The sequence below is a fragment of the Populus alba genome, chromosome 19 (assembly GCF_005239225.2).
Source record: "Populus alba chromosome 19, ASM523922v2, whole genome shotgun sequence".
Lineage (NCBI taxonomy): Eukaryota > Viridiplantae > Streptophyta > Magnoliopsida > Malpighiales > Salicaceae > Populus > Populus alba.
Window position 1 is genome coordinate 9,615,205 of NC_133302.1, and position 144,179 is coordinate 9,759,383.

Consider the following 144,179-nt stretch of genomic DNA (forward strand, 5'->3'; position numbering starts at 1 on the left):
GACCTCGCCATTGATGACGAACGATGTGATTTGATGTGAAGACTCGTAGGTGCTTGCTGGCTTTGGTGCACTATTGCTAAGGAATTTGAATGCCACCCCATCTTCTCCCTCTGGCCATAAAACCATGCACGGCTCCTCCACCTTCTGCCAAGGTTTAACCAGCATTCTTGATGACTTGTTATTGTAAATCACATTTTCATTAGTGCCTTCGCCTTCCTTTTCTTACTGCATTATTTGATTCTGAATTCTCACAAGTTTATTTTGTTGGATCTTTTAGGGGTGTGAAGACTCTGGTTGTGGAAATGCTTCAAGATGCCAAGTCGAGTGTTTTTCCAAATCTCTTACAATGCTAGAAACTTATCTCTAGAGCATGAAGAACTTGTCTTCTACATGACATGGTACAGTCTCGAGTCCTAGTTGAATCCAGAATCAAAGCGTTCCGCCGCTGAGTCACTGTTACATTGTATTTACAGTAAGATAATAATATAAATTATATTCTGATATTTTATTTAATAATTTAAGCTTTGAAATTCAGATAGTTTTTTGATATTGTATTAGAATTTTAATGACCAAGTAGTCATAAATTAAAATCTTACCATCTCTATTTATTTGATAAAAATCAAGCATAAAATAATCTGGATATATATAAGTTTCAAGTCCAAAAAGCTTTCATTTAAGATGATATATTAGATAATAATATAAATTATATTTTGGAACTTTACCTAATGGTTTTTTGACATGGTATCGGAGCTTTAATAACCAAGTAGTCACAAGTTCGAATCTCACCACCTCTATTTATTTGATAAAAACCAAGCACAAAATAATTTGAATCTGTGTAAATTTCAAACTCAAAACACTTTTACTTGAGGGGGTATATTAGATAATAATATAAATTATATCCTGGAACCTTACTTAATAACTTAACCATTCAAGTTAATGATGATTCTTTCACACCATCATCCTGTTCATTCGTAGCAGGTGCGCCATTCTGCTGAAATGTTCTTGAATTGTCCGTGTAGGGTTCATCAGCAAATTGCAACTGCAGAAACATTGGTAGTTGACGTTATTTGCAAGCTTAGCAATCAGATGGTTGTTGATTTGCTCCTCTCTTGTGCTTGGCTTCCATGTCACACAGCATTTTCCTGTTGATTCCACAATCAAACCATTCTAGGGTACCAGCGATTCTAATTTTCTTTTTGATTTGGGAAGGCAGACAAATAGAGCTGCAGAAAACCTCGTCACTCGGGTAAAACAATGGCAGCCAAAACAATCTGCTGGGTCTTACCTTCCTCCTGGGCACGTATGGACCTTTCACTATGAACTGTTTGTTGTGAAAAATAATGATTAATGCAAAGATCATGTGAGAGTTTGTAAGAGAAAAGGTGAGAATGCTGATGTGTGTTTCTTCACTTGTTTCCGCTCGTGGGATAATTTGAATGCCCATTAAAATTGAGGTATTTCACAGAAATGACATGAGAAACTAATGGAGTTGAAAATAAAAAATTAATACTAGGAGATACTACAAACTAGCATCGCCCGCAGGTGTGATGCCAGGCCAAATGTGGTATCTTCAAATGGAGTTTGTATTTTTTATGGTATTTTATTTTTAAAGTGTTTTTTATTTGAAAATATATTAAAATAATATTTTTATAAAATTAATTTAAAATAAAGAAAACTAAAATAAGAATTAATTTTTTTTAATACTTTTAAAACACAAAAACAAAGACGGTCTGACTACTTCACATCTCTTGTGGTTTTTTCTATGTTTGGAGCTTATTTGGTATTGTGGTATTGTTATTTTTTAAAGTGCTTTTTTGTTTGGAAATGCATTGAAATATATTTTTTTTTAAAAAAATTATTTTTAATATCAGCATATTAAAAAGATTTAAAAACACACAATACAAAATTAATACGAAGCAAGGAAATTTTTTAAAAGAAAATATTTTTTAAACGTAAAAATAACACAAGCTGTTAATTATATGAATTAGATTTAGAATGGAACAAGTTTGTCTACTAATCACATAGATGCACCAAAATTTACCCCTTTTCAAGTAAAATATTAAAAGAAAAACTAAAGGGCATGAGATTTTTACTGTAGCTTTACACACAATTTACTGTTTATTACTACAATAAAATTACTTTTTTACTCTTGAGTGAAAAAAACTTAAGTCTTGAAGCTAGGGGTTTGTTGATCTTTTCCACTGCCCATTAGTCATTAAAAGTTTGGTTGGAGGTAAATGCATCTTTATATATATATATATATATTAAAAATATTCTTTTACTCTAAAATCAATACAATTTATAACTGGTTGACTAAAGGATTTCTTGACTTTTCAAAAAGTTTTTTAATAGTAAAAATACTTATTTGCTTCTAAAATCAAAAATTTATTGAGTTGCTAGGTAGGGGTGTTTATGGTTTTTCTATGATCTTATATATAGTGAAAACACATTTTTAATCTTAGAAAAGACAAAAAATAAGCTTTTTTTTTTTTGTATTTTGGTATTTTTCACATGACTATTTGTGTAAGTAATAGGTTCATGTGAGCGTTTTGATATTTTCATATTTTTTTTGAATTTTTATTCAGAAATTTGTTGATGCATGTTCCAAATGAGTTACGAGTGAGTGGCGTTTGTGCTATTCAGGTGGCGTGTGTAACGCTATTCAATAGTCAAAATTTGATCATTCACCGTCTCACTAGATGTGCAACCATCTCTTCTTCCACATGTGGCACATGTAGGCATGTGGTGGTTAGATTATCTCTGATAGTCGTTTTTTTTTTTTTTTTTGACTCTCTTCTAATAGCTAAAGTACATCATTATCCTCTTTTGTTATCTGATTTTCAATTTCAATCTTCCATTCTTTTAATTTCTTATTTCGTTTTTATTTCCTTTATAGAAGTTTTTTTTTTTAATTTAGTCATTCAATTACAATTTCTCATATGTTTTGTTTTTCATGTCCTTTTTTTGAATTTCTTATTTCATTCTTATCTTTTTTTGTTTCAGTCCTCATTTTTTAATTACTTATTTCATTCTTATTCTTTTTATAGATGCTTTTTTTATTTTTAGTCCTCCTTTTTATTTATTATTATTTTTTCTCGACACTTTTGTCGAAGTTTTTATAGTTTTTAAATTTATCATTCAAATCAAATTTATGATTTTTTTTTCAATAATAATAATATTTATTTCAGTTTGGTTTCTTTTCTTTTGATTTTTTATTTGTTTCATTTGCCCTTTTGTAAGAGTTTTTCAGTTTTTTATTTTTTATTCAAATCAAAGTGCTTTTTCACTTGGAAATGTATTGAAATATTTTTTTAAAAAAATTATTTTTTTTATCAACATATTAAAACAATCTAAAAACACACAATAAAAAATTAATATGAAGCAAAGAATATTTTTTTCAAAAACACTTCCCAAACATAAAAATTAATTATATGAATTAGATTTGGAATGGAACAAGTTTGTCTACTAATCATATAGATGCACCAAAATTTATTTGTTTATTTGTTTCCTTGCATTTTTTTTATTTGTTTCCTTTGTCTTTTTATCAGAGTTTATATGGCTTTTAATTTTAATTTTTCAAAACAAGTTTATGATTTTTATTTATTTATTTATTTATTATTATTATTAATAATAGTGATAATTCATCGTTTAATGTTAAATTTACTTGAAATTGAGTTTTATTATTTTTCTATTTATTGTATTTCTGATGTAATATTCGGAGATACTGATTTAAAAAGTTAAAATGGCTTGATAAACAATCATCCAAATTTCATATTTTATTGAAAACTCATGCTAACTAAAAATCTAAGATAAAAAATTTAATTCTCTTATATATTTTATTGAAAATTCATGTCAAGTAAAAATTCAAAATAAAGAGTTTAAGATTTAATTTTTTTAACCGAGTTTATATTTTTTTTCAAAACCGTGATCTCATAAAATTTAAATTTTTTTTTATTAAAATTTAATACGGTTTGTATGTTTTGATATGCTGATGTTAAAAATAATTTTTAAAAAATAAATAAATATTATTAATATGTATTTCAACATAAAAAATTATTTGAAAAATTTATCACACTACCAAACATACTTATAGTATTTGATTTAAAAAAATCCACGTTTCGAATGCTTTCTGATGCTTCTGATCAGATGATGATTATTACTACAGCCATTTTGGCCCATTGCACAAGACTTAAAGTACTAATTTGGTGTTTGGGAAATTTACATGAAAAAGCATCTTATACAGTTGAAACGAAAACGCACTCTCAAACGATGCGAAGCTTCATCCACGTTTAGAGCTAATTTAAGAGTGTAGTTACAGTTCCTTATTAAATAGCTTTTTATATTAAAATATACATTAATAATATTTTTTAATTTTTTAAAATTATTTAAAAAAAAATTTAATTTTTTTTAAAAAATACTCACCACCGGGCCACGCCCAGCCACCTTATTTGACAAGTTCCGACCATATCCGATGCTTCTCCTGTTTGAATTTGGTTTTAGGCATGGGAATTAGAGAAGAGAAGGAATCTCTGTGCACTGCTTTTTTCCAGGAAAACAGAAATTTGGAACCAGACATCATTCTTATAATACGAGAATTGGGAGAGACAATTCCAACAAAAGGCATTCATGATCGTACTTTGGTTAGAATGGTGTAATAAACGAAGAGAAAGATTGCCTTTCTCTTTTTTTTTCTTTTATACATTACAGCAACAAGAACATCAAACAAGCCCAGCAGAGAGACTACTAAATTTTTCTATCTTCTCCTAACAATCTCTAGCCACCACCTTCTTGTCATGATCTCCCCACAAAAAAAAAAACAAGATCCCAAAATTTTGAATAGAAAAAAAAAATATGCCTCTGCTGCTAAAACGAATGCCACACATGTTATTCTGAATCGCTTTCCATGCTCCCCATGGCCTTCAACCCTCTTGGTCTCTGCTGTAAAAACGAAAAAAGAAGAAGAAGAAGATGAGCAATTCTGCAAGAGTGCAAAGAAAGAGAGATGGAGATCATTCAGATCTAGAAAAAAGAAGAACAATTCAATACCTTCTTGGAACTCTTCTTCTCTCTAACTTCATACCTCTCTTGGCACATATCAGTCAACCATGCTCCAGGGCTTACCAGCTGCCACCACCCATCAAAATCCAAAAACAAAAAAGAAATCAGAAACCCACCACCATTCAGCAGCAAGAAATAGAAAAGATGAACACCTCAAACAAACCAAAATCACGAAAACCAAACCCAGAATCCCTTAATTGAAGAAATAAACTCTAGAGATGAAGAGAGCAGAAATTATCATCAGAAGACTTACAAGTAAACTTCTTTGTATAATCTTGGCTCTCTTTTTAGGCCTTTGAGGTAGCTTACACCCCTTCATAGCCATAAAATCTTCCTCCTTTTCTTTGCTTGACAAAGTAGTATATAGCTTAGGCCAAACGTGGGCTTTATCATCTCCATTGTTACCATCTATTGAGACCTTGCCATTCTCATCCAGACCCGCTGAACCCCTTGTAGTGTAATAACGATCCTCCTTCTCCGGCGATGATGATTTCCTGTTCTCAGTCACACTGGACCTAAGTATTGCTGCTTCAGAATTCCTGCATCCAACCATATCCACAAAATCAAGATTCCAGACCTTCATCATTCACTTTTCAAACCATAGGTTTCTCTTGATTTGGGAATTGGGATCCAAAGCAAACAAATACATAAATTTCATCATCCATTTTTTTTTAAAAAAAATATTTTTGGTTTCTTGTATTTATTTGCTCATCAACCAAAATGGAGATAAGAAGAAATAATCCAACATTTTTTCTTTTACAATTCAGAATTTTCCTTTTGGTAAATTAGAGAAGGAAAATTAGGATAAAAAAACGACGAGTCATACTGAATGAAATCCAAATTTTATCTTTAACTTTCTCAGCCACCAAACACAAAACAAGAAGCAATCTTCCAACCTCATTTTCTCGGTTGGGACTTTTTAATTCTCTGTTTGGTTGCTGAGAGAATACAAGAAAAACAAAAGTCAGAAAAACTCCACTAAAAAGGGAAAAAAAGAAAGAGCTAACAATACCGGGCCAGAAACTTGAAGAACTGGCCTGTTAAGAACACGGAGAAAATCTAACCTTGTGATACGATTAGATTGAAGAAGAGATGTGTCTTTCTCTGTAGTAGCAGAAGAGACCACAAATCTATCAATCCGGGAAGTGATTTTTCTGCGAAAAACACCATCAGATCTCCGTGAAATGATTTGAGGGTCTCTAACTCTAACACATCTAAGCCTCTTTTTGTTTCCCCACTGCAAGAAAAACTCCGGCTCTAAACTTTTACAAGAAGCTCTCTGGTTTCTTTCTTCCTTCTCCATATCTGTTACAGAAAACAAGAAACAAAGACCATCCCAGAAGTTAGAACCATAAAAAGCCCGAAACTTTGAGTAAAACAAAAATAACCCGGATATGAAAATCGGCTGAATTTCAAAACTTTGATGTGTAAAATGAGAGAATCAAATTTACCCAGAAGAGGAAACTTATAGAAATGGCAGAATTGGCTTATTAGAAGCTAAGAGAAAACTGAATTTTGAGAGTGCTCATCAGGGGTTTGCTTAATAAAGCATATATGAAGTTTTGTGGTCCAGCTTCAAGATCTACGAGTGTATAAACAGAAATCAAAAGGAAATCTTTCTTAAAACCATTCAAAAAACACTGACTTGTTAAAAACACCAGATTGAGAGAAGGATAGAAGATGGAGGAGAAAGGAGAAGAAGAAGATAATCATCTTACCAATAGATAATTGCATGAGAACTGAAACTCCTTTAAATCAAATACTATATAATAGTGCTTGCTCTCTTTATAATGAAAGAAAGAAGCAAGATTTCTCTAAAACAAAACAAGAGAAATCCAAAATCTCTCTCTATCTCTCTGAGAGAACCACAAGCAGGCAAATTACCCTTGCTTCTTTGTGTTCGTGTTTTCTATCTCTCTCTCTCTCTCTCTGTTTTGCTCTCTCTCTCAAACAAAGCGACTCTTCTTTGAGGGGTGTCTTCGTTCTCCCCGAGTGTGTGTATTTATCTCCCTCTCTGCCTGTGATTGAAATAACTGAAGATTGATTCTCGACCATTGATTGAAAATGTACGGTTTTGATGATGGTATCGGCAGACTCTGGGTTCTATCTCAAGGCCCAATGAAATAGTAACTTCCTTTGAAATCTAGTTTTTGTTGGGCTTGATGGGGTTAAAGACTTTATGAACCTGGTTTACGAAATTTAGGGTTCTCATGCCATCCCTAAGTCCGCCAATTTTGTAAATTTTAATTTTGTAGTTGAAAAGGGAAGTTTGATGAGCCTTGCAAACAAAACTTTAATGGAAACATGATGAAATGAAAACTATGGAACTCAATCCTATCTAGAAGCATGTGAAAATGTGAATCCATTTATCCAAAATAAAAGAAATAAAGAGATGCACCCAATTATATATATATATATATATATATATATATATATATATATATATATATATATAGATTAATGTATCCAGAAGTATACTTAACTGGACAACTTTACACCCAAATCAAGTTTTAGAAAGTAACTAATCATTTAAATCCTTTTCTTTATAGGAGAATTTGAAATTTCATCTATTTTTTTTATTGGAGAACTTACCTCTAAGTTGGAGAAAAAAAATCAAACTTATATCTTCTTCTTTTTCTTCTTCAAAATTAAAAAAATATTTATTGTCGGTAATTTTGTTGGTATTTCAACAATTCATGGTAATATATATTGTGTTGTTTTTTTGTTTCTTTTATTGTATTGTTAATGAAGTTGATAAAAATTTAAACTTAGATTGGGCTTTCTAAGAGTCCGTTTGGCAACGCGTTAACGGTTGCGTTTCTTTAAAAACGCACTTATTAAGTGTTTGGTTACCGATTCTTAAGAAATCAAAAAACATGAGCCCCATCATTTACAGCGGCAGGAACACGATTTTGACGAAGCAATAAAATCCTGCTTTTTTCACAAGTTTCAACCTGTGGTTGGAATGATTAGTGGCTAATTACATGCACCGTGCAAGTGAATTGCACTGTGCACACGAACAGTGCAAGTGATTGCACTGTTCACGTGAACAGTGCAATTCACTTGCACTGCTCGCGTGAGGTTTTTTTTTTTTTTTAAATATGTTTATTTTCTGTACACTTTTTAAAAAAAACTAGTTTAGAGTAAATTAAATTTACTTGTATTGCCATGTAAACAATATTTTTTTTCCTGAAAAATTAGTGTAGAGTGAATTAAATTCACTCGCACTGTAATATCAAATCAATTTTATTCCTGATAATATTTTATCTAATTTTATTGCACGCTTAAAAAATTATAGAAATTATAGTTCTTGTCGGATGAATTTTGTACGTAATGTAATTGTAGATGGTTTAATGGAATAATAAAAAATATTTCATATAAAGTATTATTTATTTCATGAAATAATAACAATAGTTAAATCTACAACCTTTAAATTAAAAACCATCAATATTAATATATATATATATATATATATATATATATATTTTAAAATTATTATTTTATAATTTTAATTTCAAAAGCATTCTTAACCAAACACATTAAACTACTTTTTATTCAACCTCAATTTCAACCACAGTTTTAACCAAACACCTATTTTTTCAAACCAACCTCAATTAAAAGTACTTTTTATAAAACAACTTTTTTCAAACCACAACCACAACAGCTACCGCAATACCAAACACACTCTAAGAATGATGCATTAGACTTTAAAGAGAGAGAAATTTGAGCTAGGTTTGTTGCTCTTGAATGCTTGCAAAACAAGTTCTTTATCGGATATAAGATTCTTCAATGCTTAAGTTAGTAAAACTAAAGTAGAAAATCCATGTGTAACAAAGAGAACAAAGATTATGTATTGTGATTGCTATGTGTGGTTTTGTATCATGGCATCCATGTTATTACCTAGTGATATTTGATATTTATAAACTTTTGGATAATATATGATAGGGTTGCAAACCTATAGTGAGAATAGGGTAGCAAACTGATTGTCGAAGTAGGGTTAGGGTTGCAAACTTATTACAAGGAACAAGGTTGTATATTCTTCATGAAACTATCATGTCAAGTTGTTTACTTTATTGTTAATCAAATATTTTGAAAAATAAATTGTGAAAATAGGTGCCTATAATATTTATTGTAATTGAAAGTGTTGCAACGAGAAATAAAGTGATTCTTGCACCAAAGAGTAGGATGACACACGTCAAAGAGTAAGGTGGCTCTACAATGACAAGAAAAGTGGTTTCTACTCTGTTACAAATTTCTTGTGTGCCTGTGGAGAATAGGGTAATGGCTTTTGGTAATTTCTTATTTCCTCACCTTTTCTTTCTTGTTTCCCCTCAAGCTCGATTGGCCTAAAAAGGTTGGTTTCATTCAAGCTCATGTTTTCTCCCCTTCTCCCTTCTTCCTTTCAAGCCCAATTAGGTCGAGGGAATTGAGCTAAGTTAGGCCTCACTTTCTTTCCTCTCCTTTTCCTTTTAAATCAAATGGGATGAACGGTTTGGTTAGGTTGGAAGAGGGTTTAGTTGGGCTACTAGAGGCTTTAATTGGGCTTGGTTCAAAACTAAGGTCGAGAGTTATTGAAGAATCAAGGACAAAATTAAAAATAAAGGAGAAAAAATGTTTGGCACATGTAGCGTTTAAAGGAGGATGTCATCTTCTAATGATGCATGAAGCGTGGTTTGAGCTCAAACGAAGGTCTTTCTTGATGTTGTTTAAATCGCCTTAGCAAGATCTTTTTATTGGTGTGGCATTGTAATATCCTCCATAATTATATACGAGCATTTCATATATTGTCATAAGTATTACATTTGTTTGGGATAAAGTTTTTTTTTTTTAAATCTTAAATTTTAAGATTTTACTGAAATTTCAGTAATCTTCCTTATATCAAGAGATTTCAAGTAATCGATTAAAAAGTTTTATACTTTAATATTCAGACAACTTACATTTCATTCAATGTCTAATCATCCTAAACTCATCACATCACAACTCAACATATCTCATTTTTGCATTGCAAGATGGTTCACAATACACATAAAATTATGTATAAAATTATATTCAGATCTTTAAAATTTCTTTTAAGGGTAATACAACCATACACCAATGATCTAAGGCACCAAAGAAACTAATGTGGAATTGTAAGATTTACATAAGAGAAGAAATTCAACAACAAAAATTTCAAAGCATAATCATTTATTACATAACACAATACATTACAAAAGAGGTATCTATCACATGGTGATTTATAATTATAAAAAAGTTATCATAATTATCTATCATTTGACTCGTGGTTGTGAGGTATCTATAAATATTTTATAAATAACAAAGAATATTATATCATGTAAATCATTAAACAAACAAATCAATGAAATGATACATTTAAGTTGTAACTCAACATTATCCGCACTTTCTATTTAATACTCAATAGAATCCATTCATTTTTATGTCGTTTACTAGACATTATTTCCATTTCCAAAAATTAAATTTCATTGCCCATTTTCGGTATTAGTCTCATTTTCAATAAACAAATTCTTTTGCCTATTACCAAACATTAATCCCATTACTAGAAATCTTAATTTAATCACCCATTATTGGTCATTATTTTCATTAACAAGAAACTAATCTCATCACCCTTTACTGAGTATTATTCCTATTTTCAGGAATCTTAATTTCATCACACATTACCGGGCATTAATTCTGTTACCAAGAAACTAATCTCATCACTCTTTACTAGGTATTATTCTTATTACCAAGAATCTTAATTTCATTGCCCTATTACCAGGCATTAGTTTCGTTATCAAGAACTAATTCCTTAACCTTTTACTGAGTATTATTTTTATTATCATGAATCTTAATTCTTTGAATCAAGCCACAGTTCAAAACACAATATATCATTACATTTCCAAAACTATCACAAGAATTTAAATAAAAGGAGAAGATAAGGTGCATAACACCTACTTGTTTTTTAAGATAATCCAACTCCTTCTGGCTAAGATCCTGCTTCGTTAACCCTACTAATCACTAATACCCCTAAGCACAAAAAGTTTTCATTTTAATTTCAATAATTTCTTTACTTTCTCAAACCATTTCATCATTCATTACACTAATTAACAATCAATTTTCATTTCCCTCAAATTTTATCCAAGAACCCTAAATCCCAATTCGTAAGAATTCAATCAAATTAAAGTATTGATCTATAAGAAATTTATGCAAATGTGTTGGAACACCTTACCAAGCAATAACTTGGAGCTTCAACACTCCCCATATCAAAATCTTTAACCCTTCTTCTCCTTCTCATTCTTCTTCTAACCTCCTATTTTCTCTTTTAATCTTTTTTTTAATAGGGGTTTAATGTGTTTCTTTCTCTCAAAGCACTCTCTTTTTACTCCTAACTATACTCTTTAGCCTTTAGAGGTGTAAGAATATAAGAAAAATGAAAGTTTGTCTCCTTCTCCTAATACGACCCCTGTCAATTTTATAAAGATCGAAGTAAAATTAGTTTGATCATTTTAAGAAACGATCTGACCAATTCATCAAATTAGTCTAGTCATTTCTTAAAATGGTTGGACTGTTTTTGCTACTGGAAAATTTGATATTTTTTGTTAAAAACCTTTTCTTCTTCTATCTTCTTAACACTTCTTTTCCTAATCTATTCTTTTCATCATTTATTTCATATCATTACACCATAATTCCAATGATTTTATTGATTATTTGTATTTTATTTTATTTATTCCAAAGTTTACAAGAGCGTATATACGGTAGACTCATAATTGCGCTCTGATGTCTTGTTCCTGTTTTTGCCTTATTTTTTTCTCTCTCACTCTCTATCTCAATTACCATGCTAATTTTTATTTCTTCTCTTCCACACCTCCATCCCTCTTTCTTCCCTTGTCTAGCCCTCAGTTGGCCATTTAAAAGCACCCTCGATTGAGATTTATAAGGTTTAGTTGGGCTTAGTTGGACCTTATTTAACGGCCTTAGTTGGGCTTTTTTTAGGGTCAGCAAGGCCTTAGTTGGGCCTTTTCTTTTTCTTTTTCCTTTCCCTTTTATTCTTTTTTATTTCCCTTTTTTATTTCAATTTAGGGTTCGGTTAGGCCTAACCCTCTTCCTTTTTTTTTTTCTTATCCTTTTTTTTTTTTGGGTTAGGCCAAGCCTGAATCTTTACCCTTGCTTTTTCTCTTTCTTCTTTCTTCTTAGAGTCTAGTTGAGCCAACCTTGGAATCAATTAGGTCTAGCCCTTCTCCCATATTTCTTCTTCATCTCCCTTTTTCCCAGGGTTAGGTTGGGTTTGACCTTTCTCCTTTTTTTCTAAGGTTGGTCCTTACTCTTATCCCTTTTCTCCAAGGTTCAATTAGTCCTAAACCTTCTCCCTTTCTTTTAGGGATCATGGGCTTACACCATCAATTGCTAATCTGGCAACTACATAAATATATATGGAAAAAGAAAAAGGAGATCTCATATTATCAAACAATGATGGTTGGATTGGATGTTATAGCAAAATTGTGATTTAAATAGCGTTTAACTCATAAAAATCATAGCTATTAAATCCCTAGTTGAGTTTGACCTAACTAAAAGCCTATGTTGTTAGTTGGTGAGTTAACCTTGATCAATTCTAAGACGATGCCTTTTTAGTAGTTTGTTTTTTAATAAAATGATGTTATTTTAGATAAAAATTTTAAAAAAATTCATTAAAATGAACTTTATCAAGCCTTACTTGGATTCGATTAGTTCAATCAGATTATGAGTTATCTTTATAGCCACTTGAATTTAGCCGAGCTATCCTTCAAAATGCTTCAAAGTTTTGCTAGATTAAGTTTTAGATTAACGAATTACAAGTTGACCTCTGGAACTAGGTTTACTGTCCTTAACAACAACCCTTAAGTTTTCTTGCCATTCACCCGTACAATACAGGACAAGATAAACTCGTTGACAATTCTTGCTTTCTCCATTATATATTAAAAGCACCCCATAACCATATTCTCATCTCATTTGCCACCATTGTAAAACTCTCTCCTCCTCCTTTCTTTTCTCAATTTTTCTTCTCTTTCATCTTTCAATTCTTATCATCCTTCTTTCCGCTTCTCATTCATTTGATGTTTGCTTGATAACAAGCATCTTGGGATTGAACGGGCTCTTATCTCATCATCTCCACCGATCAATGGTTGTAATTGAGGGCAAGCAAAGAAGCAACTGTTGTAAACTCTCTCTAATCAATCTGTTTTTATCACCTCAATTAACCCGAAGATCTCTAAACTTACTTCCCAGCACTCGAGCAAGCTTTCTCCATGGAAAGATGGCTCCTATTTCATTTATCTGAACTCGACATCTCCTGAGGGGCTGGGGACACCAAGAACAGTTGAACATAGAATAAGAAATAGTTAATTCTAATGGTTCATCCTGTTGAGGACGACACAGTGTCCCTTTTTTTATTGAATTTTCTGCTTGGATGTGTTCATGCATGTCCTGTTCATTACTGTCCATGTATAGAAATTTCAAGTTCCGAAAATGATTCTTTAAAGTCTTTTCTTTTTCTCAAACGAAATTATTGCATTGCTCAGGATTTGCATGCTTTTGCCCTGAACATGTTTCACGTTTTCTTGCCATTGACAGTCAATCCTGAGTTAGTAGTTACCAGCTACAAGACGGTAGTATATTCTATTAGTGGTTAATCTGTCTCCATATCTAAAGTACATGTACTGTGGCTTTGTGGGTACAAAAATCGAATCTAACTACTTTAAAAATCCATAGCTAATTTCTCTACTTTTATATACATATCCTTTGCAGATTCAAGGATATGCTTAGCTAGTCGTCCTCAATCAAAGCACTTGTGAATTTTTGCACAAAAATAATGATTGCTAGTTGAAAAAATTGACTTTCAATCATTAGAAATTAGGTATTTTTAAGAAAAAAATAGTGTATTAAATTAAAAATATTAGTGGAATAGTGCATTTCATTAAAAAATATATATATATATTTTTTTGCACAAGTTGTTATTAGAAAACACACAATATTTATAGCTTGTTATTCAGAATAGCAACATCCAATAAAAATATTAAATAAAAGGAAAGAGGAAAGAAAAAAAAATGATAAATCTCGATGCAACACTGAATTTTTAATTATAACATAACCGGTATCATTAGAAAGATATTTACGAGATGAATTCAACAACACCAAAAAAGGTTATAAACGATGATCCAAGTAAGCCATACTTATTAATCAAAGATGATTGGTAAACCATCTATATATATATATATATATAATTTCAATTTGAAAAACATTCTTTTAACCAAACATATCAAACTACTTTTTATTCAACCCAATATATATTTTTCTAAATCATCCTTAACTAAAAGTATTTTTTATAAAATAACTTTTTTAAAAAAACTATAACTACAATCACTATTCCAGTACCAAACTCATTCCAATAACCAAATGCTCTCATTTCCATCCAATCATATAATCCAAAAAATTTAACACTCTAAAATCGTGTACTTTAATTATATATAAAAAAAACAGATAAAAATATCCTGTACCAAAGATACCGCATCCATATTTTCTCTGACCAACATGAATAAGAACCACAGAACATGTCCTTATTGGAATTCAAGATTTTCAATTTAAAAATTTAAGAAAAAAAAATGGAAATGCCAATTGTTTTTTTTTTTTTCCTGAAAAAGGAGAGAGAAGGCGTAGTTAAAACATTAAATAGTTGGCGCCGCCCTCAAAACAGGGCCACAAAGTCGTTCGCAACAGCTGTATGGCACCCCAGAAAGCTCGGTTCTAGCTTTGTGCAATAAAAAAACAATGACTTTTGCCTCAAAAGGTAACCATGTGCATGTGCTCGTCATCAACAGTCCTTCAGGCCAGCCTGCACCCTGCAGGTAACAGCCACTCTTGTCTCCTCGCCAACAACTACATAAAGCATCAACCTGCAAGCCCTAATCGTGTCATCCCACTAGCCGTTGTCTGAGTTCTCGGTGTTGCTCGCCTCCTTGCATTCTTCCTTTTTGCGCGGCGCCTCCACACATTGGTTTTCTCATCTTACAGCAAGGTAATTTATTTATCACAATGGAGGCGTTGAAGATGAGAGTATTTTTGGCTATCATGGTTGTGCTTATGGCCGCTTCAGCAGTCCAGGATGCAGCAGCAGCAGATGCCCCTGCTCCTAGCCCTACCTCTGATGCCTCTACTTTTGTACCAGCTGCTTTTGCTTCTCTTGTTGCTCTTGCATTTGGACTTCTTTTCTGAATGTAAGATTATGCATTATTTGTTGTTTTTTTTTTCTCTTTTTGGCATGGTATATGCTCATTTATTTGTTTGAAGCCCTTTCGTCCCAAACGGTACAGGGATTTGTTTGCATGGATGATAATTGAGGGACAAAGGGGGATGGAGTGTTCTACTTGGGATTTTCATTGTTCTTGATCTTTACGACGAATTGGTCAAAAAGATTCAGATTGTTGTAACCAATTATTATTTTGTATTATAATTGATGTGATTTATTTGTTTGTGGCTTCAATTATCTTTTCTTGTAACTACTGATGAATTCCTTTGTTATCTTTCATTATACGTAAAGATCATCTGCTTAGAATGGCATAAAGATTTGCCTTTTCTAGTATCCGAATTCTAGATTCTTTATGTATAAGAAATTCAATCCCTTGAGAGCCATAGAGAATGGTTTCTTCTCCTTCGTGCTTACCTAAAAGAACGCTATAGAAAATTAAAGTAGTAAGAAACAGTGGCTGCAGGCTTCTTTTTTTTTTTTTTTTTTAATATATATTAGATAAAAAAATTTAATAGAAAACAATAGATGTATGAAATTAAAAAAAAAAAAATGATGAGAAAAATATAAAGCAAACATATTAACGTCTCGCGAAACCCACGACTAAGATTTATAAGATTGAAATAACTTGATGAAAAAATAAAGTAAATTATAAGGCATTGAAAAGAAAAATTAAAAGGGTGTTCAAAATGGTTGGTGCCCTTTTGGTGAGAACTCACTGTCCTGCAAGCTAAATCCATGAATGTTGTGTGGCGTGAGGATTCATGCCTCAGGCCGCATTGTTGGGTTTAGATCGGTGCTTATGGTTTGCTTGCTGATTCCGATGATGATATCAGTCACCAAATACCATCTTCCGGGACTGAAAGAGTCTTGTTGACATTCTGCAATTCTGAGGCCTTATTACCTCTTCGTTCTTCTTGAGAAGAACTTGGGTGGTGTTTTTGTCTTCCTGTTATGATTTTGGCTGAGATTTCTTACCATGAAAGGTGCAGATTGAGGGCTAGCCTTTCCATTAATGATTGCTAGAAATCTATGGAAAAGGGATACTGTTTCTGGGAATAGGCATTTCACCTAGTTGCGATTTTGGCCAACACTGTAGATTTAAATTCGGAGAAGAAGAGGTTTAAAAACTTGGATTTGGATTTGGAATTATGCTATCCATGTGAGAAATTTTGTGCAGCTGAACGCATGATTAACATAAACAAAACATCTACTTCGGAGATCTATTTATGCATTAATTATCGGAGACCTAACATGAGGCCGGCATCTCCAATAGTGTAGACAGAAGAAAAAACTCAAGCAATTTGGCTTTATAATTGAATTTTGTCACTGTCCAACTCGAAGCTCTGTTCGTGAGTCCATGGCTGGTTGTCTGAACATGAAAGAACAGTTGTCCTCCATCTGTATTTTCTTTGACAGCTCTCCTTTCTGTATTTACAAAGAAGAAGGAAAACCCATTGCTATGTTCTTCAACCGTTGAGCGAGTGAAGATAAGAAGGTAAATTCAGAGGATAAACATGCAAAGCTGCCACCATGAGTTTCTCTAGATAAAGAAAAACATCCACCTCTCCTCCTCCTCTCGATTTTGCTCCTCCTCCCAAGCAGATCTATGCTTATTTTCACTGCCAAGTAAGGTGATTTGCAAGCGTTCTTCCTGTGTGCTCGACACTCTCGTATGATTGCAGCATTTTTCTTTATGATTGCTTATACCTAGGCACTGTTTGTTTTTCATTTTAAAAATATATTTTTTTATCTTTTTATTTATTTTAAATTAATATTTTTTATATTTTCAGATTATTTTAATATATTATTATTATAAATAAATTTTAAAAAATAAAAAAATTATCCCAAACATCACTTTAAACTAAAGAAAAAACCACAGATTTAACTATCCTCAAATCCTTCTCTATCTTAGTCTTTCTTCTTTCTTTTTTCAACAAAACTGTAGAAGTTATATTTTAAAATGTGTTTTTTATAAATATATCAAAATAATAAAATAATTTTAAGAAAAAATATAAAATATAAATAAATAATATTATAACCACAATACAAACAAGCCCCAACAACACGTCTTTCAAAACAACTAGTAAAACATTCATGGTTTGGTAACAAAGCAACGTGGACCTTGTCCCAGCTTAAACGTTAACATGACAGCTCATTGACTTGGAATATTGTTTTGAAATGAAAGAAATTCATTTTAAATCTATATTTTTTATATTTTAATTAAAAAAAAAAAACTGGCTCCACACACAAATAACCAAGATGGGCGCTGCCCATGTGAATATAATTATATTTTATGGTGTCGTCAATATTGTACTTGCACAACCTTTTTCTTTGTTTTTCTCACTGCTTTTTCTTACAAGATAGCATCTTTATAGCGGTTTGAAAAAAAATCAAAACACTGATTAAATTGAAAAAATTAAAAAAAATCATGAAAATTGAGTCAAACTAAAAAACTGAGCCAAAACTGAGCAAAACCAAAAAAATCAAGCGAAATAAAAAAAAACCGAGCCAAACTAAAAAAACCAAGCAAAACAGCTTTAAACCGGTTTTTGTCCTAAAAACAAATCGAATCGGCTGGTTTGAGCTGATTTTAGTTTTTTTTTTAAATTCGATTTGATTATTTTTTTATAAAAACCAAACCAAATCGAAAATAATTACTCTGAAAAAATTGAGCCAAAACTGAGCAAAACCAAAAAAACCGAGTGAAACTAGAAAAAATCAAGCCAAACTAAAAAAACCAAGCAAAACCGCTTTAAACCGGTTTTTGTCCTAAAAACAAATCGAACCGGTTGGTTTGAGCTGATTTTAGTATTTTTTAAAATTCAATTTAGTTATTTTTTTTATAAAAACCAAACCAAATCAAAAATAATTATTCTTAGCATCTTATTTGTTTTTGTATTTTAAAAATAGTTTAAAAAAAATAAATTTTTTTTTCTACTTCAAATTAATATATATATTTTAAAGTTATTTTAATTTATTAATATTAAAAATAATCTTAAACATTCTTTAAAAACGATAATAACTTTATTGTCTGACAAGATTGGTCCACTTTTCTCAATCTTATCTCTTCGAGGAAATTGGGTATGAGAGAGAAAGATGTTTCATCAAACTGACCAGCTGTGATCAATAACGTATTTGACGTGAAAAATAAAATAAAAATAATAATAATGGACAGCTCAAGAAATGAACATTCCAAGCATGTGCTGAAAATATCTATCTGCTAATTTTCAGAATTAAGTATTTTGGAAAATATATATATCATTGTGAAGATTTTTCTCATAGTTATCCCACTTGACACGATAGGTTGACTTGGCATCCCGGTAACATAGTGTAGAGTAGTCTTGATTACAACTTGTTAAAGATTTATTTTTTTTTTAAATTGTTTTTTTTTCTTTTACTCCGTTCAATCTTTTATATATATATATATATATATATATATATATATATGTTTTATTTTATTAATATAAAATTGAAAGTTTTTTTAGTATATATTTATCTTAAAAAAATTATGTTTTTTCAATGTAAAATAATTTTTTTTTTTTTAATTACTGCAAGGAGAAAATATTATCATTTTAATGTTGGATAAAAAACTTTTTGAACCAATATTTTAAATTTTATTATTAGCAACAAGAATAACCAACATTCTATAGTTTAAAACCTGGCCTGTTCAGATGGATCGATCCGGGACTCAGCTGACCCGAGGTTGAAACCAGGCCAAATTTAAAAAAATAAAAGAAATCAAAAAACTCAGTTGATCTAACAGGTTGATCGAATGATCTGATCAAAAACCTAGTTGCAACTAGTTGACTATTTATTTTTTTAATCAAAACAACATCGTTTTCATTTATAAAAAAGAAAAAATTAGTGTTGACCCAGGTGATATGGTGATCGGAAAAAAACCTGTGATCCATGTCAGGTTTAAAAACTCTTGAACATCTACATAAATTGTTTTTTTTTTTATTTTTTTAAATAAAATATTAAAATCTTAAATATTTTTTATTCAACATTAAAATTTTTATATTAATTCAGATGAACTTATGTAACTCAAAACTTGATTCTTTAATAGGTAATCTAAACCGGGTTTAATAGCTATATATCTTTCTCTAACCAAACCAACGTTCCAATCTAGCAAGCAGTGTCAATGTTCCTCCTCACTAGTACATAGTACCCAGCAAATGTTCCAGAAACGCCTTCACATCACTGATATTCCTAGTGAGCCCCCCTCCCCATTAAAACAGTAGTTTTTGTCATTGAGCATATCTAACACGACTAATCTTGCCAGCTGAAGCATTTAGGGCCTCAAGTTGGTTTCATGACTCAATAAATCTCTTTTGTTTGGACTGTTGTGTTCTTCAATCAGCCATTCTTCTGTTTTCTTTTCACGCTCGCCATAAGAATACCATCTTAAAGACTCGAGAGCTCGTAATTAGGCGCAATCTAAGCTTAATCCATCATGGCCACGTAGCCCGCAGATGCAGCCTATGTTCAAGCAGCTAGCCATTGAGGGATAGGAGCTCTCTGACATCAGAAGCCATAGCCATTGATGGATAAGAGCTCTCTGACAGCAGAAGCCAACTAGCTGATAGAAATAAGACAAGACATTGCAGCTAACACTAATAGATTTATCAAAATGTTGATGTCATTAGCTGACATGCCTCCACCACCTCCCTCTCAAGAATCATATAAGAAAAGGGAAAGCCATGTATGCAGCAAGACTCAACCTTTACTCTGTCAGAGTATGGTGGTGGGTGGAAGATCATATCGCATTCTGGGTCTTGCTTATGTAATAATGCATATCTCTGGTTTACTTTATTGCTTAATGCGTTCATCGTTGTTTAAGCATTGCTAGAACATCACAGAATTACAAACTTTTAGATAGTGCTGTGACGCGCACATATAAGATACCAACGTCGAACAAGTGGCTCCTACACAGAAGCACACAAGGAATCTCCGATACAGACAGGATTCACAGGAACCTGCTATCTACACGAACATCACATATATTTTTATGTACAAAAAGATGGAGACAACCCTATATAAGAACCTTGTAAGCTAGCGTAGCAGATCCACCACCACAATTGACGCTAGGGAACAACTGGGATTTTTTCTGTAGCCATTTTTGCTTCAGAGACCATTGTAGTAGCCGCCGTAGGTAATGTGAGCTCTGGCGATAGGAACCCCTCTGGCTGCTGAAATTGCCTCATTCAATTTTGTTGCATGATGAACCACTTGCTTAATCCTCTGTGACAACAGTTTGTGATTCATTAGCTTTTAAGCAGTGCTCATGAATGTGAAAGTGATCTATGTAGCCTAATAAGATTCCTTCAAATTCAAATCCCCTCTTTTAAAAACTATATTGCAGAGGGAAAAAAATTGATCAAGCTGCATTTCATTAATTATTTTCAAAATGTGTTCGAGATACGAATGATTAGCAAGAGACATAGAATTGATCATGCTGCGTGTCATTACTTGATCTTCAGTTTATATTATCTAAACTATTTACCTCATGGAAAACAAGGAGAAATCAAGCAGAGTAAGCATTCGACAAAATCATACAGAAATCAAACTAATCATAGGATCCATGGATAATAGTCATATGATTGATTAATTAGAAATAGGAAGAGTGACAAATTAGAAAGAAAAAGAAAAATTCCAAACCTTGTCATCAGCGTAAATCTGGAAGCTCAGCTTTTGGTTCTGTTGCTGCTGCTTGTTTCTTTGCTGATTTCCAAAAATGAAAATACAGATGGTAGCAGCTGCAACTCCAAAAGTGCAAATAGCACCAATCCCAGTTAAGCTCAACTTCCATAAATTCAAGCCACTAGTATTCTCCTCCCAGTTCACCTCCTTTTTTGTACTATTTTCGTTTTCAGTACTGCTCTTGATTCTTGGAGAACTAATCTTGGTGGTCTCCAGGACCTGATCACCTGTATACCCCTGATGATCACTTTTGTCTTCAAAGTTAAAAGTAGAACCAGCATCAATTTGAGGGGGTGCGAAACCACCCTTGGTGTTTGAGGACTTTGGAGAGTCCAATTTCATGTCGACAAATTCATTTTCCTTCATTTTCTTGAAGAAAACTTGAGAAACTGAGTCTTGATCAGCTTCTTTGGCTTCTGGCATGGCCACAGAGGGAACCACAGCGCTTAGGTCGATAGGTTCCATGGAGACCACATCTTTTTTGGAGATTACATGATCTCCTGGGACATCCTTGCTAGTTTTTGTTGGTGGCTCCAGCTGAATATGAACTGGAACAAGTTGATTAGGAACCACCCTTGAATGTTTTGGTGGAGAAGACGGGCACATGAAGTAGTTCATGTTGAACATGGCTTTGGGATTTGGACTACTACTACGTTTGCTTGCCCCAAAAGTCTTCTTCTCACCATCTTCATGGTAATCAATGAACCCATCATGGGGTAGTAGCTCCCACTCTTCAAGATCCATCTCATAGATGGAAAGTTGTTCTCTTGGAAGTAGAAGTAGATAAAAAAGAAGGGCTAGAGTGCTCTAATATATAAGGGCAATTAAGTGTGCTCTTATGGTGGAAAATTTGGGGGGGTCCAATTATTTGATCAAGCTAGGACGGTAGGCAGTCATGGAGTGATGCGTGGAATCTTCATGATGTGTCAAACCACCGCTCCATGGTCTCCTCATGCTTTAAAATCTTTTTTTATTATTAAAATCAGTGTTTACACTTCAACTAATCTTATGTGCCATGAAATTAACAATTATATAAGCTTTTTAGTGACTCTAAAAAGACTCAATGGACTAACTTATATCCATTTCGACTAGTCTAATATGCTTTGAAATTAACAATCATATAAAATTTTAATAATTCTAAAAAAACTCAATTTTATATTATAAAAAAAAAAAATTCAAGATATAATTAGCCGAATGAATCCTCTTTCTCCAAAGTCTGAGTTTGCTCAATGAAGGCTAATCCTTTCCAAAGGTGACAAATTGGATGGAGGTCCATTAGGGCCCACGTAGGAGAATAGAATGCCTTGCCTGATAGGCTTCCTGGATATTTCTTTTCAATCTTATACTGGTTTTTTAAATAATCTAATCTATCATGTTTGATTACTATATTGTCACTTTGGATAAAATTTGGGCAACTGTAGGAGTTGAGATATGGCCACGCAGGCGTTCCTCTTGGGGCCTATGAACATTTCTAGAGAGAGAGAGGGAGAGAGAGAGAGATGGAGAAAGATGGGATGGTTTTTGTTAGAGATTCCTTCAATGGCCTCACTCTCATGGCCATGGCAGGGAAAGATGGAAAAAAAGAAGGAAGAGTGCCGTCGGTTGCTTGTAGAAGTTTGCTTGGAGTGAAAGTGATAGGGTAGGTTTTTGAAGAGAAAAGGGCAAAGTTGAAAGTGAAAGCTTCCATACAACTGTCCATAGGCTGGTGGTGTCTTTAATTAATCTTTATTGGCCTTTTGTGTCAAAAGTTATAAAAATTAAAGTTTTGCAATTTTAATAGTTGTAGAGTGGACAAATTTGCCTAAATTTCACATGATTATAGGGTCGGATCTGTGTTTATCTTGGGGTGGGGTAGTTTTTGCCGTTATTTTTGAAAAAATATATTTTAAAAAAATTATAAATTATAGTTTTTTTTTTAGAGTTTTTAGTATTATCTATGTGGAACTATAGTTTCTGTTTATTGATCAAAAACTTTCAAAACTATTATTGAGACAAAATGCATTTTCAATCACACTTTATCATACTAACCAACATATCTATAAACAAATTAGAAAGGTGGTTAATAAAATAAACCTTGAAAATAATACTTTTGAATCTACTGTATAGGGGAAAAGTTATTGTTGGCAAGGTTTATGGCTATTAAAATAATCAAATTTTATGTGAAATAGTTTTATACAATGAGGAAGTTCCAATTAAGAGGTTTTTTTTTTTTCTTCTTTTTTTTACATTGAAAATGCTTAGAAAAATAGATGTGAGTTCGAGAAGATTTTTTGCTTTTTGATTGATTTTTTATTTTGAAGTGATTTTTTGTATTTTTGAAGGTTATAAATTGTTTTTTTATTATGAGATTATTTTAATCTTATGATCTGAGTTATAAGTTTGGTAAGTTAACTCAAATAAAATGTTTTTGTTATTTTTCAATTTAATTTTCAATAGTGAATTGATAAATAATTGAGTTTCATAATTTATTTTGATTTGTTTTATATGAGGTTATCATGGTTTTTTAATTTAGGTTGATGATTTAGTAGCTTAACTTGGGTTGGCCTCAATCAATTCAATATATTTTCGTTTCAATATTATTTTTTTAAGAAAATATTGTTTTTAGTTTTTATGAGTCAAACCTATGATTTTATCAGTTATTTGAATTATCTTTGAATTCATCAAGTCGAATAAATCACATCGAGCCAATTTCTATATGGTTTATTTTTTTTACTCGAAAAATATTTGCAATTACCAAATGTTTTTTATTTTATGTTTAATAAAAGCTTAATTTGACTTACTAGAGCCAATTATAGTATATTGCTAAATGATATATAATTTAAGTGTTCTTTATCTTCCAAGTATACTTATCAACTGTAGATCCTTAGACATCTAACAAGTTCATTTTGGAACCGGTAAAGATACTTGAAAATACTTTTCTTGGGCTCTTATATTGTCATATAGTTTCTTTTTATCTATTAACTAACAATCTGATTCTAATTCGAAAGTTTATAATTTAATTATATTTCTTTATAAAATCTGACGAATTGCTGGGATAAAAAAGCTGGCAACATGATTTTATTTATTTAGGATAAAAATAAGATTTAGATCCTTGAACATCATAGCTCATATTATTATAGTGTGGAATGAACAATGGTTGCAAATTTAAATATTTCAAGCAGCTCTTATTTTGCGTTTTGGAGTTACATTTGAGAGCATTTTAAAAATATATATCACTTAAAAATATATTAAATTAATTTTTTTTAATAAAATACTTAAAAAAAACAAATTTCATTATAATAAAAAAAACATACATGAACAAAAACATGAGGGGTATAATTCAACTGATCAGGTTCTGGATTTGCTTTCTAGAGATTATTAGTTCGAGTATTATAAACTTAAAAACCATTAAATATTTATATTATTATTAATTTTAAAATTTATGAATTAGTCCAAGGCTTGGCACAAACTTTTATATTAATTAAAGAAAAAAAAAAAAACGTGGTCAAAAACCAGTGTGCATTTCCTGAATGGGCTGAACTATTCCACTCTTGGCTTCTTGGAGAAGGAAAACTTGCCTACGTATTACATAAAATATTTGACTCATCATGGATGTGTACATGGCTTGCAAGCAAAACCATAAATAATAAAAAGGAGAATTTCATTATATAAATGGTTTTGCACAGTGCCACGTACGTTCTTGAAAATGAAAAAAAAAAAAAACAAAAACAAAAATCTTGGGAGTAGATGAGAATTAAATGCGAAGTTGATGCCCAAAAAGAGTTTCAATAAAGACGCCTGTAGGACGGCCCACCTAGGAAAATCACTCCATTGGAAGCGTTCACAGGCTGCAATTTTACAGAAATTGATTGTAAAATTATAAAATCATAATTAAGATTTTTCTTATTGTGTATATTTACGCATTTAGGATATTTATTTATTTTTATGTTGATAGCGAGGTTGTAAAAAAAATTTTTTGGATATTACTAGAAAAATACAATACAAATTCAAAATCATAGATTGTAAAATTATAAAATCATAATTAAAATTTTTTTAATTAATTATATATTAACAATTCCTCTATATTGTCGTATAACTTGAATTTTAACTTGAATTATAAAATTATAATTCAAAATCAACGAGGTTGTTTTCTTAATTTTTTGAAAAAATCCAAAACCATTTTTAATTTGCTATGGCCAAGTCTCTTAAAAATAAATTATATTTGTATATTTTAGCATATTAAAAAATTTAAAAAAATATTCTTTTGTTTTTACATGCATTCTTGAATTTAGTAATTAGTTCATTAAAATCATGAGAACTTGATATGCATTTTAAAAATACCAAAAAACTTATTTTATTTTTTAAATATAAAAAATTATAAACTTATATGTAAGATGTATTTTCAGTATAAAAAATATGTTTTGACTTTAAAACAATTAAGTTTGACCCATAAAGTAAGGATCAATCTACTCGGGTGAACCAAATTTAAATCTTAAAACATCAATAATTAGAAAATACAATAATATCTTAATTTATATCAGACAAATAAATAATGCAGCTTACATTAGATAAAGTGTACTAGAAGTGATACGTCCTTCATACATAATCGTCTCTTTATTCAGACTCTGAAATCCAGTTAGGGTTCTTAATGATCAAAATAATAGGTGACAACTTCATCCCTTTTTATTGATAAGAAACAAGAATTTCTTATTCTTTCCTCAATCACCAAAGATCCCGACCTAGGAGGACGATCACCACGACGCCGCACATGTGCGACATAGATAATAAAAGTTTAGAAAGGATTGTGTGTTGGGTTTCCTGAAACACATACACACAACAGAAAATATAATTTTTTTTTTCAAGAGTCCCAAAGATCTCATTGGACAGATTTAAAGTTGTTTAGGGTTTATGCAAAGATTACCTGAAGATCAAATATTTTTTTTTTGTTTTGAATATTTGCTTAAAGACTGGGTTGTTGCAAACCATAAGTTGTCCAAGTATTCGGCCACTAATAGTAATCCATACAAACCATCAATTAGAAATATCCAAAACCCTTTTAGAATAGAGATATTATTATACCTTAGATTGCTAGCTCTTTTCTTTTTATATTTTAGGTGTTTTACGTATGATATTTCTCTCACCTTTTCATCACATAAAATGAAAGGTATAACATTTTATTTATAGAAAAATATAAAAACCCTATAAATAGTAAAATATCAATTTTTTCCTTAAATAATATTACATGTATGGTTTTAAGCTAATTCTATAAACCTATTCAATCAAGTCCTTACTTGATTGTTTTTAGGTCTAGAATTGTAATCTCCTAAATTAATTACATTCTAGTCCTCAATTTCTAAAATTTATTCATATAATTAAGTCATACTTGATTAATCATATCCATTTTAATTTCTGATTAATGGTTCTTATGTGGGTTACTCATTAGGTTCCCTAATAAGTTGACCTAAATATAAATCATAATTCTAAATAAAATAGAATTAAATAAATTAATTTATTATCAATTCAACAATTGATTGTTTTATATTTGAAGATTAAATATAATGTCTAGTAACTTGTCATGATTCCCCAAATATTAAAAAAAAGTTTTAAGTGGTTTGATTTAAACTTTCAGTGATCAATTTCTCAGTGTAATAATTATCCTTTCATTAACAATGTTTCGATTTAGACATCATAATATAAAATGTGTTTACTCTGTCAAATCATGTTTGTTCTCAACACCATAGTCATTGATTATTTGAATTAGATTTGAAACCCTTTTTAAATATTATTCCACCTTGTGTAAAGATTTACAATTAATACTATTTGAGAACAAATAAAATATTTCTCTAATTCACATAGGATGATAATCATGTCTTGATTACTTAAATACCTTCGTATAGTAGAGGAGTTTAAGAGTTAACAACGATAATCTCGATTTTACATGATTTCAACTGATTTTGCACAAATCAAGTTTAATTTGACAAGTTTTGAGTTTTTAGTTCGAGATTTCATATTAGATACATATTGATTCACAAAACTATATAATTTTATGAATTAACTCGTAATTTTGACAATAGTAGTTGAAAGGCAGCAAAATGTACTATAATCACACTTGAATTTCAAAAAAAAACAAAATTGTTAAAAGTAACGAATATTTCTAAACTAATCTACAAGTTCAATCGATATTAATTTTTATTTTCAAATGATTTTGAGAGTGATCCCTCATTTTAATTTAATGAATTCAAATAAATATATTGAATTAAAGGAGGGGTATAATGAGGGGAGAAAAAACATCTTACTCTTCGTTAGCTCGTGATATCACAATCACATCATCGAAATAATAATAATAATAATAATAATAATAATAAGAAAGCATACCATATGAAAACTTTTGACATCAAAATCTCCCTCCCTCTCTCTTCAAATAATTATCCAATTACAAAGAAGAAAAACACTTCCTTCAAATGTAGCATTGGCTAAAAAGTCCAGCCAGCCGCATGACATAAACGATGCCAAAGCAGAGGTTCTTCGCCAGTAAAGGCAAAGCACAATCATTGGGAAAGACGCATCATGAGCGTTCAGACTCCATTGCTGAGGTAAAAAAATAACTTCATCGGGACAATGTACTTTAAAGTATCTTTCTTCCTTGGTTTTGAAGCCTATATAGTCTTCTTCTCACTCGTATCTCTTGACATCAAAGTTAACATTAGCGAGGCAAAGAGAGAGAGCACACAGTATACTTGCATTCATCTTGTCAAAATGTTCCTCCAAATGACAATAATATACAAAGGGAAAAAATTACAAAGGGAAAGCTGTTCTAAAATTTACATGCCTGATCGCTTCCTCCAAAACTAGAACAAGCATCGATGGTTTCAGCTATCATTATCATCATCAACAACGCTAGTAGTAGTAAAATTTTAACACAAGTGAGCGAGAGAACACATGGTCCCAGAACATTAAAACTATTTGTAATACACTAGTTAACAGTAAGCCTTTCCTACCTTGATTTATGTCCCAAGGGAAACCAGGATGTGCCTCAGGATTGTGACCTAGCTGATGCAGAAGATTCACCCAAAGAAACAGAAGCCAGTGAAGAAGCCCAAACCCGGAAATTTTTTGCACGTTCATGGAAATTTCTGGTCTTGAATAATCTCAGCTTAGTCCAAACCCTCCTAACATCGACCATGTGAAGGATACGCCCAAATAACTGGCTTGTCTCGCCAAATATTTCCAAGTTGAAATGTGGCACATAACAGACACAGAAAGCCTTGATATGGGATAACGCTTTTGGATATACATACAGCAGCAGCACCCTGAAACAGAGAAACAATGTAGCCAGTACCAAGTAGGGTTCTCTTTTTATTATATCCTCCAAGGATGGCCTGTTCCATGGCTGCATGATAGATTGTTCATGTCCCTCTGTGCTAGTAGAGTCATCATCATCTTTGGTAAAATGTTGAACTGGTTCAAGTCCTGAATAACAGATGGCTAGGTTAGAAACAGGATTTATAAGTTGATGACTCAACTATTGTATGTTGCTGGAAATCAGGGCACTAGTTAAACCTTGGACAATTTCTAATGTGCTGCAAGGTTGACCAATTTAATAAAGCATTCTGTGCGTGAATCTTACAACATTAAGTCCACGAGATCAATGCATATAAAACGGTGGAAGCAAAGGAGGGAAGTGAGCTCAACAAGAATATACACAAATCTTTGGCATGGAAGAACACATTTACCTGTTGTTTTTTTATAAAACTGAGCAAGAGATTGAAGGTTCTTTGGCCCCCTATACTGCACCTTTGATGTCTGGTTGACTATTAATATTGAAGGCAGGCTGTGGATTCCATATCTTGAAAATATACTGTGAAAAAAGACATGGCATTGATATCACTAGACAAAATACAGGATAACTTGGCCAAAGATGGTTGGTATTGGAGAGAGACCTCCAACAAGAAATCAAAAAAAAGTTCAATGAGTATCAAGTGATGACAATAAAAAAGAAGTTTTAACTAGGCTTTGAGGAACTAGTCGTAAACCACTACAAGCATATCATTCACAACGATGAGAGGTGTCTCACCTTGGGAGAGCTGAAGATTGTTCAAGAGCCAAATGTTTGATTTGAGGGAACATGGAACTAAGCATTTCAAATTTAAGAAACATACTGCGTGAGAAAGGACACCATGAAGCATAAAACAGTACAGAAGTATAAGCATTCCTCTGTTTTGAAGTCAAGGCTCTGTCCAGGAATTTCCCATCCACCTATTGACAAAAGTATGTAGTTCAGCACTACAAACTAATACAAAGCTTGAATTATAGGAATCAATCAAATACAGACCAGACCATATACTGATTACCCTAGTAATATCTGAGAAATGAAAGCATAAAATATGTGGTACAAAAGCCAGAAAACTGGACTAGATCATAAAGCATGATGCCAAAAACATTACATGCAAGCCTAGATCATGCCATGACTTTTATTACAAGTTACACAAACAAGATAGCAGAGTACGGAAAAATTACGAAATGGAATTTATAAACTCTTTTGAATTGCATATACATAAAAAATGAGCAACAAGATCTTGGGGACAGTCAAAATTTTATTTTGAAGAAATGTTAAACGAAAATAACCTAAGAGCTAAGCATACAATTAGCACAATGCCTCACGTAAACCACTCATCTTCAATAAACAACCAGCCAAATTTTTAACCTTGTTTTGAATTCCCATCTATTCACACAAAATGAATAGTTTTGGATTTATTTTAACCAAATTTAAGGTTTTGGAATTAAACTGCAAATGAATTGCATTGCAACTCAAATAAAGTGAGGTTAAAAAATAAACATAAGTGTCTACTCATGATTTGCCAATGAATGGTGAGTTTTACCATACTTTTAATTGCCCACAATTTTATTTTTTTTTTTTAAAAAACAAACAACCATAATTTTAATCAATTCAAATTCAATCTATTCATGAATATATTTGTTAAATAATCATAATAAATAGGTGAACTATATGACCCATTTGTGCAGTCCTCTCAAAGAGAACTATGCAGTCAATCATGTCCACTGATAATTGACAGTATGCTGTGAGACTGTGACTGTCCTGATCCATAACCAATGTGAACTCCACTGAGGACCTAGGAGCTATGACAATCTTATGACTCATCAACTGGCTTAAGCACCACAGAGATACAACTAATTTTAATGTCTCCCATAGCAGAGCTCTCTGCTGCAAATGAACTTAAACTTCTGAAGTGTCCTAAGAATTTATGACTTTGATTTACTTCCATTAATTTAGTCCAAAAGATAAGGAATCATAATTTCCTTTTCATTCCTCAAATATGAATTTACACTTGATGTGTCATAAGAACATATGACCCTGTTTTGCTCTTCCTTATTTTTGCCAGTCAGTCATCCTCTTGCCATGCCTTAACTCATTCTCTATTTTATCCCTTTTTTTCCTCAGTCAGTCATCCTCTTGCCATGCCTTAACTTGTTCTCTATTTTATCCCTCAGGGCCTCAAATACACCACATAACTCTCTTCTTTCTCTTTTCTCTCCCTCACAAACCTTTTTTTATGGAGGGATAGCCTTCCAGTGCAATTGCCAGAGGACGGCAGCATACGAGAGCTTCCAATAGGGATGTTGTGTTTCATATCTGATTCAAATACAAGGCACGGTTTCCCCCCCTAATATTTAGAAGTACAAGATGGTCCAGCTCAGCTATTAAGGAATGATTATGGAAAGGCCGCATGCAGCCACCTCCTCAACATAAAACTTATTTATAAATTTCAAGGTTTTATCAGGCCAAAACCAATAAATAAGGTGGAAAGCAAATACTGACATGCAAAGTTTGCATGTCAGTGCAACAACTGTGCAAGCTTATGCAAATGAGTTATTATTGCCAGACTGAGTTTTTATCCCACTAACTCGATCTAGCAAAATAAATGCTAGGTTGCATGCAAGCACAACAGCTGTGCTAGGTTAACTGACTGAGTAATTTTCACACACAGTTTTTATCCCAATACCTCAATCTAGCCAAACTGAGGCATTAGGCTTTTCATCAATAGTTTTCAAGTGACTACATGTTCTTAGGGATAGTATAAAAACAAAACAACAATGGAAATATCAAAAGACAAAAGAAGAATAATTCTTCTCTTTCTCAAGCAACCAGTGCTGTTCAGCTTCCCTTCTCCCATCTACTTCAACAGAACTGACTATTATGGATGTGTTTGTTTGGGGTGTAGGATGCCACAGCAGTATAAACATTCAAGTTCAAGATTTAGAACAATGAATAGAACCTGTCAACCATCAATTACAAGCAATTTACACAAGATAGAAAAATAACTTAAACATATCACATGCCTCTTGTCCACTTGCAAGAAATTTGGCTGATACATAAAATCTGTTTCGCTATGATAATTTCTCCATTGTTATTAGATTGCTCATACAAAATGTAGTATGCAGTCCTGCTCCTAAACAAATGCTAAATCAAAGAATAGTGACACATTTACATTCATCCCCACCCCTCTCTCAACACTCATGGAAAGAGAGAGAGAGTGGAAATGGATAAAAATAATATTAAGGTGTTTCTACAAGGAAAAAAAAATACACCATATCAAGCAAACCACAAAACGAATGATTTTGATTTCGCTCAAAATGATAACTTTTTTTTTCCCAGAGGGGTTCCAAATGGATAGGTCCTCCTAGGCCTATAGAACAAGATCTGATAGATAAATACATGGCTAAGGCACGAGTCAAAGTGAATATTCATATGTGGAGATGATGGAACTAGCTTCAAGAGAGAAGTAGACCCTCCCCCTTGTAAGTTCATTCTTTTACCTCACTGTTTCAAACAGAGACGAGCAGCAGTACAAAAACTTATCAGGAAGAACTAGCTAGGTTCATGTTTACATGAAATAGAATCTTAAGGCAAAAGGATCTAAGAAAATCCTAAACTAGAAAAAAGGTGGCAACTTGGGATAAGGTTTTAACTACTGAAAATCTATTAAAGAACGGAACAACATTGCCTAGGATTACCCCTCCAACTGAAAAACACATTTGCTCCACAACACAACCAGAAATTAAAAAACACGAGTAGCCTCAGCCTCCATACAATTAACACTTGATAGTTCCCTAGGTCCATAAATAACAATTAAATTCAAACCACTACTGCCGCGTCTTCCAAAAAAAAAAATTGATGAGTTGAATTCAAACCTTCTAGAAAAGAAAAGAAAAGAAAAGGCAAAACATTCAAAGTCTAAATTCTAATTCATATTTCTTCAGTGTGAAAAATTCTGCTGCAACACAAAAAAGAAATCAAAGTGATAAAAAACAAAGTCAACCCATTAATATTTACTATTCCAATTCACAAATTTAGCTACAAAATCTAAACCTGACAGTTCATCTACAATTAATCAACAAGCCCTAGCAACTAAAACCGCAAAAACATAAAAACCCATCAGCAGAATAGATCAAACACAAAAATAGAACAACAAGAAACAGCATGAAATAACAAATCAAATCAAATCAAAACATCAAGAACCCATTAATCCACAGCCAAAAACAAAGTAGACCAGATGAAAATATCACAAAATCAACAAATAACAACCAATCTAAGAAGATAAAATACATCACAAATCACAAACTTAAAAATAGCACAAAAAACAAACAGAGAGAAACGTACCTGAAGAGAAGGATTTGGAGGGATCGAAACAGGACATTGAGATTGAATATGGTGAAGAGACAAAGCTGATTCGTTAGGACAATCAGAGAACGCTGATGCCGTCAAAACCCCAATATAGAGCAAGAAGAGAGCAGAAAGCAGAGACATTACAGAGGTTGGAAAATGAAAAATAAAACAAAACCGAGGTCCAAATTGAAAACCCAGAAAAAGAAAGAGAGAAAGGGAAAAAATTCAGTACATAAAGAGATGATTTTGATTTACCAAAAAAAAATAAAGGAAGACAAAACAGAGGAAGAAGTGAGAGATGACAAAGTACTATTTTTTTTTTCTTAACAATAATAGCAAGTACCACTTATAAACAAGATTATATATAAATAAAAGGGAGAGATGGTAGTGTTTAGCTTAGAATTTGAGAAGAGTATTAATGTCAGATTTTTGGGTATTAATGGAGGGGAGGGGAGGGGAGGTTTGCTTGGGGTAGTGTCAAAAATGGTGTTTTTTTGAAGGGAGAGATGATTTTGTGCTTTAAATTATAGTAATGTTATCAAGCTCATATTTATTTCTGTGGTTGGCAAGGCTTTTTCCAACTTCCTTCCTTTCTGTTTTTATGTTACTTTCATTTTTTTGTTTTTTGATAAGGATTCTTTTAAACGTGATGATGATTATTATAGTTTATTTTTTAAAGTATTTTTTTTTAAAAAATATATATTAAAATAATATTTGTTTTATTTTTAAAAATTATTTTTAATATTAATGTATCAAAATAATTTAAAAATATCAAAAACATATTAATTTTAAAAAAATAAAATAAATTTAAATTTTTTTAAAATGCAAAAATCAAGAATCAGAAAGAATTTTTGCCTTTTTGTATTCACTTTTTGGGTTAGAATCTAGATTTAATTGCCTTTTCATAAATATATAATTCATTTATTAAGTTTTGCGCTCTTTATTATTTTAATCATGATTTTATCTACAAATATTATATTAATGTGTCGATTGAGGAGTTAAAAAACCGGTGAGAATAACATTTCTTAATGTATAAATTTTACATTAAAAAAAATAGTACATTATCAATGCCATATTAGGGTCAAACAGGGAACCTTTATCAAGCCTAACTTAACAACTTCAAGTTTGTACGCATATATATATATATAATGTAATTATGCATACTACCATTCTCAATTTGATATTTGAATTTTACCATAAATTTTCAAACATATTATTCTACGTTGAAATACAATTTTAGATCAATCAGAATTTTAAAAAGTATCATGATACAAATAAAAAAATGTAATACATATTTTATTATTTGTTTATTTTTTACTTTTGAACTTTCTATTTAGAAATGATTTTTTTTCTAATAATATAAGAAATATTCAACAACTAATTTTAGAATTTTTTTCTAGTTTTATAAAAATTTTTAATGGGTAATAACATAGTTTTCAAGTGTTGTAATGATTTTTTTAATATTCTAAAATCCTTTTTTTTTTTACAAGAATTCTTGAGCTAATTTTTTCTATTTATGTAGTTTTATGATAATAAACATAATTTTTTATTCAATCATTTATTGGATTGAAGATTTACCAGATATTTTTAGAGATCATATTCTAATAAAAGTTTCACATCAATTTGACATTGGTAATAGGAATTCTAATTATTCTCAGGCTAATTCATTAAAAAAAAAAAAAGCTTGGAATATCCATGTATTTGAGCCCAAAAGGATAATTTTAAAATTCATCTAGATTTCATTTGGTAATTTCAAACTAAATTTTTACTTGAAAATATATTATATTAATTTTTAGGTTTTTTGATAAAAAAAATTAAAAACAAATTTGAAAAAGGAATTATTTTAATATATTTTTAATTAAAAAATTATTTTAATAAAAGCACACATTTAATAATTATCAAACATATATCTAGTAAGTAAAAGAATAGAGGTGGTAAAGGGAGGAGACACTCATTGAAAGAAAAAAAAAATAACCAACCGTATTATAATAGAAGAAGGATTGAGAAAAAAAAAACCCATTAATTATTTAAAATTAATGAAACTCATAGTTCACCTTCACCATTTATCATATTAAAAAAAAACTAAAAATGCTCCCTCTCTGTGGTCTCAGGTTCAAGCTCTGGAGTTGATCATATGATGGTCATTGGAAGCTTACATGGTCGTTAACTTCAGGGCCCGTGGGATTAGTCGAGGTGTGTGCAAGCTGGCCCGGACACCCACCTTAAACTAAAAAACTAAAAAAAAAAGCTAAAAAAAGAAAGAAAATTAACATAAAAAATTAAATAGTGGTAAATAGTAGGTGCATGAAGGGTACATGGACTATAATGCATAAATGTTGACATATAGCCAAAATAATAAATAAAAAAAATGAAAGATATCGTGAAAGAAGAAAGCAATTTTAAAAATAAATTTTAAAAATAATATATATATATATATATTATTTTTATATATTTTTAAATAAAAAAATATTTTAAAAAATAATTACTAAGATATCAAACACAATCTTCATCATTGACAAAAAAAAACTGGCGAATGCCAAGCTCTTGAACTCAAAGCCGGTTTGCACCCTTTCAAGCATAGGTTTAAAACTCAATTTGATTAGGCTAGTTGACCTGAAATTTAATTGAATCGAAATTGAATCAGATTTAAAAAAAAATAAAAAAAGGTTAAAACTCGAATGACTTGGTAGATTGACCCGGTAAGATCCGATCAAAACTCTATTACCTGTTTTTTTTTAAATGAAAATGATATTGTCTTTAACAAAACCTGTGACAAGGTCCCTTTATCTCTCTCTTAGGTTGTTGCAATTTCATGGTTTTGTATAATTCACTACGAGTCTCTCTGTTTGCTTATTTTTGTGCTTTGACTTTGTCTATGTTATGCTCAGCACAAGTTTGTATTTTGGTACCCTCGTCGAACACAGACATCTTATGAGGACAACATAAGGAAAATCGTTGAGTTCAGTTCCGTGAGTTGTTCTGTTGTAATAATTTATTCTTTTGAGATGATATATCCTCACGTAAATACATGTTTTTTTTCTTCTTTTTTTCTTTTCTCGATTCATTTGCTGATTGACTGACTGAGCAATATTACTGTATTCATGTAGAAGGTTTTTAGGTCTGCTATTGCCACTTGGCTCGACCTTCTCTATTGCCTACTAGCCCTACTGATCTTCATCTTTTAAAGCAAGGAATCCGCCCTCTATGGGAGGTTAACATTGCAATACATCCCTAATGTTATACTGAACTTAAACATAAAAAAACTGCTGACATTTGTTATTTCTCAGGACTCTGCTAACTGCAATGGTGGCGAGTGGATAATAAGATTCAAGAAGGTTGTCTCCGGTCGCTTTTGGGAGGATCTGGTAAGAGGAATCTGCAATTAACTCCGCTTTCTTGGTTGAAATTCAAAATGTTTGATGAACATTGTTGGATTGTCATCTCCGAACCCTGCAAGATTTGTTCGACTCTAGGAACAAGCACAACACACTGTATGGATACCATTTGTTGTTTTCAACTTGTGCTCTCTATATTTCCCTGTTTAGAATCATTTTATCTGGAAAATCGACGTTATGGAACTTGCAGTCATGAGTTGCCTGGTTTATCACCAAACCAACTGCATGTTAATGGCACGTAACATTCCTGAGGTCTTTTTAATCTCTTAGCTGAATTAGATTTTCACATCTTTGGAGTGAGGGAAACGCCCTAGGACTATCATTGACAAACCGGGGCTTTTTTTAAGCTATGAAAAGGAAACTTTTAGGGTTTGGGTTCTGTGGTTTTGAACCTGTAACTGCGTTTATACAGCTACCATTCTTTTTATGTTCTTGCCATAGAATTGCAGGTCATGGATGGTATAACGTACTGGCCGCTTTTGTAAGAGTGGTGTAAAGCTGAAATCCCAGTTATTAGATGCAAAGCATTGTCTAGATCTTGCCCACCTTTGATGGGAAAGAAGTGTTTTGTAGCGTAATGAAGCTTTTCCGTTGGATTTTTTGTAAATAGTGTTGTGTTCTGCTTGCAAATGCTCTTTCAGGTTCTTGCCCTGTTAGGTGATCAACTTGATTACAGTGATGACATATTGCATTTGTTTTAATATTCATGAGGGTGTTTAGAAATGTGGTAATTGTTACTTTTCGAAGTGTTTTTTGCTCTGAAATGCATTAAAATAATAGTTTTATTTAAAAAAAAATTATTTATAACATCAACATATCAAAACGATTTGAAAATACTAAAACAATATTAATTTGAAACAAAAAACTTAAAATTGCAGGTCATGTTGAAATACATGTCAATAATTTTTTTTTTTTTTTCTAAAATCATTTTTGATATCAGCACATCAAAACGATCCAAAAAATACAAACCGTATTAAATTTTAGCAAAAATAAAAAATTAAATTTTTTGAGAACACGGTTTGCACCGCGTTCCCAAACGCTACCTAAATCTAAATCTAACGCTAGTTTTAATGAATTAGTAGCTTTGGTTCTGGAATTTAGGGTCTGTTGCAAGTAATTTTGCTTCTGCAAAAGGGAGAGCGAGAAATTGAACGCATAGTTAATCACAAAGCCGTCGTTGCTTTCCTCCCTGAGAGGCATGGATCCCCATGCTGGCATCATATACCACATAACAAAAAAAGAAAAACAGAAAAAAGCTCCTCGGAGATCATATTGTGTCCAGGGAAAGCTTTCCAAGCCATTATGATATATTGACAAATTGAATATTTGGAGATATTACATAGACTTTGTTATTAGGGAGATTACAGTTTCAAACAAGTATATTGGATCACCCTGCAAAACTTACAATGACATCCTTCTTTTAGTTGTTTCTGTCTTTACCGAAAGAACATCTTGCATGAAGAAATCCATCAACCAAGTATCAAACCTAAACAGATGATTTGAGCCCAATGATGCCTGCCAAAATAATGTAAAAAATGTCAGGCTTCTGTATATAAGAAAAAGGATTTTAATTGAAAAATAAATAGTATGTGACACTCACTCCATTCCATCTCATGACTATAAGTTCTTGCTCGAAAGCATAAAAAAATTCATAAGAGTAGGGAATATTACCACATCCAACCCTTGCACCTGCATTCCCAGTTGTCTTGCTAAGATCATGTCCACCTGCCCATTATTTTGGAATTTGAAAAAAAAAAATGCTTCAATGCAGATAATGAAACAGGCATCTACATGATTTTTTTCTATTCCCAGACAGATAATAAAACAGGCATCTATATGAAAATTGTTTGATTCCCAAATAAGTAAATGATCAAAAGAAATGTTGGAGATATAGACTTTCAGTGAACAAACACTGATCAGAAATGTGATTCCAGTTTACAGCATTGCATCCCAACCTCTTCAAGAGTTTTGTTGTTCAATACTCTCCAAATAGTCCCATCCAACAAAGAGGTAACAGATTTCCTGTGTTGTAACCTCCAAAAATTTAGTAGCTCTTCTACTAAGAAAAGCCAATTTAGTTGATGTTAAACACCAAAAAATCATATACCACGAATCTCTAGGTGCTCAGAGATGTCCCAGTAACTATAAGCTTCTCCATCCTCTTATCACATGTAGAACATGTGAATAAAATCTTCTTCCACCATTTGACTAGATGAAATGTCTGTTTTGGGAACAATCATCCAGACTTGTTTGACTGTGAATTTCAAAATTTTCTTGCAGAAAATCTAGACTCTAGAGTATGTACAAAAATTTCTCCCCGAGTCCTAGTTAAGTGGGAACAGTAGTGGACGGATCTTTTACATATCACACTTCTTTACCTTTTTTTCTACATTCTAAATTCCTTATAAAACAACTTCTCCCCACACAATCACAGATATTAGTCTCATTCTGCCCCATGCAAGAGTTCTGATGGGGAAAGATCAGGCCGAACAACAACAACAACCAAGCCTCAATTTCAAACTAGCTTCAGTCGGAAAGGTCAGGTCAAGACGATCATTCTTGTATAAGAATTTGAGATAAATTTAGCTTAATGCAAATAGCACTTGGACCATGATGCATATGTTTCATATGTGGAAAGACAGTTGAGGGCACTGACTGTTGATAATTATGTACATGTTAAACCGAACTTCATAGAATATTCATTCGGTGCACACCCTTGCTCATCCTACAAAACACATGCATGTGAATTCAAAAAGTTTAAGACAGCAACGAGCAGCATCAGGAAATCAATAGGCTTCCTAATCCAATAAACTCAGGCAGAGTTGATGCACGAGATAAAATATAAAAGTGAAAGCAAGTTTGAATCAGGGGATATGAGCGAGTCCATATCAGCTTAATAACTTATGGGCATTCAAATTGCGGACTAAAGGTAAGCACATAAGAATTTTACAAGGAGCAGCCTGAAACTTACAGAATGATTGCTAGAATGCAGGAGCTCACGTAACATAAAAATTTTGGCAAAATGATTACAAGTATGAGGGTGATGCTTATAAACAATCAGGCCACCCCATAAATAATCTTTATGAGCATAACAAAAATAAAAATTTCATACCTACTTCATAAGAAATAAAATAGCCACTGTTTTTCCAACACATATCTGGTTTTCTGCGAAGCTAGTGATAGTATCTGAGGTAACATGCAAATATTTTGCAGCCAAATCTAGAAGCCTTTACCTTTTCCAAGATCATCAGGATCAGCATGCACAACAACAGCCCTCCCCAATATGGAATGCATCCCACTCAGTGGTATCTAGAAGTTGAAACCAAGAGAGAGAAGTTCAATAATTGAAGCTAGATTCACTGAGTAAAAAACTTTTATGAACCAAAGATCTGAAGAAATCAAGGGCAGCTGTGCAACCCTGCACAAAACCATTAGACTGAGATTCTCATGGCATTTGACAATTCTAAAATTGTCAAGATCACAAGATCATGTAACATGAGCCAAAACCAAAACTAGCATTGAATTATCAGCAAAATTTCAAGTTAATCAAGAGGAACAGAGTAATTAAGAGCACAAAACCATTCCAAATCAAAAGAGACTATCATTCGTCCAATCAATATAGGTATCCGTATATACCTGAAAGTCTTTGATCGAAACTTCTGCAACACCTGCGACATGAAAAAAATTAAGCTAAACCAGTCCCTGGTTCTCCAACTTACCAAATTCATATAGGAAAAAAGAAACAGCGCATACCATTTGGGCCTGCAATGATGTTCCCCAAATCTCCAGCATGACGTACGTTATCACATGGAGCTCCATGGTCCTTCTTTAATGGATTGAAATGAGGTCCTAACATTAAGTAAGATCATTAGTAAATTTATAATCATGAATGAAAACTGCTGCAATCCAAAGCAAAAGCCACATACACAAAGGATAAGAACATCGTGAGCCTAAAAATCACAACAAAGTTGCCCAGACTTAAATTTCAAAATCAAATTTGAAAAGAAGTTCCAACACTAACAACAAGAACATAATCTTGCAGTCGACAGAAGATAAGCATCACGAGCCTAAAATCAGCACCTACTGCTCTAATTTTAAAATCCCAGTTCAAATTCAACAAGATAATAACAAATAGTCATGCATATGAATACCGCAGCCAACCCCGTAAAAAAGAATTGCAAGAAACTGTACATTTTACCCTCTGAAGCGACAACTGACACATGTATAAAGAGAGAGTATACCAGTGGAATTGCAGCCATTGGTGGTATCACCAGGAGCATGAATATGAAACCCATGAAGGCCTGGTGATAAGCCAGCTATCCTCCCTGTCACATGTGTGGCCCCTGTATACATACATACATGTTTCACGCAGATACAATCAAGAAAAGAACCAAGCTTTCTTTTCTTAGCAAGATAGAAAAAGAGAGAGACCGTTTGGTTCTTGAATGAAATGAAGAGAGCCTCTAACATTGGAGTCTCCGGTGATGAGAGCCACCGCTTTCACAGACCCTGTTGCCATTTTATCTTTGCGCTTACTCTTGCTCCTGCTCTCTCTCAGGTTTTTAAAATCAAAATATCATCCAAGGCACCTATTATTATTATTATTAACTTAAAAACTAAATGCGTGGGGTGAATAATATACAGCCGATACTATTCATACTCTTGACAATGTGGAAGGCACTATTTATTTTTTTTACAATTCATTTTCATTTTTTAAGTTTTATTTTAAATAATTTGATTTTAATTTAAAACCAATTTCTTCTGTTTTCTTAACAATGGTGAAATTGAAATATAGAGACCGAAATAAAAAAAGATAATAAATATGGATGATGTGGCAGAAGTTTTGGAAAATATATATTTTAATTCTTTATCTTTAAAAATAAAGTAAATTATATAATTTCGGTGTCTCATTCTTTTCAAATTTAATTTTAGCATAAAAATTTATTTTTGTAATTTTTTGGTTTCTAGTTGAGAAAGAAGAGAAAGGTCATCAGATTTTGAAAATAAAAAAAAACAAATATCATTGACAACGATTTAAGCACCCAAAACGGTTGATATTTAAGTCAAATGGCTCTATTTCATAACATGAATTTATATTAGGTGTTTTTTTTTTTTTTTTTTACCTTTAAAGCTCATGAAAAAATAGATTTGAGCTTAATTTGATTTTTGATTTTTAGTTGATTTTTGTTTATGGGGAGATTTGTTTTTAGGCTATGAATTAGAATTTATCATAGTTCTTAAGGTGTTTTAGGACAAAAAAAAAATTGAAAAAACAAGTTTTGGGTGAAAAAAAACATCAACCCTAATTTTATGGCCACCATAGTAGCTATTATTTGATTTTTATTTCCTAAAAAAGTTTAGAGCGGATGCAACCAAAAAACTATAACAGTTCAAACACGTCAGCCTTGGCAAAATGGGTTGAGTGGGTTGGCTTGGCTTAGCTTGTCAAGTCCAATAACGCCTAATTTTAGCTTTTTTAAAAAAAAATTATTTTTTTCTAATTATTTTTTAAAATTATTGCTTTTTTTATATGGTTCTATTCTCTAATTTTTATATATATATATATATATATATATATATATATATATACCTCTTCTTTCTTTTATTTTTTTTAGAGAGTTTCTTTTAAATGATAATTATTTGTTTTGTTATACATTTAAAATTTAAAGAGTTTATCTTATTCATCTATAATTTTATTTTTTTATCTTTTATATAGATGAAATTTATTTTTGAAAATAAAAAAAAATTATTTTTAGATAATATTTCTAATATGTGCAACCTTGCATGGTGTTTTTTCCTCTTTTATTTTATTCAATCAATTTAATTTGTGTCTCTATTTCTATTTAATAAAAAAAATTTAGCAAAAACAACTGGGTAAATGACCTAATTTGCAAGATTAAATATCTTGATGTACATCTGTCTCTTAATTTTTTTATTTTTATTCTTAGTTATTATTTATTTATTTATTATTTATTAAGACACATAATTCTCGATTTATTTTATTACTTTTATATATAAAATTTTTATTTTCACTTAAAATGTTTTTTTAACTACAAAAACATGTTAAAAAGCCTAGCTATGCATATAATTGTTTTATTTGAAGAAAAAAAAATCTAACTCGATGAACGTGGGGGACAAGTATCGAGTTATTACTAGTTTAGGTTGTACTAAAATTTCTTTTAACCTAAGAAAACACATTTAAATGGTTAAAGTTTTTTTTGAAATGGTTATTAAACTCATATAATAGAACTTGAAAAATCACTTTTCTCATTTTTTTATTGATATTTTATAAATATGTTAACTTTATGACACATGGTTATGAACTCTATTGAATTGAATTAATTTTTTATTTTATTATATTAGAGAAAATACTAAAATTAATTCACCATTAACTTAATATTAAATTATAAAATTAAATAAAAACCCCACAGTAAATAATGGAGTTGGCAACAAAAAAAAAAACTAAAATATATTAATTTTTTTTTTAAAATAAATCTGACTCTATGGAGAAAAAACAATATGAGGCGTCCAAGTATTGAACCCACAACTTCACATTACTTCCATGTGTTAATCACTGAGTTACGACACAAAACTTGTAACCAAATGATTAAAAAGCTATATTAACTTGTTTTATGATCATATGAATAAAAGTAAAACTGACGTTCAACTTTTTAGTTAATTAATATTATTAGTTTTAAAAAAATTATAGAAAATTTATTCATTCATTTTTCTTGGATTTTATAACTCTTTAATTAAAAATAGTTGTAGATGATTTTTAAGACTATCTGCAAGGAAAAAACATGGCTTATGTAATATATGTATACTAGATTTGTGGTTCCCACTCTGTTGCGGGCAGGGCAAAATTTTTCTCAATGTAAAAAATGAATTTTAAAAAAAGAAAATCAAAGACTGAGTCATTGTGAAAATCCCCAACCCAAAATTAATGAATCAAGGTTAAATAAAAAGATGTGTAATTAAGAAATGATAATTAAGAAGGAAAATTGTTATAAATTGGGATAAAAACTTTTACTAATTTAACTTAAATTTAAGATGAAATAAAACAATAAAATCGATGTATAAAATGTTAATTGGTGATAAATCGCATAAATTTTCTAATAGGATAAAGTAATTATGTTAAAGGGAGAATTTTTGTAATTGGGTTGAAAATATTTTGAAAAATAAAAGGGAATTCCAAAAAAAAAAAAAAGCTTGTAATACTAGCTGTTGGTATAAGCCCTACGTATAATTGCATAGTTTTTAATTGAAAAAAAAGAGAAAATCAAAGGGTTTTTTTTTTAATATTATGAATAATGATGAAAGTTCCTGATGAATTAGTTGAAAATCTTGATGGTTTAAGCAAATAAAATAGTATTTGAATTTAGTTTTGGGATAAAATTATTTATTATCTATTTTTACGATATCAAATATAACTTTTAATTTGATTACTGGATCGGAATAAAATTATACAAGAAGACTCTTGATATATTATTCTATCTTGAGTTAAGACTTCAAGGTCACTAATAGTTCAGGAATGCCTTGCAAAAATGATGATAGTTAAATAAAAATAAAAAAAAAAAAAAACTTATGGACTCCTTAATGACATTGTCATATACAAGTTAAAAATCCCTCTCCTAGTTATTGTAACCCCCGCCAGCCATTAAAGGAAATGAGGAGCTCCATTTCTCTCATTTTCAAAATATTGGGGATTTCTTTCAAAGTATGAGTCTAGGGAGTGATATGAGTGATTTTAGTAGAGAAAAATAAGTACAAGGTCGAGATTTAGAAAGAAAAAAAATAAGTTTAGATGTTGAGAGAGAAAGAAAGTTGTTTGACGGTGGAAGATAAATTGGGGGCAAATTGTGTTAGAACTTCTAAAATTGAGTTCATTCATGGAAGGTAAGGTAATTTTTATGGTTAATTTTATTTGTTTTTGTGTTTGGAGGATGAAAACTTCAATTCTAGAGTTTATATAAAATTTTGGGAAAATATTTATTATGATTAATTATTGTTTGTTTGTATAAGAATTGTAATAACGATAACAAATTGAATTAAAAACCATGAATTTTGAATTTGTTGATGCTGACCATGTGAAATAAATTTAGGGGATTGGAGAACTTATGTTGTTGTATAAAATTATTTTGTTATTAGAGTTGTGAAAGGTGAAAGGTGAATTGATAATAATAAAGGTGAATTTTGGTTAATATTTTGAAAACATGTATGTGGCCTAATTGAATGAAGAAAGAAGAAGATGACAACCTTGTTTTAATTTCATGACATTGAGTAGTTAAATTCAAAGAGGAGGCCTAAGGATTTTAATTTAGATGAAATTGTGGTTGTATGATAATAATAATAATAATAGTAGTAGTGATAATAATACATGTAATATTGAAATGATATCATGTGCAATATTGAAATGATTGTTTTCCCAATGGGGATATTTATGGTGATGTTGGTGGCTAAGATTTTTTTTTTTTGTTTAATTTGATAATAAAGTTGTAATATTTAATAATATTTTAATTATTAATTAAAATATAATAATAATTTTATAAATAATTTTTTTTTTTATGATTTGTTACAAGCGCTAGGATGATGTGTCATAAACTTCAAGATTTAATAAAATAAATAGTCTGTTTGGTTGTGTGGTTGCTTCTATATTTGAAGCAACCATAAAACTCAATCGTTTGGTTATGCTCCAATATCATATTTATAGTAATGGGCTTATCATTAATTGTGGCATAGCCATAGGTTTTTAAGAAGCATCAAAAAGTTGCTTCTTGTATTGGAAAACTCATAAATAGTGTTGTTTATGGTTTTCTTTCCTGAATAATGGAGCATGCTCCATTGTTCTAACAAGACCGGTCCGGTTCAAAACTAAAAATGCATTGAACGGGTCAGACCTAATAAAATAAAAAAATATTTTTTATTTTTAATTATTTTTTAATTTGAAAAACTAGCGTTAAATTTTTTTATATATATAATATTATTTATTTCATAATATAATAGTAATATTTAAATCTACAATATTTAAATTAAAAACCATCAAAATATATATATATATATATATTTTAAATTATTTTATAACTTTAATTTTAAAAGTAGTCTTAACAAAACACATTAAATTATTTTTGTTTAACTTCAATTTTAACAACAGTTTTAATCAAATATATATTTTTCCAAATCAACTTTAACTAAAAATATATTTTTATAAAATAATTTTTTTCAAACCATAACCATTTATTATAATACCAAACATATTTAAAGATAAAGTGATCTTACTGTTCCCCAATCAATTTGGTGCCTAAAGTTAGAAATGAAAGTCTTGCTTTCTTTTGAAGACCCATTGAACTTTGGGCCACATGCCGTCGAAGATCAGGGGTTAAATCCAAAAGCTACACTCTCTGAGCTGGGTAGCTAGAGGGTCTTCTCATAAGAACACGCACCACCAACTCCCGTGATTCATGAACAGACATTGCTCCATAATTAAGACGCAGTTCAATGGGTGGTTGTCGTGATGATCACATGCAGAAAACTTGTTGGTTCTTATCTCTTACCGTATTGCAGAGTCTCTCCTGCATCATGGCGAAGGACTGGTTTCGAAGCAGCAATGTTGACAGAGGACACAGAGCCAGGAGAATATAAATATATTTTATCTGGCCCCAAAAGTCTTGTTTCTCCCCTGACCCTTCCATTTATTTGTGTGTAAAAGGAAAGATATTTTGTAAATTTTCTTCGTACGTTCTGTGTTATCGTCCTCATCGAGCACAAAAAATGAAAGATTGAAAATGGATTGTTTGAACGTAGTCAAATGAATAAAAAAAGAAGCAAAACCACCTCAAATTTCTCTCTACTGCTCAATTTAGATCTAAAAAAAGCAAGCCAACTCATCCGTCCAGACAACCAGAATCTTAAAACAGAGGCCATCAGTTTCCTCTTAAGAGTTTAACTAAAAATTAACTTTATAAAAACTAATTTCTGACAAGGACGTGGGCCATGGTAACCGACAACAGCCGAGCTAGCCCAAGAAACCAGCACCATAGAGCTGGCGCCAAGCGGCGGACCCCATTTGGCGCCACATAAGTGGCAGTTAACAATAAATTGATAAATTAACTAACTTTACCTTTATAAGATTCATAAGAGGAGAAATCTCTTCTTCCTCTCTAATTTACATCTCCATTGTTGCATAGAAACTCTCTGAGCTTCTTGGAGAGATAAATATATTTGTTAAAGAGAGGAAGAAATCAATTATGAGGGAGATAATAAGCATTCATATTGGACAAGCAGGGATTCAGGTTGGGAATTCTTGTTGGGAGCTTTATTGTCTTGAACATGGAATACAGCCTGATGGAACGATGCCTAGGTAATTTCATGCATTTTTCTTTTGGTGAAATATTTAATGTTTGTGGATCAGTAATTGTTTTAATTGATCAATGGGATCCTCGTGTCTTTGAATGTTTGTTTGTGATCAGTTTCTATGTATATAGTGATTTGTGTTATGATTTTATATCAAGGCAATCATCATTGATTTTGTTGACTTTGATGGATCCGAATGGTTTCTGTGTTGGGATTTTTCTCTTGTCATGTTTTGGTGATTTTGCATTCAAAATTAGAGATATTTTTGTTTTCATCTTATCTTTCCATGGTTGAATTAGACAAAAAGAATTGATAAGATATTTGATGTTTTTGTGGGGGTAAACAATGTTTAGGCTGTTAATTATGTATTTGAATTCCATTTTGAAAGGCCTCATTTCAACCATTTGTGGATGGTTAATCTCTAGGTTGGAGGATTATGCCATTCTGTTTGTGCAAAGTTTTATTGTCAGATTTAGTTTTTTTTTTGTTTGTGCCTTAAATGGAATTCTGTTTGTGGATGATACCCCTCATGATCTTGAACGAGAACGACTGGATCTTGCTTTTCCTTGCTGGAAATTGTTGATTTTGATTTACTATTTCTTGAGGATGCTCTATTCTACTGTTTTCACTCCTCTACTTTTGAACCTGATTTTGCTGTTCTACATCCTGTTGCAGTGACACCTCAATCGGAGCGGAACATGATTCTTTCAATACCTTCTTCAGCGAAACTGGTTCAGGAAAGCATGTGCCAAGAGCTATATTTCTTGATCTCGAACCTTCTGTCATTGATGAAGTCAGAAGTGGGACTTACAGACAGCTTTTTCACCCTGAACAACTTATTTCTGGCAAGGAAGACGCTGCTAATAACTTTGCCAGGGGACATTATACAGGTAAAAGAAGCATTTGCAATGCTCAGTTAAAATGTTGATTTTGCTCTTATTGTCGACGTTGAATATTTTGCTGCATTGGTGTTCTAATACTGCAGTGGGAAGGGAAATTGTTGATCTATGCCTGGACCGCGTGAGGAAATTGGCAGACAATTGCACTGGTTTGCAAGGGTTTTTGGTATTTAGTGCTGTTGGAGGTGGCACTGGTTCTGGTTTGGGCTCCCTGCTTTTGGAACGATTGTCTGTGGATTATGGAAAGAAGTCAAAACTTGGCTTCACCATCTATCCTTCTCCTCAGGTATGCACTTCAAAGAATTATCGAGAAATTATAGCATCTTTTTGTGCTAAATCTAAACTTCCAAACAATTACAGGAAATACATCTTTTTGGGTGTCAATGTTTACGTTAAAATCTTTTCCCTGTGGGTTGAAGCCTGTAACAGAAAAAATATGGTTATTTCTATTATGGTATTGTGGTAAATTCTTTCTATGTTTGACCTGTTGTTAAAAAACTCTTATGGAAGATTTTTCATAATAATGCAGGTTTCTACTGCTGTCGTGGAACCTTACAACAGTGTTCTCTCCACTCACTCTCTCCTTGAACACACAGATGTTGCTGTGCTTTTGGACAATGAAGCTATTTATGACATCTGCAGGAGATCTTTAGACATTGAAAGACCAACATACACCAATTTGAACCGTTTGATTTCCCAAATTATCTCATCTTTGACGACTTCCTTGAGGTTTGATGGGGCCATCAATGTGGACATCACAGAGTTTCAAACTAATCTCGTTCCATATCCTCGCATCCATTTCATGCTTTCATCTTATGCTCCAGTAATCTCAGCTGCCAAGGCTTACCATGAGCAGATTTCAGTTCCTGAGATCACAAGTGCTGTGTTTGAACCCTCAAGTATGATGGCCAAATGTGATCCAAGGCATGGAAAATACATGGCTTGCTGTCTCATGTATCGTGGAGATGTTGTACCAAAGGATGTTAATTCTGCCGTTTCCACCATTAAGACAAAGAGGACAGTTCAATTTGTTGACTGGTGAGTTGATTTCCATTTGTTTGAATTATGAGAAGTAATTCTGATCAATCTTGCTCTAGTATATTGTTTTCATCATGTGTAATGGAAGTTGAATTGTTTCTCTAAAAATTTATCGTTTCAGACACAAACACAGTCTTAAATGGGCATTCAAAAGATTTGGACATAATTCAAGAAACTGATGAAATGCTCATTTCAGATTTTTAAGATCCTAAATGCCACTCTTGCATTATCTCGTTTTGAAGTTTTTGCTCTTAAAGCAAAGCAAAACTATTATTGAACTGTTAACATTCAAGAAGACAGCATATTGATTTTTGTTTGTAGACATCAAACATGGTTCTATCATATTCCTATTTTGCTGTTTGTATTAACAGTTCCAATAAAATGGTCGCTGGAACACACAACAGAACTCCTCTGCTTTTAACTTGACAAGTTAAGACCATTACCATAATAAATATACAACAGATCAAGATGACACAAACCTTAATTTCAAGCATTGGTGGGTTGCTGTTATTCTATGGGACATTTGGGAAATCTGGAACTTTGATACTGGACAAAAGGATCGGAGTTCCCCGTTGCTGAAATGAATGGCCATTGAAATTAGTCTGGAAATGTGTAGAGGATTTTGAACGAGGTTCAACATTTGCTTTGTTTATCATTTGTTTTTCTTTCTTGGAATCTGATTGTTCGATATATGGATACTTCAGGTGCCCAACTGGTTTCAAGTGCGGTATCAACTACCAACCACCAACAGTGGTTCCTGGAGGTGATCTTGCTAAAGTGCAGCGTGCAGTTTGCATGATAAGCAACAACACAGCAGTAGCTGAGGTCTTCTCCAGAATTGACCACAAGTTTGATCTCATGTACTCTAAGCGAGCATTTGTCCACTGGTATGTGGGCGAAGGCATGGAGGAAGGTGAATTCTCAGAAGCTCGTGAAGATCTTGCTGCTCTTGAGAAAGACTACGAGGAAGTCGGAGCAGAAGGTGGTGATGATGAGGGTGAGGACGAAGATTACTGAGATAATATTTTGTGAGGAAATAGCAGTTGTATGTCTATCTCTTATCATTCGTGTGCGTTTGTCTAGAGGTGTACTATCATCATTATTTCCATGTCAGTGATCTGTGAATTGTCTGTCCATTATGTATTGTTTCTTTTGTTGTTGATTGTTTGCACTATCTCAAAAAATGTATCGTTCTCTTTTTTTGAAATGAAACATATGCTATCTATAAAGCCACCTGCTATTAATTTATACACCGAGCTCATCTTCCACTCGGTGATCTTGGTAGGCGTAGGCAACATGATTTAGCTAGAAGCTCTATTGAGAATATTTAATTGCATATCTACAAATTCTGGCTTAGATAAAAATTAAAACAAAATCACAGCATTATGGCATTACCACCAGAGACTGCCATCACATCTTAGAGGCAACTATTGGTTATGAGAATATACTTTCTTGTAAGAACTAAGAAATGCTACAAGAAAGTCAATACGGAGAATTTGCTAATGATGAAGATGAAAGGGAAATCTAACACAGAGCTGGATAAAACTATGCACATTTCTTTGATTTTGTATGTGTCTCTACTGCATGTAAGAAATGCTGGAGTTATACAACAAATCTCTGTTGCTGAAGTACTAGCATGTCGGGGGAATGGCCCTGTTGTTGAACATCTCGATACATTTAAATACTTCCCTTTTCCTTTTTGTAGCAGCATGTGTACTCTATACAGTTCTATCTATCACGCTAAATACATATTCTTCATTGTGCTCTTCATGTCTGGCTTGGCTTGACCTTTGTAAATTGGTTATGAAATTTGACCATCAAATGGTGAAAAGTTCACCAGCTGAATCCAATCCGTTAGACCAGACATATAATCTGCTATGCTACCTGAACAAAGAATATATTTGTACTCTCTCTTAGTCTGATCAGTTCATGTGATATAGCATCACAGTTGATGGAAAGCGGATACCTAACCTCCCTAGAGCTTTAGGAAACAGTGTCTTGAGCCATTTTGAGATAGGAAATCCAATTTCATGATAGCCGGGTGGTAGAAGATGATTTTTTAAATTTTGGGTCAGTTGGATATGTAGAAAGGAGCTATATAAATTCTTATACATTACTTGTTCTGTAAAATAGGGTTTCAAAAAAGCTAAATTATTTAAGTGCAATAGGGATGCATCATTTGGAATTTGAAAGTGGTAGGAGTTTCCCTATACCAGATATCTTAATCCTAGGTTCCTAGCAAGCTGGACTCACCTTTGATAAGAATCTACTGCTGAATTGTCTAACTAAAATGTTTTTAAACATGGTTTGAACTTCTCCAAGTAACTGCGGTGCAGACACTTCTTCTGGAGCATACCTTAGTGGGGGGCAACTTTTTTAAGTCAAAAATACCTCAGAAAGGTCAACATGTGAATATATAAAAGACATGGATGTGATGTTAAATTAGGTTAGTTAAGCAGATTGAAAATGAACTTCCCTGAAATGGGTTATTTGCAGTTAACCCTGTCATGGAGCATTTTCATATGCCCTAGCTCTGTGGTTGAGAGGTTTAGCATTGCATTAGACAATAGCCCTTTATTTCACAGAACCACAGCTTCTTTGAAGCATCTCTGTAAACATCAAAGATCATTGGGATGCTTCAAAGGGACTAGCAAGTTCATAAATAGCATGGATGATCAAGGTGGTTCAGATTTATGTGAAAATCTGGCATGCCTGCTGGAGCGAAATAATCATAACTTTGCTGAGAAGTAAAAACTTACTAATGACATGATCAAAGATTTCAATATACAGATAAAGTGGAGGATAGCCTGAGTGACCAAGGATTACATATTGGAAGACACTGCAACTCTTTTGGATAGTTGTTGGCTGAGGGGCCCCGGAGCTCTTGTCTGAGCTGTTAAGAGGTTGAAACATGCTTTTCAATGACTACAGACATTGATGACATCTGTATCTACTCCAATGAAAAAGAGAAGTTACCATGGGGAACAAAAGGTATATTTTAATCGCCATGATTGCTTCGACTAGGTATTCATCGACGATTTTTTTACCTTCTCCATGTAATTTGCTGTTAACATTTTAAAACACAAGATTTCGACCTCGTCTCTAGCTGGTATGTTGTCACTGTAACTTCACAAGCAAGGGTAGAGTGAAACCAGAAACTAGGGGAAGAAAGGAAAGGAAAGGAGAAGAGGGAGATTCTATGCTCGTTAGAATCACAACTTCTGCAGGCTGATTATTATAGTGGTGGAAGATCCCATAAAGCTTCAACAGGATCATGGATAGTCTCCATGTACTCTTGCACCCCATTCATTGCATATAGAGATGCTGATATCTGTCTCTCCACCTTCATCTTATCAAATTCTGAGAATTCCAAGTCACTTGTCCCTGGTGATACCACGCTTTTTGGAAAATCCAACACTTCCTGGGAAAATGCAAACCGATCGAACACAGGTCCAAAACCCCATGAAAGATCAGGCTGGGAAGAAACCCACTTGAATTCCTCAATGCAATTGCTCAAATCTGGTTTATATGCATCATCAAACAAGATATCGGTTTCATGAACCGAGCTGGAATTGGAGCAACTATCAGTACTCATGCCACAACTACTAATGCTGCTGCTGCTGCAGCTAGAAGTGATGGTGCTTGTGGTAATGATGGTACTAGTTGGTACTGGGGTAGAGACTTCAGCAGTTTCTTCTTCACCCTGCTGCTGTTTGTCTCTCCTTTTGTTGTTGAGGAGGTTTCGAATCCGGGAAGCAAGAGGAGAATCCAAGGATACACGAGTAATGAAGTTGGTTCGAGTGTTTGATCCACGAAGCAGGCAAGCAGCTTCATCGTAAGCTCGAGCAGCTTCTTCAGCTGTCTCAAAGGTTCCTAGCCACATCCTTATATTTTGTGTTGTGTATTTGATCTCAGCTACCCATCTACCAGAAGGTCTTTGCCTAACACCAACGAACTTGTTACTGCTGCTAGGCTTGCTTATCCCCTTAAACTTGCTTGTTTTGCTAACTGGCATGCTCGCTTTTCTACGCTTCGTTTCTTGCTGGAAATGAATTTCCATAGGGAAATTGCACAAGAAAGAAGATTGGACTAATTAAGACGTTGGATTGGAGAGAAATGTTGGTTTGAGCTCGCTGAAGAAGAAGAAGAAGAGAGTTGTTCTACTGGTCCAAAGGAGGTGGAGAGCCCTGTCTGCATGTCCCTGTCTTCTTCTCAGTGGAGATACTTATACGATTGAAGCTTCAAAAAATGCCATGGATTATTTACGAGCAACATGGTGCCCTTTTCAAGGTCTTTAGAGCTCTTTTTAATATATTATCTCAAGGTTTTCTGCTTTGGTTCAAGGGTTTAGTCCTTCGTCTGCTATCTCTATGACCTGGTCAAAGTGCAAGGACGGGGTCAGGAAGCCTAGAATAGCGCCACTTGGAGGCACCAGAATCGCTTGAGAAGAGGGGCATTAACCTGGTCATCACAGAAATTGTTTTCAAAATAGCAAACCTAATTAAAAATATTAACTGAATAGCACAATTAAATAAAGAATTGGCTAAATTAAGTCTTCGAGAGGCATGAGTGTTCCACTCTAGTTATTATTATTAATATTTTTTTTATATTATCGAATTTATTTTATTGAGGTTTTTTTTATATTATTAGTGTTGTCATAATCAGAAATTTAATGTATTTTCATAATTTTTTTTTTCTCTCTCTTCTCTTCTTTGCATCACATATTTTTTTTTAATATCAAAATGAATTAAAAATATTTACTGAATATCACAATTAAATAAAGAATTGGCTAAATTAAATCTTCAAAAGGTAAAGGCGGTTTATTTAATTATTGTTGATAATCTTGATGTTAATAGATTTATTTTATCAAGATTTTTTTGGTAATGCTAGTGTTGTTATAATAAAAAATTTGAAATGTTTTCAAGATTTTTTTTCTCTTTCTTTTTTAATTTCTCTCAAGGAAAATCATTATCACGATGTTTTCTAATTTTGATATTTACAAACTGTATTGTTTTACAGATTTTTTTAATTATATTATTTAACAAATATTTTTTTAAAACTATTTTAAAAGTTAAAAAAATAGCATCAGACAAAGACACAACGCTTTACATTATAAAATTAATAGATTCTTAGATGTCTTTTTTTTTTTTTTTTTTATCAATTTATCATGAACATATTCTATCCATTATTATAGGTTAGGACTAGACAATTTAGTATTGATGATTATCTAAGGATGATGTATACACTGATCATCTTCTCAAAAAAGGTTTAATCTTGAAGTGATCGAGAAAAAAGAAATCGCAGATAATGATCATCATCATGATATATATGTTGCCACTTTTCTATTTAAATTTATTTATGCTGCTGGCTCCCTCGTCGATAAAAGTACTGTTGCTGCATAAGCGTTCATGCAAATATCAGAATATCAACTAGTTAGATTTTAAATTTATTTTTTAAATATTATAATTTAAATTTTAGAATTATTAATACTTATATTATTAAATTCAAGATCTATAAAAATTAGTCGAGACATACACAAAGTTAACTCAAATACTCCCACTAATAAAAAAATATTAGCACTTGTAAATATTAAGAGGTACAGCTCAATTAATTAGGTTTTAAATTTATTTTTTAGAGTTCACAAATTCAAATTTTATGAATTTTAAAGTTATTAAAAATTTACATGATCATTAATTTTAAATTTTATAAAATTAATTAAAATATATACAAGCTCATTCAAATATTCATTTTAATAATAATAATAAAAAAAATCAACGCTTGCACGCTAAAATGTCTACTGATCAGCACTGTTGGGAAGTTGGGGCTGCTGCTTTTTCTTGGCAAATCCAGCCATGAATGATGCCAAGAATCCAGCTCATCCTTCTCTACCACTCCACTTTCACAGTACAACAAATATACTAAAAGAAATGAAAGCTTTTCTCAAACTATAGACACACTTTACTAGAGTGACGTCCATGATGTTAGCAAGAAAAAATAATTGCTTTTAATTTAAGAATGATTTGGAGTTTATTTGTTATTATTATTTGTTTGAGTATATTTTTATTGATTCATTTTTTAATGCATAATAAAATAATTAAAATATCTCTAACATAAAAACAAACTAACATTATTGAACAAGAGTGTTTTGATATTTTTACTTTTTAATTATACAATACAATTACACAATTGTTCTTAGAATACAAAAAATATAGGCCATGTAAACAGGGGTATAAACATCTTTTCCTCCAAGTTTTTTTTTTTTTTTTTGTAATTAATCAGGTTGGTCAAGGATAATGAAGTAATTTAACATTTAATTAATATTTTTTATATAAAAAATTGTTATCGCGTACTGTGTATATACTAGCACGTGGGAGGTGCTATACATTTTAAGAAAGCACGAAAGACGCCTCCGATAGTTGAAAATTATCTTTCTCCATCTCATTTTGTGCTCCATCATGTACTCTTTTTTTATGGCCAACATGTGTCTTCTAAAGGTGGTTGATTTATCGCTAGTAACCCTTTTATTTTCCTTTTATATCTCTCCTATATGGAGAGATGCACTCTAGACCTTTTTTTTTTTTTTTACTTTTTAGATTTAATTTTTTTAGTTTTGATTGTTTATTTTTATTATTTTTTCTTTTATTAAAATTTTATGATTTTCAATTTAATCCTTTAATTTTAATTTCTATATATAATATTTTTCGGTATGGTCATTCTACTTTTGATTTCTTATTTTTTTTTTTTTTCAAAGTTTTTATGCTTTCAATTTTATCATTCAAGTCAATTTTATGATTTTTGTCTTTTCAATAATAATAAAAATTTTAATTTCATCCTTCTTTGATTTCTTGGCTTTTTTTCCTTAACCTTTTTGTAAACAAATTTATGGTTTTTAATATTATCTTTCAAATTAAATTTATAACTTTTTTTTTCAATAACAATAATAATAGTTGTAGCAACAACAACAACAATAACAACAATAATGATAGTAGTAGTAGTAGTAAGTAATAACAATAACAATAACAACAACAACACTAACAATAATAATAATAATAATAATAATAATAATAATAATAATAATAATGGTAGTCATAACAATAATTGCGATGATAATAATAATAATTGTGATAAAAATAGTTATAATAATCAAAATGACTTTGGAATAATGTATTTTGGTATATTAGTTATTTTTCTCTTCAATTTAACCCTCCCAACCAAAAAATTTGTCCTTTTTCTTATAATTTTTTTTATCCATTATCCTTTTGGATAAGTGTTATTCCTTTTCTATTTTGTTCTTCAATCTCAATCTTTCATGTATTTTTTTATTTGGTCCTTATTCTTTAGATTTTTTATTTTTTTCCTTAATCTTTTTATAAAAATTTTATTAGTTTTTTTTATCTTACTTTTCAATCCAAGTTTATAGTGTGTTATTTGTTTATAATTTTTTTTCTTTTAGCTTGAGCTATTTTTCTTTTCAATTAAACCCCCTAATCAAAAACATCTAATTGCCCTTTAATTTATTTTTTATTTTGATTTTCACTATCTTTCTTTTAATTACCATTTTTTATTTCAAATCTTTTTATGTAGTTAGTTTTTCCCTTGATATGTTCTTCTATATTTGTTGGCCCGGTCCAATTTTTTTCATTCTTTATTTTTTATCCAATTTAATTCTCCCACAACTTTTTTTTTTTTCAAGATATCATAATATTTTTTGAAAAAAAATATCCGATTAACATCATTGTCTTTTCTTTACTGTCTAATTAAAACAAAACCAATTCATTAATCTCAGTTTGTGTTATAACTCAAACCATTAATTTCTCCATTTGCATCACCTATACATCATTTATGACGAATAAAATACGTTACATTATTCAATATTATTTTTTCATAAAAAATACGAATCCGCAACCTAGGAGCAGCCATGCCTAGTCATAGATATCTATTACCATACATGAAACCGTCAAAAGGATTTTAATATTAATATTACACAACTGTTCTGTGACAATTTTTTTGGGACGGGTCACAAAGTGAGGTAGCTATATGGATTCCTTTGTCTCTGCATAATTTTAATTTTGTAACCTCCATGTAGACTCTCGATCAAACAGCCATGAAAGACGAGGAAAACAGGAGTATTTTTTATATGGAGATAGGCCCATAACCTCACCTAATCAGGCATGGAGTTTTTCATGCAATCATTCAGCTAGAGCCTACAGGCCTCTCTACATAACAAATTACAGGTCTGAGGTATCCTCTAGCTACTCTTGCAAGTGTTAAGTTTTTTCAGGTTTTTTATTTTATTTTTATCAATATAGATATTTTGATTAACTTGTGTATACCTCGACTAATCTCACATGTCTTGAAGTTAATGATCATGTAAACCTTTAATGGCCTTGAAATTTATGAGACTCGAACTAATAACTTCTATCAAGCAAACTTAAAACCTGATCAATTTATCTATATTTTTCAGATTTTTTTATCTTTTTAGATATACTTTGGTATGCTATCTAGCTTATTAGAGACTTTTGGCATGGAAAATTTGTGTAGATACTTAGATATATACTTGAAGAAATTGCGCAGGTCTTGCAGCAAATAAAATAAAGATTTATTAAGCCATGAAGCAAACATTTTCTATAGGCTGTTGAATAAAAAATATATTAATCTTCATGTTTCATGTATTATAATCAAATTAAAAGTAGCTCTAGACAATATTGTCACCTTCAATGCCTTTCATTTTCATGTATCAACAACTTTAGGGCTGTCTGAACTGATGAAAGATGCCTCTTGATCATTTGTTTTTTCAAGTTTTGGGAAACCATCACTATAGTTCTTGATATTGACCTCCAAATGAGATTATACGTGAGAACCAAGTGGCATCCCTTGAATCTCTTCTTTCCCAATTATTCGCAATATAAGACTTGGTCATAAGATTCATTAGGTTTAGAAACTATTTGGCAATAAAATTATTATTAAATAAGGTCTACGATATAATTTATATTATTTTTTAAGATATTCTAATGAGTAAATATTTTTTAAGTTTGAAATTTATATAAGTTTACATTATCTAGTGTTATTAATTTTATTAAATAAAAATACATTGAGATTCGAACTTGTGACTACTTGATGAATAAAATTATAATAACATATAGAATTGCACAAGAAAACAAGATTCACAAGTAGAGTTGTATTAATAAGTTGTTTTTTATTCTACATATAATATGCATGATGTGTAAGTTTCAAACTAAAAATCTTTTTAGTAGAGTGTGCATAAATTAAATTTTATAATTTTATCTTTTATATATGGAGATTTTCATCTAATTTAGAGAAACTAACTTGCATGATTCTTAGTTCAAACAAGAAGGCAATAAATCAATACAAATCACAAACAAATCCTCACTCTGCAACAAACTTAATGCTTGCCAAGAACCAATTTTTCTTTTCCAGGTCTTCTCCATTTGTTTTTTCTTGATAACGTGAGCAAACAGTTTCTATCATGCCCATTACCAAGCAATTTCCCAGCACCAACAAACAGAGACCAAAAGCACTACGGGATAATTTTTTTCACTATTTCCAGACAATGATTTCTCACTTTTCCAGACAAGGACTCCATTTGAGTCTCAAACCTCCTACTTTTGATAATTTTGTCCCAAACCAATCGAAATCTCTTTAATCAATTCGCTGTTATTGAAAGTTGAATGAAAATGCCAGTTCGAGCTGATTTCCATGCACGTCCTCGTAAATTCTCATTAAATCGCCCCTCCATAAAAAGTGCAAACATAAAGCTCCATGATGCCCTAAATGGAAGAAGTTTTTTTTTGTTTTTTATTCTTATTTGACATTGAAGCTGTAAATTGGAGCTTTTTTTTGGGAGGAAATAGCTAGCGAGCATATGTAAAGTAGACAGAATCTTTTAGCTGTTGCTTTGCTAATAACGAGTGGAGTGAATGGAAGGGATGATATCGTCTAATATTAAATGCATTTGGGACAAAAATAAAAAGAAAAATAAGAGGTTGGGGTCCTTGGGGACATACATTTGAGGTTCCCCCATTTATTTTCCAACGTCGACAGTTTATTCTTCTCCCCCACACAGCAAACAAAAATCAGCCAGATTCTCACTTTTTTAAGGATAACGCCCACAAATATTGAAAGCAACATTTGATTTAAGGTAGGTTTAGAATGTTTTTTTTGGCTTGGAAATATTTCAAAATAATATTTTTAAAAAAATATTTTTTTTTAAGATTAGCGAATAGCGAGAGGTGCTGCTGGGGCTTGGCTTGTAGTTCTGGTAGAGTACCTATATAATTAAATTACAAAGGAGAACAAAAAAAAAAAAAGGGGGGGGGGGAAGAAAACAGGGGAACGAAGAACAGGGGAGAGAAAAGAGAGTAAATTCACTAAAAAAAAAAGAAGCACAAACCAAAAGAACAGGAAAAAAAAAGAAAAAAAAAGAGGAGAAGGTGAAGAAGAACAGTGGGACCTCCAGAACTACAAGCCAAGTCCCAGCAGCACCTCTCGCCAGCACCGAACGCAGGTAAAAGTCTACTCTTTTTTTTACCTCCTCTGTAATTTAATTATAAAGGTAGTGTAGCAAGCGTGCGAACCCACGCACGCTTGCAGACTAGCCAACCTTTAACTGGTCTGAACCAGTAACTGAGCTAGGTTGGTTGGGTCTATCTCAGTTCATATGATTGGGTTATACTCAGCCCAAACATTTAAAAAAGAGAAAGTTTGGGGTTTATGTTTGCTAAGGGTGTATTTGGTAAAATATATTTTTATATCTTAATCATAATTTATATGTCTTTTTTTATTTTGATATTTGACCAAATAAATCCTTTTTTAAATCAAAAAATTCCTAAAATATTTGTGGACCTTCTTGAAGTTATTTATAGACCACTCTTGCATTGTTTTTTTTTTTTTTTTTTCTTTTTCTTGCATATTATTTGTTTATGCTATATGCTCAATCTACAAACCATTATCATTAAACACATATATGTTGTACAATGCTTTTTTTAAATATTGTCTAAAATGACTAAATAGAAAAGGTAAACAAAAAGAGAAAGGCATAAATTATTATTATTTTTTTATTCAATTAAAAATCCAAAATATTGTGAATTTATTCACTAACATCATTGTTAGGAAAATCACACTTTTTTGGGTTCATGCAATATTTACCAGCATCAGGGTTAGAAATATTTATAGGTAAATGTTCACTAACGCTAGAAAAAAATTCACAATAATATCTTTCCTTTCGCGTAACCAGTACAATAGAATCTTTGTTAACCAATTAAGATTTCTAGTGACCATGATACTAGGTGACAATTCTTCAAACTAAAACAATTCCTCAAAGAATAAGATGCCGGATATCTGTTCTTTGTCCAATAATTAACAAGATTATTAGGTTTATTTTTTATTTTTTATTTATTAACGTGGGTATCCGGGCCAGCTTGCACACACCTCGACTAATCTCACGAGCCCTGAAGTTAACGACCATGTAAGCTTCCAGTGGCCATCATATGAGTAACCTAGGGTTTGAACCTGAAACTACAGAGGAAGCAAACCTCTTGATCCCAAGCTTTTATCACTAGGCCACCACCTAGATGATTTATTAAGTTTATTTTTTAATTGGCCATCCGAGTATAACAAAATGATGATTCAACTAGGGATAAAATGACAACAAAAAAAGATAGAATTCTCATTAATCTATTTATTCTAAGTATTTGTGTTAATCTAAATACAAAAGAGATTATATATAAGTTGAATTGAAAATACTATTCTATCTTTAATAAATAAAACTAAATTAATGTATTATTTAACAAAATTAATAGCAGTCATAGTGTACAAATTCTATGCCAAAATTTCTTTTCCTCCTTTTCATTTCACCCACAAATAGAGAACCACACTGAAGAAAGGAAATTCAGCACACAACACTCGCTTGCTGAACACAGGCAACAGCATCCCCATGAAACAATGACATTGCTCGCCGATGCAGTAGGAACTTGGACAGGACGCTGCCGCTTCCCAGAGAGAACCATGACATGGCCACCGCTGCAGAAGAACAAAGGATGATAGATCAAACTTGGAGGAAATAATGAAGAATCCCAACAACTCCAAATGATCTAAGAAGAGAGAAGAGATTGCAAAGCAAGTTGCTGCTGTGGTTCCATTGATGACGAAGTTTGTTAGAGAATAATATAAATCATATTCTGGAATCTCACCTAATAGCTTAAGTTATTAGGTTGACATGGTATCAGAGCCTTGATGACCAAGTGGTCACGAGTTCAAATATCACTATCCCCATTTATTTGATAAAAATTAAACACAAGGTAATGTGGACCTGTGCAAGTTTCAAGCCCAAAGGGCTTTCACTTGAGAGGGTGTGTTAGAGAATAATATAAATCATATTCTGGAACCTCACCTAACCGCTTAAGCTTTTGGGTTGAGATGGTTCTTTAACATAGTATCAGTTGATGACGAAGTTGAAGCTATGGTAGCAGATGGTAACATCTGCTGAATTTGTCTCAACAGATTAATCATTCGAATGACAGTTTGCTCTGTTGCCAACTCTTTGCCTGCAACATATGACCTCCAGCAACAATGTTGCAATGGCTAGGAAAACTAAAACAGGAATTAAACAACAACAAATCATTCAATTTCCATATGCAAGACGTAGAGGCAAGCAGAGCACAGAAAGGGTATGGATTGTTTGGCCCTGAAAGTTCTCTATCAGACCTGTAACAAATGGCGTTTTGTTTTAAGGATGAGAATGAACAATAAATCATGTGGAAGACTTAATATAACCATCCAAGATTCATGTGCAGGACGCCAGAATGGCCCGTGCAATTGTTCGCTCGCTCTTTTAGAAGTAGCACAGAGATCAAACCAGTCATTAAAGAATATCAGTTCAGGGAGGACAGGCCCTAAGCAGAAAGCATTATGAACCACCTAGGCTCACGGAAGAGAAAGAATAAAATAAATACCTGTGCTGGATTTATGTTGTTAGAGAATAATATAAATTATATTTTAGAATTTTACTTAACAGTTTAAACTTTTGAGTTGGGTTGAGTTGATTTTTTGATATGGTGTCAGAGCCTTGATAACCAAGCAGTCACGAGTTCGAATTTCATTATTCCTATTTATTTATTTGATAAAAATTAAGCACAAAATAATGTGGATTTGTGCAAGTTTTAAACTTAAAAAGCTTTTACTTGAGAAGATGTGTTAAAGAATAATATAAATCATATTTTAGAATCTCACTTAACAGTTTAAGCTATTAAATTGAGTTGGTTCTTTAACATATGCTATCCCGATGAAACTCGCATATTTTTCCAAGATCTGAAACAGCATCGTCAAAATGGCATTGTATTGTCCGAGTGAAGTGCGTTGGGATGACTTATTACAGCATTGAACCTGGAAAGTGCCTGTGCAAAGAAATACGACAGCAGATTACCATTGACAACAGATGAGAGCAACAACACCAAGAAGAGCAACTACGCGAGTGAATAGTAAGCTACCTCCAACAAGTAACAGATCCAGATCCACCAAGCCCCGCGCAGATACCAATTCCATAAACAGCTGCCTGAAAAACATGGTGCTCATATATTAACAAAACCAACATTCTCTAGAGAAGTAAAACATTAAATGTACTTCTCGGGACACACCTGACGAACATCTGGGTTTTCATCATTAATTGCAGGCTTCTTGCAGGAAAGGGACATAGGTACCATATTATCTGTACCACCAACATGAAGAATAAGTACATCGAGAGTTCTCAATCAAAGTATCAGGAGCTAGCGCGGTGGTGCTTTCTTAAGAGCAGCTTCTTTACAATGCTCGTCAAATATACAAATGGCGATTCTCCTCTCTTCTGATGTTTTATCCTTACCCTGCACAGTCAATTTATCCTATCAGCAACGCAAAAGCAAAGCGTTTTTCTGAGGTGATTGTGATTCTTCATGCTCGCCTCGTATTGTCAAAATGATGCAGTATAAAATCCTTTAACATGAGGGGCAACGGTTGCAAGCTAAATCTATCTATATACATGTTCATAATTTCATTTTCCAGTTGAAACAACTCTTTATAGTTCCCAGACAGCTGCCACAGCTGTGCATGTCAAGTGCTCTAGCATTAACCTTTTTCAAGGACTGGAGAAAGAAAGGTTAATGCAAGCAAAAGGATAAAACCGCAAGGATGCCTAAGCTGCCAGGATGACTGTTGAGTTGCCAGATCATCATTGAGAAAGAAAAAAAAATCGAATAGAGACACAAAAACGCTTCAGATGAACATAAGACAAGCACACACATGAAGATATTCAAGCAGTGGAAAAGCTACCAGAACAGAGGCCCTCAAGAAAAGAAAGATGTAGAGGTAGCAAAAGCTAAGTTTAAAGAACAAATCGTAAAATATTGAATAATAACTTACCCACATAGGTGTTATGTAAGGTGAAAGCTCATCAAAGAAAGAAAGGTAAGAAAGATGCTTCGAAGGTTTTGATCATCAATGTGCCCGAGCAATCACCAGCCAATAATCAAGATATTTATATATTTAAGAAAACAATAATCCATTAAATGATACGCCAAAGATCCATGCACAAATATTTTAATATTATACTTGATCAAAAAGCTCATCTTCTTCCTCAAGCGGCTCCCCTTCTTCTGCATCGAAGTCCTCCGCTTTGACCCTCTCCGTCTCCGCTCTTAATTTCTTGTTTTCTAACTGAGCTGGCTGTGATGACCTGCTTTATCTCCTCCGCAATGGACTTACTTGGCTCTCATCTAAAAGTGATCCGGATACCTGATGAGGGAGAGAAATCCTAAATTAGCATAATTCGAGCTTACAAAATGAAGAAGCCTAATACAGCACAAATAAGAATCAATTTCATTTTTCATTCAACAATTATAATACCAAAGGTTTTCCTGACTTGAATGACATTTCCTTGGATAGAACTCTGTTCACCGGAATAGTGATTTTTTCCCATTCCAACAATAAAAAAAAATGGTGAACTTGCTGATGGGGTAATTTGATTTTTTTTTTTTAATAGGAAACATTAATCATGGTGCAATTATTTAGAAACAATTCAGTTTTTTTTGCTTTTAAGAGCATAATATAAAAAATATATTACCCTTAAAAGTCAAATTTGTTTAAAGTATGATTGGGTCAATGCTAAGACATTCATACCCTAAAAAGCAGAAAAAATAAAACTTATAACTAGGGGTAGGTGCATATTCTCAGGCTAGTTTTTTTAGCAAACAGGTTGATTGGGTCTTATTACATTTTTAAACAACAATATAAAGACTTTCATGCTCTTATAAGCATAAAATAATTAAAACTTGCATCCAATGATATTTTTGTATTTTTAGGTTGGTATTTTTGTAATAAACAGGTTGGATCAAGGATAATTTGATCTTTAATAATTTACCATTAATTAAAAAATAAGTTGTTGTCACATATAAAACACTCAATAGCAAGTGGATGAATTTTGTACTTTTCATGATAACAATATACACTAGGTGTTATTTCATAACAATAAATAAAATATTATGGTGAGAGCGGGGTTGAAAGTATTACCCTCACCTTGTAGGTGATCTAATAAAAGGAATAAAAATGAAGGGTCAAGATGAGGTGATCTAATAAAGGAATAAAAATAAAGGGTCAAGATGAAGATGAAAATGAGAATGAAAATAAAAATTAAATATTGTTTTATTTAAAATAAAAATAAGGAATGAAAATACATTTTTTAAAATGATATATTATTTCTATTTATTATATATCAACTATTATTATTATTATCTGAATTGTTATTATTTCCATAAATAACAATGATAATAATTAAAAAGAAAATTATTGTCGATGGTGATTAAAAGCTTATTTGTTACAATATTTTAATTTTATACTAGTCTGCCTGGGGCATTTTTATTTGTATTAATCTCAACCTTTTAATTTAAAAAATCATCATATTTTATTCCTTCTTTGACCATAAGCTTGAGTTGCTCTTAAATTTTTAGGATCCCACCATAAAATAATATACGTGCAGTGAAATTTATTATATAAAAATAACTTAGTGACACATCACATAATATGATGGGATGTAATATAATAGTTTTAAAGGCAATTTGAAAGTTAGGTCAAATAAAACCTAAGAGATTGTTTGGGAATCAGTCAGAAACGTGGGGTTGACTGGATTTTCAAACATGACCTAAATAAATATAATTTAAAAATAAATAATTAATTAACAATAATAAAAATAAAAATAGAGGGAACAAACTAATATTTAAATCAAAAGACTTACAAAAGCTCTTAACCTATTATTATCATTATATTACAATTTTCATCTCTTTTCTTCCCCCACTACCACATGTAATACTAACATTAATTTTTTAAAAGTATAGTATTGTTATCATTATATTATTATTATTATTATTATTATTATTATTATTATTATTATTATCACTACTACTTTAATATAATTGCTTCTATTATTTTTATAACCATTATAATTAATAAAATCATTATTCATTTTTATCTTAAAATTTAGACAATAAAAATTTTAAAATTCATTCTCTTCCTAATTTCTTGAAATGAAAATATATTTTTCAATATTCATTCCGATTCGGTTCCAAATTAATATCCAATTTCCGGAAATAGAAAATACCTAGAAAGGTCGTAGATGTTAAAGGACATGGAGGATGCTGGTGGGCTAGAGGCTCACTAGGCAGGGCCCTACCTGAACACATATGAACTTGAATCTTATCCATGCGAGTTTAGCTCTGAATTATTTGGGATCACATGCTAGAATCCCGCCGCCCATCCCTATACTTTTTACCATCTGTCCACGTCCGACCTTTCCACTTCCTTTACCTTCACGACCTTGCTGCATATATACCCTTCGATTGTTCTTGTTCTTGGCAGAAAACAAGATCACTGTATTAAATTGGGAGTCAAGATAATATAACCAGAGATGAGGAATCTATCCTCAACAACTTCAACAAGGAGCAGGAGTGTACCTACACCGTGTTGTAGCAAGGTGGGCATAAAGAAGGGGCCATGGACACCAGAAGAGGATGAGCTCTTGGCAAACTACGTCAGGAAAGAAGGTGAAGGGCGGTGGCGCACGCTCCCAAAGCGGGCAGGACTTCTCAGGTGTGGTAAGAGCTGCCGCCTCCGCTGGATGAACTATCTCAGGCCTTCTGTTAAGAGAGGGCGTATTGCCCCAGACGAGGAAGATCTCATTCTTAGGCTTCACAGGTTGCTTGGTAACAGGTATCTGTAATATTCCCTGTGTAATGATCGGATTTTATGGTCTCGGGGTTGCTGATTCTTTTCTCTCTATTCCCATCAGCTGGGACATCCATAATTAGGTTGATTTGGATCTCTCTCTTGTTTTTAATTTATTCTGTTTTTTTTTAGGGTTTTGCCATGCTCTTCCTTCCTCAAAAAACTAGAATGCTTGACTTTCGATTAACACTTTCAATTGTCTCAGAAACGTAATTGCTGGGCTCTAACTTAAAAGGGTTTCCCCTTGTTTATTTCTCTTACCTTTCGCTTAGCAATCCGAGGTTCTATCATCATCATGAATCATGATGATCCGATCTCCATCTTCTTTGGAACAATTATATATTCATACATGCATGTACGTGTGTGCACGTATTTATGCTTCTCTTTTTCTTTTTTAAAATCGTCGTATTTATGTTATTGCTCCTTTTGTCTTGTTTTCTGGTTCCTATAGCAACAGCGTTCTAAAACTAACTCCAATGTATTGTACTACTTTATTTGTCAACGTTTTACACAGTTCGATTAAAAGAGAACAGAGAGTAGATGGGCAGATTTAGGGTTATTGGAAGTCGCCTTTTGGTTTTCGAATTTGAAATAACATAGATCGATGTTTACTAGTTCGTAATTTTGTCTGTCAATCTTACTTTTGTTTGGGTTTCCTTCTTGGAACAGGTGGTCTATGATAGCTGGGAGGATACCAGGGCGCACAGATAATGAGATTAAGAATTACTGGAATACCTGTCTCAGCAAGAAGCTCATTAGCCAAGGAATAGACCCTAGGACTCACAAGCCTTTAAAACCTAACCCCGATTCCTCAGAAATTGCAAATGTTCCAGTCCAGAATTCTAACCCTAAATCTTCTCCAGTGGATGAGAATGGGAGGGTCTATCGAACTGTAGCCACTAGAGTAAGTGAAAACTTTACAGTGCCTAACCTGGATCAGTCTCCTAACCAGGCTGCTGCTGATGCCACCGAAAACTGGCCAAATCGTGATGGTTTTAATATGGGATCAATACAAAGTGGTTATGGACGAAAAAATGATGATGCTTTCATTGAAGATATTGGAAATGAGGACACTTTCTCCTCATTTCTGGATTCCTTGCTCAATGAAAATGTGTTCGTGTATCAACAACGACAACAGTTACAGCACCAAAATATGCTTGGACCTTCTTCTAAGCTTGCGGTTTCTTCTTCACAACTTCTCAGTCACGCAAACATTTGGGAAGCTGAAGTCTCGCCTCCAATGGCAGCCTTAGGTGACAAGGGCGTGGGTGGGGCTTCAAATCGTCTTCCAGTTTGAAACTCAATCCTGCACCACAAGTGCTTAAAGAAAATTAACGGTATGTATCATGTAATTGTATTGTGTTGTTCCAGTAATTAAGGGTGCTTACAACAATATTCTTGCTGCTCGAAATTCTACGTGTGATGATTGTTTAAGGTAAAATGTATCACTTAATTACTCTATGCATTGCTGTATATGAACTTTGTTCCATGCTAGCCAAGGTCAAATTAGTGTTCTACGTCTTGCAAATTATGAAATGTATGCGGTTCAATCTCCCTCCCTCCCTCCCTCCCTCTCACAAACCCTATTCTCTTTAGTTCATTCGGAAAGTCTGTGGATCAGACTCCTAATTATGACCTAATTCTTATATCGATATGTTAGTGAAATGGTAATTAATACGAGGAAATTTCTTTACTAATACAACATATATAAACAAGAACATCTATAATTACATTAATGTTTTTGTTGGCGCTCAGAATAGACGACAAAGACATAGACAAAGGGAGCTGATATAAGAAACCATAGTTTAAATCTGTGGTTAAAATGTAAAAGAACACTTTGCATTGGAAAAAGAAGCTTTCGCATCGTTTCAAGGCAATTTCAAAGAGGTTAAATGAAAACATAAAAACCCTCGAACTTCTTTTATTATTATTTGAATACTTTAAACTATTTTTTATATAAAAAATAAGCCTTTTTTTTTATTAATTTTGAGTGCATGTGATAATCTAAAAACACAAAATGTGTCATGAAAATACATGATTTAAGAATAAAAAATAAAAGGATTAATGATGGGATGAAAACTTGGACACAAAAAGCTTATTTTTAACAAAAACATATAGTTTATGTTCTCGAATAAAAAAAAAAAATCAAAAAACTAAGTTTGGTTTGACCTAAAATTTAAGGTAGTTTTGGATATCTAAGTCTTTAAAAGATATAAATAAAGGGGAAATAAAGAGCAAAAGAAGCTTTTCTAATTGGGAAATGATTCATCAACAGTCTGAAAAGTCGTTACCATACTTCCAAACACTATCTAAGTGTGTGTTTAGTAAAGTGATATAATGTATTTTTTAATTGAAAATACATCAAAAAAATGTTTTTTAAGATGTTTTACACTAACACATCAAAATCATCTAAAAACACATAAAATCATCAATTTGATATCTTTTTAGATAAAAAAGGGTTTGAAAAACACTTTGAATCATATTAATAGACACATATATGTACAAATTTCTACCAACACACACATGTAGAAATTTGTATCGGTATAGAAAGGATGCTTTTAAGATGGAAACTATATACACACATACATGTACTCATATACACACTATATGTACATATAGAAACTTGTATTTGTAGACAAAGAAAGCTTTTAAGATGGAAACTAGCCTTAGTGGAGGGTATTCCAGAACCATATACCATTTCCACTATCTAGAATTCCTGATACTAATTGTTTTATGAATAGCATCTTGCCTTCACGTACCATCCAGGGTTAGCTCTTTAGACGAAGGTTTAAGGAACAATTCAAGCATGGAATCCGTCAGGATTTATGGTTTTTTAAGAAATCACCATGTCTAGCCTAACCCTAGAAAGATTTAAAAGAGAGAACACCATCATATAGGCCAAGATCGTTGTTCTTATGATTGAGGACATGATCACAGCTACAATATAATTTTATCTCCTAGATTATCCCACGAACACTGCAAAACTTGACATCTAATAACTAGAAGAAATTCTTTTGTCACCCTAGACTGCAGAAAATTTATATTGATATGATACATTCGATAGAGTAATCTATATTGATCTCAAATCTTGAATTTAAAAACTAAGAAACAGAGCAAACTTCTTTATTTATCAATCCAAACCATTAATTAGAATTCTATTTGATGAACATTCAACTTTAGGACCTCCATGATCATTTCAACGAGTATAAAATTACTTTCCAGTGATGTTTTGATGCTTTAGATAAGTGTAATAATTGATTCATCTAGATAAATGTTTTCGACCAAATTTTTTTATTTTAAAAAGATCAAAAGTACAAGGATTGGAATTGAGTTTAAAATAAAAACATGCATACCTTTCCCTCAGTTGAGAATAATGGAATGTGTTAGGTTGTGCCTTTGCCAACCTTCCTATTTATATAGAGGCAGTAGAACATTACAGTAACTGTAATGATTACAACATCCTATATTAGAATCCTATTCTGATAGATACATGAGTAACTATAATGATTACAACATCCTATATTTGAATCCTATTCTATAATATGCCCCCTCAAGCTGAGGATGGGGGATCAACCCGAAGCTTAAATCGAAAAGCAGTAAAGGATGCAACAGGAAGCGGTTTAGTGAAGACATCGGCAAGTTGATCTCGAGAGGGAACAAAACAAATCTGAATTTCTTTCTTGGCAACACGGGCACGGACAAAGTGATAATCCACTTCAACATGCTTAGTACGAGCATGGAAGATAGGATTTGCTGAGAGATAGGTAGCACCAAGATTATCACACCAAATGGTAGGGGCAGAGACTGAGGGAACCTGCAAATCTGTTAACAAGTATTGAAGCCAAATGACTTCAGCGGTACCATCAGCAATGGCTTTATACTCAGCCTCAATAGAAGAGTGAGCAACAGTGCGTTGCTTGCCGGATTTCCAAGAAATTGACGTCTGACCAAAAAAGACAAGATAACCGCCCATAGACTTGCGATCATCAATACTACGAGCCCAATCTGCATCTGTAAAGCCATGTAGAGCAAAAGAGGAGCCTCGAGTGATATGGAAACTATAAGATGCCGTACCTTTAAGATAGCGTAAAATACGTTTGATAGTGGCCCAATGAGAATCTGTAGGAGCATGCATAAACTGACAGACTCTGTTAACAGCAAAACATATATTTGGACGGGTGAAGGTAAGATATTGAAGAGCACCCACGATTTGACGAAATCGTGTAGGATCAGAGAATGAATGATCCGGGAATAAAATGACTTTTGAAGGGGAGACTGGAGTATCAACTGGTTTGCAGGAAGTCATACCAGCTTGGGTGAGGATGTCAAGAATATATTTATGTTGACACAACATTAAACCCATACTGGTAAACTGAATTTCAATACCCAGAAAGTAGTGAACAACACCTAAGTCACGAAGCTTGAACTCAAAGCTGAGTAACTGTATAAGGTGATGAAGCATAGCAGAGTTGCTACCCGTGAGCAGAATATCATCAACATACACCAGGAGATAAAAGATATTAGTACCATCAGATAAGATAAAGAGGGAGGTGTCAACCTTGGAAGCTCGGAAACCGATGGAGAGCAAAAAATCACTTAAACGAGTGTACCATGCTCTTGGTGCCTGTTTCAAACCATACAATGATTTGTGCAATCTGCACACATGAGATGGAAGAGAAGAGTCAACGAAACCTGGAGGTTGTTTCATGTAGACCTCTTCAGTAAGAACACCATTGAGGAAGACATTATGAATATCAAGCTGATGAATCTTCCAATTTCGCGAAACCGCGATAGAGAAAACCAATCAAATAATGGCCTGCTTAATAACTGGACTGAAGGTTTCAGAATAATCAATACCTTCCTGCTGGGTAAAACCTCTAGCAACAAGGCGCGCCAATACTACCATCAACACGATGTTTGATCCGATATACCCATCTATTGCTAACAACGTTCATCGAAGGATGAAATGGAACCAAAGACCAAGTGTGATTTTCGCGTAAAGCGGCGATCTCATCACACCTAGCATTATGCCAAACTGCATACCGGTCAACATCAGAGAATGCAAAAGGCTCAGAAGAGGGAGAATACAGTACCCGTGTGGAGGTAGAAGTAGCGGCAGCGGAAGCAACCAGATTAGCTGTCTTCGGCTGCCGCGGTCTAAGAGTCATAGGATGTATGCTGTGTGCTGGTGGAGACGCAAGGGAAGACGGTTGTAGCGAGGAGACCTGTGGCAACTGATAAGAAGACAAATCAACCATAAGTTGCAGACCAGCGGGAGAGGATGATAAAGAAGCAGCCTTAAGCATAGGACTGTCAGTAGAGGAGGGGCTAGAGGTAGAGACTGAAGCTGCAGGAGTGCTGGCCAGGGAGGGCGAAGTAGAGGAGGGACTAGAAAGTGCCCCAAGACCATGAGGAGAGGAGACCAATTGACTTTCTGAACCTGGATCATAAGGGTTAGATAAACAAGCATGAGATAATGGCCAAGGGATGGGTGGAGGCTGTGGTCGGGTGGCTGTTTGGAGTGGCAAAGCGGAGTGTTGTGGGCTGTTTGGGTGGCTAGTGAAAGCGGGTAGCGGTGGGTGGTTTAGCAAATTTGGGAGGGTGATAGTAGCGGGTGGGGTGGGGGTTGTGGTGGAGACCTTTGCAACTTGTTCAGAATTATCAAATGAAAACACATGTTCATGGAAGCGAACATGACGAGAAATATAAATACGGTGAGATGCAATGTCAAGACATCGATAACCAAGATGGGAGGAACTATATCCAAAAAACACACATGGAGAGGAACGAAAATCCAATTTATGATTATTACATGGACGCAGAAAAGAAAAACAGAGACACCCAAAGGTACACAAAAAATGATAATCAGGAGACCGTTGAAATAAACAATCAAACGGAGAGTGATGGGCAAGAATAGGAGTAGGCATGTGATTTATAAGATAAACAGAGGTTTCAAAAGCATAATTCCAGAATCGAAAAGGTGCTTTACATTACCCTGAAAGAGTAAGACTTGTTTCCACAATATGCCTATGACGACGCTCTACTGTTCCATTTTGTTCATGAGTGTGGGGACAAATCAGACGATGATGAATACCAATGGTCTGAAAAAATGTGGATAGTTTTCGGTATTCACCGCCCCAATCAGTTTGAACAAATTTTATTTTTAATGAAAATTGACGTTCGACAAGAGTCTGAAATTGATGAAAAACAGAGTAAACATCAGACTTGGCAACGAGAGGATAATACCATACATATTTAGTATAAGCATCAACAAAGATAACAAAACAACGATAGCCATCTAAAGAAAAAAGAGGAGAAGGGCCCCATACATCACTAAAAATTAATTCAAGTGGAGCAGAAGTTTTGTGACCCGTAGGTCCTAAAGACAAACGCGATGATTTTCCTAAAGGACAACTTTGACATTGAAAATTAAGACGTTTGTTGTTACAAATGATCTTATTTTTTGAAATTAACAATTGAAAGATACGTGAAGTAGGATGACCTAGTCGACGATGCCATAAATCGACAGAGGCAGAAGTGCATGGAGACCAATAGGCTTGAGGAACTGACATGACGGAAGACTTGGTCAGGCCATAAAGACCATCTTTACTCTGACCTGAGAGAAGGACTTCATGGGTGTTGAAATCCTTGACATAAAACACATGAGGGTGAAATTCAAAATAAACATTATTATCAAGATAAAATTTCTGAACAGAGAGTAGAGGTTTTATGATTGCAAGAACATGAAGAACATTAGATAAGGTGAAAGAACGATGTGGTGTTTATATTTTTGTATGACCAAGATGAGATATAGGAAGGCCCTTACCATCACCAACATGCAAATTATCATTACCAAGATACGGTTCTAAAGCGGTCAAGGTGGCAAGATCAGGTGTGACGTGTTGAGTGGCATCGGTATCTGGAAACCAATCAACAGAACCGGTTGAGGAGAGATTGCGCTGCACCAGGTTGGCAGTAGGTTGTTGGCCATAACCTCGGTGCTGGAATTGAGGGCAATGAGGAGTTGTATGGCTGAAATTCTGACATAGTTGGCAGCATGGATTCTGCCCCCTATTGCGCTGCCAAGAGCCTTGCATATTGTCACCGAAGGAGGAGTTTTAGAAGCTGCGGTGATCAGGTCTGGAGCCAGCAAATCGGTTGCCTCTGCTGTTGGACTAGTTGGAACGCCAGCCACCGTTGAAGCGGCCCCTACTGCAGCCATAATTGCCAAAAGTTTAGCGCTACATAACAAGAGTAGAAGATGGAATGCTAGGTGTGGGCAGCAGAGGAGCATGTATGGCATCAAGAGATTTGTGAAGAAATTCATGTGTGAGGAGATGGCTGTGAAGATCTGCATATGATAAAGGTTTAGCCTTGGTAATAAGACTGGTAACTAAGTCTTTAAACTCTCCCCAAAGACAACGAAACACATATAAATTGAAATCTTCAAGCGAAACTGGCTGACCAGCAGCGACCAATTCATCAAATAAGGCCTTCGCTTTTTGCATAAATTGAGTTACTGATTCATCACCCTGTCGAAGATCCTGAAGAGAGTTGTGAAGTTGCATAATACGCGAGTTGGAGGTGGAAGCGAGAGCTCGCTCAAGAGTGCCCCAAGCTGAACAAGAACTTTGACAGCCAACAACAAGATGCAAAACTTCCATAGATAGGGAGGAAAGAAGAGCACTTAGAATGAGTTGGTCCTGTTGTTTCCAGGTTTGAAAAAATGGATTTACCTGAAGAGAGATACCATCATGGGCAAGAACATGTGTTGATGGACATGTGTTGGAGCCATCAACAAAACCAAAAAATCCTTGGCCTAGGAGATAAGGCAGCATTTGCATACGCCAATATAAATAATTGGTGTTTGTTAATTTTAGGGAGATGACTTGATGAGTGTGAGAAAGGGAGATAATGCTTGCGGCAGTAGAGGCAACAGACGTGGGCTGCAAGAGGAGGCGTTCACCAGCCATGACAGAGAAGAATCCAGACGGTGATGCAGTAAAGGAAAGCAGACGAGGCGCTGCAAGAGAAGATGACTGCACTGTCGGAGAAGAAGAAAGCTGGACTGCTGGTGCTGCAGAATTTGAAAATGTATGTGGCGGCTGTTCCATTGAAGAAGGGAGGCTGTGAGGATGTGAGAAAAGTAGGTTTAATTTATTTTAGGGTTTTGTGGCTCTGATACCAAGTTGAGAATAATGGAATGTGTTAGGTTGTGCCTTAGCCAACCTTCCTATTTATATAGAGGCAGTAGAACACTGCAGTAACTGTAATGATTACAACATTCTATATTAGAATCCTATTATGATAGATACATGAGTAATTGTAATGATTACAACATCCTATATTAGAATCCTATTCTATAATACCCTCTCCACCACTGTGCAATTAGAACCTTTTTGAAGAATTATGCCTTCATTTTTTATCAAATTATATTTTGATCCTTTAGTTTGATAATTATATGTTTTGTTCTAAATCTTCATTATATTCATGTTTAAGCTCTTGGTTTGACAAAAGACTTAGAGAATATCATCACAAAAGGATAAGAGAGGGAAAGTTATTGATAGTTCACATTTCAACATCAAAACAACTTGGTATCTATGAGTTTCCTCTCAACAAGATGAGTTCCATAGAGATATTTGTTTACCCTTTATTTTACTGGAAACAACAGATCAAGGTTAAGAAAGATTTTTTTTTTGTTTAATTCTGTATTTTTGGACCAAATTATAGGTGTTTTAGGTTGAGAAATTTGTTGTTTAAGGTTCTAAAGGTGCCTTTTTAGGTGTTTTTAAGTTAAAATAATTTTAAAAATAGTTTTTTGAGTTAAAAAACTTCTCATTTTTCCAACCACCTTGTGGTGGTTAGATTCTAGAAAATATAAATGATACATTGTTTGTTTTTATTATTTTTCGTAATTTAAGAGCCATAAAGTAGATCACTTATAGATATGTTTGTGATGTCTATTATAGAATAGGATTCTAATATAGGATGTTGTAATCATTACAGTTACTCATGTATCTATCATAATAGGATTCTAATATAGGATGTTGTAATTATTACAGTTACTGCAGTGTTCTACTGCCTCTATATAAATAGGAAAGTTGGCTAAGGCATAACCTAACACATTCCATTATTCTCAACTTGGTATCAGAGCCACAAAACCCTAAAATAAATTAAACCTACTTTTCTCACATCCTCCCAGCCTCCCTTTTTCAATGAAACAACCGCCACATACATTTTCAAATTCTACAGCACCAGCAGTCCAGCTTTCTTCTTCTCCGACAGTGCAGCCATCTTCTCTTGCAGCGCCTCCTCTGCTTTCCTTTACTGCATCACCGTCTGGATTCTTCTTTGTCATGGCTGGTGAACGCCTCCTCTTGCAGCCCACGTCTGCTGCCTCTACTGCCGCAAGCATTATCTCCCTTTCTCACACTCATCAAGTCATCTCCCTAAAATTAACAAACACCAATTATTTATATTGGCGTATGCAAATGCTGCCTTATCTCCTAGGCCAAGGAGTTTTTGGTTTTGTTGATGGCTCCAACACATGTTCTTGCCCATGATGGTATCTCTCTTCAGGTAAATCCGCTTTTTCAAACCTGGAAACAACAAGACCAACTCATTCTAAGTGCTCTTCTTTCCTCCCTATCTATGGAAGTTTTGCATCTTGTTGTTGGCTGTCAAAGTTCTTGTTCAGCTTGGGGCACTCTTGAGCGAGCTCTCGCTTCCACCTCCAACCCTCGTATTATGCAACTTCACGACTCTCTTTAGGATCTTCGACAAGGTGATGAATCAGTAACTCAATTTATGCAAAAAGCGAAGGCCTTATTTGATGAATTGGCCGCTGCTGGTCGGCCAGTTTCACTTGAAGATTTCAATTTATATGTGTTTCGTGGTCTTCGGGGAGAGTTTAAAGACTTAGTTACCAGTCTTATTACCAAGGCTGAACCTTTATCATATGCAGATCTTCACAGCCATCTCCTCACACATGAATTTCTTCACAAATCTTCTGCTGCCATACATGCTCCTCTGCTGCCCACACCCAGCATTCCATCTTCTGCTCTTGTTGCACAGCGCCAGACTTTTGGCAATTCTAGCCGTAGTAGGGGCCGCTTCAATGGTAACTGGCGTCCCAACCAGTCTAACAAATCTCCTCACACATGAATTTCTTCACAAATCTTCTGCTGCCATACATGCTCCTCTGCTGCCCACACCCAGCATTCCATCTTCTGCTCTTGTTGCACAGCGCCAGACTTTTGGCAATTCTAGCCGTAGTAGGGGCCACTTCAATGGTAACTGGCGTCCCAACCAGTCTAACAACAGAGGCAACCGATTTGCTGGCTCCAGACCTGATCACTGCAGCTTCCAAAACTCCTCCCGCTGGTCTGCAACTTATGGTTGATTTGTCTTCTTATCAGTTGCCACAGGTCTCTTCGCTACAACCGTCTTCCCCTGCGTCTCCACCAGCACACAGTAGACATCCTATGACTCTTAGACCGCGGCAGTCGAAGACAGCTAATTTGGTTGCTTCCGCTGCCGCTACTTCTACCTCCACATGGGTACTGTATTCTCCCTCTTCTGAGCCTTTTGCATTCTCTGATGCTGACTGGTATGCAGTTTGGCATAATGCTATGTGTGATGAGATCACCGCTTTACGCGAAAATCGCACTTGGTCTTTGGTTCCATTTCATCCTTCGATGAACGTTGTTGGCAGTAAATGAGTATATCGGATCAAACGTCGTGTTGATGGTAGTATTGAGCGCTATAAAGCGCGTCTTGTTGCTAGAGGTTTTACACAGCAAGAAAGTATTAATTATTCTGAAACGTTCAGTCCAGTTATTAAGCAGGCCACTGTCCGATTGGTTTTCTCTATTGCGGTTTCGCGAAATTGGAAGATTCATCAGCTTGATATTCATAATGCCTTCCTCAATGGTGTTCTTACTGAAGAGGTCTACATGAAACAGCCTCCAGGTTTCGTTGACTCTTCTCTTCCATCTCATGTGTGCAGATTGCACAAATCATTGTATGGTTTGAAACAGGCACCGAGAGCATGGTACACTCGTCTAAGTGATTTTTTGCTCTCCATCGGTTTCCGAGCTTCCAAGGTTGACACCTCCCTGTTTATCTTATCTTATGGTACTAATATCTTTTATCTCCTGGTGTATGTTGATGATATTCTGCTCACGGGTAGCAACTCTGCTATGCTCCATCATCTTATACAGTTACTCAGCTCTGAGTTCAAGCTTTGTGAGTTAGGTGTTGTTCACTACTTTCTGGGTATTGAAGTTCAGTCTACCAGTATGGGTTTAATGCTGCGTCAACATAAATATATTCTTGACATCCTCACCCGAGCTGGTATGACTTCCCGCAAACCAGTTGATACTCCAGTCTCCCCTTCAAAAGTCATTTTATTACCGGATCATTCATTCTCTGATCCTACACGATTTCATCAAATCGTGGGTGCTCTTCAATATCTTACCTTCACCCGTCCAGATATATGCTTTGCTGTTAACAGAGTATGTCAGTTTATGCATGCTCCTACAGATTCTCATTGGGTCGCTGTCAAAAGTATTTTACGCTATCTTAAAGGTACATCATCTTATGGTTTCCATATCACTCGAGGCTCCTCTTTTGCTCTACATGGCTTTACAGATGCAGATTGGGTTGGTAGTATTGATGATCGCAAGTCTACGTGTGGCTATCTTGTCTTTTTTGGCCAGACGCCTATTTCTTGGAAATCCAGCAAGCAACGCACTGTTGCTCGCTCCTCTACTGAGGCTGAGTATAAAGCCCTTGCTGATGGTACCGCTGAAGTCATTTGGCTTCAATACTTGTTAACAGATTTGCAGGTTCCCTCAGTCTCTGCCCCCACCATTTGGTGTGATAATCTTGGTGCTACCTATCTCTCAGCAAATCTTATCTTCCATGCTCGTACTAAGCATGTTGAAGTGGATTATCACTTTGTCCGTGACCGTGTTGCCAAGAAAGAAATTCAGATTCGTTTTATTCCCTCTCGAGATCAACTTGCTGATGTCTTCACTAAACCGCTTCCTGTTGCATCCTTTACTGCTTTTCAATTCAAGCTTCGGGTTGATCCCCCACCCTCAACTTGAGAGGGCATATTATAGAATATGATTCTAATATAGGATGTTGTAATCATTACAATTACTCATGTATCTATCAGAATAGGATTCTAATATAGGATGTTGTAATCATTACAGTTACTGCAGTGTTCTACTGCCTCTATATAAATAGGAAGGTTGGCTAAGGCACAACCCAACACATTCCATTATTCTCAACTATGTCTATCCTAGTTGTCTTTAGATTTTTTTTTTAAAAAAAAAATATTAAAAGAAATTAATTTAGAATATTTTTACTTGTTTTCTAGTACGGAGATTATAGTTTTTTGTGTTAGTAGTGGTTGTTTGTGTAAAGTTCTTTGTAATAACTTTTTTTGAATTATTTTCTTAAATTTTATTCTTTTTTTTATGCACTTGGATTCTAAAAAAGAAATTGAACTCGACAAGGTTTATGTATCCTGTGATATGTTTAGTGTGTTAACATGTATTATTAGAGAGATTCTAACAAGTTTTATGTATCATGTGAAGCATGTATTATTAGAGAGATTCTACGAAAAAAAAGAAGAAGAGATTTAAAAAATAAAAAAGCATCTTGCATTTTATTTTTGTCAAATCAAAATCTATTACACAACAAGAAAAAAGAAAAGGAAAAAGAAAAACTTTATCACAACAACGCTATTAGACACTTTGAATCCATTCCTGTAGTGGAACGAGCACGGGCAACGAAGGTAGGGGAGTATCAATTACTGTAGCCAGAGATCCCACCTCACTTCTCACCTTGTTTTGTTTTGTAAATTTTGCTTTTAATTTCCTTATTTCTAACTTATAAAGAAGTTTAACATGTAAATTGATGGGGATATTCATATTAATAATTAAAAAAATACTTAATCTACTTAATCTTTCAACTTAATATTTTTTGGCGTAGAGAAAGCAAGAAGAAAGATACAAAAAAGGGTTTGGAGCTGATTATCAACACCATCAAAAGTTAGGAGTGTATTGTCCTTTTCGACAACACAATATATTATGAAAGGTAGATGGATTTTACTACGCATGTGAGGTTGATACATGTGTGTAAGTGTGTGTGTTTGACTCGTGGGTGGACTCTGTTTAGGTCGATGATGCATGTTTTATTGTTGCCTTTAACGTAGCTCCACAAATTAATCTATGAAGTCCAATGGAGGTAGTAGCTAGCTAGCTTTCTATACGCCATCCTCTATCTACCTCTCTTCTCTCTATATTTATTCTTCATATATAGCACTGAAAAAAAAGGAGAAGTTGATACAACAGGAACCCACAGAGCATATTAATAATAATTCTCTACTCTAGCTAGGTATCTAGACAAGAAACTCGTTCATGTTTCATGAAGCAAGAGATGAACATGGAAAGGGAAAAGAATTGCGAAATACTAAAGACACCCTTGAAGATATGGGAAGAGAGGGGATGCATGTTTACTGGCGAATAAACACTACTGTAAGCTGTATGTATATATCAAGTCATATAATCTCTAAGAATTCAAGAAATTAGAGAAAAAGGAGATCAATCTTCGTTGCCAACACACACATGTAATCATGTAATCTAAGCAATGATCAAGCACAGTATCAATGGAGGGGGGAGGGTTGTGTTGAATTCATTGCAAACTCACCTGGAATCGGACACCTGAAGCTCTCAGCCACTCGTCAGGTTGTAAGGCACCAAGCATATGGGCATCATTAATGTTTCTCCGTTGCGCTATCAACAAAACTGAAAGTGCAAATTTGTGGAAGGAGAGAGAGGAAATTTTCTGGGAACCCAAAACTTGTGGAAACGTACATGGAAGAGCCCAAAATCTGAAAGATCAGAAGGTGACTTTTTGTAGTTATGTGGAACATAGCATGTAGGCTTTCAAGTGGAGAGAGAGAGAGAGATCAAACATTCTGAAATGAAAAATAACGCTTATATATGGGTTACCGGTGGTGATAACAGTTAGCAACTGTGAAACACCAACCAATCTATCAAGCAAGCAAGAATTTAGAAATATACTAAAAGGGTTTTTCAGTATTGAAAGGCTGGTCTTCTTCTTTTTTCTTTTTTTTTTGTGTTTTTCTTTCTTTTTTTTTTCTTTCTTTTTTTAAGTGATTTTTTTTAAAAAAATGTCAAATTTTTTTTATAATTATCAGTAATTTTAGTTGAGGTTTTCGGTTTGATAGGGTGATTTTTTTTTTTTAAAACTTTTTAAAATTGAGTGTTAGTGAAAAAGTCTTTTAGTTTAATGTGTTTTTTAATAAAGCTGTTTTGTTTTCTTTGTTTTTTAAATTATTTTTTTTTATAATTTTTCTCAATTAATGTTAAATATATAATTTAGTTTATATTAATGGGTTTTTTTAACCCAAATTTAATATATTTAGTTTGTTAATTTAAATTTTCTTTATTTAGTTATCAAACTCATGAAATAACCTAAATTCTGGGTTAACTCGTAAATTTTTTTTTTCTATTAGTTATCAAACTTTCATGTGCACGAATCTCATGACAACTTGGTTTGAAGGGTTAACCCAGTTAATTCGGATATTTTTCTTCATTAGTTTTTTTCTTCATGCAGTTTCTTAAAACAACCAAAACTGAATCTTTTGTTTACGTCATCACAGTTTTTTTTAATTATTTTTTTAAATTTAGTTTGTTAACACAATTAAGTTTTTTTCCAATTATCAAAATGAAAACCTTTGTGAATTAATCTTTTTATTGTTCATTTTAGTTTATTAATGTTGATTTTTTTTTTAATTTAATCATACTAGTTTTCAAGTTAAAACACATTTTGGGCCCAAAAAAACAGTTTACATATTTTTTTTCTTTTTTTTTTATTATTACAAAATTTCATTCGTAAAGAACTATAACTAAAAAATCAATTTTTTTTCTTTCAATTTTATGACACGAATCCCAGGTTTGCAAAACCAATTAAGTAAAATTTTTTATTCAGGAATTTGAGATTACAATACGAGTAAATTTAATTTCATCTTAATCTAATTAAAAAAAACTATGATATTGTTTTGTTTACGTTGGTCAAAAATTGTGATCTCATGAGTATTGTAAAAACAATTCATTAATTGCTTTATTGTTTTTTTCCAATTAAAAAAATTCTATAACTATTAATGTTTTTATTCAAATAAAAAAAAAAAAAACTCATATCAAAGGCTGTAACAGTGTTGAGTGAATTGCAATTCACTCGCACTTAAACTTGGAGCATGGCTCAAGTTCTACTTTTCTATTATTTTTATCCAAATACTTTTGCGATCAGAATTTGATGGGTACCATCAAAATAGACCCAATGCTCTTAGGTATAAACTTTGGTAACCAAAAACAGCTCTTAAATTTAGTTTTGAATTGACCCGCAGCGTAGCGCGGCCATGTCTAATAGGAAACTAAGCGACGAAGAGTAGAAATCCGGGCTGTAGCTTACGACAAAGAGAAGAAAAATGGGAAGGAGTTGAGAAATTTTGAATAAAAATAGATAGATTTAATGTATAAGTCTTAGATTTTTGAATTAGTATTCTTGGGAGAAAATATGGGGAAATTCAGAAATTGATGTAGGTTGATGTAATTATATAATAATATAAATGATTGAAGAAAAAAATTGGATGGTTTAGAGAGAGCTAGAGCCCATTATTTGGATTAAAAAAAATGAGTAACATGAAAATTTAATAAATATTTTTTTAATTAATACGTGTTGATATATTTATGGTGGATTAAAAATGAATTTAATAAATTTATTTAATTGTGCTTAAATATTTAATGAACTTGAAATTTTAAAAGGAGAAGAATAGATATGAATAAGATTTTGGGCTGAAATATAGAAAATTGTATAAAACATGTTGACTTGAATGATTAGTGCATATGTGAGAATATAAGATTTGTTAATAATAAAAAAAAGATTGGGAAAAGTATAAATTTTGAAAATTTTTTAAAGGAAATGTTTTTTTTTATGTGTGTATTGGTGAACATTAACTTGAAAGAAAAAATTGAGCTATTAATTGAGCTAGTTGGGGATGGTATTAAATTTTGCTAAAAAATAGAAATATTATGAGTTTATTTAAGGGCAATTATGATTTGAAAATTTCAATACAATTGATTTGAGAATTTATTGAAAATAAAATTAACCTTTACAATGAATAAATAAAAAATGATATATTGTTACTACTAGTAAAAGAAAAGGCTACATAACCTAGTCAACAATAAAGAATCATTTCATACCCTCAAATATTAAATAGGTGTTTAACATCTTAAAACTAAAATATTATTTAAATTGCAATTACAATTTTTTAAAAATGTATCTTGATTTTATTTAAAAAATATAAAAAAATTTAAAAAATTAGTTACCTGGTTAAAGAAATAGGTATCTGATTAATGAACAATTAAAAACTAATTAATTGGATAATGTATTAAATACTCAATTTGGGCTGTATCTTGCTAATTATACTGATTTATAAGGTTAATAGTAAAATAAAAAACAATTATTATATATAAAGTTACTGTATTTAGTTCAGATACCTGAAAACTAAAAGTACAAATTTGTGGAAGGAGAGAGGAAATTTTCTGGGAACCCAAAATCTGAAAGTTAGTGAAAGATCAAGCAGGTGACCTTTTTGTAGTCATGTGGAACAAAGCATGCACGCTTTCCAGTGAAAGAGAGAGCCAAACATTCTGACATTTAAAAATAACAAATTTCTGTAATTGTTTTTTAAAATATTTTTTTATTTAAAAAATATATTAAAATAATATATTTATATTTATATTTTATTTTTATTAAAAAAATAACTTGGAGTTAAATAAAATTTCAAAATTTTAAAAAATTTTAATTGGAATGCCGGGTACAACACCTCTTTTTAAGTAATTTCCTATCAAATTACATTTTTTCTTGTTGCTGGTCATAGTTATCAGGTTTTTTTAGTGGAATTTCCTTTTTTTTTATTATTTCATAATTTCCTATCATTACAAAAAAAAAAAAAAAAAAAAAACAAAACCCTTTGAAATGCATGGAGAATTTACTGTGCACCTAAGTATAAATTATTATTCACTGAAATAATATAATTACCATTTTATCCTTTTAAAAAAACCAATGGCCTTGGTATTGGGGAAGAAATTGTATTTTATTAAGGGTTCATTAGTCATTATGAGATTAATTGATGACAATTTAGGCCACGTTTGTTTGCTGGAAAAGTAGTTTTTTTTTTTTTTGAAAAGTGAATTCTGAAAAAGTGAATTATTTTTATTAGTGTAATGAAAAATAAATTGTAAAAACTTTCTAGTGTTTGATTACATAATGAAAAATAAGCTGGAAAATAACTTATTAATGTTTTATTTTTTTCAAGTTTATTAAAATAATGAAAAACAAATCTTACAAATTAAAAGGTTGAATGAGAATGAAATTAAAAAAATATATAATTTTATAGATTATCTCAAATAAAATAAATAATAATCAAAAATAATAGAGATCAAATCTAAAAAATAAAAAAAAATTGAAAGATGAAGAAATTAAAATAATAATAATTAACATTTCATAAATTATTTCAAATAAAATAAGTAACAATCAAAAGAACGAGAACCAAATTTGATAGATCAAAAATTTCAATTAAAAAATAATAAGGGAAAATAAAAATAAAAATGAGGACCAAAGTTAATATAAAAATCCTAAGGAATGAAATTGAAAAAAAAATATTCAAAACAAAAATATATATAGCATTTAAAAGTTTGAGTACCAAATTTGATATAACTAGCAAATAATATGACATTTCTAAATTTTTCACAACTTTCGGAAAGTGTTTTCTGCTCAAAATAAAAGGAAAACACTTTCCTGGAAACCAAATTAAATTTTCCTTTGACTGGAAAGTGCTTTCCGTTGACCAACTTTTTTAATGGTAAGGAAAGTTTGGAAAGTGGTTTCCCGGAATCACTTTCCGGGAAACAAACACACCTTTAGTTTTTAACTCGCATCTTGATTACTTTAAAATAAACACGTGTCTTGATTTATTTTGTAACTAATTGAATTGTCTCATTATTTGTAATATTTCATGAATAATACAATACTTGATTTATTTGAGTGAATGTTGAAGAAAAAAAAGTTGTTATTATGGTTGCAGGGTTAGTGGGTTATCCCGGGTCAACTCAAATATTATTTTTGCTGTTTTTTTAATTATATATAATTATTCAATTTTCACTACATGATTTAACAGTTTTACCGATGGATTCTCTCCATTAGTAAATTTTTTACCGACTAAATCACTAACATAAATCGTTTGTCAGCATCCCTTTCGTTGGTAATCCCACATTCCGTAGCTAACTATGTCAGAAAAAAAATATTACTGATGGTTTTAGAGACAGAAAATGTGCGTAAAAAAAATCCCACTGGAAATATACCAATGGATTTATTTCGTTGGTGATAGTGGCATATGCAGTAAATATTTTTCAATTCTCGGTAAAATGCAGATGGAATATATCGATCGGTGACGACTTCGGTGATTGTGGTATTTCCAGTAAATATTTTTCAACTTTCTGTAAAATGTCGATGGATACATTCCATCTGTAAATCCGTCGATGGATATTTTTAAATTTTTTTAAAAAATTATTTATAATAAATAATATAAAATTATATAAATTAATAGAAAAAAACCAATTATGCAAAAAAAAAAATTATTAAACATTAAAAAAAAAAAAGTTAAATAGTATTCATTACAAATTGAATGTGTTTCCAAAAAAATATTAAATTAGCACAATGGTAGAGCTGGAGAAGGAGAATGAGGAGGCTGGTTGTTCCTGGTACCATACGGCAAAGAAAAAAAAAGCACACATGTATCACCACTCTGTGATGTCATGTTCATGATCAATTGGTGAAGTTGTTCATATTTCTCGATGAGGTGAGCCGTGTGAGTTGTGTTTTGTTCATAATTCACCAATAATTGCTTGTATTGTTCGGTGAGATTAGCCGTGTGTTGCTGCAAGGCCACGAACTCCTTAGATTGGGTGCTCGATACTGATTGAGAGCTACCAACGGTTGAGACACTACGAGCTGCTCGAAAGTTTTCGGTCATAGTGTAAGAGAGCCCGTACAATTGATTTTTTTCGGGTCCACCAGATGATTTACCTCCATTCACAAATTCGAATCGAAATCTAGATGGGTCAAAGGATCGTTCCCATATCTCTCCCTCAACCGGTTATTATAGGTCTCATAAAAATGAAAAAAGAAATCATCATATTCAATTCAATAAAAATAATAACTTACAAAATAAAATGGTTGAACAAACATACCACACAGTATTGAGTGCGGTCATCTCTACAAACAGCTCAATTGGGCTTGGCTCACGTCTAAGAGGCGTAGCCAGTAAGGAAAAAATTAATTAAGTAATAACAAATTATTTAATGATATATTTCATTTAAATTAATCTTACCATTTATTTTGCATGTGCAACAAATAGAACTGAGTCGTCGATGTGCGTTGTCACCGAATCATGAATTTGCTAGTTCTGATTGCTAGTATTAGACTGTGAGCGTCGCGTAAACCGCTCAGATAACACATGCTCAATATATTGTGGCCAAATATCTTCCAGGATGTGTAGCGGTTTGAAATCCCTTCAAACCGCCACTTCGTTCCAGCCTTGGAGACCTTTATCTATCACATTTTTTTTTTTTTTGCCTTTTTTGTGCTTCATACCAAAAATCATGCAACCTACTTCCATAGTGAAAAATTAGATCTTAAAACATAATTTTGTTTTAAAAAAATATCATATTGTTTTCGATGTTACCTAGTTGCAGCGTGAATTTCTTACTCCCTCCTCACAACATTGTCATGCGTGTTGTTCCAGTCAAATTTGTGTTGTGTATAAGTAATTTATTTAAAATAAAAATAATAATGTATTTACAATTATGTTAATAATTATTAAAAATAAGCTAGAAATTAGAAATTAACACAAACCTCAAATTTGTCAAACGATGCATCGATATTCGGTATCCATTCAAGATGTCTGGATACCTAACTCAATTGAAATAATAGAATCTCATCGATGATTTAAACGCCGATTATATTACTCGGGTGACCTCAATGTTTGTGAGCTTGAAAATAAATTAAATTAATGAAATATTGATTAGTTGTTCATAAATTATGTTATAATTAAAAAAAACTAATAGCGAAACAAACTTGCATTGAAAGGTCGTACTTCTAATGTGGCTCGTACTTGCGGGTGAATTGATTCTGTTGTGAAGGCACACTACCTCTGCGCTGTGAAACCACGTTGGAAGACGCAACATCGGTAGATAGCACATGTGCCTCTTCTTGATTGGCACCTAAGGACATGTCATCCTCACTGCTAGAAGAACTAGCTGCAACCCTATGTAAGCGACGAGCTATTGATTTCGTTCCATGCATCTACACAATTTTATACGAATCATTACATAATTAAATTCGATTGTTAAAAAACAATTCAGCAGCATCTCCCTTATACTGGAGACTACCAAAAATTTTCAAACCTGCAAATATTGACAATAGCCACAACCAATTGACCCCATTCAAAAATCTTGTATATAACCTAACATCTATACAAATAATAATTAAAAATAATGGAAATAATTAAACACATATCATGCAATAATAGAGTAAAATTGAGATAAAATAATTAAATTTATTCCTATATATTCCATTACTAATTACAAGGTAAATTCAACAATAACAATTAAAATTCAACAAAGTGTTCAATTATTATGGCAATACAAACAACAAAATATATTGAACAAATTAAAAAAAAAAAAAACTATAGACTTTAGGAATGAAAAATGCTTACCTTAATAATGTGTTTATTTCAAGACTTTATCCACATTATAAAAATACACCAAAATAAAAAACATAACAAAAATAACAACAGCAAAAACAAAGAACAAATAAAAAAATAAAATCTTAAAGCAAATGATGTAGAGGAAATACATACCTTTTAATTTGTTGAAGATATAACTAGAGATTACAAGCAAAAAACAAGAGATTTGAAGCAAATGAGAGGGAAAAAAAAAACCAAAAATGAGATATGTGAAAAGAAGGAGATAAAGAAATGAAATGAAGGGGCGGTCGCTGGGATTTATAGCACAATTTTATTGACGAACTTGCCGACGAACAATTTAAATAATATTATTTTTAATTATTCCGTCAGTGATGTTTTGAAAATCCATCAGTAAATTTTGAATTTCGCACTAGAATTTTTAATTACCCTCCATATTTTTTGCAGATCGTTGGTAATTCCATCGGCAATAGCACATGGTTAGAGATGCATTTAATACCTACCCTTTGGATTTCACACTGTTCGTCGGTGAATTGGTCATTAATTGTGAACTGCTGATAAATGCTGATGAACTGTAATCCATTTGTAGATTCGTCGGTGATGGTGGCATTTCCAATAAATGTTTTGCAACTCTCTGTGAAATGCTGGAGAATGTGTAATCCGTCGGTATGGATGTCGGTGATTGTAGCATTTTCAGTAAATGTTTTGCAACTCTCTGTGAAATGCCGACAGACATGTAATCCGGTAGTATAGACGTTAGTGATCGTGCTCTGTGCATATAATATTATGTTTGTATTACCTATTTACCTTCTTGCAGACACTTAAAGTACAAACTGTCCATCGCACAAAACAATAACAACATTTAACACTTATAAAATAAATATTTCGTGTTATAAAATATCATCCATAATATATATTACATGAAAACTAATGCTTTACACATTGCTTCATTCTTATAGTTAGTCAGAATTTTCTTCTTCTTCATCGCAATTGAATAATCATCACCTTCATCACAATCTTTAATATGGATATCATCATCATTGTCGCACATGTGCGGCGTCGCGGCGATCGTCCACCCTTAAGGAAAAAAAATTGTAAATATGGTTTATTTTTGGCAAATGTGTAGAGATAAGGAATTCATGTCTCCTATCAGTGAAAAATTTGAATGGGAGTCGCCACCTAATATTTTGGTCACTAGGAACCCTAACTGGTCTTAGAGATTGAGTGCGGAGACTGATTGCGTAAAGGGAAGGTTTAGCACCCTAATTACGCCCTACCTGAGGTAAGTTGCATTGTTTTGTCTGATAAAATCTAAAGTCTTGTTGTGGTTTCTAATTGTCAGTCCGTCCTAAGGAGATGTGTGTTCTATGTTGTCAACAAAAAATATCTTTTTAATATCAGGAATACATTTTACGTATAAATTCGTAATCCCTGATAGCAAAATCAAACAAAATAAATTTTTTGTTGTTTTTGAAATTTTGGTCAATATTCTCTTGACTTTAATAAACTGGTTATTAATGCCAAAATGTATGTTAAAACATGGTTTTTTTGGTGTATGAAAAACAAAATATGATTTTTTAGCTTTGAGACACTTGGTCGTATGCACGAAAATATTTTTTTTCTTTTTTTCAATTTTTTAGTATTTTTGAAAGTTTTTTTTTTTTACAAAAAAACTCGGGTATTCTAATACTGAATTTGTATTTTTTTGGTATAAAATTGGAATGGGCCAGCACGGCCGAACATAAAATAAAAATGGGCCAGCACCAGCCCAACATGAAAAATGGGCCAGAATCGACCTAAAAGATAAAATGGGCCAGCACCGGCCCAAAAGATTATAAATGGTTGGTTACTGTGCACAACACAATAACCATTATTTATTTTCATCTTGCTACAGAACGTGAATTGCTCACGTTCTGCATGCAAATGAAAAAAAATAGAAAACGGGGCAGGGAAGGAGAGAAGATTACCTAATGGTGGCTAGCGGTGGTTGTTGTCGTCTGCGGTGGTAAAGACAGTGCCGGCATGGCGGTTTTCACCGGTTCTTCCCCTATTTTCCCTATCTCTTTGTTCTCTCTCTCTGTTTTTTTTTTCTTATGTTCTTCTTCTTTCTCTTTTTTTTGTTCTCTCCTCTCTCTCTCTCCTTTTCCCCTGTTTTAATAGGAGAAAAACAGGGGAGGCACGTGGCTGGGGTGGCCACTGTGCTGCCGCCCGTCCAACACGTGGAAAGCTTTTGGGCAAGTGGGTGTCCTTGGTCGACATCTTTTTTATGCTTTTTAGAGGAAGCAAGTCGGTGAAAATAGAGGGAAGAAAAATCTTCTTCTTCCCTTGCCTCGCTTGTCTAGGGGAAGAAGAAAGGTTACAGTGTCGTTCAAAACGGCACCGTTTTGGGATCTTGTGTGTGTGTTTTTTTTTTTAAAAACAGTGCATGAAATGGCACCGTTTTTTCCAAAACACGTCGTTTCATTTAAATGGATTTTAGCGCCAAAACATGTTAAATTCAAAATCAGTCCTTCAATTTGCGCACGTTTTGCATTTTGGTCCTTGGTCTCGGATTTCTTCAATTAAGTCCCTAATTGGCCATAAAACTTTAATATTTATACAATTAAGCCCCTGATTTGATCAAATTAACTTTTATAAATTATAATTTGACCCCAAAACTTTAATTTCTTCCGATTAAAACCCAAATTAACTCCAAAATCAATATTTCTTGCAATCAAACTCTCCATAAATTCAATTAAACCTTCAATAAAATTTAATTGAGTCCATAAACATATGATTTTGAACTTTTGTTCCTCAAATTAAATTTTCTTTGTCAACAGGGTTATCATCAGTCAATAAAATACTGCCAAATTTTAATTTTTGTATTTTTTTAACCTCCTCAACCAATTTTTGATTATTTTTAGGGTGTTTTGGCATCCTTTTTTCAATGTTTATATTTCTTATAATATTTTTTTTGATTATTTTTTTTTATTTTATTATTTTTTGTGTGGGGACCCAAAAATGAGTTACAATAGTTGCGCCTCTCTTTACAATGCTTACGGAGAAAAGATATAATAAGTGTTGTAAAGGTAAACAAAATTGGTCTTCTGAAACTGATCTTCTCAAAATTTGGTTGACCTAAAACTTCAACCGGACCCAAAGTCTTGTGTGTGGTTGGGCTAAACTGATATTTTTTTTGCTAATCCCCTCTAACCAAAACCCAAAATATTGTGTGTGGTTAAACTAAACTGAGATTCCTTTCGCCAATCCCCTCTAACTAGAATCAAAATCCTATGTGTGTGGTTAGGATATAATGAGATTCCTTTCACCAATCCCCTCTAACCAGAACCAAAATCCTATGTGTGGTTAGGATAAACTGAGATTCCTTTCGTCAATCCCCTCTAACCAGAACCAAGATCCTATGTGTTCAAACCCTTTGTTTTTTGAAGAAAGATGGTTTATTTTCACGAGCGACTTGCCTACGCACTCACACTTACCCTGGTATATTTTCATGGGCAACCTACCCAAACATTCTCAAAGTGGTCTATTTTCACGGGCAACCAGCCCACACACTCACACTTACCCTAGTCTATTTTCATGGGAAACCTGCCCAAGTAGAAAAAGAAAGAGTGGTCGTGTTGTAATGGGTGACCTACCCAGGTGAAGGAATGGTCTCATTGTAATAGGTAAACTACCTAGATAAAAAACATGAAGAATTGGTCGAATTGTAATGGGTGACCTACCTAAAAATGAAAAAAGGAATAGTTATGTTGTAATGGGTGACCTACCCAAGTGAAGGAATGGTCTCATTGTAGTGGGTGACCTACTCAGATAAAAAACATGGAGAATGGTCGAATTGTAATGGGTGACCTACCCAGGTGAAAAAAGAAGAGTGGTCGTGTTGTAATGGGTGACCATCCAAGTAGAGGAATGGTCTTATTGTAATGGGTGACCTACCTAGATAAAAAAGCATGGAGAAGTGGTCGAATTGTAATGGGTGACCTACCTAAATGGAAAAAGGAAAGAGCGGTCGTGTTGTAATGGGTGACCTACCTAAGTGGAGAAATGGTCTCATTGTAATGAATGATCTACCCAGATAAAAACATGGAGAAGTGGTCGAATTATAATTGGTGACCTACCCATTAGATGGTGAGGGCTCAAAGACGTACTCGAAAGGAGGTAGGGTTAGAAAACACACTACCCAAGATGTGAGGGCTCAAAAGCGCACTCGAAAGGAGGTGAGGGTTCAAAGGCGCATTTAAACAGAGGTGAGGGCTTAAAGGCACACTCAAAAGGAAACGAGGGCTCAACGGCGTACTCGAAAATAACAGGAAGTGAGGGCTCAAAGGTGCACTCAAAATGAGGTAGGGTTAGAAAACACACTACCTAAGAGATGAAGGCTCAAAAGAGCACTCAAAAATAGAGGTGAGGGCACAAAGACGCACTCAAAAAGAGGTAGGATTGTAAAACACACTACCTAAAAATTAAGGGTGAAACACTGAGCTGTCAATGTTGAAAGCAAATGCATTATGCTTGATATGCATGTGTACTTACCTGAGAAATATAGGCCCCTATTTCTTCATGGTGTCTTTCTTTTCTCTCTAAAGTTGTAGTGTTAGTAGTAAACTTTGATGGCTTTTCCACTTTTGCTTACTAGAGTCACATCTTGTGATCATGACCTCTAGGAAAGGTTTGATGTCATCATACATCTTTATCCTTCACGGTTGCTAATTTTGCCCGATATTTTTCTTAGAAAATGAATCACAGAGTCAGCCCTACCATGTGTTTTTTATTGCCCCCTAGCTTGAGCATACCCCCCCAAGTGTTCAATTCGGGTTTACTTTGGGGTGAATATATGTGAAAGTAAGTTTGGGTTTTTTGTGCAATGAAATGTTTTCATGCAAAATTTTTGGAACTTCCAAGTTATTCCAATCACAAAAATTATTTTGACATTGGTTGAAAATAAACTTGTTCTAAAAAATTCAAGTGATTCCTTTAGACAGGTTTCTTGAAGTGATGAAAGCTTTTTGCTTTTGGTTTAAAGATGAAGTGACATCTGGTTGGTCACAAAGGTTTAAATTTCAATTTGAGGGTTATTGAGAACCGAACTGGTTCAAAGCATTCATTTTATTGGTATGAATAAAGATTTGACCCACACGTGAAAGCATTGCCTACCAATCCAGATTGCTTGCCTTTGCTCAGAAAGGGCTTTATTAGGTACGTAATGTAGGCTTTGGCTATTGGTTATGAAGAAAAGAATATTTTGCAGGCTTAAAAGGTGTTTAAGGGATTTCAAAACTAAGGATCACTTATGCTTGTTTCCTAACCTTTTATCTTTTGGATTTGTTTTTTCAAAATAGTCTTCATGCCCTCTAGTTTCGGGTTTCGACTTTTTCTCTTTGTTTTCTTCATTTTTGTTTGGTTAAGCATAATAACATCAGTTTTTTTTTATGAGAAGCTCAAATCTTATGAATCCTTTGGATCTTTTTTTTTAACCAATCACAGTATTTATCTTTACTGCTTCATTTGGATGATAATAAAAGACTAAAAATTACATGATCAATTCCACACCCATTTTCACTGCCTTGTTTGGATGATAAAAAAAACCTCTCTTATTTGCCCCCCAGTGTGGGGTGTGATTCTAGTCAAGGTTTGTTTTCAAAAAAATGTAATAGGCTCAAAATGGGACTGCAAATGATATATTTCATCATTGTGAAAGGATTTATCAAAGTTGGCATTTCCTCATCTCAAAATCATGCATTGAGGATAGGTCTTGCTTTCATACGCGTATGCAAAGTGATTTATTCATTCAAATAAAACTCAGTTTTTGAGTCACCTCATGGTATTGTTTATCCTTGTTTTTGTTTTTGTTTTTGTTTTGTCCTTTTCTTTCAAGTTTTCTAGGTATATGGTTACCCTTCTAAGAAATCACTTGAATTTCCAGAATGCATTTGTTTTAGACAAATACCAACACGATTTCTATGAGGTCCCAAAAATATCTTTGAAAACATAATAGAATATATCTGGTTTTGGAAGAAAGGAAAACACTGAAGGATTCTTTGTGTTGTAGTTTTGTGAGCAAAACTTATGCTCAAAATGTTATTTACATGTAATAACAAAAAAGAAGGGTGTGATATGAACACAGGAAAACACATGATCTTATTTCACAAGAAAAGCTCATTAATAGAGAAAGTCTTCTTCAAAAGCCTTTAGAAAAGGCAATAATAAGACAGGCTTCATTCCTCTATTTTGGCAAATCTGTTCTTAGGCTAGCCTCCTCCCTAAAAGTTCTTTACAGATGGATTCAAAGACGATGTAGTACAACACTACGGTCAAACTTTGTGTCCAAAATTTAGCTATTATTTCCACACCCATGCTGGACCATTGATGCTTTCTAGTCCCTCAAACATTCCATCCTAATGTGCTTCAAACAGGATTAGGCAATGAGTTTGTATTCACATTAGAGGCATCTTCCAATTCTAACCACCCAGCCTTGATTAATTGCAGAAGCTTTCTCTTAAAGGTGTTGTAGGTATGGATGTTATGCCCAACAATACTAGCATGGTATTCACAATTAAGTTCTGGTTTATACCAATTAGGATAAGGTGGTTGTATAGGTGTCAGAGGTTCTGGAGCTATCTGTCTGATGCTCAATAGCTTTTGATACATCTCATTCAGGGGTAGCGGTAGTGGAGGCAGTTGTTCTTGAATCCTTTGGTCATTTTCAATTTGGCTTTTAGCTTGAAAGTTTTGGGGTTTAGGTTTTTTAATGTTCGCAATTTAGGATGGAGTGTGGTAGTTTTGGGATAAGTTTTTCCTACCCTTGTAGCCATCTTCAACATGGTGGACCTCTTTTCTTTCAAAGCCTCTTTGAGTGCTTTGAGTGTGTTGGCAAATAAAGAGACCATCTCTTTGTCTAGACTTCGGGGATGTACTTGAGCAGCTGATTCCCGCCATCTTTGAGCATATTCCTTATGCTTTCTTTGTCCCTTTTCTCTAGATTGGACAAGTTGGTTCTGTCGGGAGCGATGTCCATGTTATACTTGTACTGCTTGAAAAAAGCATCCACCAGATCTTTCCAGCTTCGGATTTTTGTGTTGTCCAATCTCATATACCAGGTCAAAGTTGCCCCACTCAAGTTTTCCTGAAAAAAATACATTAGTAGTTTTTCATCATGTACTACCTTTGCCATTTTATTACAGTAGGATCTGAGATGAGTCATCAGGCATTATGTTCCACTTTATTTAATGAATTTAGGAACACGAAACTTCTTTGGGACAACCACGTTTGGGACCAGACACATCTCTGTTGCTCGTATCGGGTCATATAAGTTTACCCCTTTAATGGCTTTTAGTTTGGCTTCCAGCGCCTCTATTGTAGCTTGATCAATGCTATCAGATGACATAGCCCTGTAGGATTCATTAGCAGATGCTTCCATGATTGTCGGTGCTAGTGTAGGTGTTGTTGATTGCATAAATGTTGGATTTTGTTGAGGCCCTTGATCATGTTGACTCGTTCTTTCTCAGGCTGAACGGTAGTAGGAGTCGGATTAAAGGTGACCGGTCGATTAGAAGGACCTTCACCAAAGGTATTTTTCAGTGTTTGCTCGAGTCAGCTAGTGAAGTGAGCCATACTTGTTTTCAGATACTCCAGCTCTTCTTAAAAATAGGCATCACGTTGAGCATGCTCTTTATCTTCCATGCTTCTCGCTTTAAGTCGGGTGTTGTAGACTTTTTGGAGACCTATATTTCAATCTGCCATGTATGCATGTTAAATGTATGAACATGTAATTTATATAATAGACTTGCCCTTCGAGAGGTGACATCTGATCATAACTATTGTATTATGAAACAAGAATCTTGATTATTGCCCACACTCTACAATGAAAATTGAATGGGAGTTGCCACAAGTCTTGAGTTCAAGATGTTTCAAGAAAGGTTTACCCTGATGTAAATAAAGATAACACATACAACCTAAGGACAAGTTCTATTCATTATGTGAATTTAGGTAGGTTTTCTACTTAGTCTCAAAAAGGTCTCATAAATGCCCAGTGATGATCTTTGTAAAGACAGTATAGGGGCATTGCGAGAAATGGTTAAGGCACATATACCCACCATTACCAAGAAGGCACTCAAATATGAGTTAGGAGTTTCACGCATTTGAATCCTAACCAATGGTCATAGGCAGATCGCTAGTTCCTCACCTAACTTAAAAGTTTGTGTGTGTTTTCCAAAATTTAAAGCATGTGATGCATGAGGCAATTCTAATAATGCATCAACAATTATGTACAGAAATTAAAGCGCATAAGAAATAAATAAAGGAAATGCATAAAAAATAAACAAAAAAGCCACAACAATAAAACACAATAATCAGACAAAAACAAAGCTTAGTCCACAAGGTCCCCAATAGAGTCGCCATTATGTCGCACATGTGCGGCATCGCGGCGATCATCCACCCTCAAGGGAAAAAAAATTGTAATATGGTTTATTTATGGCAAATGTGTAAAGACAAGGAATTCTTGTCTCCTATCAGTGAAAAATTTGAATGGAAGTCGCCACCTAGTATTCTAGTCACTAGGAACCCTAACCGGTCTTAGAGATCGGGTATGGAGACACTTGGTCATATGCATAAAAACATTTTGTTTTCTTTTTTTCAATTTTTTTGTATTTTTGGAAGTTTTTTTGATAAAAAAACCCGGGTATTTTAATACTGAATTTGTATTTTGTTGGTATAAAATTGGAATGGGCCAGCACGGCCCAACATAAAATAAAAATGGCCCAGCACTGGCCCAACATGAAAAATGGGCCTGAACCGGCCCAAAAGATAAAATGGGCCAGCACCAGCCATTTGATAAAATACCCATTGTAGTACTCCTTCCCATTTGATAAGCCTTGTATGTAATGTAGAGCAATAAACAATAAACGAGAATTTTGTAATGACATACAGTAACTTTGCAAGAGATAATGAGTTTATAAATAGTACATTATTAACAAAGTTTAATTAAAGTACATATACTTACTGAATAAAAGGTCTTAGCTCTTCCCCTTGCGGCATTTTTAGGTGTGGGTCATCCAGGATTAGAGAATATTGACAAGTTTCCACTAAAAGGCACTTCACTACCATTATCATGTCGTGGAACACGATTGATTCTCGTTATCAATTGAAGTTCGAAATAGTACAAGATAAATGTTGAGATCTCCTCAACAATATAGGCCTCACATATCATAGCCTCAACATACGCCTTATTCTTAATCTTTTTTCTTGAGAATGAACAAGTACCTGCATTGAATTAATCAAATATTTTCAATTAAGAAAAACAAAGAAAATACTTTTATATATGAATTACATTGCAACTGTAATATATAACCGTTCGAATGGGTACATCCATCTATACTAGACTGGTCCTCCAACTTTTACCTCCAACGGTAGATGTATGGGAAAATGCTCCATTGAGTCAAAAAATGATGGAGGGAATATCATGTCAAGTTTATATAGTCTCTCGATGATATTTGTTTCAAGCCTCTCAATGAGATCAACATTCATATTGCTGGAGCATATATCTTTAAAGAAATGATTGATCTCCGTAAGTGCAACTTATATCCTTTTTGGCAACAAATCAGGATAAGCTAATGGAATGAGTGTTTGCATAAACACATGGCAGTTATGACTCTTCATTCCATACAATCTGCATTCCTCTGTATTAACGAACCTTGATATGTTCGAGACATGTCGATTAGGAAAACACAGATTCTTAAGCCATTTGTAGACTAGTAGTTGTGCATTTTTCTCTAACACGAAAGTTGCTCTTGGTTTTGCAACTTGTGACCCATCATAAACCAACTCTATATTTTTACGGTTACAGAACAAAACTATATCCAATATAGCCTTGATGTTGTCATTTGTCCTCCCCTTCACATCCATGACGGTGTTGAAAATGTTCTCAAACATGTTATTTTCTATATGCATGACGTCAAGGTTATGGTGAAGAAGATTGGTCTTCCAATAAAGAAGCTCACAAAATATACTTTGCTTTACTCAATTATGGGTCAAACCAAAACCAAGAAACTGCTGTTTACATGATTGGAGACCGAACACAATGTCATCGTACTATTATACAACATCATGCAATTCTTCACCAGAAAGACATAGGGGTGCAACATCCTTTTCAACTCCGCTAATAAAGAAATCATTTATATTCTTTCTGTACCTATGATTCGGCGACAAAAAACGACAGTGACAGTAAAAAAAAGAAGCTTTACTTTATTTTGTTAGTGTGAATGCCTTGTTGTTTTCCATGCAGTATGGACAAAGTAGTTTTCCATGCGTGCTCCAACCAGAAACCATTCCATGAGCTGGAAAATCATTGGTAGTCCACATCAAAGCCACCCTCATAACAAAATTTTATTTCCTCGATATATCATAAGTCAAAGCTCCGGAGGACCACAATTGCGTCAACTCATCAATTAACGGTCAAAGACAAACATCTATATTCCGACCCGGGCTACTCGGACCGGGTATGAAGTAGATAAAAACATGAACTCTAGCCTCATACACATCCCCGGTGGCAAGTTATAAACCGTGAGTATGATCGGCCAATAAGAATAAGGAGCTGCAAATGACCAGAATGGGTTGAATCTGTCTGTACATTACCCAAGATGCATGTTTCTTGATTCAGCTTAAAAGTGAGGATACACACTGTTAAAGTGTTTCCATGCTTCACTGTCAAAAGGATGCGCCATCACTCCATCACCCACATCATGTGATTGGTGACATGTCATGTGCTCAACAATCCTTGGTGACATGAATAACCTCTGCAGTCTAGGTGTGATTAGAAAGTATATAAGTTTTTTATATACTATGATGGTCTTTCCCTTGCCAAACCTAGGTTTGTAACGGGAATGCCCACATGTCATGCACTCGGTTAGCTCATCATTTTCAAGGTAGTATAACATACAGAAATTAAGGAACATGTCAATTTTCTGGTATTCTAAACCCACTACCAGAAATTTACTTAATACCAACGGATTTACCGACGGAATATTTCTGTTGGCAATTTGAGGTCGAAATTACCGACAGAATTTTTTTTTCCGTAATTCGGTTGATAACTGCCGATGGATAATGTCTATCGGTAGTTACCGACCGAATTAAGGATGGAAAGTTCAGAATTTAAAAAAAAAAGGTGGGTCGCTGTCATGGAAGTTTTGGCGGGGAGGTTTTTTCCGACGGACTCAAAACGACAGACCCGTACAGTGACGTGAACAGTTCACCGTTAAACATATTGACGGAATCACCGACATATTTGAAATGGTTGATCCGTACGATGACGTGTCTATTTTACCGATAGAAAGACCGACGAATACACTGACAGACATTTTCATCGGTGAAACCGTCGATAAAAGTTAATATAATTCCCTGTTGCCGACACTCTCCTCCCCTATTTCTCCTTCTTCTTCATAATCCCAACTCTCCCCATCTGCAAATAGCCAACACCTAAACAAAAATCTCCCTCATCTCAGCACAATAAGTTATATTTCTTGAAGTTTTGTGGTCACAGCATCCGTGTTTTGATTTTTAGACGGATTTTATCAATTTTTGTAAGTAATTCTATCTTTTTAAATTTTAACATTTAAATGTCAATTTAATTTGTTTTGTTTTTTAGTATATGCATTTTGTTAGTAGATGTACATGTTTTACTGTTATTTCTGAAACAAACTTGTAATATATGAATGTATAATTTTATATCTGTTATGGTTTGTTTTAGATTTTGTAAGATTGTATTTGTTTGTAAATCGTTAAAACTTTATGGAATTACCAAATTACATGTGCTGTTTTGAAATAATGAATAGCTTGTTTAATGGGTCCGTTTTAAGTTTTATCAATGGTATTGCGGTGTGGTAATTTCCGTAAATTTATATATATTAATTTGTACGTATGGACGTTAAATAAATGATCATAATGAATATTTAATATTTATGAGAAGTTGTGATTGGTTTGTTGGATAATCTCGAGGTAAAGTAATATTTTTTCAAGTTTATTTACCTAACTTAGTTAATTAATACATGAAGTCATCATAATTTTGTAGAGGTTCAATATATATAAGTCATGGATGTATCGAGATTCACCCCAAGGATTGCGAAGGATTGATTATTATAACGGGGTTCAGGGTTTTATTAATTTCACAATATCTATTCCCAGAAATTTTACTGGAGACAGTATGAGGTGTCCATGCAGGAAGTGTCAAAATAAAAAGTATCTGCTTCCAGATGTTGTAATGATGCATTTTCTGCACAAAGGGTTTATGGAGAATTACCAGTGTTGGTATGCACATGGAGAAGTATTTGTTAGTAAGAGGAGAATGGGAGAAATGGTGGTTGGGTCAACTTTTAGTGCTAGCAACGTGCATGAAATGACAAATGACAACACTAATCCTTACAGAAATATGGTTATGGATGCAATGAGAATGAATCAAGGTAATATCAGTCAATGTTCAATCGTAGAAGAAGAACCTAATGCAGATGCAACTAGGTTTTTTGATTTGTTGAAAGATTCTGACGAACCATTATGGAATGGCTGCACAAATCACAGTAAATTATCAGTTGTGGCACAGGTGTTCAACATCAAGTCAGATCACGGGCTGAGTGAGGTCGGGTATGACAAAATTATTGAATGGGCGAGAAGCATTTTACCTGAAAGGAACAGGTTGAAAGAGAACTTTTATGCTGCAAAGTCCATAATGAAACCCCTCGGTTTAGGATACCATAAAATTGACATATACCCTAACTTCTGCATGTTATACTACCTTGAAAATGCTGAGATGACTGAGTGCATGACATGTGGGCATTCCCGTTACAAACCCAGAACTGGCATGGGAAAGACTCTAATGGCCTATAAAAAACTTAGATACTTCCCGATCACACCTAGACTGCAGAGGTTATTCATGTCACCAAGGACTGCTAAGCATATGACATGGCACCAAGCACATGATGCGGTTGATGGTGTGATGGTACATCCTTCTAACGGCGAAGCGTGGAAACGCTTTAACAGTGTGCATCCTGACTTTTCAGCTGAATCAAGGAATGTGCGTGGTAACATGAAAAACAATACAATGTTTTTTTTAGAACAAAATTTATGTTTTGAAATGTAATTTTTTCTTGCGTGAAGTACGTTGCGTGATTTTTGGTACAAAGCCCAAAAAAGGGCAAAAAAAATAGCGAGGGATAGGGGGTTCCAAGGCTGGAACGATGTTGCGGTTTGGAGGGATTTCAAACCGATATACATCCCGGAAGATATATGGCCGCACTATCTTCAGTACATGACGTCTGAGCGGTTCACACGACGCTCACAGTACAGTTCTGGAAACTGAAATCGGCCAATTCATGGCCCGGTGACAACGCACACCTGTGGCTCCGTTTTGTTTGCTGCACATGCGAAACAGATGGTAAGATTAATTTAAATGAAATATTTTTTTAAATTAATTTGTTAATAAATTGTGAAACGTTTGTTATTAATAAATTATTTTCATTATAGGCTACGTCTCTTGGACGTGAGCCGAGCCCAATAGAGCTGTTTAAGGAGATGCACGTGCAGAGTCAAGATCGCCAAAAAGGGACGCAACAGTTCGTTGACAGTCGTGCTCAACATTTCGAGTTTACGGGCTCTCCAAAACTACGGCTGACAACTTGCGGTCAGCCCGTAGTTCTTCAACCGTCGGGAGCTCATAATCAATATCGAGCTCCCAATCTAAGGAGTTTGTGGCCTTGCAGCAACACATGGCTCAGCTCACTGAAAAGTACAACCACCTATCAGAGGCATACGCACAACTCAAAGAACAACAAAGAGCGGAGTCTAAACAACAAAGAGCGGCCTACGAACAGCTTCGCGAAATGGTCATAAACATGACACAAGGTGGAACATGTGCGCCTAATCCTTTTTTGTCGTATGACCAGCAGCCTCCTCCTCCTCCTCCTCCTCCACCTTTATATTAATTTTTAATAAACATTATTTACTTCTAAAGTTTTGTTTAATATTTTGTTGAAACACATTCATTTTGTAATGAATATTATTTAACTTTGATTTTCTGTTTTTGATGCTTAATATAAATTTTATTTGCATATTTGGTTTTTATTACCATTAATTTATATCATTTTATATTATGTATTCTAAATAATTTTACAAAAAAAATTTAAAAAAAATTACAAAGGAATTAATCCGTCGACATTAAACAGCCACCACCATCACTAACGAATTTATAAATGGATACATTCGGTCAGTATTTTCATGCACTCACCAATAGATTTACCGACAGAATTGTTCCGTCAGTATTTGACAGTAGCTATCAAACATACTGACGAATTTACAAACGGACATATTCAGTCGGTATTTCCCACATTCACCGACAAATTTACCGATAGTAACTATCCGTTGGTAACTTGCGATATCACCGATGGATTAAAATCTGTAAGTATATTTCAAGCGAGAAACTTTTTTTTTGTGTGCAAATTTCGTCTGTAAAACTGTCGGAAAATGGTTTTTTTGTTTTTCCGACGGATATAGCGACGAAATAGGAAATCATCGATGAAAGGTAAGTCGACGAACATATTCTGTTGGTATTATAGTCAGTAAATAATTTACTGACGAACTCTCAATCACACAACGACAGAATATTTACGTCAGTAAAACTGTGAAATCTTGCAATGACCGAGGGGTTTCATTATGGACTTTGTAGCATAGAAGTTTTCTTTCAGCCAGTTCCCTTTAGGTAAAATGCCTCTCACCCATTCGATAATTTTTTCATACCCGGCCTCCCTCAACTCGTGATCTGACTTGATGGTGAACACCTATGCTACAACCAATAATTTATTATGGTTCGTGCAGCCATCCCATAATGGTTCATCAAAGTCTTTTAGCATATCAAAAAACCTAACTGCATCTACATTAGGTTCTTCTTCTACGATTGGACATTGATTGCCATTACCTTGATTTATTCTCATTGCATTAATAACCATATTCATGTAAAGATTACTATTGTCATTTGTAACTCCATGCACATTACTAGCATTAGAAGTTGACCCAACCACCTTACTCCCATGCTCTCATGACAAAAAAATACTTTTCCGTGTGCAAACCAACACAGATAATTCTCCATAAACCCTTTGTGTAGAAAATGCATCATTACAACATCTGGATGTAGATACTTTTTATTTTCACACTTCATGCATGGACACCTAATACCGCCTCCAGTAAAATTTCTAGGAATAAATGTTGCGAAATTAATGAAACCCTTAACCTCATTAGATTAATCAATCCTCCACAATCCTTAGGGTGAATCTCAATACATCCATGAACGATCATCTATGACTTCTATCAAACCTCTAGAAAATTACGATGACAACATGTATTAATTAACTATGTTAGGTAAATAAATTTGTAAAAATATTGATTTACCTCGAGATTATCCAACAAGCTAATTACAACTTCTCATAAATATTCATTATCAATTATCAACGTCCATACAAATTTATACATATAAATTTGTGTAAATTACAACACTGCAATAGCATTGATAAAAATTAAAACAGACCTGTTAAATAAGCTATTAATTAATTCACCACAACACATGTGATTCGGTAATTCAACAAAGTTTCAAAAATTTTCAAACAAATACAATTTTACAAAATCTAAAACAAACCATAACAAGTACAAAATTATACATTCATACTACAAGTTTGTTTGAGAAATAACAATAAACATGTACATACACTAACAACATACATATACTAAAAAAACAGTAACATTAACATTTAAATGTTAAAATAAGAAAAGATAGATTTACTTACAAAAAATGATAAAATCCATAATAAAACAGAACACGGATGTTGTGACCACAAAACTTAAAGAAATATGACTTGTGTTGAGAAGAGGGGGATTTTTTTTAGGGGATGGTTGTTTGCAGTTTGGGAAGGGAGGGGAGAGTTGGGATGGGGAAAAAGAAGGATTAATAGGGGACAAGAGGGTCGGCAAAATGGTGATATATTAACTTTTACCGAGGAAATCACCGACGGACTCATTGTATTGATGATTCCCTCGGCAATTCTGATGGTGAATTGGTCACATCACTGTACGAAGATCCTGGTTTGAATCCCTCGATGATTCCGTCAGCAATTCTGATGGTGAAATGGTCACATCACTGTATGGAGATCCCGATTTGAATCCCTCGATGAATCTGTCAATTAAATCGCCGGCAAAAACTTCCACGTCAGCGAAGCGTTTTTTTTTTTTTAATCCTGAATATTTCATCTATAATTCCATCTGTATATATCGAACATAGTATTTTGTCGGTATATACCGACTGAAATATTGACGGAATAGTGTCGTCGATAATTATCTCTGTAATTTACCAACATAATTATTTTGTCGGTAATTCCATTAGTGTTAAGCGAATTTCTGGTAGTGTTTGCTCTTTAATCACCACCTGAAAATCGACAAATAAAGATGGAAACATCAATGGATTTTTTCTATTGGTATTTTACGGTGATTTTTACTGACCGAATTTTTTTCATTGATAACTTCATCGGTTATATACCGAGAGAGTCTCATCGGAATAGAAGAAATAAAAAAACCAAACAGTTCAATGACGTGGAAGGTTTTACAGATGCCGTTACCGATGAAATTACATTAGGATTCAAACAAGCAAATCGTACAATGATGTTTCATATATATCGATAGAATTGCTGGTGAATTTACCATTGAAATAATTCTATTGGTAAATCTTGACAAATTAGGTTGAATAATCTTGACCTAAACCAATAATTTTACAAATTTATTTAGTTAACATAGTTAATTAATACATGTTGTCATCATTATTTGATATAGGTTCGATATAAGTGATGGATGATCATTCATGGATGTATTTAGATTCACCCTAAGAATTGCAAAGGATGGATTATTGTAATAAGGTTCAGGGTTTTATTAATTACGCAACATCTAATCCAAGAAATATTATTGGATTTGGTATTAAGTGTCCATGTAAGAAGTGTAAAAATAAAAAAAAATTTGATCTAAATGTTGTAATGATGCATCTTCTACAAAACGAATTCATAAAGGAATACGTATGTTGGTATGCATATGGAGAACCATTTGTTCCTCACAAGATCATAGAAGAAAGGATGGTTAGGTCAACTTCTACTACTAGTAACATGCATAGAGTTGTAGATGACAACTATAATCCTTGTAGGACTATGGTTATGGATGTGATGAGAATGAATTAGGGTCATGCCAGTTAATGTCCTATCATAGATGAAGAACCTAATGTAGACTCGTCAGGTTTTATGATCTTTTGAAAGATTTTAACGAACTATTATGAGATGGTTACATAAATCACAGTAAATTATCGGTCATTGCACAGGTGTTTACCATCAAGTCGGATTATGGGTTGAGTGAGACCGATTATGATAGAATTGTCAAATGAGCAAGAAGCATTTTACCTGAAAGGAACGGGCTAAAAGAGAACTTCTATGCTACTGAGTCCATGATGAAACCCCTCGGTCTAGGATTCTAAGAAATTAACATGTGTCCAAACTTCTACATGCTATACTACCTAGAAAATGTTGAGTTGACCAAGTGCAGGACATATGGACATTCCCATTATAAACCGGAACTAGTAGGGGAAGGACTCCTTTCACACATAAAAAACTAAGATAACATAGATTGCAGAGGTTAATTATGTCACCAAAGACTACTGAGTACATGACATGGCACCAATCACATGATATGGTGGATGAAATAATGGTGCACCCTTCTAACAGTGAAGTATGGAAACACTTTAACAGTGTGCATCCTCACTTTTTAGCTGAATCTAGGAATATGTATCTTAGGTAATATACAAACTGATTCAATCCATTCAGGTCATTTGTTGCTTGTTATTCTTGTTGGCCGGAGTTCATATTTTTATCTACAGTCATACTCAATCCTAATAGTCCGGGGCAGAATATAGATGTTTATCTGTGACCTTCAATTGATGAGTCGACATAGTTATGATCCTTAGGACTTTAACTTATGATGTATCAATGAAACAAAATTTTCATATGAAAATAGCTTTAATGTGGACTATTAATGATATTCTAGTTTATGGAATGTTTTCTAGTTAGAGCATGTATGGAAAACTAGCATATCCATATTACATGAAAAATAACAAGGTATTCACACTAACAAACAACAGTAAAGTCTTTTTTTTTAACTATCACCAGTGTTTCTTGCCAACAGATCACAAGTAAAGAAATGACTTTTTTATTGGCAGAATTGAAACGGATGTTACACCCCCACTTCTTTCGGGTGAAGATGGGAATGAAAATAAAAATTAAACATGGTTTCATTTAGAATAAAAATAAGAATGAAAATACTTTTTTTAAAAATGATGTATTATTTCTATTCATTGTATATCAACTAGTATTATTATCACCATCTTAATCACTATCATTACCGCGTATAACAGTTATAATATTTTTTTTTTCTAAAAATTATTGGTGATGGTGGTGGTTAAAAGCTTATTTGTGACCATGAATTCTTAATTTTATACTAGTTTGTCTCTGCTATTTTTATTTGTATTAATCCCAACCCTTCAATTTAAAAAAATCATCTTTTTTATTCCTTGTTTGACCATAAGCTTGAGTTGCTTTTAAATTTTTAGGTTATATCCCACTATAAAATAATATCCATTTAATAAAATTTATTATATAAAAATAATTTAGAGACATGTGTCATAATATGATGGGGTGTAACATAATAGTTGTCACACGTGTGCGGCGTCGGCGTAATCGATCCACTCTCAAGGTGTAAGTGTATCTATCTGGCAAAAACAAAGAAGACAATGAATCCTTGTCTTTTAAGAGGAAAGATGGAATGAGAGTCGCCACCTAGTATTTTGGTTACTAGGAACCCTAACTGGTCTTAGAGATTGGGTACGGAGACTAGTTGAGTAAAAGAAGATATTAGCACCATAAGTACGCCCTACCTAAGGTATGTTGCACTGTTTTATTGTTGATATATGTTAAGATCTTGTCGTGTTTCTAATTGTTGGTTCATCTATAGTTTAAGAAAAATCCTCCTCGGTAAAGAGATCCTTATGTTATCGGGTAAAACCTAACCGTTCTATTGTCAACAAAAGAACTATTCTTTTAATATCAGGAATACGCTTTACGTATAAACTCATAATCTCTTATACTAAAATGAAACAAAGTATTTTAAAAAAAAAAAATTGGTCAAGTTCTCGTGACTTTAATAAACTAATTATTAAAGCCAAAATGCATGCTAAAACATATTTTTAAAAGTTTTCTTCATTGTATGAAAATACAATATGTTTTTTTTTTAGCTTTTAGAGACTTAGCCATATGCATAAAACAATTTTTTTTTGTTTTTTTTTCTTTGAATGGGTCGGAGTTGGCCCAAAAAAAAACTGGGCCAGAACCAACCCAAAAAGAAACTGCTTTCTACAGGGCAGCCCAACCGTGTGGATAGCTAGTTACTGTGCATAGCACAATAACCGACTAATTATATTTTCATTTGCTTCAGAACGTGAATTGCTCACGTTCTGCATGCAAATGAAACCAACCAGGAATACAGATCAGAGAAGGAGAGAAGATTACCTGGAGTGAAGAAGCGTGTTCAATGTCATTTGTGGTGAAGGTGGTGGCTGGGAAGCTTAGTGGCGGCCACTGCAATGCTTCTTCTTTTTCCGTGTAAAGACATCAGTCCCTACGTCTTCTCCTTCTCTTTTTTATGTTTTCTTTCTCCTCTCTTCTTTCTCTCTATTCCTCTATTTTTTTTCTTTTTCTCCTTTTTTTTTCTCTGTTTTTTTTTCTTCTTCTTCACCTCCTCTCCTCCTTTTCTGCTTTCTCTTCCTTTACATTTATAGACAAAAACATGGGGAGAAGGCCTACTACCCCTGTCCAGTCATGGCACAGGGGTAAGGTGGCCAGGGCAGCCACTATACAGCTACCCAGGACCACCCGAGGGGCATGTCCCCTCTGTTTTTCACCTTGTGGTATGCCACGAGTCAAAGCTTAGGCAAGTGGGGGGTCTTTATCGCCGTCTTTTTGGGTCTTTCAGAGAAAAAGGAAAGAGAGAAAAGCAGTGGAACAAAAGCTTCTTCTTCCCCTGCCTCCCGCGTCCAAGGGAAGAACAAGACCTACAATGCCATTCAAAAAAGTGGGGAGGGGGTCTTCTTTTTTTTGCTTTTCTCTTCTTTTTTTTTTTTTTTTTTTGAAACAGTGGATGAAATAGCGCAATTTTGAGCAAAACGCGCTATGCATTTCATTTAAAAGGAAATTGCGGCAAAATCGTGTAAAATTTCAAATCAGTCTTCAATTTATAATTTGTTCAATCAAGTCCTAAATTGCAATTTTGATTTTAAAAATCAATTCAATTACATCCCTTTCAAATTCAATTGTCGGCCCTGAAGTTGGCCACATTTTCACTTTAGTCCTTGGTCTCTGATTTATGCAATTTGACCCTCAATTGATTAATAAACTTCAAATTTCTTCAATTTGACTCTTGATTCGCTTAATTACAAGCCCTTTATTTATGTGCCTTTTCCCGTTTGGTCCTTGGTTTTCGAATTTCTTCAATTAAGTCTCTAATTGGCAATCAAACTTCAATATTTATGCAATTAAGCTTGACCAAATCAATTCACAAAAATTATGATTTGACCATGAGACTTTAATTTCTCCTAATTAAACCTCAAATTGACTTAAAAAATCAATTTTCTTGCAATCAAACCCTCCATAAATTCAATTAAACCTTCAATAAAATTTAATTGAGTCCATAAACATCTAATTTTGGACTTTTCTTCCTGATTGAATGTTCTTAGCCAACAAAATATTGTCAAATTTCAATCTTTGTATTTGTGAACCTCCTTAACCAAATTTTAGCCATTTTCAGGCCACTTCGGTGCCATCCTCTTCTCATTGCTATTATTTTTTTTATTTTATTTTGTTTTCAATTTAAATATTTTTTTGATTTTCTTAGAAGAGAAAACGTGAATTTAGAGAATAATTCAAAAATAGATTATGACAATAGTTTTAAAGACAATATGAATGTTAGGTCAAATAAAGACTAAACAACTATTTGAAAATAGAGTTAATCACATGATTGGCTGCATTTCTGTACAGGACGTAAATAAATATAATTCAAAAGCAAATGATTAATATTAATACAAAGAAAAATAAAGTTGACAAACTAGTATTAAATCAAAAGACTTACAAAAGCTTTTGACCTATTATTATCACTATATTATAATTCTCATCGTTTTTCTTCCATCCTCATTTTTTTCCAACCCCACCATCACTTATAGTATTAACATTAATTTTGAAAGTATATTATTGTATTTATTATTATATTATTATTACTGTTACTGTTAGTCTTAAAATTCATTATCTTCCTAATTTCTTGAAATGAAAATATATTTTTCAATATTCATTCCGATTCCGTTCCAAATATCCAATTTCCGGAAATAGAAAATACCTAGAAAGGTCGTAGATGTTAAAGGACATGGAGGATGCTGGTGGGCTAGAGGCTCACTAGGCAGGGCCCTACCTGAACACATATGAACTTGAATCTTATCCATGCGAGTTTAGCTCTGAATTATTTGGGATCACATGCTAGAATCCCGCCGCCCATCCCTATACTTTTTACCATCTGTCCACGTCCGACCTTTCCACTTCCTTTACCTTCACGACCTTGCTGCATATATACCCTTCGATTGTTCTTGTTCTTGGCAGAAAACAAGATCACTGTATTAAATTGGGAGTCAAGATAATATAACCAGAGATGAGGAATCTATCCTCAACAACTTCAAAAAGGAGCAGGAGTGTACCTACACCATGTTGTAGCAAGGTGGGCATAAAGAAGGGGCCATGGACACCAGAAGAGGATGAGCTCTTGGCAAACTACGTCAGGAAAGAAGGTGAAGGGCGGTGGCGCACGCTCCCGAAGCGGGCAGGACTTCTCAGGTGTGGTAAGAGCTGCCGCCTCCGCTGGATGAACTATCTCAGGCCTTCTGTTAAGAGAGGGCGTATTGCCCCAGACGAGGAAGATCTCATTCTTAGGCTTCACAGGTTGCTTGGTAACAGGTATCTGTAATATTCCCTGTGTAATGATCGGATTTTATGGTCTCGGGGTTGCTGATTCTTTTCTCTCTATTCCCATCAGCTGGGACATCCATAATTAGGTTGATTTGGATCTCTCTCTTGTTTTTAATTTATTCTGTTTTTTTTTTAGGGTTTTGTCATGCTCTTCCTTCCTCAAAAAACTAGAATGCTTGACTTTCGATTAACACTTTAAATTGTCTCAGAAACGTAATTGCTGGGCTCTAACTTAAAAGGGTTTCCCCTTGTTTATTTCTCTTACCTTTCGCTTAGCAATCCGAGGTTCTATCATCATCATGAATCATGATGATCCGATCTCCATCTTCTTTGGAACAAGTATATATTCATACATGCATGTACGTGTGTGCACGTATTTATGCTTCTCTTTTTTCTTTTTCTTTTTTAAAATCGTCGTATTTATGTTATTGCTCCTTTTGTCTTCTTTTCTGGTTCCTATAGCAACAGCGTTCTAAAACTAACTCCAATGTATTGTACTACTTTATTTGTCAACGTTTTACACAGTTCGATTAAAAGAGAACAGAGAGTAGATGGGCAGATTTAGGGTTATTGGAAGTCGCCTTTTGGTTTTCGAATTTGAAATAACATAGATCGATGTTTACTAGTTCGTAATTTTGTCTGTCAATCTTACTTTTGTTTGGGTTTCCTTCTTGGAACAGGTGGTCTATGATAGCTGGGAGGATACCAGGGCGCACAGATAATGAGATTAAGAATTACTGGAATACCTGTCTCAGCAAGAAGCTCATTAGCCAAGGAATAGACCCTAGGACTCACAAGCCTTTAAAACCTCACCCCGATTCCTCAGAAATTGCAAATGTTCCAGTCCAGAGTTCTAACCCTAAATCTTCTCCAGTGGATGAGAATGGGAGGGTCTATCGAACTGTAGCCACTAGAGTAAGTGAAAACTTTACAGTGACTAACCTGGATCAGTCTCCTAACCAGGCTGCTGCTGATGCCACCGAAAACTGGCCAAATCGTGATGGTTTTAATATGGGATCATTACAAAGTGGTTATGGACGAAAAAATGAAGATGCTTTCATTGAAGATATTGGAAATGAGGAAACTTTCTCCTCATTTCTGGATTCCTTGCTCAATGAAAATGTGTTCGTGTATCAACAACGACAACAGTTACAGCAGCAAAATATGCTTGGACCTTCTTCTAAGCTTGCGGTTTCTTCTTCACAACTTCTCAGTCACGCAAACATTTGGGAAGCTGAAGTCTCGCCTCCAATGGCAGCCTTAGGTGGTGACAAGGGCGTGGGTGGGGCTTCAAATCGTCTTCCAGTCTGAACTCAATCCTGCACCACAAGTGCTTCAAGAAAATCAAACGGGTGTGATTAACGGTATGTATCATGTAATTGTATTGTGTTGTTCCAGTAATTCAGTGTGCTTACAACAATATTCTTGCTGCTCGAAATTCTACGTGTGGTGATTGTTTAAGGTAAAATGTATCACGTACTCTATGCATTGCTGTATATGAACTTTGTTCCATACTAGCCAAGGTCAAATTATTGCTCTAAGTCTTGCAAATTATGAAATGTATGCGTTTCAATCTCCCTCCCTCCCTCCCTCTCTCTCACACACACAAACCCTATTCTCTTTAGTTCATTCGGAAAGTCTCTGTGGATCAGACTCCTAATTCTTATATCGATATGTAAGTGAAAAGGTGATTAATACGAGGAAATTTCTTTACTAATACAGCATATATAAACAAGAACATCTATAATTACATTAATGTTTTTGTTGGCGCTCAGAATAGACGACAAAGACATAGACAAAGGGAGCTGATATAAGAAACCATAATTTAAATCTGTGATTAAAATGTAAAAGAACACTTTGCATTGGAAAAAGAAGTTTTCGCATCGTTTCAAGGCAATTTAAAAGAGGTTAAATGAAAAAATAAGCCTTCTTTATTAATTTTAAGTGCATGTGATAATCTAAAAACACAAAATGTGTCATGAAAATAAATGATTTAAGAATAAAAAATAAAAGGATTAATGAAGGGATGAAAACTTGGACACAAAAAGCTTATTTTTAACAAAAAAAAAATAGTTTATGTTCTCGAATAAAAAAATAAATTTCAAAAACGAAGTTTGGTTTGACCTAAAATTTAAGGTAATTTTGGATGTCTAGCCTTTAAAAGGCATAAATAAAGGGGAAATAAAGAGCAAAAGGAAGCTTTTCGACTTGGCAAATGATTCATCAACAATGTTAGAGGAATTTGGAGTAGACATTCATGCACATCTATTTTCACATGATTAATAAGCATAATAGGAAAATATTTATGTGTGAAGATATACTACTAATAATTATCTGGTATATAGTCCTCCACTACCATTTTAAATGTTTATAGTACTGTATTTTAACTTTTGTAGCCGTGGTGCGTGCATGCGCCTTCTTAAAATTTAGCTGAAATATCCATGTCTAATTTCATAAAAAGTATGTAATTCCATTCTATAGTTTTATATATACTGCATTATGTAGCCGTAGTACATGCATAGACTTTCCTTCACTGTTCATTAATAAGTGCAGTGTTTGTTTTTGTGGTTAAAATCATGTTTTGTGATTTTTTAAATTTGTATGGCTTGAAATTGATTATTTATTGGTATTTTTTAATCGTTTTGATATAAAAAAAACAAAAAACACTTTAAGAAGTAGTTGTTATCATACTCCCAAATACTACGTATCTAAATGTCTACTTGGTAATACAGTGCAATGTATTTTTTAATTAAATATATATCAAAATAATATTTTTTAAGATTTTTTACACTAACATGTCAAAATCATTTAAAAACACATAAAATCATCAATTTGATATCTTTTTAAATAATTATCAGTTTGAAAAACATTTTGAAACCGTATTACTAGACATATATATGTACAAATTTCTACCAACACACATGTATAGATATTTGTATCGGTATAAAAAGGATGCTTTTAAGATGGAAACTATATACACACATACATGTACTAATATACACACTATATGTACATATAGAAACTTGTATTTGTACACAAAGAAAGCTTTTAAGATGGAAACTAGCCTTAGTGGAGGGTATTCCAGAACCATATACCATTACCACTATCTGGAATTCCTGATACTAATTGTTTTATATATGAATAGCATCTTGCCTTCACGTACCATCTAGGGTTAGCTCTTTAGACGAAGGTTTAAGGAACAATTCAAGCATGGAATCCGTCAGGATTTATGGTTTTTTTAGAAATCACCATGTCTAGCCTAACCCTAGAAAGATTTAAAAGAGAGAACACCATCATATAGGCCAAGATCGTTGTTCTTATGATTGAGGGCATGATCACAGCTACAATATAATTTTAGCTCCTAGATTATCCCACGAACACTGCAAAACTTGACATCTAATAACTAGAAGAAATTCTTTTGTCACCCTAGACTGCAGAAAATTTATATTTATATTATACATTCAATAGAATAATCTATATTGATCTCAAATCTTGAATTTAAAGAGCTAAGAAACAGAGCAAACTTCTTTATTTATCAATCCAAACCATTAATTAGAATTCTATTCGATGAACATTCAACTTTAGGACCTCCATGATCATTTCAACGAGTATAAAATTACTTTCCAGTGATGTTTTGATGCTTTACATAAGTGTAATAATTGATTCATCTAGATAAATGTTTTTGACCGAATGTTTTTATTTTAAAAAAAATAAAAGTAAAACGACTGGAATTGAGTTTAAAATAAAAACATGCATACCTTTCCCTCTCCACCAATGTGCAATTAGAGCCTTTTTGAAGAGTTATGCCTTTATTTTTTATCAAATTATATTTTAGTCCTTTTAGTTTGATAATTATATGATTTTGATCTAAATCTTTATTTTATTTATTCAAGTTGTTGGTTTGACAAAGAACTTGAGAGAATATTGCCACAAAACAAGATAAGAGAGGGAAAGTTATTGATAGTCCACATTCCAACAACAAAACAACTTGTTTTTGGTGTCTATGGTTTCCTCTCAACAAGATGAATTCCATCAAGGTATTTGTTTACACTTTATTTTATCGGAAACAACAAATCAAGGTTAAGAAATTTGTTTTTTGTTTAATTCTGTATTTTTGGACTAAATTATGGGTGTTTGAGGTTGAAAAATTTGTTCTTCAAGGTTTTAAAGGTGTTTTTTTAGATTTTCTTAAGTTAGAATAATTTTTAAAAATGGTTTTTTTGGTTAACAAACTCACTTCTTGTTTTTCCAACCACCTTTTATGGTGGTTAGATTCTAAAAAATACAAATGAAATATTTTTTTTTATTATTTTTCATAATTGAAGGCCCCTTAAGTCCATGATAATATATATATATATATATATATAAAAAGGCCAAGCATTCTTGCCTGGCTAGCATCCCCGTGCCTGCTTTTTTAATGGGTCTGATGCATTGGTCCACCCAAGCTGCATTCTTTTTTTTGACAAACAATGTTACAACCTTGTTAAGTTCTCTAATGGGAAAACCTTTTCTTTCTTTCTTTTTTTTTTGACAAAGAAACTTGTTACAACGTAGATCAAAGGTGAAATTTAGAAGAAAATTAGCATTGAACATATTTAATGTCGGAGACACTCAAATATCTTTAATTTTTCAGTAAAAAAGAAAAATCCAGATTTTTTTGCAATTGGGAAATAGTCTCGAGGACAAAGGTATGGTGTAGCTAGCTTTTTGGCGTAGAGAAAGCAACAAGAAAGATACAAAAAATGGTTAGGAGAGGTTAGGAGTGTATTGTCCTTTTCGACAACACAATATATTATGAAAGTTAGATAGATTTTACTACGCATGTGAGGTTGATACATGTGTGTGAGTGTGAATTTGACTCGTGGGTGGACTCTGTTTAGGTCGATGATGCATGTTTTATTGTTGCCTTTAACGTAGCTCCACAAATTAATCTATGAAGTCCAATGGAGGTAGTAGCTAGCTAGCTTACTACACGCCATCCTCTATCTACCTCTCTTCTCTCTATATTTATTCTTCATATATAGCACTGAAAAAATGGAGAAGTTGATACAACTGGAACCCACAGAGCATATTATTAATAATTCTCTACTCTAGCTAGGAATCTAGACAAGAAACTCATTGATGTTTCATGAAGTAAGAGATGAACATGGAAAGGGAAAAGAATTGCCAAATACTAAAGACACCTTTTAAAAAAAATCAATTCAATTCAATAGCTTAAACTGTTATTCGAGGTTCAAGATATGATTTTCGTGATCGCTTATTCATCAAAATTCTGATATTATATTAAAAAATTAATTTAACACAATAATTTAAATTGTTAAATGAGATCTCAAACTATGTTTAGTAACGAATAAACATTAGAAGTTGTATATATATCAAGTCATATAATCTCTGAGAGTTCAGGAAATCAGAGAAAAAGGAGATCAATCTTCGTTGCCAACACACACAAACATGTAATCATGTAAACTAAGTAATGATCAAGCACAGCATCAATGGAGGGGGGAGGGGGGTTGTGTTGAGTTCATTGCAAACTCACCTGGAATCGGACACGAGAAGCTCTCAGCCACTCGTCAGGTTGCAAGGCACCAAGCATATGGGCATCAGTGTTTCTCCGTTGCGCTATCAACAAAACTGAAAGTGCAAATTTGTGGGAGGAGAGAGAGGAAATTTTCTGGGAAACCCAAAACTTGTGGAAACGTACATGGAAGAACCCAAAATCTGAAAGATCAGAAGGTGACTTTTTGGAGTCATGTGGAACATAGCGTGTACGCTTTCTAGTGAAGAGAGAGACACCAAACATTCTGACATGAAAAATAACTGCTTTATATATGGGATTTTTTTATTATTATTATTAATGTAGAACTTTATAAAATTATGTATATCTTAATTAATTTTATAGATTTTAAAATTAACAATCATGTAAATTTTTACTAGTTTTAAGATTTGTGAGACTTGAATGTATAAAGTTGAAGTATTTTTTAAAATATATATTAAAATAATATATATTTTTATTTTTTAAAATTTATGTTTAATATGATTAAAATAATTTAAAAATAAAAATTTTTGTTGTTTGTTTTTTTGATTGTTTTTTTTAATTTTTTTAATTTAATTTCTGTTATATCTTAATAAATTTTTTCCTTTATCATTTGGTTTCATTTAATTTTTTCTAATCAAATTTAATCCTTATTCAATTTGATTGTTGTTTGTTTTTTTTTAACCCTTTTATAATTGAATTATATTTTAATTTCATCTCTTAGCATTTGATTTTAAATTATTTTTATATCAATTTTAGTTTTTATTTTTTTTACTATTTATTTCTTTTATTTTGAATCCTGTTTTTTTTCAATTCCTTTTTTTTTAATCTTTTTTTAGGTCTGTTTTTAAAATTAATTTTTATTCTATTTTATCCACCAATAATTAATTTAGTCATGATGTCTCATAAAAAACATGTTTGGGCTTCAATGGTCTTTAACACTTCACACCTAACCATTATCTAAAAGAAACTATTTCTCACGTGCTCTTACAATCTAAACAAGCATTCTTTGTATTTAAAGGAAACATCTTTCAACCTTTAACCTAAACTTCTTTTGAGAAAGAACTCACCTTTGATGATTATTGGTTTCTAAATAACCAAACTTAATTCACTTCTTTAACAAATACAAACCAACTACAAACCCTAGCCACATGTTCCATGCATGGACCCTAAACAAAAACATTCCATGCTTGAAGAAATATAAATTACCAACATCCAAGAGCCCTAAAAATGTTGCCAAAAGAGTTATGGGACCATGGTTAAACCCTAATGCACTTACAGCAATAATAAGAACATGGAAAAACTTGATCTCACTTCTAAACCTAATGACCTAGATCGAACCAAACACATAAAGCACATCATTTTCATGTTATCCACACCAACATAGTTAAGAAAACTCATTTTGTTCATGATTTTCAGAATCAAACTAGGTCTTTTACCCATATTATCATCAAGCATTAACCAAGAATACTAAAATAAGAACAAAGTATAAAGCCACACACGTCATGCTAGCAAACCATGTTCATGTTAAAAGATCATCGCTTCGCATGTCATCATAATCAAAACTGGTTACTTGAGGTTAAAACCACATACAACAAAAACCCAAAACAATCAAATAGAAGGATTGAGCATCAAGGAAACACGGGATAATTAAGCTTACCTAAAAGAGTGTTGCTACTGGCGCTGCTGTGAAATTTTTCCAAGAAATAAAAAAAGCTTCCACGGTTTCTTTAGGAGGTTATACAAGCTCCTTGAGGTCGTTGCTAATTCTTGTAGCCCTCACCATTGTCCCAAGACCATTTGAGCTCGAAGAATCAAACCAAAAACACGAATATAAACCCTGATAGCTACTGTAGTCGTGTTTTTAACCTTTCTGTCCAAACCAAGATTAGCCCTCGCCTGAAACTTCTATGGTGGTGTTATAATGCTTTTAAACCCTTGTAAGCCTTCTTTTGAAGCCTGCAATCATCTCAAGAAAAAGCTAAAATGACTCTGGTAGAGCTCTACCTTGGTTGCCATGACCCGAGTGTGTTATTTCTTCCTTCTTCTCTCCTTTTTGTTCCTTTCTTTTCTTTTCTTTTCCTCCTATCTCCTTGTTCTTTTCTATCTTTCTAGCCTTCCCTCTCCTCCTCTTTATCCTCTCTATCCTTTTAACATTTGTTTTCTACTTGTATTTCTGCCTTGTTACTGTCTAGTATGTGTCTTTGAGGGGCTTTTTATAGGCGAGAATGAGGGCATGAGGGGTCTTGAGCTAGCAAGATCAAGACCTTTGATTCCTGAGAAATATCACATCGTTGGTTGCAGCTCACAAATGTCCTTGCCTGAGTTGCAGACTGACAAAGTTGGGTACACAACTGTGTTGTTGGTTTTTGCTGTTTTGGCAAAGGTTTTAACATGAGTTTTGCAGAGGGTTTCAGGGCTCCAAATTAAAGAGCGAGAAAGAGGGCTGGTGTTGCAGGTGCAAGGGAGAGGTCGCTGTCTTCATTGTCTGGTTCGAGGAGAGTAGAAGAGCTTTAAATGGCCTAAAACATGATGCTTGCATGATCCTTCTCTCGCGTAAACAAGCTGCGTAGGGGAGGAAGACAGTAAAACAGAGATGTAACCAAAAAGATGTCATTTTCATGTTGTAATTAATTATTATTTTTTGCCTTTTTTATTGTGACGTTATTTCGAAACTCACCATTTCATTTAAATGGACTCGACATCATTTTTATCTCGTGTAAATTAAGGTTTTAGGGTTAACAAAACAATGTCTTTAAAGATCTTCAATCCAGTCCTAAATCAGGCTTTATTTTTTATAAATTCTTTTAATTTTCCCCTAATCATTCTAAACTTGGTCCCTATATTTTGGAACCCATTACAAAATGATTCTTAGTTCTTTAAATTATATAATTTCAATTATATTGGCTTTATGCCATCGTCAAAATATTTTTTTAAAAAATTATTATTATTTTAAAGTTTTTTTAATTATATTTTTATAAATCATCAAGGCTGTATTTAGATTTATAAAATTAATTAGTTTAAATTAAGTTACTTCTCATATATTTAATTAAAATTTTGATTTAGATAAAAAATTGAGTTAGACCTAAATAATTAAAATTCGTTCCACCTAGAAGTGTGGACTGCGCTCATCCGTCTGTCATTTCTCCTTTTCGTCGTTTCAATATTTCATCTTCCCATCCCATCATTCCTCTTTTTCATCTACCCGTCCAAACATAGTATGTTCCCACTTACCTAGGCATTAAATGTGCCCGTGTACTTTAATTCCTATGTGGTGCTTCGCTTGCATTTAACTAGCATTAAATGTACCCGTTAAAACAATGTTTTTTTTTAAATATTATAATTAAAGCAAAATATAGTTCCGCTGGTTATTTTATAAATTTATTTTTTAAAAAAATATTAATTTGAGAATTACAAAGTTTAAAATCATTAAAAATTCATATAATCATTAATTTTAAGGAGATTTCAAGAAATTAATCAAGAACATGTAAATTGACACAAACATTTAAATTTAAAAAAAAAAACACAAGAATGAATTATAGAAAAGAAGACGACTGGATACCATAATTTAAAAAAAAAAAAAAAAAAATTGGTGAGCACTGCTTTTGTCAAAAAGAGAGAATAAAGACAAGGAGATAAATCAACTTACCACATAATTTGATGAGCACGCGCGCACCCACTCGCTTCCACCTACACAGGAACAGAAGGTGCGTGCTCTATCTAACTTAAAAATGATGCATTCCCTGCTAGAAGCTCCCTTGGCAGCATTAACTCACCTACTCTTGATGCTCCTGAAAGCGCTTTCACGAGCACAAAGACAAGGAGATATTTTGCTAGCGGAGACACATCAACAGCTTGCCTCCTCACCACCACCTGCGGTGCCAATTCGAGCCGCGCCTTCTCCTGGGCCGCCAGGTTAGCAGACAGACGAGCACCAGGAATCGACTAGAACTAGTCAATTTATTATATATTCAAGTGAATTTCAATTTAAAAAGAGTGGCGATATTTCTTGAAAATAAGGAGAGGGAGGGAAATAGAATTCTAGTTCTATTCTTTGTTGCAAAATAACCCAAGATTGTTTGATAGAAATTGAAATATGATATATGATTCAAGAATCTTGATTTTATACATAAACAAAACAAACAAAACACATGCAAAAAAAAAAAAAAAAGTGATAAACAGTAGCGCAATATATTTGGAAATGTAGTTGTGGTTATTTTTTAAAGTGTTTTTCATGTTGAAATACATTAAAATAATATTTTTTTATATATATTTTTAAAATCAGCACATCATAACAATCTAAAACACAAAAATAATTAATTTTAAATAAAAAATAAATAAATTTTTGTGGAACACGGTTTGTACCGCTTTCCCAAATATTCTCTGTGAATAAACCAAATAATAGGAGTGCAGCCTATTTAGGAGTATGGTTACGGTTGTTTTTCGTGTTAAAATATATTAAAATAATATTTTTTTTATTTTAAAAAATTAGTTTTTAATCAGTGCATTAAAACGATCCAAAACACATAAAAAATTAATTTTTAGCAAAATAAAATTTAAATTTTTGTGGTACATAGTTTACACTGAGTTCCCAAACATTCTAAATTATGAATAAACCAGATAATATCTATATTATTAATGCTACAAAAGGGTGGAAAGCCATTAGAAAAATAAGAAGAAATAACCCAATAGTTTTTTTCCTCTAGAACTTTTAGGCGATTTTTGAACTACAGACTCGACATGATCATTGGCAAGGCAGCCCCTTTATAAATCCTTCTGAACATGATTTTGAAGCTTGTTACGAGCCCGACCCAACTACACTAGGGTCAGGCCCAGCTAGAAGTGTAAGCAAGCCCAAATTTCTTGTACTGGCCCATCTTAAATATTTATTTGTAGTGGATATTGGTTAGAGGATGCTTATGAGAAAATTATAGAAGTGATTTTTAAAAATGTTTTTAAAAAATATATATTAAAATAATATTTTTTAATAAAAATTATTTTTTATATCAACATATCAAAATGATACAAAAATATAAAACAAAAATTAATTTAAAATAAAAACAACTAAAATTTTATAAAATAATGATTATACCGTTGAATAACCACCCACGCTACTCCTAATTTATTTGATACACAAAAATAAGGGAAATATTAAGAAGGGTAATTGTTTCACTCCAATGATGGGGAAGTGAATGAATTTATTCGAAGGGAAGTTTTTTATTTTTCTTGTGCATCTCCTCTTGAAATTAATACTATATTATTCGTTGTTTACTTCCATTTTAGACCACAAACATATATTATTTAATTTTTAATAATTTTATTTCGTTTAAAATTTTCTTATTTTTATTATTGAGATCCACTCCTACCCATAGTGTTTTTAATTTTTACCCAATATCCTTAAAACTTCTCCCCTCTATACTTTTTATACCCTTAATATATCATTTTTAAACCTTATCCCCTTAACATTTTTTCTTAGAAGTTTTTATCTTATACTAAACAATATCTAAAGCGATGTTTGGAATGAATTTTAGAGGAGGAGAAATTTTAAAGAAGCTCGAAATTCCCTCTATTTTTTTTTAATTTAAACTTATTTTAGATTTTTTTTTCTTTTATTTCTTTTTTAACCACAAATGTATATCATTAAAAAAACTTTACAACCATATTTAATATAAAACTAGATAAGTGATTCAAGCTATACTATTGGCTAGATTAAAAAAAATCTTAACCCTAAAAAATTATAAATGTTGTTATTAAAAAAAAATTATGACTCACATTATTGACATGATTAAATTTAATAAGATATTTTCATTTAATTATATCATAAAACAAGAAAAACAATAGTTCATGGACTGGATTATTTTTATTATTGAGACCCACTTCTACCCATAGTTTATTTTCTAATTTTTACCAAATATCCTTTAAACTTCTCCCCTCTTATATTTTTTACACGCTTAATATATCATTCTTAAATCTTATCCCCTAAAAACTTCTTCTCATAAAATTTTCATCTCATACCCAAAACAATCTAAAAAATGAAACTTATTTTATTCTCTTTTTTTCCTTTCATTTCTATTTTGAATCATAAATGTATATTATTAAGTGTGTTTTTACAATCATATTTAATTAATATAAAATACTAAATCTTATTTGTATTGGGATCCATAATTATTCGCAATTTCTTCAACTCTTACTTAACATCTTTAACATTTCTTGCACCCTTAATATGTCACCCCTTAAATATTACTTCCTTAATATTTCAACTCTAAATTTTCACCTCATGCTAACACACATCCTAATTATAAATTTAAGTGGTTATAATAGTAAAAAGATGATTGATTGATGAAGTGTTAGAAAATATTTGATAACTGTGTAAAAACTATGCGAAAGTAGAGTCCCTTAGATTTTAAATCAAAAAATATAGTAAAAAAATTTAATTAATGTGTTAATGGGGTCTAATTATGTGTAAGAAATAGAAAGAATGAGCTATGATTAATTTTTCATCTTGAGAAAAATTGAAGTTTTAAGCCCCGAATAATCCCTCCCTGAAAATTTTTTCATAGTTGACCAAAAAGAAGGTTTAGAAAGTATTTGAAAATATAATAATTATTATTTTTTAAAGTATTTTTTTTTCAAAAATACTTTAAAATAATATATTTTTTATTATTTAAAAATTATTTCTGACATTAATATATTAAAATGATCTAATATTTAAAAATATCTATGAAACATAAAAATAAAAAAATCAAATATTTTTACTTACTTCAAATCACACACAGCTTGAAAAATTAATATGAATGTGATTGGCATTTTATATTTGGCCAATTAATTAATATTGTTCTTTCAACTAGACAGTAGACTCACGATAACTTTTCTTATGGTAATTGCAAAATCACAAAGCTCCATCTTTCAAAATTCAAATAGTTAATGCTTCTAGTTTAATTTTGGATGCGCTAATTCTCAAGGTCGGTCCCAGGTATTAATTATATATATATATATATATATATATATATATATATATTAAAATCTTTAAAAATATTTAAAAAATATTAATTTAATAACTTTCTAAGTGAAATATATTTAAAAGCAAAATATCATACTCTCAAATATTCATTTAATTTAACTTAATGGGTCGATCTTGAATCTCACCTAAACTGAGTATTAAAAAAAATAGGTGAAAGTTGACTCATCAAAGTCGAGGAATTGATTAAAATCTTATTTGATTTTTTTTTTTAATTATTTTAAAATAATATAGTTTTAATTAATTTTTATTGGGCTAAATTTAATAACTTTGGATGGTTTCGATAAAAAAAAAGATAAAAAGTGTAGGTTGTTGTATCATTTTTTTTATCTCTCCATTTCTTTTTAACAAAGACTAGATGAGTACTCTCATGCTCTGCTAGGAGAAATTTTTTGAAATATAGTTTTTATTTAATTATATAATAATAAAAATAAACAACCAAAATTATAGTTTTTTTAAAATTTTTTTTTTCTAATTCATGTAGTTTTTTGTTGTTTTGACAGTAGAATAGTTTTTCTTTATTAGCAACATAGTTCATTAAACACAAAATAACATTGATGGACGAAAAAATAGTTTTTTTTATGAGAAGCATTATTTTTAAGTAAAAACTCATTATGATTATACAATAAAATTTTAATTAAAAATCATATCTAAATATTTTGTATACAATTGAATAAAAAAGAATAATCAATATAAGAAAATTATAATAAAAAATAAAAAAAATCTGAAAATTGAAAATTTATTTTCATTGAGTATTCATGATCACATAGTTCATTAAACACAAAACAAATTAACAAAATGATTGCTAATTTTACTAGAAAATGGTATAATTTTATTTGAAAATAATTTCAAAATCAAATGATATTTAATTGAATAATATCTTTAAATATAATTTTATTTATATTGAATTTTATATAAAATTTAAGGAAAAAAAACTAAAAAAATATATAAAAAAGATCACACATATGGGCATGAATGGCTGGGAAATTCAATATATATATATATATATATATATATATATAACCATAAACATGTGGAAGGATAGACTCACATGTCTAGTTTTTTTTTATTTTAAAAAAATTATGTGGACAAAACATCATTCATCCTATTTTTTAAAATAAATAGACGATGCGTTGTTAATTTATTAAGATTTTGGCAAGTTAGGGTTTGAGTTTTAAGATCCATTTTCTAATTTATTTTTATCTTAAAACACCCAAAAAAATGCTAAGAACCTTATCAAACCTACTTTCAACTTCAAAACCTTTAAATGATCAAGAAAATCTATAATTAAATAGAATAAAACAAATTCCTTAATCTATGTTTATTTTTTCCAACAAGATAAAGTTCAAAATACCATAACAACATGTCGCTTGGCAAGATGTATATATTGATACCAAGATCAATTTTATATGATGAGAATATGGTCAACCGATCATTTTCTTTTTTTATTATTTTCAAACAATTTTCTCTCTCTTATCTTAAAATTAATCGATTAAGATGTTAAAAAAAAAAAAAAAAAGTTTAGGATCTAAGCATAAGATACTAAATTCAAAGAAGAAAAAAAAGGAGTAAATAGAGACTTTTGGATGAAAATGAATTTTTTCATGCAAAAATAAAAAAGACATGTTTGTTTAATTTGATCATTCTTCTTTTATTTGTTTTTTTATACCTTAAATTAAATTATAAAAAAAAATATTAAACAACTTGAATTTACAAGAATTAAAAAAAAAAAAAGAAAGAAAGAAACCTCAATATATGAAATATCTCTCAATATAATATGCAATGATGAAATTGAAAATAAATAAAGTTTAATGATAAAAATAAAAAACAAATAAAATAGAAATGTTCATAGAACATTACCATCGACAGTAAATTTAGATGAATAAACAATAATGCACACATTTAAAAATGATAATCTTTTAGTTGTTTTTCACTCATAATTTTCTCATGCGTTGTTGCATACTAGTTTTCAAAATTATTTTTATTTAGTTGTTTTACAATTCAGGTAGATGTGTACATTAAAGACAACAATTTGAAGAAGGATGAAAAAAAAAACATTTTTTATACATGAATTGTTTTTTTATTCATGTATTTTTTTAGTTTGAACAAAAATATTTTTTGCATTAGCACCGCAGGTTTTTAATAAAAGGAAACATTTTTAAAAATAAAGTAAGAAAAAGCAGTAAACATTCGAAGTTGTCATACATGTAAGCCTAAGAAGTTGGGTTTGCGTGTGAGGCCCTACAAGGCTAGGCCCGTGCTTCTAGATCACTATTTTTTTTTTATATTTACTAAAGTGGATGACATATTACTTTTCATATTATTTTTATTTTAAAAAAATAGATGGCACATCTAGTCTATTAGTAATTCTAGCTGTTGAAAAATCTAGTTTCGAGTTTTGGGACCTTTAAAACTCATTTTCAATCATTTCTCACTTGAAAACACCAAAATAATATCATAAAAACCTTAATAAACTCATTTTCAACCTCAAAATACCCTTAAATATATAAAAAATCCCAAAATTAGATCGAACCAAATAAGATTTCTTGAGCTTTGATTTTCAAAGACATGAATGGTAAAAAAACACTTTAATATAACTTTCTTGTTAGATAGAACTCTTGAAACTAATATTAGCTTTTTTTTATGGCAACATGACCTATTTTCTCTTGTCATCTCTTATTTTTTGATGACCATTGTCTCTCAATCTCAAGTTTCAAAGAATGAAAATATAAAACAAATGAAAATTTAGAAGTGAAACATGAAACCCTAAAAACTGAGACAAGAATGAAAAATTAAAGCTTTATGGACCAAGTTGTAGTTTTCATGAAAATGGATTGTTTTTTTTTTTTTAATAAATTTGGTTCTTGTGATTTAATTTATTTTAAATTGATAAAACTATATTATTATTATTATTATTATTATTATTATTTGAAAAATCAAACATTTTAATTCTAAGATGTTTTTTAACACTATGAATAAGATGTAGTACGTGGATCAAAATAAATCATTGGACTTAAAACCATGTAAACATAAAATTAAAAGATAAAATTAAATAAAAATAGAAAATATAACTGAACAAATATTCAATGATAAAAAAAGGAGGTGCTAGACTTAAGCACACTGCTTCAGTGGAATGAAGTTTTTTTTCCATTCCTTTTTTAGTTTATTTTATAACTAGATTTGTGGGTATGTTGCATATTTTCTTGTCGGTTAAAAAAAGATGTCTGAAGTGATGCAAACATGTTTTTAAAGAAGTAAAAAAAAAAAAAATGCAATTCGGGGCATAGAACTTAATTGAGCAAAAAATAAAAAAGTATAATATAATCAAATAATAAAAGAGCAAACAATAACAATTAATAGATCAATTTAAACAAAAAAGAGTAATGAGAACTTACAAAACAAATAGTGGCCATCAAAACAAAAAAGACGAATGAAGCAAAGATTCCAGTCATTCAAATGAAAACCAAATTAAGCATGTCAAATATGCAAGTCAGGCTATGCAAATAGGATAAGGGAACAATAAAAAAAATATATGAAATTTGATTTCAAACAAATCTTAATCATAAAGGATAAAATTAAAAAAAAAAAAAAAAAGACCAGCAAGTCAATCAAACTTTACAACTTAGATAATGCAATAAGATAACCTAATAGAAGGCAAATAAAAAAAGATTATGAAAGCTCAATTTCAAAACAACTTAATGCTGAAAGACAAAACGTATAACAAATATAAAGTTTTAAAAAAAAAAAATCCTGAAAAAAGACTTGAGCCAACTTAGCCTAACTCGTAGTCTAAGAGATGGAACCAAGATAAAAAAAAAATATATATATGAAATAAAATTAAAAAAATCATGAAACTAAATATAAAAAAACTTTAACCTTAAAGGATAGAACTTAAAAAAAAATTCAACCAATATAATATTCAAGAATGAATAAAAAAATCAATTTAAAAGATCTTACAAAGTAAACTCAACAAAGAACAAAAAATAAAAAGAATCTAAAATAACCTCATGATCATTCATTTTCAAAGAATTTTATAAAAGCAAAATAATAATAATAATAATAAAATTCCAATCCTTAATTGAATAAATGTTGAAGGATGAACTTTAAAAAATATGAATTTTTTTTATATATATAAAAAAAAACCAAGCAAACCTAGGATGAACCTTTTAAACTGTGTTAATGTTTAAAACTCATAACCTATATGAAATCCTAAATACCTGAGCTCAATTAAACAAGCTTATTTCTCAAGTAATTTAACATTGAAGAATGAAATCAGAAAAAAAAATTAATTAAAAAATTTATCAAAATAAAAAAATAAAATAAAAAGAATGATAATTAAATTTAATAGAAAAAAAAACTTAAGAGGATTAAAGTATAAAGAAAAAATCAACTTTAAAAATTATTTCGAATTAAAAAAATAATAATAAAAAGAATAATGATTAAATATGAAAAGATTTAAAAAAATAAAGAGGGATGAAATTGAAAAAAAATTCTAATTTTATAAATTATTTTAAAAAATAAATAATAATTAAAAAAACACGAATGAAATCTGAAAAAATAATAAATTAAAGGGCTTCTTTAAATTTTAAAAGGAAGGACTCATAAATTCAAGAGGAGAGAAAAAAAAATATTATATCACATATATCAAAATAGAGGTCCATTGGCCCCATGTTTTATCTTATAACAAAGAAGACTTCTAGACGATTCAAACATCATTATAAAAGTAATAATTAGTCATTGTAAATGCTCCTAAATCGAATTTATATTAATAAAAAACTATAGAAAAATAACGAAAAAACCTCTTGAAAGAAAGTTTCGGAGATTGCGTGTAGGAGAAGAGCAATTTTGTTATTATACAAGTGTAGGTGCAGGGTGAGGGTGAGGAGATTTAGTTTTTTATTTTTTTAATATAATTATAATTATAATTGCAATTGCAATTAAAATGTAATGTAATGTAATTATGTAATTGGAATGTAAGAGTATTCCTCGTCGAAACTCAAAAGACCAACAACGCTAGGTAGGTCCCCTCCAAAGAGTGTCCAAAAAGGACCAAAATACTTTCTTTCTCCTCACTGACATCTCTTGCCATGGCAAACACCACATGGCTTCTCTACTACTTAACTCGCCGCCGATTCTCACCTTCTTTCCGGTCATTCTTCTTCATCCCCACATCCTTAGCTCTTTTTACTTCTCTCTTCATTCTCTTTTACATTTCCACCACCTCCACTCTCTTCTTTTCCAATCAACAACCATCCATACCTCACCTAAACCAACCACTTTTATCTAGCTCATCATCCATGCCTCAAATTAACATCAGCAATAATACTCAAAACCCTTTTCCTCATGTCTCCAATGTCAATCGCTTGAACGAGAATGACAGAGATGGGAGGGAAAGTCAACGGTCTTTACGGCCTCAATTTGGCTCCTCTGATGGTAAGTCTTTTTTGAAGCAGTGTTTTTGTTTTGAAACTTGTTTGTTGATTTGAATTGTCTTGAGGGGCTGGGATTATTTAGAATTAACTTATTTGATTGTTGAAGAAGGGTATTCGAAGTTTTAATTGCTTTTAGTTAACTGGATTGTACTTTAATTATCAAAAGAAATGAAAAAAAAATTTCAAGTTCAAAGCTTGTAGCCTTAAAGGATCGACTTGATTGACGGAAGAGAATCATATGCATTAATCAAAAGTCTTCCTCATTATAATTGTCAAGTGGGATACTTAGTTCTGCTAAAACATTGAGAGCTGGGATTTTTTTTTATTGAAATTTAGCTTTATGATTCTTATGATGTGAGACAACATTCCTAGTGCATTTCTTGAGTGGAATCTAACAGAAATGGCGACCCTTTTTGAGAATTAGAATCCTAATGTGACTCTACTCCATAAAAAAATGTAATCTTTTTTTGGTTCTAAGAGCTTATTATATATTCAATGTCTTTAGACAATTCCTAATGCCAGGTAGAAAATGAAATGTCCTGCATTTGATTAGGTTCCTTATTTGTTACAAGTATTAGGTGACAATAATCTACCCTCAAGACCACAACTTCCTCTGATGTTGTTAAGTCACTTGAGGCTTTTCTAATTCTGCTGAGTTTTATCCTAAAAGAGCATTCTTTTTTTCTCTTTCGTTTGTTCTCTAAGGAGGTAAGGCCCTAGTAGATTTGAGCTTCATCATGTGTAAAATACAAGAGGTAACTTTGTCAGACACCAATCCCCTGATTATGCTCCTTCCTGCAATCTATGGGCATCCGGATGCCATTTTTTTTGCAAGCAAAAGCATATATAAACAATGATGGAACATGAAATTTTTTAATATTCAAGACATGTTAAATATCTATGCAGACCTTTTTTTGATAGCTGATCTATGCGAACCTCTTGAAGCCTTCTTCGTTTCATCTCTATGGAGTAGTATAGAGCGTAGGTAACCCAATTCGAAAATCTACCACTGCCCTTCTTCTTTTTTACGGTGTCAATTTTGTTTTGGTCATAAAAATAAAACTGATGGTGGGAGTTAATTTCTAGTATCAAGTTGTTTAAGCAACCAAAAACTATGAGCAGACTTGAAAACTAAGGGGATTCATTATGATTCAGGCGCCGGTATTTTTTCTTTCAAACTTGCACTTCGTTTTACATGATAATGTCACTAGTTGGACCTGCAGTTTTTCATAAGCTTGGTAAATTAGAAGTTAGAAAGAATTTGGGAACCTAATTTGTAGATGGAGTTTCCAATGTGGTTTATAACTGCTTGGGCTCTTAAATTGTAAAGGCTTTTCTGTGGTTCAACCTCATTATTTATTATCTAGGAGGTCAAACAACTTGATATGGGTTGGGTTAATGGGAAGTTTGAAGATTGTTGAGTTGGTCTCTATGAAGTTCTATTTCTTAACTTCAGGATCTGGAAAATGCTGGTTTCTATTGTTCAGGAATCTATGTGAACAACGAGCTGTTCCATGATAAAGATATCTTTCTGGAAGACTATAAACAAATGAATAGGAGCTTTAAGATATATGTTTATCCTCACAGGCGAAATGACCCGTTTGCAAATGTACTTTTGCCGGTTGATTTTGAACCTGGGGGCAATTATGCCAGTGAAAGTTACTTTAAGAAGGCTCTTATGCAAAGTCATTTCATCACAAAAGATCCAGCAAAGGCAGACCTTTTCTTTCTTCCCTTCTCAATTACGAGGTTGCGGCATGACCGTAGAGTTGGTGTAGGAGGTATCCAAGATTTCATCAGAGATTACATCTTAAATATAAGTCGGAAGTACCCATTTTGGAACAGGACAGGTGGAGCTGATCATTTCTATGCTGCTTGTCATTCCATTGGGCGGTCAGCAATGGAGAAGTCAGAGGAAGTAAAATTTAATGCCATTCAAGTGGTCTGCTCTTCAAGCTATTTCCTTTCTGGATACATTGCTCACAAAGATGTCTCCCTGCCACAGATTTGGCCTAGACAAGGAGATCCTCCTGATCTTGCATCGTCAAAAAGGTGAAACATAAAATTTTATTCTGGTTGCCTGCTTCTGATTTAAAAAGTATGCATGGACTAGTTGTAGTTGTGAAATTGCTCTTTAGCTAGCAAAGCATGCATGGGTTCTTTCCCATTGTCTTCTGTATTTCAATTGCAAGAGTACATTGGTGCGATATAATTGCTAGGGTTCTTTCCCCGGATGTCACCTAAGTCAGGTTGTGAAATTTGATTACAGGAAGAAACTTGCTTTCTTTGCTGGATCAATCAACTCCCCTGTCCGTGAGAGGCTTCTTCATTCTTGGAGAAATGACTCTGAAATCTTTGCCCACTTTGGTCGGCTCGCAACACCTTATGCTGATGAGCTACTTGGAAGCAAATTCTGCCTCCATGTCAAAGGCTTTGAAGTAAACACCGCTCGTATTGCAGACTCACTATATTATGGTTGTGTTCCAGTTATCATTGCCAACCACTATGATCTTCCATTTGCAGACATTCTGAATTGGAAGAGCTTCTCAGTTGTTGTTGCCACTTTAGATATTCCATTACTTAAGAAAATTCTTAAAGGAATAAGTTCTGACCAATATCTGATGTTTCAAAAAAAGGTACTGGAGGTGCGAAAACATTTCCAGTGGCATCACCCTCCAGTTGATTATGATGCGTTTTACATGGTGATGTATGAACTATGGCTTCGACGGACTTCTGTGAGGGTCTCATTGCCAGTGTCTAAGAACCCTAATCATTGATTAAACATTTCTTCGACAGTGATTCAGCAGCTCCCATGGCATTGAGAATTTGTATACATGTCCAATTTCTTTAATTGCTAGAGAAGCTTGCATGATTTTTCATGACTTCCTGCAAAATTCGTAGCATATTTCATAATGTATAAAAGAATCCCTTGTGTCTACCGCATCTGCTCTTTCAAAATTCAACCTGCATTTTTTTGTATAGCTGACCAACTCCATGATCACAACATCAGCAACTTCCAGCTTAATTATTATCCACATCAAACTTACAGCTACATGGTTAATTGAAGAAAATAACGTTGAATTCGAGGACTCAATTAAACACATTTTGTAGACGACTCTAATATAATTTTTATCTTCACTTTGTTCACATGAAATGAATGTGTGTGTGTGTGTGTGTGTGTGTGTATTAAACAAACACCTGACATCGTTTTTCTTCCTTGACAGTGGAAGAATATCATCAAACCTGGATATGATTACGTCTATCAATAATTAAATTTAATCAAAATTAAAGGAAATTTAAAAGAGATGGGAAAACACTGTTTATACACTCAACAATGTTTTCCTTTCTTTTTGTCAAATAAGTTTTTTAATCTGGTCATCAAATTTTTAATTTAATATATCTTTTTATATTATGTTGACTTAGATTGTGCTTATAATATATTTCTCTTTACTTTCTGTAGTATTATTATAATATCAAAACAGATATTCTAATATTAGTTTAATGCTCATTTTAGTGAAAAAAAAAGTATGGTTTTTATAGCTTGTGGAAAAATAAAAATGCAGGGACCAAAATAGACAATGAGGTAGAAATACAGGGTTTTTTTCTCGTTTTATTACATTGTTCATGAGATGTCTTTTCTAAATTGTTTTTCCTGCAAAACTTTTTCATTTTCATTTTTATTTTTGGTCCATTTAGAGTGAAACTTCTATGTTTATTCATATTTGAGTAGTTGAGAATGAAAATTTTCTTGACCTTTGATTTAAAAATTTTTTCCTGCAAAACTTCTATGTTCCTCTTGATGAGAGATAATATAAAAAAAATAGATGGAGGTTCATAAATTTTTTTTTTTTTGCTTAAGTTTGTGTTTTTGAGCTATTTAAGATTGTTCTGATTAGTCTATTGAAATTTTAAAGGTGTTTATTCAATGTTTTTAAATAAAAATATGTTAAAAAATGATTTTATATGTCCAAAAGCCTAATTTTCCAACCAATCTCTCTAATGGTCAGAATCTGAACAAGTAAATAGCATGTTTGTTTTAATTTTAAAAATAAATAAAAAGATAATCGACATGTAATCTGTCCTTGCAAAATTAAAAAACTCACGACCACATCTCCTGAGTCCAGGTATCTAGCTCTTTTCTATGGTTTTTTTTTTTATTATTATTATTGAAATACACTAAAAAAATTTATAGATATTGTATTTAAATTATTATTCATTTTTTCATTGTTCTTAAATAATATCATAAGTTTTTACGGGAATGGTAACACTTTTTTTTTTCTTCTAATTAATATGTACCTGATATGTAAAAATAAAAAATAAGAAATTGCTCATTAATATTCAATGAAAATAATAATATTTTTTTCCAGTTTGGATTGGTTATTAAATTCGGTTTTTTGGTTTTAGACTCATGAAATCAAAACCGAATCAAATCAAATTAGTCGGTTTTTGTATAAATATTCTAATTGATTTAATCGGGTTTTTTTTTTATGATTTAGTTTTTATGATTATTTTTTTTAATTTTATTGATTTAATTAATTTTTTATTTTTTTCACTCGCTCCTAATTTGGATACCGGTTCGATGGTCACCATTTACCCAACAAGCTTAGGTAGGTTTAATTTTTTCGGAAGACTTCCTTGCGGTAGTGCCCGAGCAGCTGACTAATATGATACTAACCTATACAATATTTTCAAATAAACTAAAATATTTGAGATTTTTAAATAGCGGTTGATATTGTTCAATCACCATTTCCTTAGAAACAAATCATTATTTTCCCATAAACAAACCAATGCAAATTGTATTCAACTTGCAAAAATATATTTTCATCCTCTCTTTTTTATATTATTTGGTCCTTATAGTTTTAGATTTTGATCCTAGAATTTTAATTTTTATATTTTAATCTCTTGATAGCGAGAGATAAGAGACAAAATCATTGAAGAAAAAAAAAAGATTATGGTCATTAAAAAATAATAATTTTAGTAATAATAAATCCGTTTTGCGAGGAAAGTTCCGTGAAGTTGATTTGAAACTTTAATATTTCCAAACAAAAAAAATTACCCAAAAAGATTGTTTTTATTTGATTTTATTCGAGTTTTTAGATAGATTAGAAGGTATTTTGATATTATAAATAGGGTAATTGAGGTTTTTAAAATGTTTTTTTCTATTGTTTTTAGGTGAAAATAAATTGAATTTTAAATTTTGTTTGGTTCAAACATCCAAGATCCTGCTTTTCCAACTACCAAAGGTGGTTAGGGATGATAATTGGTAATTTGGTATTTAGAGGTCAGGTTTTATATCATCTATAACCAAACCCCAACTTAAAATTAATATCCTAACCCAACTCTAACCTGATTAGAGATGAATTTTTTAAACCCAATCCGATCGGATTTAGTATTATCCATAGATCAGGTTTTGTTCTATTCATAACCAAATCCCAACTTAAAATTATCACCCTAACCTGATCTGAACCTGATTGGATATGAATTTTCATACCCATTCAATTAGATTTCTAGTATTTATAACCTGATTTTAACCAAACTCAATCCGAATCCAATCAAGTATAGATTTTTGATATCCAACGTAATCAGATTTAAAATATCCATAACCCAACTCCAACTAAATCCTACACGAAACTGAATATTATTAAGCAAATCATATAATAATATTTGTCTTGGGTTTCACTGGATATTGATTGAGGGTTAAGCTATTCAGCATTTAAAGCAACGTTCCCCTCCCCTGTCTCCACTCAATTTCAATTCTTAAAAACTAACCATTTGTTCTTGCGTTTGATTACTTGTAGTTGCAATCTGAAATGGAGAAGATATATATATATATATATATATATATATATATATATATATCTTTTCATTGAAGCTTGATTAACATATACTCTTTGCGTCAATGCTTGATTTGGTTGCTAGCAGAATTCTTCAAGAAACAAAGAAATATGCGGATGTGGCTCACTGTTTCTAAAATAAAATTGCATCCTTGGAAAAACTAGAGACGATTCCCACATAAACTGAATTCAGGACTAAGCTCCTTGTCTCTTAATATCATCCTTTCTGTTGCCTGGTTTTTTATAATTACTGGCGTGCCCACTACTTGCTCATCTGCGTAGAAGTAGAAAGTGTTGTCGGTTCTAATCTTAAATTGGCAAAAAATAGAATACATCACGTAAGTATAAAGAAGATTGAACTAAGAATGTGTTTGACAGTGTGGTAGCAGTTGTTTTTCAAATAGTTTTTCGTGTCGAAATACATGTCAATGATTTTTTTTATTTTTTAAAAATTATTTTTAACATCAGCACATCAAAACAATCCAAAAAGTACAAACCACACTCAATTTTAACAAAAAAAAAATTCAAAATTTGACAAGACGCAGGTTGAAACGCATAGCCAAACACTCTCTAAATCTTTTTACTATTATAGGTTTACATGGTCAGATTCTAAATTTATTTATTAAAAATTATTAAATTTCATAAATTTCAGGAATACTATAAACTTACATAATTATTATTTTTAAAATTTATAAAATTAATTAAAATGGGCATAAACTGATAATAATATTTATATTATTAAAATAATAATAAAAAAGATTGTAGCAAGTGCAAAGCCCACTTTCTCGGCGTCCAATCGTTGTACAGACAATAGAACAGTAAAAAAATATATAAAATCAATTTATAGTTTCCATCTTAAAAAAATCCAAAAATCAATTTACAAAACAACCTTAATTAAATCGATAAATCTAGAAGAAGACAAGGAAAAAAAAAATAAAATCAGATACAGCCTTGCTTTAATCAGATCCTATGTTATTATCGAAGAAATCGAGACCGAAGAAAAAGGGAGTGAGGAAGACAGAAAGAGATGGGGTCATTTATTATAAAACAAAAACTACTGTCGCCGAGGGAAGTGATGGCCGGAAAAGAGAGCCCTCATCTTCTTTATATATTTAAAGCGTCTTTCAAAAACTTTTTTTTTTTTTGAATTCGAGAAAACCCCACCTTCCGGAAAGCGTATTTTTGTGGGTCCAGATGAGTGAGTAAAACCCCGGTTGTCCCAGGCTCTTACAAGAGGTGCACGCCCTGACTCGAACTCAAGACCTGCTGTGCAGATTTCAAGCCCTTTACCACCACGCTATGCCCCTTGGGGACCAAAAACGTTTATATATAATTTTGTATTTTTTCTTTTTGCTTGAAATTAATATTATTTTGATATTTTAAAATTATTTTAATATATAATATCAAAAATAATTTTTAAAAAATAAAAAAAATATTATTTTAATTATTAAAAAAACACTTTAAAAAACAATCACTACCACACTTCCATACACATTTTTGTTACCTAGTATAAATATCATTTTCTAAAACTTTTAAGGCATTAATAAATTTCACGTCGGGAGTTTTTGATAGGATCAAGTAGTATTTATATCTTTTTATTTTTAGATTCTACCTAAACTAATTAGGTTAAAAATATATTTATTTTTTCGGGTCGGTTTAGGTTGGTATCTGTAAGGTTTGGATGAAATTAATTGCACATAGACAACGTTTCATCTATTTATTTTAAAAAACAATAGCCTCATCTACTTTCAGTTAAAAATACGATGCTAGCTAGATACACAGACCAGGCTTTCCAAACCTACTTGCTCTTAGGTTTTTTAAATGCCAAGTGTGCGGGCCTTGCAGCTAATTCCAGGCAAACCTAGCCTCTATTGGCTTTTATCTTCTTTTTAATTTTTTTTTATATATCTTAAAGATAAAATTATGTTTAAATAAATAATTACAATGAGGTTTCAAAAATCATTCAATTATATTATATTTTTAAAATACAATTAAAATTTTTATGGTTATATTTTTTAATTTTTAATAATTATATATAAAACAATATGTATAATTTTTCAAAACAGTAAGTAATGAGATTAAAATATATATTTTATTATTTAATTTTTATATTATTTTCTCAAATTAATTATTTTTTTTAATTTTTCATATAGTCACATAAAATAATTGAGATATTTGTTTTTGTTTAACAACATATGTGCAATTACTTGGCTTAACTCAGGCTGATTTATGAATTTTAATATAAAATACCTAAGAAAACAAATTATAGGTTATTAATAGCTTTTTAACTAGCACTATGCTACCTGTCATATTTATTATTAAAAAAATGGATATGCAAGCTTTTTTTATCTATTTTTTTCATAAAAAAAAATTTAAATGTAAATCAAAAAGCTAATGCAGGCATCTAATTAAATAAATCAATAGCCACCTATATAAATAAATGGGAAAAACATCATTAATAATAATTTAAAGCAAAATTAGAAAAATCAAGAGATAGATGTAGATTAAGATATTAGATCCCGCAACATAGAACATTCACTTGAGTTTGTTTATTAAAATTAAATTTTTATTCAACCAAATGATAATAAAAATGAACACACAAATAAAACTGATTGAATAAAAATAAATGAGAAGAAAATATCATAAACGACTATATATATAATAATAATAAGTATTTTTTATTTTTAAAATAAATTTCATCCATATAAAACATAAAAAGAAAATTTATAGATGAGTTATAATAATATCTTAAAAAATTAAATACACACAAAAATGTTTTTTAAAAATTCTCGATTAAAAAAGACTAAATAAACAAAAAAAAAAAACATAGAGGGGGGATATTAATTGAAACATAAATTAAAAGGATTATTTAAAAAAGACATTAAAAAAAGATATCAATTAAAATAAAAACCAAAATTAGAAATAAAAAATTTAGAAAAAAGAATGATAATCTAGGTAACGCAAGCACGTTAAAAATAAATGACTTGGATTACAGCCCGATCGGTCTAAAAAGTTGGTTCTATTTTATTTAGACGATAAAAAATAGATAATAATAATAAATAGATAAAACTTTTTAGAAAAAATAAAAATCACGATAACTTAGAAAGAAAACCTTGGAAGTAGACAATTGATAAGGGGGACGACGACTCAAGTCAACCTGAGTTGATGTGATAAACATGTAACTTGGATTATAAAGGATAAGCCAACTCAAGTTAACCCATAAAACTCGTGGTCCGGGTCATAAGAATCAAGATTAAACTAATAGAAAAGAAATTGAGAAAAACCCCGAAGCCAATATTTAAAAACAATATTGTCAAATGATGAAATCAAAAAAAAAAAAATGAGCTAAGAAAAAGGTGTCAACCCGTATTAACATTTCTAACCTGTGACTCAAGTTATTAAATTGAAAGCACCATAAATAAAAACAATATGAAGTTCAATCTTCAACAAATCTAAAGGATGAAATCGGGAATAAAAATCAATTACATAAAATGATGTAAAAAAAAAAGTATAATTAAAAGAATAAGGGTGAAAATCAAAATAAGAAATAAATGAGAAAGCAACCAATTTTTATTTTAAAGGGTTATATTAAAAAGAGAATTAACTTTAACAAAAGAAAAAAAAAAGAACATCAAAAGAATAAAGACCCAATTGAAAAAAGAAATAATACACCATAAAATTTGATTGAATAATGAAATTGAAAACTAATAAAACTTTACAAAAAGGACCAAGAGAAAAACTTAGAAATCAAAAGAATGAGGACTGAATTAAAAAAAATAATACATATAAATTTTAATTGAATGACTAAATTGAAAGTAAATTATAAAAGGGTAAAAAAAATAGAAATAAAAAGAATAAAAACTAAAATTGAGACACCGAAAACAAATAAGACCAACACGTATTTTTAAAAGGAGAGGGGGGCGGGGAGGAAAAGAAAAAAATGGTCATGGTCAACAAATCACTCATTCTTTGATGGAAACAACATTTGATAAATGGACACCACCACACACATTGCCCAAAAGGCACGGGCGGCGTCCGCACGTTGACACATGCATGTCACACGCCAATAATTTTTTTTAATATTTTATATTACTAAAAGATAAAAAGCCCCGCCCACCTAAAATTAACAAAACAAAAAAACTAGATGAAAAGATGAAAATGCCCCTCCAAGATAGCTTTAAAATTATTTGATCCTAATGGCATTTAAGTTTTTTACTGTTCAAAAAAAAAGAAAATGGCCCTAAAGCCCCTTGACAAAAGCTCTTTCATTCCCTAAAAGTTTATTTTTCTCATTTTATTGTTAAAAAAAAATAAAAAAAAAATGACCTTTTTTACCCCCTAATGATTTTTCAAATGACACTTGTGTCCCTTTGAAAAGATCAAATACCCTTATTTCTAGCCTTTATTTTTGTGTTGAGAAGGGAAAAATGAAAAAAAATATTGTGGATTCATTGTAGATATCAACAATGTTTTTCCCACATGTTTTGGAGTTGCTTTTAATGTCACTAAAATACAATAAAATCATTAAAAAAAAATCAAATTTAAATTTTGTATGGAGAAGTGTATGTAGGACTTGCTACTAAATACAATGAGAAAAAAATCTTTATTCATAAAGAAAAAAAATTTATTGGGTAAGTTAGATTCTAACTCGGGACCCAAGTTATAAGGTTGGAACAACTCCATAAAAAGCAAATTGACAAAAATTATGATGCCCACCCAACAATTCAAATGTAGAAGGATGAAATAAAAAAATCAATTAACAAAAAGAATCTTAAAAAAAACCTAGCAAACCCGGGTAAGTTTGTTAAACCCAACAAGTTGTATTATGCAAATGAGATAACCTAATAAAATGCAAGATAAGAAGAAAAAAAATATAAAGTCCAATTCTCAAACTAAACCAATGCTGAAAGATTAAACTAAAAATATATTCAATCTTAATAAACAACAAAAAAAAAACTTGAGTTAACCTGGACTAACCCGCTAAATCTGCGACCTAGGTTATGAGATTGGGATAATCTCATAGAAAGGAAAGCAAAGAAAATCATGAAGCCCAATTTTAAACAAACTCGATATTAAAAGGATGAAATTAAAAAATAAAATACATGTAAAAATGATATAAAAAAAGATTGATGTCAACATGAGTTAGCCTTTCAAATCCATAACCTAGGTAATGAGATCATAATCATCCTATCAAAAAAGTTATGAAACCCAATTTGTTAACAAGCCCATATTGAAAGATGAAATTGAAAACAAAATTTAATCTTAAAAAAGGACCCAAAGCAAAAAAAAATAGCAATAAAAAAAATAAAGACCAAATTTAACAAAAAAAAAAAATAATAGGACATTTTTATTTCTTTGATAGATCAAAAAATATCAAGGAGAGGAGAAATAAAAGAGAGAGAAAAGAAAGAAAAAAAAAGTTGTCGAAGCTCACTATTCCATCGTCAACTTATGTGACCTCACTAAAAAGGCCTCATTGCGTTGTGTTTGTCACCACCAATAGGGATGGGATTTTCACATTCGTCCTATGGATACTAATACAAAACAGTCCAAATAGGTGTGGTATTTTTTTACTCGATCAAATTTGGGTAAAACCTGAAGGTAAGAAATTAGGTTTTGGATAAGGTATGGATATTGTTACACTTGATCTAAAATCTGAGCTAAAATGAATTTAAAGAAAATTATTTTTATACCAAGCTATGTGTCAAGAAAGTATTGGGTTTCTAGTCTCCATTCCAGTTGTCAGTCTTTTCATCTCAAATTCAATATCTTCTTAATTCTACTAAAATTATATATGTAACATCAAATTGAGAAAGAAGTAATAATATTGATAGAATCTACACAACTATTGGAGAGCTCATGATGCCATTATATATCAAAGTAGAAGCAGTGAGCTTTTATTTAGCGTGGTTTGGTGCTAAGAATTGAGTTAGGCCAAAGTTTGAGGAATTAGGGTTTAAAAAGTTAAAACCATAATCAAGTTCAGATCTTGAGATAAGGGTGACTATGAAAGAAGTAAAAGAGGCAGTATAAAGTGTTGACGAATCGAAAAACTTAGGTTCAAATGGATTTAATTTTCCCTTCTACAAAAAGGCATGATGTTTATGATATGGTGATTGATTTTTTCCAGAACAAGGCATTTGCCTAAAAGCCTTGGGGAGAGGGTGGAGGAGGTAGCACTGAGGAGGGATTGTCTTCCTTTTAGATTCCATCCTTTTCTTTTGTTAAAAAGGATCATCAATTTTATTGTGTGTTGACTAGTTAGGTTTGTGTTTCTACAATCCATACTCAATGGGTTTGAGGTAGGGTATGAATAGTAATTTAGGTACAAGTTTACGAGTTGGTTTGTTTCCGTGGTTGCTTCTACTTTTGAAGCCAACCATGGGAAACAAATGTTTGATAACTAATAAAACTCAATTTACTATTCATTGACCCCATCAATTTTTGCGTTGAAAACACAGGTTCATTGAAAGCAACACAATGCTGTTTTAGTCGTGGAGAGTGTCTCCACTATTCACTTAAACAGTGGAGCATGTCTCTACTATTCACGTGAACAACAGAGACATTCTCCAATGTTCACATGAACAGTGGTGCGTGTCTCTACTGTTCCGGCCGGATTGGGTGCGGTCCAAAGCTAAATGCATTGAACTGGGTCCGAGCTAGTAAAAAAAAATTACATTTTATTTTTTATTTTTAATTGTATTTTAATGATGACGTAAAATTTATATAATTTGATCGCAATCCTAATTTTGTTCCTAATTATATTTTGTCTAATGTTGTTACGCATTTAAGAAACTAAAGAAATTGTAGTCCTAATCGAATGTATTTCATTCGTGATAGAATTGTAGATAGTTTAATTGAACAATAAAAAATATTTTATATAAAATATTATTTATTTCATGATGTAATAACAATAGTTAAATCTATAATATTTAAATTAAAAACTATCAATATTATAATTAATATATATATATATATATATAAAATTATTTTATAACCTCAATTTTCATTTTTAACTAAATACATTAAATTATTATTTTTTCAACCTTAATTTTGAAGATAAATTTTTTTTCAACCAAAGCATTAAATGTTAATATTAAAAAAAATAAATAAATATTTTAATATATTTTGAAGTAATTTTTTTTTTAATAACTAATGTTTTTTTTTAAAAATTTAAAAAATTAATTAATATTATTTATTTGGTGACGGAGACAAGGAGAGAGAAGGAAGGAAGAAGTCCTTTCCGAATCCAAATCCAAATCCACATCCTTCTCCCTGAGTGTCTCTTTCACAACTCTTCTCTTTCTTCTCTTCTGCCAACCCATACCAAACACCTCCCAAACAACAACTCTTTCCCTTCTGCTAACACAAACTTTCTTTTCTGTTTCTCTTCCATTTTGATTTCATTTAGTTCCGCTTCTAATCTTATATTCAACCCCTCATTACTTCATTCCCTTCCTGTACCAGAAAACCACACACTCTCACTCTCTCACTACATAAAGACGACAACTTTCCTTTCAAATCCTCTCATTTTCAACCAAACGAAACTCAATTCAATTCATGTTTGACCCCATTCGTCCAGGTCCCCGGAGAGCTTGCAAGTTATTCATTAACACTTAAATACATTCCCTTTTCTTTGTTTGGATTTGATTTATTCGGAATTGGTGTTGTAGGGGCTTGAGGAATTGTGGGATTCGGATTTTGACAGGAATTGGGCATGAATGAATGAAGATGGCGTTCAAATCCAAGATAAAATGGATTGCACTGTTTGTCTTGATACTATCAATGGTGTCTCTAGTGATTCACCTCTCCATCACAAAGCTTTCGGGGCCTTATTCACTGCAATCTACTTTAATGCCTGCCATTGGATTTAACCTCACTCCTATCTTCGACGTACAGATTTCATTTTGCGTTCCGCATTGTTTTGTTTTTTTAGCATTTGTTGTGTTCTTTATTTGTTTTTTCATCTGGGTTTTCGTGGTTTTGTAGGGTGATAGAGCTGTTCGAAATAAGAGGTCGTGGGGGCATGTGAAGTCTTTGAAGTCACTGCAGCCTTATGCCAACCCGAGAAGCAGTTATCCTGGTAATGGGTTTTGCTGAACTTTTCTATTTGTCTGTTTACTTTTCTGTTTCTTTTATATCCATTGAGGTTAAATTTCTTGAACTGGTTTTTATTGGAGGCGAGTGTCTTTTGGTTATTAATTAGCTTCTGTGGAATTTGGAAATGTGAAATGGATTTGATCAGTTAAGTTTTGTAGGAGTGCATTTAAATGAACTGTGGATCGGTAAGTTGTTGAAGCTTTCTTTGAAAGTTTATGTAAATTTATTGCTTGGTTGAGGTCATTTCAAGTTGGATATGGATATGGCACCCCATTTAACCTGCTTCTGAGGGAGTAATTGACGCATCCTTTAGGGAATTTAGTGATCATTCCATTTGGTTGCTATTCTACTTGTCGTTTCCAATTGGATGATCTTGTATTTTGCTGAAAGTGGTTGAGTCGTGGATGTTCTTTCTTTTCTCCTTTCCCCCCCCTTTATTATTATAACAATCAATGCATGGTTGATGTGTTTAAATTAAGTACCATAGTTTTTATTTTTCTTTATTTCTTATTTTTCTCTATTTCTTATTTTTCTCTATTTATATTTTGGTAGGGGGTTGGGGATTCCTTACTTGGTTAGTCTGACCAATTGAATGGTGCAAAAAGCATGTTTTGTGCAACTCCATTATTATTATAACAATCAATGCATGGTTGATGTGTTTAAGTACCTTGTAACAATCAATGCATGGTTGATGTGTTTAAATTAAGTACCATAGTTTTTTTTGGAAAAGAACTCTACTAATCTAGTTTGATATTGATAATCCTTAAATGGGTTATACAATGTGCACCATTATGTTTATTTGCATAGTTTTGCATCGAAATCTATGTAAAAGCCTGTGAAAAATGAAGGTGGCTTATTTGTTTTAGAGTAGATTGTGGAAAATTGGTAATACAATGTGCACCATTATGTTTATTTGGATACTTTTACAGCGGAATATATGTAAAAGCCTATGAAAATGAACGTGGCTTATTTTTTTTAGAGTAGATTGTGGAACATGTTTGTTACATTTTTTATATTTTGGATGAAGGGAAACCCCAATCTGTTTTGTGACTTAGGTAAATTCCTGGTGCTTTAAAGTTGCTCCATTCACTTGTACTGGGAAAAGTTTGGACTTACTTTCATGGGCATGGATAGATAATTCTCAAGGAAGAGTTTGCTCCTAATAAGTTTTGAATCATGACCTACCCTTATATTGATACCTCTTGCCAATCAGCCAACCCTTTGTTGTTATTTGTGGAATTATGTAACCGTTACTTCTTTACAAGACTATATATAAGCAATATGGTGAAATGGCAGAAAAGAGCATTCTAATTATTTTGATTTCTAATAAATGGTCTTCAGCAAAGCTGCAAGCTTTCTTCCTGTTTACTTTCATTTCATCACCGAGATACCTATTTACTTGGTGCACTTTTTGTCTTGCTCATTATATTATGATCTTTATGGGCTACATTTGAGAATTTCTATCCTCATTGATTTTTTTTTGCGTACATTTTTCTTGGGTTACAGTTCCAAATGAAAAGAGCAACGGTTACATTTATGCAAAAATTTTTGGTGGATTTGAGAAGATAAGATCCTCGGTATGATTCATTTAATGTTATAAACTTGTTTTAATTTTGATTTATAATGAGAGTTCATAACATTTCTGTTCATTTTCTAGATCTGTGATCTTGTCACCATATCCAGGCTTCTAAATGCTACCCTTGTCATTCCAGAGATTCAAGAAAGTCTTCAATCAAAAGGCATTAGGTAATTTACTTTAGCTTGTTTAATGGTTTGCCATTTAACTCCCTGCACTTGAGAAGCTTACAGGTTTTGTTTTTTTCTTTCTAATTTCTGAATATGAAACAGTTACAAATTCAAGAGTTTTTCATATCTCTATGATGAAGAGCAGTTCATAGCATCACTTAAAAATGATGTAATCATTGTGAACAGCCTGCCTGAGAATTTGAAGGCGGGCAGGAGAAGGAATGAGATCCATACTTATAAGCCCAAAAGTTCTGCTTCTCCAAATTTCTATGTTAAAGAAATTTTGCCTGAGTTAAAGAAATCCAAGGTTATTGGCCTAGTTCTTCATGATGGAGGATGCCTGCAGGTAGGTGAATATATTGCAATGTAGATCATAAAATGATTTATATTGTTCTCTCATCTTGAATAGCACCACCTTTCTACTCATAATTGTTAACATAATTGATTTCGATCTCTCATGTCATCTTTTCTTCTAGGATATGACCTTTGCTTGGATGATAACTGTTAGTTATTTTCTTGTGCTCATTTCAATAAAAGGACGTGTTCATTTCAATAATAGTGCATGCTCATGTCAATTTTATTTCTTTATTTATTTGCAAAGAATTAATGATTAATAAACAATTGTATGGAACCAGGAAAAAACCCTAATCAGATGCTTAATGCAGCATCTTTTCTGAAGTGGAATTCTGAACTTGTAATTTTGAGATGTCAACTACAATTTTAACTAAACAAATTCAAAAGAAATTTGTGGCTCAAAGTAATAATTTTGCCAGTCAAAGAAACATGGTGAGCATTATTTTAACTTGGTAGCTACTTTGGTTCCCTTAGTATTTTCAATTCACAAAGTTTGGTATGCACAATTGTGCAATGGACTACTCAATTTGGGGCTTGGAATTTGGGTGTTGATTTATTTTTTTGATAATGCTTTAATCTCTGTTGGTAACTTTCTTTGCAGTCAATTCTTCCTCCGAGCATGTCTGAGTTTCAGAGGCTTAGATGTCGAGTTGCATTTCATGCTCTAAAATTTCGCCCAAAAATTCAGGTGCTTGGTCAGTTGATGGTTCAGAGGTATAGCTGATTAGTTTCTTACCTTGCCTCTCCAATAAAATTATAATGCCAATTAGCAGATTTCAGGATGTGCACAATCTTCATTATTTTGGCACTCTGTAAGAATATGACCGACATTTCAATAATAAATTGCATGCAACTTCACAATCTATGAAGCATTTGTTTGCAGTTCTTGGCTCTAAAACCTTTTCCACAGGTTACGGGCATCTGGTCAACCTTTCCTTGCTTTTCATCCTGGCTTAGTGAGAAATACCTTGGCATATCATGGTTGTGCGGAATTATATCAGGCTAGTTGTTCAAGCCTTTTCTCATCTATATCGCTGCCATGATCAAAGTTGCATCGATATGTTTAAGTTTGGTTTCTTTTAATTTTAGTACTTGTTTTGCTGTTCAATTAGTCATAAAATTCATTAGTTGGAATTTCAATAATTGGATGTGTCTTCTTTTTTATTTTCTACCTCAAACATAAATGAAGATGGATTATATAAATACCTCGTTAAATTCTCTATTTTTCCTAGCCCCTTCTTCTAACTTGGCACTTCCTCTAGGATGTTCACACTGAGCTTATACAGTACCGAAGGGCACAGATGATTAAGCAAGGGATTCTTAATGATAAGCTAAGTGTAGACTCACACGTCCGAAGATCCAATGGGTCATGCCCCCTCATGCCAGAAGAGGTACACATAGAGTTAAGGTTTAACTTTCAAGTCCAAACTGCACAATGCATGCATCTTTTATCTACACTGGAGTTTTGTTTCTTGCACATTTCTTGAATTATGTTTGCCAAATCATTTGCAGATTTCATATTAATTCTAGGTCCTTAA

General features: G+C 32.3%; 11 protein-coding genes, 1 long non-coding RNA gene, 1 other non-coding gene and 2 pseudogenes across 19 annotated transcripts in view; 7 read left to right on the plus strand and 8 right to left on the minus strand.

The window, feature by feature from the left end:
• Positions 1-4,652: 4,652 nt before the first annotated feature.
• Positions 4,653-7,036, minus strand: LOC118056746 (uncharacterized). Of its 3 annotated transcripts, XM_035069084.2 has the most exons (6): positions 6,777-7,036; positions 6,510-6,640; positions 6,123-6,363; positions 5,312-5,597; positions 5,047-5,124; positions 4,653-4,938 (listed from the first exon to the last, which is right to left on the minus strand). In XM_035069084.2, the coding sequence occupies exons 3-6, from the start codon at positions 6,359-6,361 to the stop codon at positions 4,885-4,887; spliced, it is 657 nt and encodes a 218-aa protein (XP_034924975.1). In that variant the 5' UTR covers positions 6,362-6,363; positions 6,510-6,640; positions 6,777-7,036; the 3' UTR covers positions 4,653-4,884. The 3 variants fall into 3 exon arrangements, with proteins under 3 accessions (XP_034924975.1, XP_034924974.1, XP_034924972.1); XM_035069083.2 differs by lacking the exon at positions 6,510-6,640 and having other exon boundaries at positions 4,653-4,935; XM_035069081.2 differs by lacking the exon at positions 6,510-6,640.
• A 7,735-nt stretch (positions 7,037-14,771) lies between these two features.
• Positions 14,772-15,565, plus strand: LOC118056747 (arabinogalactan protein 13-like). The gene has a single exon (XM_035069086.2). The coding sequence runs from the start codon at positions 15,118-15,120 to the stop codon at positions 15,295-15,297; it is 180 nt and encodes a 59-aa protein (XP_034924977.1). The 5' UTR covers positions 14,772-15,117; the 3' UTR covers positions 15,298-15,565.
• A 580-nt stretch (positions 15,566-16,145) lies between these two features.
• LOC118056769 (small nucleolar RNA SNORD96 family) lies at positions 16,146-16,226 on the plus strand. Its single transcript, XR_004688846.1, has one exon. It is a non-coding gene; the product is annotated as a small nucleolar RNA SNORD96 family (small nucleolar RNA).
• A 3,884-nt stretch (positions 16,227-20,110) lies between these two features.
• On the minus strand, positions 20,111-21,874 carry LOC118056748 (uncharacterized). Its single transcript, XM_035069087.2, has 2 exons — positions 20,990-21,874; positions 20,111-20,572 (listed from the first exon to the last, which is right to left on the minus strand). Exons 1-2 carry the CDS (start codon positions 21,773-21,775, stop codon positions 20,456-20,458), a joined length of 903 nt encoding a protein of 300 aa, XP_034924978.1. The 5' UTR covers positions 21,776-21,874; the 3' UTR covers positions 20,111-20,455.
• Positions 21,875-27,730: 5,856 nt separating this feature from the next.
• Positions 27,731-33,218, minus strand: LOC118056749 (5'-adenylylsulfate reductase-like 7). The gene is made up of 4 exons (XM_035069088.2): positions 32,691-33,218; positions 29,085-29,266; positions 28,744-28,868; positions 27,731-28,480 (listed from the first exon to the last, which is right to left on the minus strand). Exons 1-4 carry the CDS (start codon positions 32,835-32,837, stop codon positions 28,044-28,046), a joined length of 891 nt encoding a protein of 296 aa, XP_034924979.1. The 5' UTR covers positions 32,838-33,218; the 3' UTR covers positions 27,731-28,043.
• A 4,115-nt stretch (positions 33,219-37,333) lies between these two features.
• Positions 37,334-40,686, minus strand: LOC118056750 (superoxide dismutase [Cu-Zn] 2). The gene is made up of 7 exons (XM_035069089.2): positions 40,523-40,686; positions 40,333-40,434; positions 39,845-39,940; positions 39,728-39,759; positions 39,325-39,400; positions 37,763-37,816; positions 37,334-37,606 (listed from the first exon to the last, which is right to left on the minus strand). Exons 1-7 carry the CDS (start codon positions 40,608-40,610, stop codon positions 37,578-37,580), a joined length of 477 nt encoding a protein of 158 aa, XP_034924980.1. The 5' UTR covers positions 40,611-40,686; the 3' UTR covers positions 37,334-37,577.
• Positions 40,687-46,200: 5,514 nt separating this feature from the next.
• LOC118056751 (tubulin alpha-5 chain) lies at positions 46,201-49,626 on the plus strand. 2 transcript variants are annotated; one of them, XM_073407036.1, is made up of 6 exons: positions 46,201-46,448; positions 47,117-47,331; positions 47,427-47,626; positions 47,870-48,378; positions 49,083-49,203; positions 49,280-49,626. In XM_073407036.1, the coding sequence occupies exons 1-6, from the start codon at positions 46,336-46,338 to the stop codon at positions 49,493-49,495; spliced, it is 1,374 nt and encodes a 457-aa protein (XP_073263137.1). In that variant the 5' UTR covers positions 46,201-46,335; the 3' UTR covers positions 49,496-49,626. The 2 variants fall into 2 exon arrangements, with proteins under 2 accessions (XP_073263137.1, XP_034924981.1); XM_035069090.2 differs by having other exon boundaries at positions 46,204-46,448; positions 49,083-49,626.
• A 1,514-nt stretch (positions 49,627-51,140) lies between these two features.
• LOC118056753 (ethylene-responsive transcription factor ERN1) lies at positions 51,141-52,686 on the minus strand. Its single transcript, XM_035069091.2, has one exon. It carries the CDS (start codon positions 52,436-52,438, stop codon positions 51,614-51,616), a length of 825 nt encoding a protein of 274 aa, XP_034924982.1. The 5' UTR covers positions 52,439-52,686; the 3' UTR covers positions 51,141-51,613.
• A 9,217-nt stretch (positions 52,687-61,903) lies between these two features.
• LOC118056755 (uncharacterized) lies at positions 61,904-63,378 on the minus strand. The gene is made up of 3 exons (XR_004688845.2): positions 63,274-63,378; positions 62,791-63,162; positions 61,904-62,255 (listed from the first exon to the last, which is right to left on the minus strand). It is a non-coding gene; the product is annotated as an uncharacterized lncRNA (long non-coding RNA).
• A 1,769-nt stretch (positions 63,379-65,147) lies between these two features.
• Positions 65,148-78,883, plus strand: LOC118056754 (transcription repressor MYB5). 2 transcript variants are annotated; one of them, XM_073406757.1, is made up of 3 exons: positions 65,148-65,628; positions 66,313-66,980; positions 78,649-78,883. In XM_073406757.1, exons 1-2 carry the CDS (start codon positions 65,327-65,329, stop codon positions 66,938-66,940), a joined length of 930 nt encoding a protein of 309 aa, XP_073262858.1. In that variant the 5' UTR covers positions 65,148-65,326; the 3' UTR covers positions 66,941-66,980; positions 78,649-78,883. The 2 variants fall into 2 exon arrangements, with proteins under 2 accessions (XP_073262858.1, XP_034924983.1); XM_035069092.2 differs by lacking the exon at positions 78,649-78,883 and having other exon boundaries at positions 66,313-67,197.
• A 7,019-nt stretch (positions 78,884-85,902) lies between these two features.
• On the minus strand, positions 85,903-96,454 carry LOC140955041 (uncharacterized; annotated as a pseudogene).
• A 69-nt stretch (positions 96,455-96,523) lies between these two features.
• Positions 96,524-97,227, minus strand: LOC140955042 (uncharacterized; annotated as a pseudogene).
• A 10,893-nt stretch (positions 97,228-108,120) lies between these two features.
• Positions 108,121-110,183, plus strand: LOC118056756 (transcription factor MYB1). Its single transcript, XM_035069094.2, has 2 exons — positions 108,121-108,612; positions 109,305-110,183. Exons 1-2 carry the CDS (start codon positions 108,311-108,313, stop codon positions 109,933-109,935), a joined length of 933 nt encoding a protein of 310 aa, XP_034924985.1. The 5' UTR covers positions 108,121-108,310; the 3' UTR covers positions 109,936-110,183.
• A 15,975-nt stretch (positions 110,184-126,158) lies between these two features.
• LOC118056757 (probable glycosyltransferase At5g03795) lies at positions 126,159-129,545 on the plus strand. 2 transcript variants are annotated; one of them, XM_035069096.2, is made up of 3 exons: positions 126,159-126,608; positions 128,064-128,659; positions 128,877-129,545. In XM_035069096.2, exons 1-3 carry the CDS (start codon positions 126,549-126,551, stop codon positions 129,382-129,384), a joined length of 1,164 nt encoding a protein of 387 aa, XP_034924987.1. In that variant the 5' UTR covers positions 126,159-126,548; the 3' UTR covers positions 129,385-129,545. The 2 variants fall into 2 exon arrangements, with proteins under 2 accessions (XP_034924987.1, XP_034924986.1); XM_035069095.2 differs by having other exon boundaries at positions 128,095-128,659.
• Positions 129,546-139,676: 10,131 nt separating this feature from the next.
• Positions 139,677-144,179, plus strand: part of LOC118056758 (protein EMBRYO SAC DEVELOPMENT ARREST 30) — a 7,482-nt gene continuing 2,979 nt past the window's right edge. Inside the window, exons 1-9 of one of the 2 annotated variants that reach the window (XM_035069098.2) lie at positions 139,677-140,023; positions 140,115-140,334; positions 140,431-140,524; positions 142,048-142,118; positions 142,199-142,287; positions 142,390-142,633; positions 143,243-143,355; positions 143,552-143,642; positions 143,904-144,032. In XM_035069098.2, coding sequence (XP_034924989.1) covers positions 140,167-140,334; positions 140,431-140,524; positions 142,048-142,118; positions 142,199-142,287; positions 142,390-142,633; positions 143,243-143,355; positions 143,552-143,642; positions 143,904-144,032 — 999 coding nt within the window. In that variant the 5' untranslated portion in view covers positions 139,677-140,023; positions 140,115-140,166. Of the gene's footprint in view, positions 140,335-140,430; positions 140,525-142,047; positions 142,119-142,198; positions 142,288-142,389; positions 142,634-143,242; positions 143,356-143,551; positions 143,643-143,903; positions 144,033-144,179 lie in introns of both variants that reach the window. The other variant, XM_035069099.2, reaches the window with a different exon arrangement.

Coding starts and splice junctions, on each gene's coding strand:
- LOC118056746 (XM_035069081.2), bottom strand. Junction 5,598..6,122: donor CAATCTAATCGTATCACAAG/GTTAGATTTTCT, acceptor GGTTGGATGCAG/GAATTCTGAAGCAGCAATAC. Junction 5,125..5,311: donor TTATACAAAGAAGTTTACTT/GTAAGTCTTCTG, acceptor GGGTGGTGGCAG/CTGGTAAGCCCTGGAGCATG.
- LOC118056747 (XM_035069086.2), top strand. CDS start 15,118: ATGGAGGCGTTGAAGATGAGAGTATTTTTGGCTATCATGGTTGTGCTT.
- LOC118056748 (XM_035069087.2), bottom strand. CDS start 21,775: ATGGATCTTGAAGAGTGGGAGCTACTACCCCATGATGGGTTCATTGAT. Junction 20,573..20,989: donor AGATTTACGCTGATGACAAG/GTTTGGAATTTT, acceptor CTGTTGTCACAG/AGGATTAAGCAAGTGGTTCA.
- LOC118056749 (XM_035069088.2), bottom strand. CDS start 32,837: ATGTCTCTGCTTTCTGCTCTCTTCTTGCTCTATATTGGGGTTTTGACG. Junction 29,267..32,690: donor CTCCAAATCCTTCTCTTCAG/GTACGTTTCTCT, acceptor TTTTGTCAATAG/GTGGATGGGAAATTCCTGGA. Junction 28,481..28,743: donor GTTTTATAAAAAAACAACAG/GTAAATGTGTTC, acceptor TCTGTTATTCAG/GACTTGAACCAGTTCAACAT.
- LOC118056750 (XM_035069089.2), bottom strand. CDS start 40,610: ATGGCAACAGGGTCTGTGAAAGCGGTGGCTCTCATCACCGGAGACTCC. Junction 40,435..40,522: donor TTTCATTCAAGAACCAAACG/GTCTCTCTCTTT, acceptor GTATGTATACAG/GGGCCACACATGTGACAGGG. Junction 39,401..39,727: donor TTTCGATCAAAGACTTTCAG/GTATATACGGAT, acceptor TTCAACTTCTAG/ATACCACTGAGTGGGATGCA.
- LOC118056751 (XM_073407036.1), top strand. CDS start 46,336: ATGAGGGAGATAATAAGCATTCATATTGGACAAGCAGGGATTCAGGTT. Junction 47,332..47,426: donor TGCCAGGGGACATTATACAG/GTAAAAGAAGCA, acceptor CTAATACTGCAG/TGGGAAGGGAAATTGTTGAT. Junction 49,204..49,279: donor ACAACACAGCAGTAGCTGAG/GTCTTCTCCAGA, acceptor ATGTGGGCGAAG/GCATGGAGGAAGGTGAATTC.
- LOC118056753 (XM_035069091.2), bottom strand. CDS start 52,438: ATGGAAATTCATTTCCAGCAAGAAACGAAGCGTAGAAAAGCGAGCATG.
- LOC118056754 (XM_073406757.1), top strand. CDS start 65,327: ATGAGGAATCTATCCTCAACAACTTCAACAAGGAGCAGGAGTGTACCT. Junction 65,629..66,312: donor CACAGGTTGCTTGGTAACAG/GTATCTGTAATA, acceptor TTCTTGGAACAG/GTGGTCTATGATAGCTGGGA.
- LOC118056756 (XM_035069094.2), top strand. CDS start 108,311: ATGAGGAATCTATCCTCAACAACTTCAAAAAGGAGCAGGAGTGTACCT. Junction 108,613..109,304: donor CACAGGTTGCTTGGTAACAG/GTATCTGTAATA, acceptor TTCTTGGAACAG/GTGGTCTATGATAGCTGGGA.
- LOC118056757 (XM_035069095.2), top strand. CDS start 126,263: ATGGCAAACACCACATGGCTTCTCTACTACTTAACTCGCCGCCGATTC. Junction 126,609..128,094: donor TCAATTTGGCTCCTCTGATG/GTAAGTCTTTTT, acceptor TCTATTGTTCAG/GAATCTATGTGAACAACGAG. Junction 128,660..128,876: donor GATCTTGCATCGTCAAAAAG/GTGAAACATAAA, acceptor ATTTGATTACAG/GAAGAAACTTGCTTTCTTTG.